Below are 144,179 nucleotides of genomic sequence, written 5' to 3' on the forward strand. Positions count from 1 at the left end.
GGAAGTCAGAAGAAATGGCAGAAAATTGCTTTTTCAATGTAAAAGCATCAGTGGTGGTGGAAGCCAATCTATACAATTATTAGCAAACTCCTGCAACTCTCCAGTCTCAATCATGCTTTTCTGTCAGTGTGTTCTCAGTTTGTTTTTCCCTGAGGTGCCATTAACTCTGAGCTAATGAATCCAGAATTATTCCTGCATTACCAAAATCAAGTGATTGTTTAGCATAACAAAGCTGATAATTAGTAGAACAGCAGAGATAGTGTTGGTAGCAGCAGCAGTGGGATGTGCAGCCAAATTGGGACTACCTGGAGACACCTCCCTCCAATAAAGTTATTTTGGTGGGTTCTCTTACCTTGGAGCTCTTCTGGTGGTGACTTAAAAACCCCAAGTTCTTCAGACTGAAACTTGGCTTGCCCTTGGTTAATTGTTTGCTATCTCCCAAGACACAAAATATAACTTAATAACTAATTTAATAATGAATATTGCCAAGAGGGTCTCATGTAATTAATTATTTACTAGTATAAATATTTTCAGTGCAAATGAGAGATGTAAAAAATTTAGTTCTTCTGACCCACATATCAGGATAGAGTACAGGAGGGATTGAAGTAAGCAAGCTGTGTCTTAGCAGCTTAGGGATGCCATCATCTCCACCTCTTGCTCTGAGATTTCTGGGATCTCACATCCTACAGGGAAATGAAAACACTTTTGTAGTTTCTATGTCACGTCTGAAGAGTGATAGAGATTAGGAAGGTTTTCTATGTGTAAGGCAAGTGAAATTCAGCAATAAATTGCCAAGGGAATTGTGACTTTCTGGTAGCTAAGGTGCACGAAAGAGAAACTTGTGAATTCTCTGTTCAATTCAAGTGATCTGGAATTATACACAATTTCAACATCTGAAATGTTGTGTGGTGACACCATCAGTTGGCATAAATCTGGGGGACTCCATTGTGTCCCCAGAATTTCAGACAGGCCTGTTCTTAGAAGTAATTTAGCTTTCTATTTGCTGCAGTTGTTTTCACCTCCCTCAGTCCATCTACAGCCCTGAAATGTAGCAGTGATAGTTATGGAGAAGGAAAATGGAGTTTTTGTAACTCATGGGTGTGAAGTTCAGCTGGTAAGCCAGCAGAGTGATGTGGTAGAGATTGTGGGCTTGGGAAAAGCAGCATGTGGTTGTCAGAGGACAAAAATGAGAGACAGACAACCTGCATCTTACTCAGGAGAGTTCCTTAACTGCACGATGCTGGATAAATCATTGTAATGCTCTTAAAAGAGTTCCTACTCTTTTAAAAGTATTTTGTCCTGTGCTTTTTACCTGTTGCACAGCACAGCCTTGGCCTGTTGCTGGAACTCCCCAGTTTCCCTGGAAATGATAAATATTTATTGCAATGAAAGAAATTGCTGTGTGAGGGCACAGAGCCAAGAAAAGGCACCCATTAGGTTGAACACTGCTTCAATTTAATGCCAATATTAACCATCCCACCTCAAAAAAAAACCCAAACAAAAACCCAGCCAAACAAACACAAACAAACAAACAAACAAACCCCAAAACAAAACAAAAAACCCTCCCAAAAATCATTTAAATAAAAAAAACAACAACAAAAAAATTCTCCAGGGAATACATCCAATCACAGGAACACTTTGTGACCCTGCCATGGTTTTTCCACATGTGCACATCTCTTGCTACAGCTGAACTTCTCAGCATGTGGTTTGCCCTCTTATATATTCCTGTAAATAAAAGGGCTGCTTTTCTCTTTAACTTGTATTTAGCTAAAGCACATAGAAATCACTTGTTTCTACTTTACAAGTACTGCAAGAATAACGTGCTGATTTTTGCTGCAGCTATTACATTATTGATATTTCTAGGGCAGATTGTGCCACCCAGCAAAATTTACTTACAACACACTCAAACTAACCCAATAACATCAAATAAAAACTAAGAATGAGATGACAACATCAAACAGAAGCTCAGAAATAAGCAAAAAAGAACTGGCTTTAAAGTTTCAGTCAATAGCAGAACTGGGTTGTTATCCAGTTCCTTCTAAATGGAGACTTGTGGACTTTAATGGCTTTAATATCAGCAATTGTGGTAGCTATGGGAAGAAATGTACTTTATAAAAGACAGCATGGGTGCACAGACTTGAAAACAGTTTCAGAATAGGGCACAGTATTTAACATTCTGCCATCCAGTTTGGTTACAGAAATGTTTCATTGTATATATTAGAAATGTCTCTAAGAAATTACAAATCTGGAGGAATTTTTTGCTCTTGAAACTCCAACACTTTAAAAATGAGTTGTTGGTTCATTTTTGCCATCTCTCTTGCCATTAGAACTGAAACAGTGGGCTCAGTTATTCAGGGAATTTATTTAAGTTTTTTAATTATAAAATTCAAGCATAAACTGATAAGCACTGTCAGATTCCAAGATGTTGGGCATTTTGGGTTTATTGGCCAACAAACCAATTGAGAGTATCACAATACAGCCTCTTAAACTGTGCCATGGCTAAAGAGACACCAAATGATGTAAAATAAACTACACAAGCAGATGGGGATATATTACTGTGAAAAAGCCCCATCCTTAGAGGTGCTTAAAAGTTCTTTTTTGTCCTGTAAAAAACTTGCTTGCAATAAGGAAAACATCTGATTTCCCAGGAAAGAGAATTTAAAAAATAACCATTCATGAAATATCTAGTTTTTATTGGTTTTCACACAAAAGAGAAAAATTTAGGGGAAATTTGGAGAGTTCTGAGGCAATTGTGAATGCCCCAGGGAACTGAACCCCCAAGGCAAAGCAGCAATGAACCAAATTCTTGCTGTTGATGTGCTGAGAAATGAGAAGCAGCAGCGAGTGCTGTGCCAGTGCTCAGGACAGGAATGTGGAAGCTCTGACAGGAATTTCAGCAGGCAGACCCTGCAGGGAGCATGGTTTGCCTTCCTCAGGCTGCTTCACAGCTCTCACTGCATTTCTGGAGCCCCCAGCTGTCAGATCCTTCAGGATGTGATCCAGCTTAGTGTCACAAACGGCAGTTAAATTCTATCTCCAGGAAAATGCATTTAAACATTGAGCAGGCTGGCTGTGTGCAGGGGCCAGGTGAAGACAACAGTCACTCCAAGTTAATTAGTGATCAGCAGAGGGGTTTTTCCCTATTAATTCTCTCAGCCTGTGGTGCCAAGGTCAAAGCTTTGACCTTTTGTGGGGTCCCCTCTGACTGCACACCCAGCCTGAGTGACAACCACTGCCAAGGAGCTTCCATGACAGGCAGGATGGGGCAGACCAGGGAATAAAGAAATAATTTTTTTTAACTTTTCCAGCTACACTGTGCTTGTTCTCAGAGCTAATCACCTTCCTGAGAGGCAGCAAATGAGGCAAAAATATTCTGTGGTGGACTCCTACAGCTCCCCATGAATGTAGGCAGCTCCTGTGATTTTAATGGTGTCCCTTAGCATGCATAAAATGGAAAGTTCCATCCTTGAAAAGTAATTTAAACTCAGTACTGGATATTGTAAATAGCATTGCTCAGATGCATGTTTTTCATTCCTCAAATAAATTAAAACAATTAAGGTATTTATTTTGGAGGAAAAACAAAGCAACAACAACAAAACCCACCCCATGATTCTTTCTTGAAGCAGTGACATGATGTTGTGTGAAAGGCACCAGTACATTTCCAGCCCAGTGAAACTCCTCACCCTTGTTAGTGTCAGTGAGATTTTATGGTGATTGCTCTGTGACTTTTTCTGGCTTAGCTGCCATAAAGCCTTTCTGCCAACAGAGCAGATGGAAACAAATACATTTAACCTTGCATTAAATGAGTTTGCTTAAGAATAATGCCTCCTCTGCTTGGTCCCCTTCACAAGCATCCAAAAGAATGTAGTGTATATGAAACATTCCTATATATCAACAAATCCATAGGCAAGTCTGGAGGCTGTGAGAGAAGAATAGAATATTTTTTCAACAAACAGGATGTATTTGGGTATTTTGTGAGATCATTTTCAGTTGGGATTTTTGGTCCGTATACAGACGTGTCAGGGGCCAAACAGCTCAACAAGGCTGGTGAATCTGTGAGGTTTTAATGGCATTGAGCACATGGGCAGAGAGATGATAAGTGATGGGGAGAAGGAAATCACCAGAAAATATCCTGGAAAAAAAAATATGAAGGACTTACTCCAATCAGATTTGAGTACAGTCCCCAGAAATCACTTATATTAAGGAAGATCCCAGCCCATTCTGATTTTTATACATGTATATATAAATATATTGATGTATCACCAGATAAAATAAAATAGAGGAATGAAAAAAATATAAACTATGGATGGATTAATAGGTTTTAGTTCAACATCTCACTGACCTGTCCTCACACAAAATAGGGGGAAACCCCTGCAACTTGCACTCTGGTTTTTCAATATTCATCCTGCTAACAAGGACACATGCTTTCTTTTAATCAGATTTTTTTCTAAATTGTAATAATAATAACACAGTTAACTACACTTGTTATGTGTTGCTTGTAGAGGCAATAAGGCAAAAATAGTTTCTTTTTACTAAAAAGTCATGAAATTCAGTCTGTGATGATTCATCTCATGCTGGCAGTATCAATCACATCTTCATTTGATGCCGTGAAACTATTTACAGTATCCCATCAAAATTAATAAAGTGTTTGATCAAATAGAAGATTCAAAAGAAAGAAGGAATAGATTGTAAGATGTTGATTTAAGGGCAATTGAGACTATATAAACAAAATTGAATCACTTTGGCTACCCTCAGGCTCTAGAAATTTCAGTTTACTTGCAGAGAAGTGGGAGTTCTGGGTATTTTCCATCCTAATATTCTGAAATCAGGAGCCTGGAGCAGGACTTTGCATTAAGAAGAGGAAATATTTTATTACTCTTCTTTATTATGGTTAGGAATGCATTTTGAAACAGGAAGCTTTAAAAACCAAATGCAATCCATACATTATTAAAGACATTGAGGGAGGAGTGATTAGATCCAAACCAGTCATTTGGTTTGGATTAGATGGAAGAAGAATATTTGGAAACAGATCTGTAGAAGAGAAATGGGTCAAGTATAGATGTAAAATGGGAAAGAAAGAAAGTTGTTATATAAGGCTGCAAAAAGTCAGTGGCTAGAATCATCTCATTTTTTATTTGAGATCAATGTTGATAATTAAAAAAATGAAGGAATTGTAGTAAATGGAACTTTATTTCTTTGCTGTAGTAACTGATGAAGTATCATCTGTGAAACTGTGCTGTAACTTGTGTACAATGGGATGTAGCACAAATTTTATAAAGTGCTAAGTGGCTGTGAGGAACCAGGAACAGGCAATTTTGGAAAGAAAAGGACTGAACTAGATCATCAATTTATTTCCTCAATAAATGTTTTTAGGCTCCTGGCAAAAGAGATGGAAATAGGCTAATAAATTCCTTGTTGGCCTGTAACCAAAGATGAAACAGGCAAAGAAATACAAGTCCAGGTTACTTGAAAGGAACATCCCATTTAGAAGGAAGAGCTTTCAAATAATCCAACTAGTCCAGCATTGTGGGAGAAAGATCAAAGGTGTTGGGACTTCACACAGAAATGTCTTCACAAGCCAAAGAATTAATGTCCTTTCCAGCTTTGAGAGTGTGGGTGCCTGGCAGTGATTGCACTCTCACAAAATCTTGGGATGATACTGAAATTCAAGGGTCAAGTTCTGTCAATTATGTAGTCTGCAAAGTTCTTTCTTTTTATTATTTTTCACTCAGTTGCCATAACCATCATTATGGTTTGTGTTGATCTGGCATTTTATAAACAGGAATAACTCCAAAAAATTTTTGTATTTTTCTGATCTTCCCAACATGATCTAGATTTTTAAAAAGGGGAAAGCTGAAAATTTTGACCTTTCTTGAGTGAATGTTAGAGTGGCCAAAACAAGTGATGACCAGTCAAACATCTCCAGCCACATTTGCAGATACATAAAAATTGGTTTATTAGACCTTCAGTGGGTCACAGGATTCCCAACATTTTCTGTGTTGATTAAACATTAAAATGGGGTTTGCTCCACTCCACTTTCTTGCTGTGAAGCTAACTAATAAAACAATACACAATATGAAAAGGCAAGGCAGACTTCTGTGCTAAGACTGCAATCTTTACCCAGCAGCTCTATTAGCAGATCAGGATAACAAGTACATTGTGATTAATAACCTGAACAGAAGCTTCTGGGGATTAGGCACTTCACAAATAATTCTAAACAGCTCCAACAGCTCCATGCAGCAGGTTTCAGGCTAATTCTGTTTTGATCTACAGCTGTAGGAGACATAAACCAGCTTCAGTTCATTGCCTTTTGTGAAATAACCCTGATTTATACTAGCTGAGAATATTCCTCTGCATGGTCGTGACCGTTCCTGCATAGTTTCTGCAGGAATGACCAAAAAAAAAAGACCAAAAAAAAAAGAAACAGGCAGCCAAGGCTTATCTTGAGTAAGAGATGTGTTAGAGATGTAGCAGTGCAGTAATGCAAAATGTTTTGGGATGAACTGAGCTGCTCACACCCAATTTGCAGATGGGGCAGCATTTTGGGCCTGGTCGTGTTTAGCAGAGACCAGCTGCAGGAAATTAGTCCCACAGTTTCTAGAAAGCTTCTGTTTCTCATTCTGGCTGTTCATCAGGGCTTGATTTACCTGAAGGGAAAAGGAAAAGGTATGTAAAATAATAAAGAAATGAGTAACTTTTTACTTCAGAGTTTTGAGGCCTGCTGGAAGGAAGTGGCAACACTTTCTGGCCTTTGTTGGTGTCACTGCTTTTTCCAACATGGATTTCATGCATTAAACTCCTTCAGTCTTAAATGACCCCGTGATTATCCAGAAAAAGGGACATTTATACCCAGAATTCCTGCTGGTTGTCTCCTTGTAAAGCTGGGTCAACCAGTCTGCTGCAAGCACCAAACTCAGCTGTGTTACAAAGGTGTGTAATGTGGGTTTGAGAGGACACAGTTTGCTAAAACTGGCCCAGATTATTGCCCTAAGCTGATGGAGTGACCACACAGATATAACCCTGCTACACCTCTTTTTTATAGAGCTCCCCAAACCCACTAAAATGTTAATAAAATTAGCAAGAGTGACAGAGCACTCAGAATATTTACAGATTTACACCATTCCTTGTTCTTTCCTAAAACAGCATCTGGGTACCCATTAAATTCTCTGGTCTGGAGGACTGTTCCAGTGGTTTGGCTCTCCCATCCTGCTGTTGCTGCTGCTCACACAATCACAGCCTCCAACCATGGCAGAACCTCTGGGTGAACTTCCCTTGGCATTCTCTGGCATGAACAGAAGATCCATATGAGTGATACAGAACTAAAATGCTCTAAAAGTGCTCCCCTCAGTAGCTTTGGCAGTATTTAGGCATTCTTTGGATATTTAGCATCGTTTTCTAAGTCCTGCACTTGCTCCTCCTGCACCGGCCTCTGCTATTCTGTCTCCAGGAGATGTTGAAGGATGGGTTCTACCTTATCTTAATTTTTGTTTCGCTGACACAACACTGCCTTAGTCGTGGAAAAATGGTCTATAAATGCCATATGGATGTGTTCTCAGTATAAAACACAGTAATATTTTAAGGTATTTAATGCATTCCAAGATATAAACTTCAGCAGCCAAACTCAATGAATGTAACTGCAGACAAAGTGAAAGCCCAGTCATCTTAAGGCATTTACCAAGTATTAATGAAATCTTGTAAATGTAGTTAAAACTAATAGGTTTAAGAACTTGTTTAGAGGCCTGATATATGTGAGATGCCACATCTCAGTTTTTATTTTAACTCACAACTCATGTTTGACTCTCTAGGAGAAATTTGAAATTTCTTTTTTGAGATGGATGATCTTTGCCTGCTCCTTGCATATTACATTATGTGGCTCTTTCATAATTATAAAGATTTATCTATTCAGAATCCTTCCAAACCAGCTCTTCTGGCATAGCTCCAGCATAGGTTATACTAATAGGAAAAAGACATTTTAAATCTCAATTAGAGAGCCTAGCCTGGTAATTGTTCCTGACTGGATATTTTGGTAAACTTCCAAATGCAGCCAAATACTAAGAGTTCAGTTAAATACAACCCCTGAATATATTTATTGAAGCAGCTCCATTATAGTAAAGACTGAAGACTTTTTTTTTTTTTAAATGCTCCATTAAAGTAATCATGGTTGTTACTTTTCAGGACAATATCTGTCTTGCTCTATTTCTTATCTGTCAGCCAGACTTCACTCTGAATTACATTGACCCTTCAGTTTGGAAGGCAAAGCTGCTGTAGAGCCATCTGCAGGGGGGATGAGATTTACCTTATTTCAAAATAGCCACAATTGTTGAGACACAACAATTCCTGGCTGTGTGGAGAAATAAATCTGGTTATCTGTGAAATGAGGGGTCTGGCAGCTCCAGTGCCTCAGCTCAGTCACTGCTTTTGTTTTGTTCACCTGGATTTCTCCTCCCTGAGGTTTCTTGTTCATGTCCTCCCAAAGGTTAATTGCCCTGGGATCCTTGTGCAGTGTGTGAGATGGACACAAACGCACAAATCTGTGCAGGATCAGTTAAAGCATTCAGGAAACCTGTTAAAAACAGAGAGAGGTTGTTACAGCCAAGAGAAACAATCTGCCATTACACCATTGAGTTGTCTCAGTCTTTTTCAGACTCACAGAAAGAGGATGGAACAAGACCCAGTGGAGGATGGTTACAAATGACTTTTGTAGTGTCTTAGACATCTTCTAGAATCTTGAATTGTACCCTGCTAGGCTTTCAATTCTGGGTCAGGGCTGCATTTGTACCAGTAGTGGAATCACCAGTTTGGGGATAATAGTTTTCCTTAAAAAGAGAAAGAAATGGATTTAAAACTAAACAGACATATCTACATTTCGACTCTTCGTTCTGTCAGTTTCTAAATTATAACATAGGCTTTAAACTGAAAATTAAACTGATTCACCTAGAAAGCACTAAAACAGATCTTATATTTTTCAAGTTTGTTTACAACTTAAATTAATTACATGATGAAAAGGAAAGAATTACCTGCAAATTTAACTTCACTTTTAATTATGTAGTATCTACCTTTCGTACTAAAAAAAAAAATTGTAACAAAATGTTCTGAAACTGTCACTGAGTGACACTCCCAGGGCTCAGCATTTATTATGCCTACAGGCTGGGTACAGGAGGGAAGCTTGACTCAGCTGTGATCATCCTGGCAGATGTGACTGGGATTCTGACTGCAAAACAATTCCCTCTGTACCTCTGGTGGGGGGAAATGATGTGCAGAGGGCAGACCCAAGAACTGCTCTATGTTTGGGAGTCACAGCCAGAAAAACACAGTGTACACCCAGTAGGTTTTGGATTATTCTAAAGCAGGAGGAATAATTGCAAGTGGCAGGGAGGCAGTTCAGAGGGGTCTTGAGGACTGGGACAACGAGAACCTTGTGGAGATGAATCAAAAATGTTTAGCATGTAGGGTGAAGAAGCCTTTGCATCAATCCAGCCCTGCTGGAAAACAGGGAGTCTAAAGGCTGGTCAGGGACCTAGACCAGGCACTGAACCTGAAAAGGGGATTTTGTGAGCTGAGAACAACCTTCAGCTGTTTGACTGAAGTGCCAAAGGCAATGGAGCCAAACTCTCCTGTGGTGGCTGGACAGAACAGGGGAGCAGCCCTGAACTGCAGTTTGGGAGGTTCAGAATGGACAGGTTGGAAAAACATTTCACTAGTGAGGTGTTGCTGTACCAAAGCAAAATGTTCTAGGAATGCTGTGGGATCTCCCATCCATGGACATTTTAAATATATGGATTGAAAAAGCCACAGTGGACACCACCTGTTCTTTGCAACAGCCCCATTTCTACTGGAAGGCTGGAGCAGATGAACTTCAGAGATCCTTTCTGATCCATATTTTGCTGATCAGTGCATTTCATTTCACTGAAACGTTCCCCAGAAATTTGGTCTCTGCTATTATTTCTCTGCTATTATCTGTTTCCTTATTCTGGCTGATCACTGATCCATTTATTCAGACACTTTTTAGTTTACTAATTTTATTTTAATGTCACTATATTACTTAATTGGTAATGGACTAATTAACATTATTGTGTTAATATATAGCCATCCTTCAGAATTCAAAATCTCAGTGCCAGCTCTATTTCTATCATAGCTGCATTTCAATTACAGCCATCTCTCTTATCACCAATTTAAATTTTCAGATTTTCATGGGTTTATTTAAAGACCCACAGATCTTAAAAGTTTCTAAGGAGATACAGTTTATTACAATAAGAATTTTTCCTGTAAAAAAGGTCCCTTAGAACATGAAAGGATCTGCCTTAGAAAGAAGACCAGGCTCTGCTTTGCAATTACAGTACAAAATTATTTTTGAAATGTGGCTGTAGGAGTAGGAGTGTGCTATCAGTACTGCAGAATGCTGCAAAGCAGTGGGAAACAGCTGGAATATCATGTGATGAATGTTCTGGTTTCTTTCAAACATGAGGGAATCCCTTTGGGAAGGTTTCTTTATGAAACTCCTGATTGAAATAAGAGCTTGTTAAATTTCACCCCTATTTACACTGCAAAGCAACAACAAAAGGTAGAAAGAGCTATGTATTGTTTTACCCTTGTGGGAACTACACTCTTGAAGCAACAGCTTTTTAAAACTTTTTAAGCCAGCTCCAATAAAAGCTTTCCAAAGTGGCCAGAGAATGTGTTCCTTTAACTGGTGGCACAAATGAAACAGAGCAAATGCATCAAAAATTCTTCCACCTAGCCCAGCTGAAGAAATAAACCCCAGCAATCCTGTTTTCCCAGGAAGAAGAGAAGAGAGTCCACTGGCTTTCAAGAGCAGAAAATGCAGCTAAATCAAGTAGTGGAGTTCTGTAAATGTAAAATGCCACAAATGGCAGAACGACTTTTGGTTTGGAAGCTGGCAGAGTAAGTTCCCTGATGTGTACAATAAAACAGAGCAAGGCTTAGGGGTGCTTAATGAAAGCATTGTTATGATGGAATATTAACCTGTGATTTTCAACAGTTTCCCAATGTGACTTCATGTTGTCCCAGTTTAATTGCTTTTGTCAACTTGAGGAGTTTATTTGATGAATAGGAGATAAAAGTCTAGGATTTGCCCTGTGTTAAACCAGCCATGACTCTGATAACTCAGATCATTTTATATGCAAAGGACAGAAATAATGATATTTTAGATGAGTCTAGAAAATCACATTTGCTAACGCCTCTGACCCCGTGATGGAAAACCCATCATTGCCTGTAAGTTTTAAAGGTCTGGAGCTGGTACACTAGGAATCCAGAAGTTATATGACCTCTATTAAATTAAGTTTTAATGTCCTTAAACAATTAAAGCTCAAATATTATACGTCCATTAATGAACTTCATAAATATTTATAAGGTGCCACTAAAGTGTGCAGTCTGAAATGAGCATGGTGAGACTTTTCCTTCATTTGAAAGGGTTGTGTCCTAATTTGGAGGCTTCCTCTGTGTCTGTTCCACACAGTTCTGTGTCCTTTCACCAGAGGAAACTGGGGTAATTCCATGAATGCCAGCAATATTATTCTGATGTGGGAGCAGCAAACCCCAAATATCTCAGTGTTCCACAGTGGTTTTGTTGGCTCCACTAGGGCTGCACTTTGGCTCCAGAAGGGCTGGGCAGGACACAAGGACACAGGAAATACCAGGTTGTACTGTCAAGTTTAAATCACTCCTGCTTCGTGGCCAGGAGGGTTCTAACATTTTCAGGTGTTTATAGATGCAAGTGAAATATTTGAGAGATGGTTCCAGTGTGGTGTGTTTTATATTTAAATGCCAAAAAACCCTTCTTCCACCTAAATCTGTGCCAGTGAAGTTAATGAAATTGTAAATGTCAGTGTAAAACTGATATCCCTGAGGGAACAGATATGTGGCACAGTGATTTTAGCTGTGGGTGCAGTTTTAGACCCCTGTTCAAAAGCCTTATTGTAATAACACCTCTCTGGCTGCAGCTGGGTTCCTGCAAATACTTCCATTGGATAATGTCATTTCTCTCTCCTCTGTCAAACCAATGAACCCAATTGGATTAGGCCACTCATATTATTTGGGAGTATTTATCAGCATTGAGACATCCCTGCTTTTAGGAAGTTGGGGAAATTGTTGATTAAGATGACTTGGAAAAAATATTCTTTTAAACAAGTTAGTTTGGCCACTGGCTCATTGCACAAGAAGAAAAGTTTTTTAAAAGTTGCCCTTGTTCTAATTGTTTCCCAAAATATTTCTATTTTTCTACAAGTTTTCATGGATACTTTCTTTATCAGTTAATTCCAGCTCTTGGATTACACTCATTTATTGCTACCCTGATGGCTCATCTCAGTCCACTGCCTCAAAATACTTGTTCTCCTTTTGATGATTCCTGTCCTGGCAAGTTCTTGGTTGGCACCAGAGAGCTGCATTCCACATTCATTAGGTTCCATTGCTTCTGTAAATACTATTGATATTTGCTGAAAACCTAACTTCTTTTCCTTTAAAATCTCTCGCTAGAAATAAGATATATTATTAAAAATTTATATTGTTTAAAATCTCTCACTAGAAATAAGATGATGATGATGATGATGATGATGATTATTATTATTATTTTAATAATATCTCTTATCTTATACATATTTGCTTTGTCTTGTGTATTTGAGTTTTTCCCTCCGCAGGGGCCAGGTTGCAATGAGTAGTTCATAGATAATTGTCTGATTTTCCCTGCCACAAGCTTGCTGCAGCACTGCTTTTAAAGGGCAGCCCAGAACCCTTCAGTGGTTGCTTCCCAGATGAAAGTGAGTGGCTCTCAGTGAGTGTTTGGAAACATGCAGCAGATGAACATGAGCAGCCCCTTTCAGACAGAACTCTGGTGTTTTTTCATGAGTTACAAGTCCTCTTCTAGACTGATAACAGATGGAGCTTTCCAGGAAATATTTTTCATCTTTGAATCTTTAGGCCCTGTTGGAGTTGCCTGAGTTTAGCCTTTGGGAAGGATGCAATTGTAGAAAGGCAGAAAATATTCCTCACTGGGGAAAGGAGAATAGATTTGCTGGTATGACAGAGGTTCCATTTTATTTTAACTACATAACAGATCAGTAACCAGACAATTTGATTTGTTTAGTTTGTTTCTGGTGTAGTTTCCTGGAGTATTTGCACATGGACAGAAGTTCATTTCATTGGTTTTGACACTTAAGGCCACTGAGCACTGCAGCATTAACTAAAGTTGCATATGAGTTTCACTTACTGTACTCTAATTAAAACTCTACATATGCTGAGGTTTTAATCAGAGCTGACTAATCATATTTAATTTAAATGTCTTAATGGCTGTATTTTTAATAGAACACGGGTACATTAGCTAATCCAGGTTTTCTTCCTACAGAGAGAGGTGTGTCAAAATTTCTAAGGCTTTGATCCAAAAAAAGCACATTAACTCATAGATTAATTCAGTCAGTTAATAACTCCACTGAATTCAGTGATAATATTACTTGCTTGAAATTTTGTTTCCATTGAAAGGGTTTTTGTCTCACCTTAACTGTACATTATAATTATTTTTGCAGCAGAACAACACCATTTTGGTGGAAATTTATTATTTCCTGAGCCTCTGATTCTTAGGGACACAACAACATTTCTGCTTTTTTGCTTTTGCTCTGGGTGTAGCACATTAAGAGAACACAAACCCCTTCCCAGGCTGTGTGGGAATCAATTCCATCCAGAGCAAAGCAGGGCATTACTTGCACCTCTGGAGATAATGAAATGGCTGAGTGTATTTAAACCATAGTAAATGAGGGCAAATTTTGGCATTAATTTTGGATTCCACCCAAGAGAATTGTCTTCTTTTCCTTCTCCCCAGGATGAAAAAGTATCTGAACTTTAACAAGGATTCTTTTAAGGCATACAATGAACACCAAGCAGTTTCAGGGATAATTATAAAGCAGGAATAATTACAAAGTATTTTGAGTTTGGAAATTTTTCATTTCCTCTCTGTTTTGCCAAATCAGCATCTTTGAGGAGTTAAAAAATGTTGAAAAATCACAAAAACTCTGAAGTTTCTTGCCCGAGGCAGTCCTTTTCCTGTAGTGACACAGTGTCTGAGAAACTGGAATAAAGTTTGTGAAAATTATTGTGTGAAAATACATTTAAAGTTTGATATTGCATCTAGTTTTCAAATCATCCTTAGCTTCAACAGTTTCTCTTCCATGCAGTCATTACAGAGCTGCTTTTGAAAGAGGCAGTCATTGGGTAGCTGCATTTACAAGGTACATCCATATTTTTGGCACCTCATTAAGCTGATGTATGATGCATTGCTCCACTACCCTCTGCATTTCATGGCTAACTTTTAAATTCCTTACCAAAAATATTTTTTAAATTGAGCTCTGATATTTTTTTTTCCTTACAACCAGCACGAAACAGCAGCAGGAAAATCTAACTTAGATAATGGTGTTAAACCCTAACTCAGGTCTCCTTTCTGCCTGGACTTTACAGAAAGACCTCAATCATTTGGAATATTAGCACAACTGAAGTTTAGACAGAAAAACAGGTTAAAAGTCACTGTGAAATATATAGGAGAAGGGAAGTATGAAAACCAATTTGCTTGTACAATCTCTGAGCTGTATAATCTTTGGCTGCAGACCTCTCAATAATAAGGCAATAAATCCATATGAAAAGTGAGCTTGTTACAGCTGTGCTGTCCTGCAGCTCTGCTCACTCCTTGTAATTCCAGGCAACTGCTGCCCTTAGTGTCTTCTTCATGAAGACATCTCAGAAATATCCAAACACAGGGAAAAGCTGAAATTTTAAATATCTGTTTCCTGTGACTTCACAGCTGTCCCTAAACACAGAAGGAGACACAACTGCCATTAATTTCTCTTATCTAACATAAAATCTTGGCTATATTAATGAGATTAATGAGTTATTTAGAGGCTAAACGGACTAATTAGATGCTATCTTTTTATTTTCTGCGTGCTAATGAATATTTTATATGATGGTTTTGTTTAAAGTAACATTAACAGCTCTCACTCTTTAGGCATTATTTCATTAATTCAGTTCTCTATCATGTTATGAAAGGCTTTTAATCAACTGATTTCAAAGGGAGCCTTTTCTTCCCTATCTGCTAAATCACATCCAGACAGGCTTTTCTTCCAGACACCAAGGATTATTCAGGGGCTCTATCCATAGTTTTGTTTTGATAAATTCAGTTTTATTTAGAGAGGCATCTACATTCATACAATTCTGAATCCCTGACTGCAAGGGCCACAGACTCCTGCTCTGTTTGCTCAAAGAAGCTTTTTTAGATCCTTGTTTGGAAAATGTCTCTCTTCAAAATGTATGCAGCTCTGAATTAAAGTTGCATTCAAGCATGTCAGATATTCAGGAATGTATCACTGAGAACATAGTCAAAGGTGTTAACTTCCAATAAATCAACAGGAACTGCCTGGAGTTTATGGAATATGAATAACCTCTGAAATATTGAGATTACCTCCTTGGAAACCCAGGAAAAGAGTGGCTGTGAAGGGAGTATAAAGGCTACTGTTGCATTTTCTCATGGGAGGTAATAAATTCCAGAGCTGCCAGTCTTTCTACACTGAGAGAATTCTAGAGACTTAATCCACAAATTACTGTATCTCACCAAGCCAGCCCATTCCCAGCAATGCACAGCACTCATTACCTGAGCCTTCCACTGAGCATTTATTGTGATTGCAGCACATTTACAAAACAGCTTAATCACTTGTTTGACAAATATATAAAACACTAAAGGGAATCCTTGCTGTTCTCCAAATGTCAGCAGGTTTTCCCTCGTGTTCCCAAAGCCAGGAGTGCTGATGGAGGAGCTCCATGACTCAGAGGGGCACCTCCAGCACCTCACCCTGGCTTTGCCCACAAACAGATCTGACACCTCTTTGTTCCATGTGTAAGGAGTAAAATTCCCACTCAAACCTGGGGAGAAACCCTCAATTTTTAGTGGTTAGAATGTGGTTCTTAGCATGGCCAAGTGCCTTCTGATACAGAATGAAAATTATTAAATTGGAAGAATATAATTGCCTGTCAGACTTTCACAGGCAGATGGATGAGTTTTTAATTCTCTTAATTTTAAGATTTATTTCAACTGCAGTTGGTGAAAATCTAGTGAGGGTGGTGAACTGTTTCACCTTGAAGCTGCTCATGCAGACTCTCCATTGTCCTCTCACAACAGTACATGAAAAAATTGCAGCTACTGCTTCTGGTAGATTGATAACTACACCTTTCCAAAAGTACTTGAGTAATGTATCACATTGCAGTGCTCTTGGCATTAAATTCAAATATATTAACATCAGGATAAAATCATGAGTATAGATTTTGCCAAGAACAGGGGAGTAAGGGCAATCCCAGGGAAAAAAATGAGTCCTATCCCCGTGCAAGAAGTTTTGAGAGACTGGGCAAGATATTCACCTCGTTTCTGTTACTTCCATCCTAGGGTTTTACTCAGTGTCCTTTGTCATGCTTTGCTTTTACTGAATTGTTTTCTGTGAAAAACATTAATTTTTTTTCAGCATTCATGATTGTGACTATTTAAGGATATTTTTTCTGTGTAATTTACTCATTAAAGTATATAAAGGGGCCTTTGCTTTATGAGGTGCATTTCTTAAAACACTCCTTTGAGCGATGAGAGAAGGTCTTCCTCCAATTCCTGTGCAAAATGGTCTAAACCACATTCCTTGTGCTCCAGAGAAGTGCCTTCAGAGGGTTATAGGAAATCATTGAGGAGAACTTTGAAATGGCTGCAGGGGTTTGGAAAATTAATTAAGCACTCACTGATTTGGAATGAAATGAAGATGTCCACTATTAAGTTTGCAGCCTACAGGTTGGAGTGCTCTCAGGGCAAGGCTGAGCTTTGTGTCTGAGATGCATCTCAGAAATAAAGGGAATATTGAATCAGGTATGCAGTGGAATAGCTCCAATAGGAAAAAAAAATAGCATCTACCTAATTCACTCTCCTCTTTAACCCACAATTTCTTGGTGCCAGAGAGTTTGGGTCAGATGAGGTAGAGGAGAAAACATGAGTGAAATGATGGCACTTATCTGTTGCTGCAAAGACAGTCTGCAGATCCTGGCAGGGACTCCCTGCACTGTGCATTTATTCTGCACCACAGACACCAAAACTCAGGTTTGCTTGTGGAGCTGCATTTTGTACAAAGCCTGGAGTCAGTAATTTAAGGAGCCACTATTTCTTTTATAGGTGCCATTAATCTGACAAATTTACCTCGAGGCACAATGTAATATTGTTTTCAGTCCAGTTTCTGATGGTTGAAGATTTGCCATTACAGAAAGCAGCACAAGGGGAGACAAATAAATGCCAATTTTGATGACTGCTTCAAGACAAATGTGAGGAGTGACCAACCCCTTCCTCCTTCCTCATTTTTAGCGTTGTACGGATGTAGAGAGCCAAGAAAATTCTTTTGAAAATAGCAAAACTGGAAGTGATCTAATCTGTGTCATGGCCAGGGGAGACTTGAGGGATGCCAGGCTGAAATATTTCTCAGAATCCTCATGGCATTGACTAGGAGGATTCTCCATCAGCCCAGGAAAAAGAGGATCAGGAGGTCAGATTTTCTTTCCCTTGAGAGTTATTTTTTTATCCCTTTTCTGTAGTTTGAAGTCCTCTGGGCAGCAATGAACTCTTTTTTACAGCAAAGGGGTTTTATTTCTCATGCTTGTCATCTCCTTATGCAGCTCTGCAGATTTCAGGAATTTGTGCCCTGGTGCATTCAGTTGGATTTGCTCCTCAGTGGGGAATAGAACCCTTTTCCAAGGGGTTATGTTCAAAGGGAAGACTGGAAATCTGTCCCATTTTAAGAAAAATGTCTCTATCTCCCTGATATACCACAAAATTAGCTAGGCAGTCGTTAACCCTTTCAAATGTTGTTAGAAAATTCATGCATTAGCAATATAATCAAGCATATACTGTCCTTGTGATGGATGCCACGGAGTTAAGCAGTGTTATTAAAAGTGGATGAATCTGTGTGGATTGTTCTGTGCTAGCAATAATATCACAAAGTTCCAAGAAACCAAATCCAGCCTGGAATTCACACATCATTGAATGCATTGCCTCACACCTTTTCCTACTTAAAATTTCTGGACACACAGTGAGCAGTCCCCAAGTTAGGTTTATCTGTTTCAGCAGTTTAAAACATGTCAGGTAATGAGACACTGATCAGATTTAAAACAGTCCCAGAACCAGAGGCACCCAAGAGCTATTTTAGAAAGCAGAGCTAGAAACATGATTACAAGACAGGATAATGAACAGCACCTCTTCAATTTCCCTGTGGCCCTTGCTAAGAAATTAAATCAAGTTTGTACTGTATAAGCATGACTGAACTGTTAGAAATGGGAGGAAGATTAAAGTGTTATCTTGTAAACAATATATACATAATGAACAGAGAATAAAAGAGAAAGCCATTGTAATGAAAAAGAAATGAGAAATGGAATTGATTGTATAAGATTCAACAGTTAGAATTGGTACTAGAAAGATCCAGTCAAGAGTTTATTTGGAATTAATAACCCTGAAATTTTGGAACTTGTGTGGGAATAAGTTTCTCTGATATTTAAAGAGGGGTGATGTTGAAGCTGATTCTTGAGCCAGCATCTGCCAGAAGAGGAAGACAAGATGTCTCTTTGGATACACAGGACATAAAATATAAAACTTGTCAAAATCAAAAAAATCTTTCCATCGGTGTCATCAGGCTCTACATGAGGCTTTAACAAACAGGTCCCCTCTGATTCTGGGATCAGTGCCATGTGGAATTTCACCTTGGTTTTCTGGAAGGAACAGGAGAAGTTAAGCCAAGTGCAGCTGGTGGAACAGCAATAAAATAAAAGGTTTTGCACAGCTGGGAGAGCAGCAGAGATTCCAAATGCTGAGCTCCACCAACCTCCACGTGCCTGGGTTCTGATGGAGAGTTGTCACCTACATTTCATGGTATTCCTTCTGATGCCTAACTGGGAAACTGAGACCTCTTAAGTTGTAAACATGAACATGGAAAAAAAAAATCACAGAATTCTTCTGTCTGCTTTTGAAATTTAGATTCATGGAAAATACTGGTGTTTCTATCAATGTTTATTCCCTGTTTTCTATTAAAAAAAAGGACAAAGCAACATGCAGATGTTTGAGCAAAGAAATGGAATATAAGCCTTGTGGATATTTTTAAAGCATCATTTCAGGTCCCCAAACCTTGTTTTTCTGCAATCTCAGTGTGTCTTTGTTATCTGTTTTGTTGAACTTTATCAGTTTATTTTCTGAATACAGTGATTGTCAGCACTCAGGATCCCTGTTTCTGGAGTCAAAGGAGAAACCAGCAATCAGAATGTGGAATTTTCCCAAACATGCCTAGAGGGACCTCTTTAAAAGAGGATGAATCTTCAGCAAACAACTTGTTGTTGCATTAAGTGATGCTACAGACACCTGCTGCACAAAATGAGGTAAGAAATGTCATGTTTGTGGCAGATATCTCCTTTTAGCAGACTGGGTCCCTATTTATATTATGGGCTGTAGGAAATCCACAGACTTCAATACTAAAGACATTTTCCTCTTACAACCTATGCTTAGTTGAGTGATCTTAAAAGAAAGTACCTTTTTCCTCTAAGGCATTTACAACATTCTTATAATGACATTGCTACAACTAACTCTCTTTTCTTCTGCCTTGTGGGCAATTTTTAATTCTTTTGTTTGTTTGTTTGTTTCTGTGTGTGTGTGTGTAAGCCTGAAGTTTTTCCTCTCTAGCTACTGCTCTAATCCCATTTTGGAATATGTTCTCTATCTTCAGTAACAAGCTTGTAAAAATCAATATTCCAGCATTTATCACTAGTTAGAGAAGAAGAAAAGCCCTTAATCAAAGACATTTAGGCATGCTTGTGAAGGTTACCCAGCACACTCTGATAGACTGCCCTTCACACATTCCACAGCTCACCTATTTTACCCATCCCACATGCTGATAAGCCTGCCCATCTTATAAAGAAATGAATGATTGAGCCTGTTCCATTACAGTTAATATCTCCCTGAGAGATGGGTCTGCTGGGCAAAAATTGTACACTTAGGGACTTTCTGAAACAATAAAATTGATCCATTTTTGAGGCAGCTTTTCCTGCTGAGCTAATTCCTAAGCAGTTCAGTTTTGCTGATGAAATCTGCTGTCTGAAAGGGGGAGCTGGCAGATCTGTGCAGGACAGCACAATCAGCTGCACTTGCAGATGGAGAGCAAGCTCTCTGCAGAACCTGATGGGATTTGCATTGCTGAGCTCATGGTACAGGTGTTTGTGTTCACTTACAGGCTGCAGCCTTTCCTGCACAGCAACCAGGGAAAGAATGATGGTACTGCTGCTGCTGGTTCAGCTGGGCAAGGGGAAAATCACTTTTTCTGGGATGAAAAGAGAAAGTTTCTACTGGGAAAAGCAATTATAAAGGCTCAGAGTCACTCTGAAATTACCACTTGCCCAGTGCTCTGTAGCCAGCTGAGAGTGTGTAAGTCAAGAATAAACTCAAGCTCCCAGAGGAGAAAAGGCAGCTGAAAGAAGGATCTGCAGCAAGGTCCATGTGTGCAAACACTGTGCCTGTAGATGGAACAACACCTCTGGAATGATTGCTCAGTCTGACCACAAAAGGGTGAGCAGATCCTGTTGGACAAAGAGAAAAGGCATAGACATGGAAATGGGAATCACTGAACTGAATAAATATTGGGCACTTGAGAAGGACTGAGGGACAGGGAAGGATTCAGCTGACAGTGCTTGGACCTGCAGTGATTCCCTGTGCTCTGGCCTGTCCCCAGTGCCCTTGGAGGAGTGAATTTTAAGGTGTAATGTGTATTTCAGGAGCTGCTTCACAAGCCACAGTCTCATCCTTGCAGGGTAGGACACACCAAATGTTACAATATTTATATGCTGTTTAAGAAGCCTCATTTGCTTCTAAATCCCCTTTCTCAGGCAAGTGTATTTCTGGAGGGAAGCAAAACCAGTTTTGTCATTAGGGATGGATCCAGGAACCCCAGAAAGGTGCTGGGAGCTGGGAGTTGAGCTGAGATGCTGAGATAGGAGCTGAGGTCCCTCACATCCTGCTGTGACACCTCAGACCCACAGAACAAGGACAATGACACTTCACCAAACTTGCACACAGGTTTTTGCAAAATTAAGGAACTAATGTGAGGCATTTCTGTCCCAGATTTCCTGCCCTCGTTTTGAATTCAAGAAAGGACTCAGGATGACGCCCCCTGAATTTACAAGCTGTTCCTCAGTTTCTTCTTGCTGGGCTAACAAAATGCTATGGAATGAAAACTGAAAGCTAAAATATCCCCCAGCCTGTATGCCTAATTTTTACACCGATGATTTATGTGTGAGCTTAACTTCATAATTATCCTGTTTAAGGGCATTGCTGGGTTTCTAAATTAAGACTGATGGCATAGATGAACAAGTAAAGGTCATTCCTTGATGCATTAGCTCTTTGTTGATGAACAATTTAACACAAAAATACTTTGTGTTTAGCATGAAACCTTTCTCATGAAAATCACATCCCACTGCCTGTCTTTATAAATATTAATTCACCAAATGCACTTGCTTTGTGTGGGTCCTGACAGCCTCTTTAGTGGTACTGACAAGCCAGTTAAAAAGAGAGAAGTACAAAAATAAAAAGGTGGTAAAATTTACCCAAGGTGTCCAAGGGCATTAAGACACATACTTAAATATAGATTCTACTGAATGGCAGAGCATAAGGATCAAGTTAAAGACAATGAGAAAATGGGACAGCCAGCAGTACAATCAGATTTTAAAAATCCCATTGTGGGTGGGAATCCTTCTGAAATGGCCTGGGACAAGACAAAACTGCAGATAAAAAATATTCTGAAAATATTAGAATCATCAAATCAAAACTGCCAAACAAAATCCTCCCAAACCTAAAATCAAATTATGGTTAGACAGTTTGGGAAGAAAAGCAGGGACTACATGGAGAGCCTTTGAAGTGAAAAAGTAGAAGAACAGGCAAGATTAATGAAAATTGAGGCTGGAAGAAGGCACAAATTTTTCAGCAGGAAATCAGGAGAGGTTTTTGAATATCTGTGAGGAGTTAAGACAAAACCTTCCAAGCAAATCAATAAACACTGAACCAGATGGGACCCAAAGGGGCAAAGGTACTTGGAAAGATGAGCTGCAGAGCTGAGGGAATTGCCAGGGAAGTCTGAGGGAATAACTGAGCTGATAAATAGAACCAGCTCAGCCTGCAAGGACAGCACACAAACCCAGCCAAGCTGGGGATCCTGCAGACAGGAAATCACCAGGGGACAGAAATGCTGCTGAAGGATCATCCTAAGGAAATTCTCAACCTTGTCAAAATATTGTCTTGGAGGGAAACTATTCCCCTAATCCCCATGAAATAAACCCCAAGAATTTGCATTTGTCCTGCTGGCACCATGCTGAAAAGCTGATGTGCTTATCAGCATACAGACCCCTTCTTTCCTAACTGCTTTGTTTATTTGTTGCCCTCTTTATATGTATACCCTAAACTGAATATGATGGGACAGGGCAGAGGTTTGTCTTCCTCTTCACAGGAATATAAAATATCACTGTCCCCTGGAGTCCAGCACACCTGATCTTGAATTACAGCCCTCAGTCCAAGCAGCAAATGATTCAAATGAGCCATCTTTATTTACTGAGGCTCTCCTTGTACGGAAAGAGAACTCACTGTACATCCCAGAGACTGTAGCCCCTCTTGATTTTCTGTCTTTCCTTAGGTGCTTTGCTTTTATACTGCAGAACCCAGACATGCAAATCTGATTGCAGAGACTGGAGATTTTCCTGCCCTGCTCAGCTGCTATGAAGTCCCTGACTCTGCCAATTCTCAAAAGAATTTGCAGCTTGGAAATAGATTCCAGAAAACATTTATCTTGATTCAGGGAGATCTGTAGCCACCGTACAAGTTACAGGAAAAATCTTTGTGGAGCTGGATCGTTACTTTGAACCAAAGAAAAATTATACCAGAAATTGCAGAGGGGTTTTTCAAAATAGGAGCTGGCAAATACCAAAAATGAAGAGAGGTCATGTATTTCAAGGATTAACTGGTTAACTCTAAACATAATATTGAAGTTCTTCATCTCTGTTTGAACAGTGCAATGAGCTCCCAACTGAAGAAATCAAAAGGGTTTTATTTTAATGACCTTTAAAAATATATTTTCTGTGGGTGCTACACACATTGTTGTGTGGCAGTACAGAAAAGCTGTAGCCAGACTTGTTGGATTATGCTTTCAATTATATTTCAATAATAAATAATCTTGTCCTTTCTGACTTTGGGTCTCATTTATTGCTTTGTGCACTTTGATTACAACAGACCAAATCTGCATTCCATATTAATTTGTGAATACAATAATAAGGCCTTGAATACATCTTTATTAAACTGCAGTATGTTAATAAAAAAATCCAGTTACTTTATTTATATTAAGTTATATCTGGTTCTACTCTTGGGTGTTGTGAGCTCCACATGCAGAATATAGAATATTCTCCTGGAATTTGGGCAGTGAACTTTGGCTGTGGGATTAACTTTTAGTATTATTCTAAAGCACTATTTGTGCCTCACTGACAAAATGATGGTGTTACTGAGGGCTGAGCTGCCTACATAAATTTATGTATTTTCATTTGAACAGCAGAAGGGTGGAGCAGCCTAGAACTACATGGTGCTGAATTCATTAATTTCTTTTTTGAGGCTCACCATTACACCCCAGAAAGCAATTTAATAATTTTATCAATTTATAATTTAGCTACTGAAAAAAACCCATTGCATAAACCCAAAGCTAGCTTGTAATGACATACAGGGATCAAAGCATCTGGAGTTTACAATAACAAAGAAAGCCTACTTTAAACATTTTATTTGATAGCAGAAAAGTGATATTTCAAAGCTGTTCTCAGACTACAGAAATCTTGAGCATGCTGCAGCAGCTTTTGTATTTTTCTCTGTCCACAGCATAGTTAAGGCTGGGAAGCGTAGATTTTCTTTGAAATTTTATTTGTATTTTTTCACTGCACTTCAGGAAATGGTATTGGTCCTTACATTTATTTATTTTGATTATTCTACAGGGAGTTTACACAGCTGTTGCACAAACAAAATCAGCTCATATTTCCATCAAATATTACCCCTTTTCATAATGTTTTTAACAATAATCAAGCAACATTAAAAATTTAAATACTTCCTGAATTTGAATATGCAGCTGTAAGTTTTATACCTGGCTCTGATGTGAGGTGATCCAGGTCAGAGTATCTTACCACTCCTTTAGTGAAAGATGTCATGATTTACTCTCTGTGTTAAAATCTCTTGTTCTTTAGAAGCTATTTAGTTGACATTTTCTGTGGATATGAGACTGCTATGCACAATATTTCAAAGCTTTACTACAGAATAAATGCATTTTTGAGACTGTCAGGGTGCAGTTTCAGAACTGGCTTCTCTCAAGGGTTTTTTTTTTTTTTTTTTTTTGCTTGACCTCTTCCAGCTGAGAGTTCCCTCCTGCCTCTTTGAGCAAGCATCAGTATTCCTGCAATTCTGCATGATTCACCAAACCTGAAATGGACCCTCCAAAAATGAAATGCTTTGATTCCATTGGAAAAGTGAAATAACTGCAGGTTCCCCATGGGCCAGAAAACACCAGCAATAACTCCAGAGTGATTGTGTGGAGGCAGGACTGAGAGGAAGGATGGGATGGCTCCCTCTGGTAGCAGAGTAGGGTTGGAGAGGCTCCTTGTTGTCTTCTGAGGTGGTTTTTGAGCCTTTGCACATTGGGTTGGCTCCTTGCTGCCTTTTGAGATGGTTTTTCAACATTTGCACGTTGGAATGGCTCCTTGTGGCCTTCTGAGAAGGTTCTTGAGCCTTTGCACGTTGGATTGGCTCCTTGCTGTCTTCTGAGGTGGTTTTTGAGCATTTGCACATTGGATCGGCTCCTTGTTTTCTTCTGAGGTGGTTTTTGAGCATTTGCACATTGGATTGGCTCCTTGTGCCTTCTGAGATGGTTTTTGAGCATTTGCACATTGGATTGGCTCCTTGTTGCCTTCTGAGATGGTTTTTGAGCCTTTGCACATTGGAGAGGCTCCTTGTTGCCTTCTGAGATGGTTTTTGAGCCTTTGCACATTGGAGAGGCTCCTTGTTGTCTTCTGAGATGGTTTTTGAGCCTTTGCACGTTGGCTGCCTTAAAAATGTGGCTCACAGATCTGTGGTGGGCACATGATGGGGCCTTCTTTGGACCTGAGCATGAGAGAACAATTTAGAAGAATTCCTAGGCTGTGCACATTGTTGAAAACAGAGGTTTTGGTGTCATTTGAAGGGAAAAGTCTGATCCAAAGGTATTTTCATATATTGCAACTTCCTCCCTGCTCTGCTGTACCAGCACATACGGTTCTAAATATGTGGGTTTTTTTATCTGCTGCCCCAAACCTGCATCCTTTAGTGCCTTAGCAAAATCCCCCTCCTGGGATCTGTGCCAAATATTTAAACTCATGGACCTAATGTGAAGTATCTGTAAGAAAAAAACAGCTAACATTTGGATTTGTGGAAACAATATTTAGTTGGTAATAATATAGCTTCTATGGGTATAATTTTGCATGCAAAGAGCAATGAGTCAAGTTGTAAAAAAAGAGAGGTTTGAAAAATAATGAGACTCTGCCTCAACATATATTATTAATTCTGTAGATATGAATACTTGTTTTGAATAATTCATGACCTCTGTTCATTTTTGTGGGATCCCTGTGTTTTCTGAGAGAATCTCCCTGGCAAGGGAGGGATGAACAGAACAGAAGTTCACACGTGGAAAATGATCAATTTTTGCAACCTTGCCGATCTGAGCGGCTGCTGGGGAAGCCAATATGTGAGGAACAGGACAAAAACCCATTTGGAACCTTTAGACAGTTCAATATGTAATTCTGGTAAAATTATAGACTTTTTTAGCTCCACTTTCTGCACTGATTTATCAGAGCTAAGAGATTGTAGTTATAGGTGTGCTGCATCTATTTTTCTTCAGAGCTATGTCCTTAATTGCATTTCTGCACAATGTATTTTTGTCTTTTGTGAGAGAAGCTGTTGTTTTCTGCATGAAGGGTTTGTCAGGGTGGGTGAGGGTGGCTGTGGAGTAGCAGGTGCTGGGGACCAAGCCAGGCCTGAGCACCAAGGAGCTCCCAAGGACAGGGACTGGTTGCACCAGGGTCTGGGAGCTCTCCCAGTGGGAAGAGACATCCCTGGAGCTGGCCCTGAGCCTCCCCTCCAGAGGGGATGTCCTTGGGACCCTCTCACATTTCACCAGGAAAGAGGAACATTTCTTCTTTTAGTTAAAATTCCAGTACTGAGAATCGAGCTCCAGGAATTTTTATTCCATGAGCCAAATAAATTTCTTTTCTCTTGCCTCCTCACCCCTCCCTGCACTGTCCTGGACCATTCCACTCCCTGATTGTGAGAAAAGGTGCCTGTGGTGAAAATACAAAAGAATCCAATCCAAGCATCTACGTTGAAAAAATTTCATTATTTTTAAACCAGTGCCATAATTCACAGGTAGCTGTGGGACAGGAGGGTGAATTTTAGCATTACTCTCATGAAAGATGGATTTGCCTCATCCAACCCATTCATCTTTCTGAGCATTGGCCTATTTTACCCTTTCACTTTGAGGCTGTCAGGACTAAGGGGAAAATTCTCTTCTGGAAAAGCAGAATCTAAAGGAATTAGGTAACTCTTGGGCATTGCCAGGTTTGAATGAAGGGCTTTTCAAGGACCATCAACATATGAATAGGATTACCTTGGATGCACTGGTGACCAGACATATTTTTAGCCTTTGGCAGAGGAGAATGGAACCTCTGAAAACAGCAGGGCTGCCACTCAGAACGTGGGAATCACTTCACTGAAAATTACAGAGGGGGAGCTGAAACTTTTGGAGAAGGGGACAAGGAGATGGGAAGTCTTGCATATTTAATTTTTTCCCCTTCTTGTTTAAAGATCATAAAATAACACCTTCCAAATGCGTAACAAACAAAACTCTGCGTGGTGCCACTGCCCATTTTTGATGCATTGGTTTTGAAAGGAAGAGGATTATCCTCATTTGGGTCAAGCTTGAGGTGTCCTGGTGAGAAATCAGGGCTGGGAACAGAGCAACAAGTTATGAGAAGCAGAGATTGCCTAGAATTTAAAGCTGAAATGGTGTCCCTGCCACGGGAGTGATTGGCTGAGGTTAAAAATGGCAACCTTCAAAAGGAATTTTAGCTCTCTTCTGGAATTTTACCTCCTTTTACAGCAACACTGAATCATTCCCACTGATTTGTGAACTAAGCTCTGTATGCTTAAAATAATCTGCTAAAATCTGTGACAAAGCAGAATTCTCTAGGCTATGCATTCTCTATCACCATACTGTAAATCAGTTTAAAGGACCTCTTGTAAATGCAGTGTCACTCTTTATGCCAAGTTCATGAGCCTAGGTGGCATAAAACAGACAGGTGATTGAATAAAGTAGGTGATTGAATAAAATCCATGCATATTTTTAAATGTGTTTCACAAAAGGATTATTTTTAAGCCTGACTAATGAATGTTGTGATATTAGCTTGAAACAAGGCAGAAGTGAAATAATAATAAAAGAAAAAAAGATAAAATTAGAAAGCATTTTAATCCTCATGGGAACTAAAGCCTTAAAATATTTTTAATTAACTTCTGTTCATCTGCCTTTATTTTTATTTTTCTGAATAACATTATACTCAGCCATATCACCACATATGGACACCTCATCAAGAGATTTATCCCTTCATAAAATCTGAATAGACAGGATGGTTCCTCTCTGAAGATGCTGTTCTTCTACACTGACTGCAAAGGGAGTGTAAATGAACATCTTAAATTACACAACTCTGAAATGCAAAATTAAGGTGAAATGAATACCATGTTAAATTCAGATTTTTGGATAAATGTTCAGAGCTAGGGTTTGTTTAAGATTCCAATTTCTAGCAAAGTCAGCTGGGCTTAAATGAAAAATTCTTTTCAGAAAGACTCTTTTTATACCTGACATCATTCATTAATTCTTCCCTGTTTGTACACTGACTTGCCAATATAGACATAAAATTTCTGGACCAGCACTGTTCTTTTTTATATCAACACTATATAAGACAAAACCATTGATTTCATTTTTAATCTCCAAGAGCTGTTTGTAATAGGATTTATGATAGTGATAAATAGAGTGCATGGCAAATTTTCATGTTGTACTTATTACCTTATTAACTGCTGTACAGTCTCTGATCTGCTACAGTGTGGAAATGCAAAAAAAACCCAACAAAAAACTGAGTAAAAGTTTAAGACTGGTTTTACTCTGGACTTCTGTAGCACAGAAATAGAGTAGGTTTGGCCAAATCTAATTTATAAAGTAGCAGAAGTTGCTAGGGGAAGAGACTCCACAGAGTTTCCTGTGAAGTCCAGCTTGTAAAAGAGGATGAAAGGGATATCATTTGCTGTTAAATGTGAGCTTTCTCACAAAGATCCCTAAAATGTGTGTAGGTTAGTGCAGGAGGAGACAAAAAATGTTTCAGCAACTCTTAAAGCACTGTAGGTAGGTTGCTTTGTTTAAGCAACATGTTAAAGGTTGGAAACTCTGAGGAGAAAATATCTACATAACTTTTCTCCTCTCCTTTCCCTGTGTCCCATGAGTGTTAAATGAAAGCAATTCTTCAGTGTATTAAAAAAATTGGTTCCTATTTGAAAAGTCAAATAGGGGCACACTTTTTAAAAATAGTGTCAGCCTCTTAAAAACCCATTCATTGACACAGATCTGAGGGGTCTCAGTAAGGAATTCAGTGATGAACACCTGCAAGAGGCTTTTCTCTGAAAACACCAACAGCCCTGGGCCCAGGGGCACTGAGTAAATATTGAAAATGTGCTCACTGTAACCTGCAGCCTCTAATAGGGCAAGGAAGAGGCATTTCCCACATTCCCTCCTGCAGCCACACAGGAGATAAATCAGCCAAGGAACGTGGCTTGTTTGTGCTGCTTTTTGTTGACTGATGTTTTATAGTGCACTGATCATTAAGCAGAAAGCACCAGAGGTGGATCTCATAAAAAGAAGTAATAGGGATGTATTTTTTTTTCTCTGTGGAAGAAATCCAGATGATTTAAAAAGCCCACGTGTTGCTTGCAGCTGCCACATGCAGTTTCTGCCACAAGCAGAGGATGCCATTTATAATTGGCATTAGAGCTCATTAGAGAAGCATTTGCTCTCATCTTCTTTCTGGGATTTGGACTCCAAATCCCAGGGCTTTAGCTAAACCTCTCTGAAAGATTCCCTCTTGTCTCCTGAGCCACTTCTGACCTGTCACTTTAACCTCTCTCTGCACTTAAGTGTGATTTTCCCTTTTGCAGAAGAGATAGAGATGGTTTTTGTTTATGCCATTCTTAAACAGGTCCCTAGCCCAACACTCCTGTTCTTTGGTTTTTTACTTTTTTTTATTATAACTAGATGATCAACAAGATCTGTATAAATCCTTCAGAACTCCTTCCTGTTTTGTTGTTCAGCTCAGTTTTTGGTGTAGATACAATGCCAGACACTAACCAAGATGTTTGCATAAGGTTAGATGGAAAATAGGTATTGATCTGTATATAACACTGAAATATCTCATTTCCTGGTCTGCTTTTGGCTCTTCTCCACTAGGAAAGGGTTCTCCTTTCAGACTTCAACAAAGCACAGAACAAAGCACATGAAGCCCAAATATAAATGAGGGGAAACATTTGTTTTGCACAGTCTTCAAATCATCACTCCAGCTGTCTCAGACAACTATTTTAGCATTTATATTCTCATATGGTCAATAGATAAATACAGGAAAAGGGATTTTGAGAAGTAGTTTGTGAATGAACAAGCAACAATATCTATCATCTCCCTCTGTAGTACCTTGCCTGTTTTTTGTGGAAGGGTGGATGGAGTCAGCAAAGCACCATGCCACAGCAGAAGGGTGTGAAATGTGCCCAGCCAGAGAATGTCTGCTGGGCACCTCAGGGGAGTGATGAATTGCCCTGGGATTTGGAAAACTGAAACCCTGAGTGGATGCAGAATCTTTTACTGCTCAGTAGTGTGTTAGCACCAGCTTGATGCCTTGTGAAGGCTGACCTGGAACAGAGACCAGATGGAGTTAAAGAATAAAGTAGAGACTTATTAGGACTTAATTGATGCATCTTGGGCAGCACAAGAGCCCAGCCAGGGCTGCACCCAAGATGAACCAAAATGGCCCCAAAATGAACCCAAGATGAACCAAAACGGCCCCAAAATGCACGGCCGGGCACGGGCTCTGTCCCTGGGATCAGTTCTGCTCCATTTGCACCTTGCAGTTCATTGTCCCATTCCAGCTTTAGCCCCTGTAGTCCCACCCTGCTTGTTTTTCTCTCTCCAGCCCACGGGGTTTGTGCTCTGGGGCTGAGATTTGGATCATTTGTCCTTGGTGCCCAGCTGGAGCAGGAATTGTTTTGTCTCCCTGCTCTGTGCACAGAGCTCACCATCCCCTGATGTGAAGCCCAGACCCACACACTAAAGCAGCACAGAATGGGAAACACAGAAAAGCTAAACCTGAGGCATCAAGCTTCATGAGAGAATCTCCAGATCACTCCCCTTTACCACATTTTGATGGTGTCATTGTGCCTCAGCAGAGAAACCCAGTTTCATTTGAATGAAACTAAAAGGAACACCCCTTAATCCATAAACTGGATACTCATCTATTGACCCTTTTTTTTTTTAATTAGAAACTCATCTAATGAGCGCTCTCCCAGACATTCAGTCCAGAGAACCAGCCTAGACACAGTCCAGAACAGCCCCCAAATATATAGACACTGAGTGCTCAGCACAGTTTCACACTCAGACCCCACTCCTGGCAGGCTGTGCTCTCTACAAACACAAATCCAGATGTAACACATGCCAGAAAGGTTTGGAATATTGCTCTGTTTGCAAAACCTTCCCCCACCATTGATCATGAAAAGAACTCCAGGACATCAGAAAGATCAGCCCAGAGGTTACCCAGGTTTTGCTCTGCTGGGATCTCCTATATTTACCACAGAACTTGTTTCTCTCTTTTCCAGGCTCCACTGATATAACCACAGCTGAAAGCACAGCACCTTAGGCCTAAGATTTTCCAATTTTGTCTGATCCTGAAATGAATAATTTGTGAGTTCCTGAGCCATCTCCTTCTTTCCTCCTCAGGAAATGTTTTGAAATACAAAATCATTTAGCATCCCATGGAGTTCCCACTCCACTTTTTTTTTTAGGTGATTCTTACATTTAATTGTCCCGTTTTGCAGGGATAAAATGTGTTTTGTGCAACTCCATCTCTCTGTGGGACATTATTCTCCTCATCCTATGACAGCTTTCAGAGTTTTTATCACTTTGCCATGATCCAAAATTCTGCTTCTTTTGCAGGGGCAGCCTCCCATCTGCTTTTCTATTGGCACTCAAAGGCAAAACACAGAGCAGGGGCTGGGGGATATTGAAAAAGGGAGGAAAAGCTGAATGTTTGACTGTAATCTCCCTTTATTAGATGTGAGGTTGTTGGCTGTGCAAGCGGAGGAGCTGCCCCTATTCCCTGTGTCTATGCCAAGACCTGACAGCTTGGGAAGAGGCTGGGAATTCATAGAGGAATCTCAAATGTTTTGGTAAATTCTATATTTTTGTGGAAAACAATTTATTTTTTTCTTTTTTTTTTCTTTCTTTTTTTTTTCTTTTTCCATTTTTTCTGTTTTATTTCCCTGTGAAAAAAATTGTTTCTACTGTTTGGCCTGGCATGGAAAATAAAAATAGATTTTTCAGAAATCAGATCCTTTCAGTGAAATAATTAATTGAATCTAAACCCTTCATTTTCCACTTTTCATAGAGACACTCCAACTTGTTATTTCAACTATTTTTTGAAAGAGAGAGGAATTTTAAAACAAAGCAATTAAATTTATTGAAATTATACATTGGCCACATATGAAGGACAACTTCTGCTTTACGTTTTTACATATTTAACAGACAGTAAATTTATTAAACATTGCATCCACTTGTGACATAAACACTAAGATTGCTTAGCAGGTGTAAATACTTTCAAAATATGGGGATATTTATGTTCTTTATTTCACAGGTCAGACTTCTGGCTGGGAAAGCTCACCCAGAACTCAAAATCACCTTGGGAGGATCTTGGTTCCCACTAAAGGTACTTGATTTACTTTGAAGACAGATGAGTTACTGGGGAGAGGACCCAGATCTTTTGGAATTGTTACAGAATTTTGATTCTAAAGGATTTTAATTTTGGTTTGAAACAGCACTGAGTGTCATTGCTGCCTTTGTTCTAACAGTGGCAAGATGAAATGCAAGTTTTTGAGAGCACAGATTACAATGTTTGCCCTGGCAGTTATTTTAGTACAGATATGTAGCAGGAGATAACAGTAAATGAAATAATTGGTAGCTTTCCCATATGGCATGACAAGGTCTGATTCATTCAACAATTTGAGCTAATACTTTCATAATAAATACATATTCAAAGGAGTGTTATGATACGTTCTGTAATATTCAGACTCTTTAATATTTATGTAATTCTTTTAATGATTCCTAAGAACTGCTGTTCTTAGGCTGTGGTGCTTTGGTTAGGAACTGTTATCTTCATCTCACTTGAGACTGTGATGGCTTTTTGTGCTTTGAAATCGATATTTTCTTCAAAGGAAAAAGAGCTTTTTTTTTTTTTTGTCCCTTTCATCTTGTAGCTGTTTTGAAAAAATAAACCTATTTTGAGGAAAGAGAGCATTCTAAATTTTAAAGTATTGATGTAAATACTGCAAGGTGTTGGTGTGGCAGAGGTGCCCACTGTGCACAGGGCTGGTTTTGTCTGTGTCTAATCTCTTGAACATCAAAAGTATCAGACTGCTGCAGAAGGGGCTTTATAAAGGAGCTGGAGGACACAATTAAAGTTACAAAGCACAATGGCAACATCCAGTCTCAGCTCTGGAGCTGAACTTAAGCCTTTTTCACTCTCTCACTCTCTCATTTTTATCTGCATGTATCATTATCATCTATACAGAGCTACGACTTTTCAAGAAATACCCGATTTTGATTCCTTTGTATTTTTCTGTTTGCGTTTCTTTATCCAAAGCACTTTACACTTCAGAGAGTGAATCAGACACTTTAAACAACCAGGCTGGCTGCTCATACATTTCCTGAGCCTTATTTGCTGTCTTAGATACAAAATAAGTTGCTGCAAAAGGTTTATTGTCAAGGAAAACTCCTGAAGCTTTAGCCTTACTTTTCCATTCTCTTGACAGAAATGCAATTTAATGTTGCTCTGATTCTCGGGATGGCTTGAGAGGCACAGAAAATTCAAAAGGAGACGCAGCTCTGTGCCAGAGTTAGGAAATATGGATTTCTCCCTTGCAGGAGCTTGTGCTTGGACTCCTTTTCATCCTGAGTCTGAGACAGGAGTCAGTGCTGGGTTGATTTTTGGGCTCAATAATCTTTTCCAGCCTAAAAGATTCTATGATTCCATGGTTTGGATCACCAATACTACAACAGCTAGCACACTCCCAATTTTTTTTAAGATTTAGGTTCTCCAGTACAGAAATGCCCCTTCAAATTATTCCTGGTTAACCAAAGTTACAAATTTCTCTTTCTGCCAGGCCTGTGAAGATTATACAATTGCAGGAAACTGTGGTGTCCTCATTTACTGAAAGGAAAATTCTGAGCAAATATCCAGTGCTCCTGACCTGTAAATACTTGGAGATGAAAAAAAAATTACCTTTTATGCCTATAAAATCACATATTTGTTCTGCCATATTTGCTAAATCTTTCCATCACTATATTTCAAGCTCCATCACTATATTTTCACAGTTTAAAGTCAGATGAGATCATGCTTCTTTTATCACTCCATCTATGTACATTTAAATTTTAACCTCGTAAACTCAGATCTTAGTGCCATTCTCAAAAGCCACTAATTAAAATTTACAATTGTTGTGTCATAAAACTGCACTAATAGGCGGAAACATTCCAGTATTTCAGAGCCCACTGGTGATTCAGTGGTGTACCCATGAGCAGCTTCTCAAACTGCAGTTAAAGACTGCAGATTTCATTAAAAATATATATTTATACCCTCACACCATAACAAATATACCTTGTGATATTTTCTTCCTGCTATATCCAGATGCTTCCTCCAAAATCAAGGAAATAATAAACCCAAGCAAGTTTTCTGGGCCAGGATCTAAAGGACCTGGTCCTGAAAGCATGGATGGGAATTTCCAGCCCAAATCCATGGATTGAAAGCAGCATTAAAACAAATCACAAGATAATTCCCTTATTCAAAAGTGGCCCTCTCCACTGCTAAAATGTTTGTTTGCAACTCTAAATCTCAAGATCTCCTTTTTTCCCTGCCTCTAGCAGGAATTAGAGACAGAGCCTTTCAACTGCTCTTTGCAGTTGCAGAAAATTACAAATGAGAGCAAGTCATAGTCCCTTCAGAAGTAAGGAGAAATTGAGGTTATTTTGGGATTATATTGATGGGAGAATGCTTTGATATTTTTGTACCACTGTAAATCTCAACTTGTCTCAATTCCAGTGCTTGAGCATGGAGAGGATCACTCCTATTAATTATGTTAATGCCAGAATTGAAACATCAGCTGGCAATTGAGCCCCTTTCTCCACCAAGACTTAAAATGCTGTTCAATAAATATGTTTTGATTATCCACACCAAGAAAATGGGGCTGGGGGAAGGTATTAACGCTTTGAAGGAAGAAAAAAAATCAAAGTAGATTAAGGAAGAAGAAAAGGAAGAAGATGAAGACGAAGAAGACGAAGAAGAAGACAAAGAAGAAGACGAAGAAGATGAAGAAGAAGAAGACGAAGAAGGAGAAGACGAAGAAGTAGAACAGTGAAAAAAGAATGACAGAGGATGAAAACTAAGCATAAATGAACTTTTTGTTTGGCTCCAAAGATGCATTAATTCAATTTATTCCACCTAAGTGTAGGAGACTTGGATGGAATGCCAGTTCCCAAAAAAACGTGTCCGCAGCTTATGACTGTTGGGCAAAATGGGGATCTACAGTTTTGGAATCACCTAAAAAATTATAAAGTTATTTTTTTCATTTTTTTCATTATTTTACTAAAGTTAACCTTCCATTTCCATGTATGCAAATAATGGATAGCTCATGTCCACTATTCAGAAAACACTCAGTATTTTTTACTAGCAGAAAAAAAGACATAAGAATAGGAATCCTAAGAGTCAAAAATTACAAGACTAGAAGACAAAATGAAAAAGCTGAGGATCCTAAAAAAGGAGATTATTTAAAAATTTTAATACTTAGAAACTAGTCAGATGTGTTCATGTATAATATTTTTTGCCTTTTTTTGTCATATCCAACACAAATCTAGGAAAACTGATTACTCACCACATTTAGAATTTAATTTATCATTAACTACACTGGGGACCAAAGAAGGATGAATTATTCAAGAAGAAAATGTATAAATAGATGCTTGAAGATATTGGGTTTTCTCATGTCTTTCTCTAAAACTAGTAATTCTCTTTCATTTGTACTATTCTTCTAAATAAAAAATTCAGGAGGAAATGGAAAAAATATACCTCAGAATAATCAGGGTAGACAATCTGACAGGAAAAAAAAGAGCTTTATTCCTTATTTTTCAGTGTGCTTAATTAAATGCCTTCCTGAAGATTTTAAAGCATTTTAACTCATGTATATCTTTGCATTTTCAGTCCCAACCCAGTTAAAGAACCTCTAACTTAACTCTGGTAAGAACCTACTTCTTTCTTGTAGTCCACTGCCACTGAGGTTGAGTTAAATATTCCCTCTAGAACAAATTAGAGCACAGAACATGTCAAGCCTTCCACTAAAAGCCTTGGAAACTTCCACAGAAATTCTGGTTTATTTGAAGGCTGAATTGCCAACAGAGCTGCCCTGTTCTTTTCTGTCTGCAGAAATGAAGCATTCAGGGAAATATTAGGTTCTTCCCTAAACCCCAACAATAATTAGCTAATCATTATTGCCCTTGTGACTCCACATTGATTATGATGAATGCAGAGAACCAATTTTGGTCAGCAAGGAATTCTATAGGAATTGCACAACTTAATTTAGTTTGAGTCAAAATCCTCTTCAAAACCTTGTAATTTGTGGCTGAATCCACAACAGGATCCTTTTGTGGGTACTTGCCCAACAGAAAGGCATCATTTTGCCAAAAGTAGCTCTGCAGTTGAATATTTACACACAGCAGTGTTGGTGTAGCATGATGCTAAACAGCTTCCTTTCTACCCCCAAACAGCATAAAAGCTCATTATTTAAAACCAGTTGATTAAAATCTGTCTGCAGTCTCAAAAAGTAAAATATGCATGAACTGATTTTGCTTGAGTTTGTTCAATTATCTTTATTTATAAATCAATGCATAAAATTGCATAATATGTTTAAAAAGGCAAATAAATATTTAATATTTGCCTTCAGCTTTCTAAGGGGGAGTTGCCCAGTGACAGGAATTCCTCATTTCTACTTCTGAGAGGAGACAAAGTTGCCTCATGAAATGAAACCTAAATATTGGTGACATAACCAGTGACCAGCATCCATGCTGGTGGCACCGAGCTTGGGGGAGATAATTAAATCAGCTGCCTGTGATTGTGTGATTGGATTTCATCATTATCAACAGCTGTTATCATTCCCCACTTAGATATGGTCAGCAATCTCTGGCTCACCTGGAGAAATGCATTTGGATTTGCCAGCTCAGGGAGCTGCTGGTGTCCAAGATTGTAGGATTATTACAGGAATGTTGTACACTGCCCCTGCTAGGGCAACATTAATGACAAAACTGGCTTGGAACACTGACTGCTTGGGACTCTATCACCCTTTAATTAATTAGCAGTCTTTACTCTGAGGAACTGCAGCAAAATGTGCAAAATTAGCAGATACACACAGACTCAAGCAGCTTCTTAGCCTACTCAAGTTGCAGAGCTGCTGATTTTTTAAATATAGATAATATAGAAGGCAAAGAAAATGAGGCTGTCACAGTGCAAAAATAAGCACCAAGCTTATCTTTCAGCAAATAATAAAATTGTGAATGCATTTTCCAGGCATCCAGAAGTTAATACTCCTCAATGTTTTCTCTATCCTTCATCTTCTTGAGCACTGGTAAAGTATTTCCTCTAATATATATTGAAAATTATACAAATTAAACCAAGTATCTTCATTTGACAGTAGCCTACATCATGCTAGATGGGCCAGACAGAAATGACTTTGGTATTTAAATAAGCACATAAATTATGACTTAATAAGTGCTGAAAAGAATAAATTCCAGGGTTCAAGAGGGGAAACAAAGTTTTGCCACCTCAGTTCCAAACAGCACAAAGGGTTCAAGTATAATTTTAATTTGCCTTCAGTGGCATTCATGGAACCAGGATGTTTCAGCTCTCCTCTGACCTGTGCTATGAGTCTGACAAAACATCATCAATGTATCCCAATTAGCCATGGAATTAAGGGTGCTTCCACTTCTGCACTTCCTGACCAGGCACTTCAGCCTGCAGTTGATGTGAGGAAAAAGTAAAATGCTGCTTTTGCCACAATGCACTCAGCAGCATCACAGAATTTAAAGAGGAATTAGGTCCCTGGTGTTGTTTCCTGGCTTAGGAAATCGTTTTTGCAGTTGCTCAGAGCTTTAACTTAGAAATTGGTCTCATTCTCATCGAGCAGAAAATCCTGTTTTTCTGCTCCTACAAATCACTGACATGATCAGTGGCTGAGGAAGCCCCCAGAACAGCAGCAAGACGTGATTCCTGCTGGGAAACCCCTGGCACATTGCTCCTGAAGCCCTCAGGCAGCACTGCAGTGAGCACAGCCCCCAGAATTCAGTGTTTTCCAGGGCAAAACATCATCAATGCAGTCACAGTGTGGGATTCCTGGGGCAGAGCAACAAATGGCAAATTCCTAAAGGGGAGTGCAGCCTGAAAGTGTATTAATACACGGTCTCACCCTACTTTACCCTTCCTGGGGCTATTTCCAGTAAATTTGGGTTAGAACAAATTCCTGCTGTGAGCAGCTTCAAAGTTCTGGCTTCTTTATTACACAGAATCCAGGAGAAATGGATAGAGGCTTCCAAGAATCCAAGTGAAAGATGAACAAACAGCCCTTTATTGTTACCAGTAGCAAACCATGAGGCCATGTTCAAACTCTGGAGTGCTTGTTTTGCAGCTCCCTCCTGTCCAAGACAATTGGACATTTTATTTTGTTTTCCTCTACTCATCTAGAGCTTGTTCTTCCATTTACCTCTTCTATTTAATTATCCTGCATCACTGTGCTCCCTTCCAAGTCAAGGCCAATTTAAAATGACTGCAGCAATGGTTGGCAAGTCTCTACTACATTTAGAAGACCAAAAAAAAAAAAAGAAAAAGAAAAAGAGAAAAAAGTAATTAGACAACAATTTCATTGAAGTCAATAAGGCCGTTCTTGGCATGAAGTGTTACTCAAGATTAAAGATAGCAGATGTCTGCTTTAAGTAACAGCCTCCTGTTAAACACTGCCCAAGAGCCCTAAATATTGTAAAGGTCAAAGACTTGAATATATCACAAGTTTATTATGGGAGCATGAATACTTTTACAACAGTAACCTCATAAGAATGTACACAGTATATTGAGTACTAACAGCACCAGTGTTGTAAATGTCAATTGGCTCATAAATAATTTATCTCAGTTTCATGTATACATGAATTTAATTGTTTAGACTGATCAGATTTCCCCAAGATGCTGATGATAAGGGGCAGTGGTGTGCTGGCTGAAAATACGTCAGCTCTTGGCCTAGAAGAGTTATAAAGGACACAGTTTGAAACAAGTCAGGGTTTAGTAGAGAAATTCCATGGACAGCAGATAGAGGAGGGCCCAGAGGGCTGGCTGTTCTGTAGATGCCCAGGAGGGGCTAGGTGAGTCCATAAAGGAGAACACACGGGGCTGGATGTCCTGGCAGGGTGGGATGTCACAGAATTCACAGAATGACCAGGTTGGAAGAGACCTTCAAGATCATGGAGTCCAACCCAGCCCCAACAGCTCAACTCAACCCTGGCACCCAGTGCCACATCCAGGCTTTGTTAAACACACCCAGGGATGGGGACTCCAGCACCTCCCTGGGCAGCCATTCCAGAACTTTATCACTCTTTCAGTAAAAAGAATTTTCCTAATATCCAACCTGTATTTCCCTCGAGGCTGTGTGCTCTGGTTGTGTCAGTGCTGCTGGAGACAGAGCCCAGCCCCAGCTGAGCACAGGCACCTTTCAGGAGCTGTGAGAGTGATGAGGGCAGCCCTGAGTCTCCTTTTCTCCAGGATAAACACCTCAGCTCCTTCAGTCATTCCTCATGCCCAGGAGTGGCCAGGTGAGTCCATAAAGGAGAGCAGCCAGGGCTGGCTGTCCTGGCAGTGTGGGATGCCCGGGAGTGGCCAGGTGAGTCCATAAAGGAGAGCAGCCAGGGCTGGCTGTCCTGGCAGGGTGGGATGCTCGGGAGTGGCCAGGTGAGTCCATAAAGGAGAGTGCCCAGGGCTGGCTGTCCTGGCAGGGTGGGATGCTCGGGAGTGGCCAGGTGAGTCCATAAAGGAGAGTGCCCAGGGCTGGCTGTCCTGGCAGGGTGGGATGCCCGGGAGTGGCCAGGTGAGTCCGCCCCGGGCTGGGCAGTATCACGCTCCGTGCATTGTAGTTCTGCTCCACCAGATGGCCCCAAGCACATACATTCACCCCCCAAAAAAACTCCCGGGTGAAACATTCGACACAACTCCATTAAACGGCAGCTGCTGAAGCTCGCTGATGCATTAATGTTTAGAACTGTTTAATTAGGCACAATCAGGAGCCAGTTGGAGGCACCTGCACAGTAACTAAACAGAAGCATTAATGATTTGCTTTTATAAATGTTTTAAATATGATATACAGGGCAATTAAGATGTGCATAGCTGCATCAGGCTGATTTGAGGGTTTTAATTCCTTTGGAGTTTCATTGCCTGAAGTTTCTTTTGTCCATCAGAGCACCAGTAACTACTTAAGAAAGAAACCAGCAGCAATCTATGTGGACTAGCAGCCAAATCCAATGATAATGGGAAATTCCCATTGCCATATGCATCTGTGTAGACATGTGCAGAATAAATAAAATTATCTCAGTCTTGACTCTGATTTTTTTAACAAAATCCTCCATGGCTTTGGAGTTGCTCTAGAGCTGAATCTCCAGCCAAAGGCTGTGCACTGCATCTGGGTGTGCAGCACAGATCAGACTGTGCACAGGGAACAGGTATGCAGGAAAGGAAGGGGGAAAAGGGATTTTCCTCATTAAATCTAGGAATTGTCTATTCCTAGATTTAAATACTCAAACAGGCAGGAGAAGAAGTGGTAAAAAGTAAAAAGAAAAAAAATTACTGACAGAAGTAAAGACAATGTAAGAAAGAACTAAAATAACCCTTTATTTATATCAGAATAAGTAGGTTGTTTAGTGGACTATAATTGCTAAAGAATAAAAAGCTGCCCTGGTGTCATGTCAGGCTAGATTTTAGTGTTTCTTTGACCAGCAGTTTTTGCTTAAACATCTGGTTGTCTACAGACTCAGGCAATGAAAAACTGGAAAAGTTATTCATCCAGACATGTCTTAATATTGGATCTCAGTGGATCTGAACCCTCATCAGTTTTATGTCCTGTGACAAATCTGAGTGTAAATCACTCCAAAATGAAAGTTGTCTGCCAAGCGGCTCCTGACTTTGTGCCAGAACTATGAAAGGTATGAAAACTTTATTCAACATCCTTTGAATCCTTCTTAAAACATACAAAATTATTTCACTTTTATGTGTTGTGTTGAGACTCTTGCCTGGTTTCAGAGTGTCAGGTGTTACTACCACCTGTGTTTTTGTCATGTCCCTTCTGCTGCAAGCTTGCTATTTCCCACAGCCTTTTGGCAGGATTAAGTTTTCCTGCTTTGATAGAAAAAAATCAACTTTTTTTTAAGCTCAGCTTACCATGAGCTGTAAGATTTTGCCCCAAGGCAGGTAAGAAGCATGCACACATCCTGGCAAAAGGCTGTAATCTCCAGAAAAGCCAGGTCAGCTGTGCTGCTCTTTCTGGCTATGGACATCTCTTTGAGGACTGAAAGGTGGCTGCAGGTGGCTGAAAGAGCAACTAATCTTTGTGAGAGAAAAGTACAGAGAACCCGAGTTAGCCACCTAAAGGAATCAATAGCTGCCTCCATTGGGGTGGGATCAGTCTGCAGTCACTCCTAAAAACATAAATAGCACAGAGGGCACCTGCTGTGCCTGATGTAGGGATGGATAAAAATCTGGGATGTTGCCAGGGTCGCTGTGGTTTGCTCTAGGAATGAGCTGAAGTGCAGTGGCTGTGCTGTACCTCCTGCTGCCTTGTAGCTTAATTCCACAATCTAGCCTAAAATCTTTTTCTTGCTATTTACCACTATAGCTCATGCTCAGTTTAAAAGTCAAAGCAAGTTTTTGTTCAGCAGCCAGCTGCAAGCTGGGTCTAGTTAAAAAAAAAAAATCAGTCTGAAGTATTTATGTTTCATAAATCACCATCAGCTGATGCATGTTGGAGAGGCAGAACACTGCAAGCAGATCTCTGCAGCAGGACAAATCTTGTTTCATTTGTAAGGAGAACTTGTTTCATGAGTGGCTTTATTCACACAAATTACGAGGCTACTTCTGTGTATTAATAAAAAGAGATTATTCCTGTGCACACCTATCAGGAGTGTGGGTACACATTCAGTACCTGGGGGCACGAACCAGAGGAAGTACAAGTATTTGACAACAGAAGACCAACTAAGTGTCCTCAAAGGAAGGTGGAATGTCCTTTACCACCACCATCACCAGCTGAATACAGAGATTTCACAATTTAGCTTTGCTTCCTGAGAGTGAATCACATTTCTTAAAATCCAGACTATAGGTAGTTAACTGAGCTTTGTCCGAAAATAATGAAGTAAGATGTACAAGGGAGAGAGATCTCTTTTAAGTAACATTTTTAGTGTTCTCTCCAATGCCAGTCACACATCTGGGTTTCAGTCATACTCCTTGCAACAAATCTAGCACTGGTGTACTTCTCTGTAGACAAGTTTAGCACAGAATCTCATGTCTCTGTTCTTCCACAAACATGGTCAATAAAACTTTTACTGCTTAGTAGTTAATTCAGAGTTCAAAGCTTCCCTTTAATGCACAGTGCCTATATTAGGCAGAGAGGTTTAACAAAGCCTCTCTGGCATTAATTCTCCAGCAATAATCATGTAGTAAAGTGGATTGGCTTTCTGCTGCAGTCCTGATGGCTGTTTTGTAGCTATGTGCAGTGTTAATAGCTATGAACGCTTTCCTGAAGGACATCCCCTTCAAATGCCCCAAGAAAGCAGATAATTAAATACATTTAAATGTGAATTAGTTTGCTGCATTTCATGACTTAAGGCTGAAACTCTCTTACACTAAAGATGTTCAGGAATCTCTCCACGCTTAGGAAGTTAAAGGAAGAGGAAGTTAAATGAACTCTGTGCAAAAGCAGACAAGGGCAATAGAAGGATTTGGGCAGCTCAGAGAACTCCATTGAGAGGAATGGTGGATGGATTGGAGGGATCACAGGAGCAAACCAAGTCATTGGGTGTTTTGCTGCCTTTCTCCCATCCCAGCAATTTGGGGTCCCATATAACAACAACCTCTGCATGTTTAGCTAAACTCATCTCTGAAAGAGCAGGCACCGAATTAATGACACCTTTAGGCTATAATACCACATACTATGCAGAATCTGACCAAGGGACACCGGGGTGCCACGCTGGGTTATCTGCACTAACAATGAGGAGTAGGGTTTAAAACGGCACGGATGTGTGAGCAGGTGAAAAGCCTGTTACATAAATACATGCAGGAGAGCGTGTTCAAACGCTGTTAATCCTTTATACAAAGATAAAGCACAGAATGGGCCAAGCTCAGCCCGGGTGGTGTAGTGTGTGATTGTCCTTTGCACAACGGGCCAGCAATTGGGGTTTTTATGAACACCGCTGGATCTGGGCGCGGCGATGCTCCCTCCCGCCGGCCCCAATTATTATTGTTCTTCTCCATCTTTTCGAAGCGCGGGGTTTCATTACGAGCCAGAGATGAGCACCGGAACGCCAGCCCACGGCCGGAGCTGCAATCCAGCCTGTGGCGGCGGTGCCCTGGGATGTCAGCCCCTCGCACCGACGGGTTCATGGCCCTGCAGGGAAGGATGGGGAGCTCTGCGCTAAAAGGGGCAGAAAAATCGCTCTCACCGCGCCTTAGGCGGGGACGGCATCCCGGTGCCGGCGGTGGCGCAGGGGGGCCCCGAGGGGCGGGCGGGACGGACCCGCTCGGCTCCGGCTGCGGCTCCGCTCGGCAGCGCCGCGGGGGCGGGCGGGGAGGCGGGCAGGGGAAATCCCCAGGATCCCCGGGACCCTCCCCCGAGCGGGGACACCGCGTTAGTCACCGGGACCCTCCCCCCGAGCGGGGACACCGCGTTAGTCACCGGCACCGTCACCGGGACCCTCCCCCGGCGCTCGGCTCCGCCGCGCCAGCGCCGCGCCCCTCACAGCGCGGAGGCCGCGGGATGGCGGGGCCGGGGCCGCGCCCGGCCGGGCTCTGCGCGGGGCCCCGGCGCTCCGGGACCGGCGGCCTCGGGCGGCCCCGTTGCCCCCGGGCGTGAGAGGCGGCGGAGGGGGCTGCGGAGTGCCGGCCCCACCATGCGGGAGCTGGCGATCGAGATCGGCATACGGGTGCTGCTCTTCGGGGTCTTCGTGTGAGTAGCGCCGGGCGGCGGCACCGCGGCAACTTTGCTCCGGGGCTGGCTGACAGCCGGGTGCCGCTGGCAGGGCGGGATGGAGGGGCGGGATGGAGGTGCGGGGCGAGCCCGGGGAGCTCCGGCGAGCCCTCGGGATGCCCGAGCTGCCTCCGGTGCTCTCACTGGGATGCTCGGGGGTGGAATATTTCGCCCAGGTGAGTCTTTGAGGGAACTCTCCCAGCCGCGGCGTTTTGCCGAAGAGCCGAGTGGAATTTCTCCTGGAGAAGCTGCTGTTTGTGGGAGAAGTGTGCAAAAAGCGACCGGCCAGAACCATGCAGCCTCAGAGGTGCCGGGGGGTTGGCTGTGGGCTGAAGTCTCACCTGGCGGGGCTGTGGATGCGCTCCCACAGCTGGGGCTGGCAGCAGCGGCGGCGCCGGGGCTGCAGCGCCGGGGCTGGGGCTGAGCAGGGACCGCGGGCTGAGCGGGAACCTGTGAGAAAGGGCTTGGGAAGCTTCTCCGCACGCTGTTGGGCAGGGAGGAAAGTCATGAAAATCTGGCTGTTGAAAGATGTGCAGCTGTCGCTGCAGGACCATTCTTTCCCTTAGCCTTTTTTTTTTTTTAGGAGAAAGCAGTTATGCATCCTTTTGCTTTGTGTATTTCAGCCCTTTCTTTCATGCAGTTTGCGTTCTGCGTGCATTTGAACAATGAAAAGTTCCACTCTATATAAGTTTGCATTTCTATTGCTTAATGTTTAAAGATGAGTGTTCTCAGTCTGTGATCTCTCAGGAGCATCACAGAACCGGGATCAGATTCTGCTGTTTGCTCGTTTGTTTTCCTGAGGATGGATGCTGCTGGTCACAGGTGCAGGCAGTGTAGGACATCTGTTAAGCTGTGATATTGAGTTAGACTCGGTGACACGGAATGCTTTGATGAGTCCTTTCTGAACCTCTCATGGTTAATTAATAACTTGTCCAATTTACTGGTGTTTGATTTTTTCCTCGGTGCTCATTTTTCTCTTGAATATTGATGCAAATCTTTTGATTTCCAACAAAACCCTGTGAGGTGCCTTTGATATCTGTCAGTTCAGTTGCATCTCACTTTGAAAGTAGACCTGTTCCTGTCAACAGAACTCCTTTCTGGAATATGTGGAGTTACAGGGTGAGCAAAGACCTCAGAGGCTGACGCTACATCAGAACCTTTCAATTCTTTATGATCGCGTGTGTAATTCATCACCTGCACCACCCCTGCAGGAGATCTCCTCATGTAGCTCATTACTATGATATGTAAATCATGAGCCATCATAATCAGTCATTTCTTGGTTGTGCTTCTCTTCTGTCTTTATTTCCTCTCTAAAAGATTCCATTATTTTCACCACTCTTTTTGCCTTGGTTCCAAAATCCTCTGAGGAGGGGTGGCTAACAGAAAAGCTCTTGGTAGAGTCACCCTAATGGCAAATGCCCATGGAAGAATTTCTCATATTTTCACACAGCTCAACTCCTGCCTCATTGGGATTCTGGGGAATATTTCTGGTATTTCAATAGGTCATTCAGAGCTTTCATTGACATCTGAAAGTGATGGGCACAGCAGTGTTCCAAATTTAGGTCAGTGTTTAGTTTCCTGAAGAACTGCACTTTATTTGCTGGTAATGGTTGCAAGAATACAATCTCTAGGTAGACCAAAAGAAAAGACCTTTCCTATTCAGATAATATTAGCACAGAAGTGATCTTTTGCTATTGCGATAGTATTCAGTAGCTCTCTCAGTTTTCTAAAGCGGCAATTACATTTTGAAACTTTTCCATTGCAGAGGTTTAAACACTCTGTTTCCTGTGGTTTTACAGACAGCCAGTGCAAAGGTTTTTATGGAACATTGAGTTCAGTGGAATATCTTTTCAGGAGTGAACATTCCCTGGTGAAATTGGAAACCCTGGGACTGGAATCTGGGCAGCAGCAACTTGAGCTCTGCTGCAGAAGAGATTTCTAGGAATGGAAAGGCTGTGCAGGTTCCACCTCCCTGGGAGAGGAGTGCCATTAGCAGAAATGAACTGGGGCTGGGGCTGAGCTCATCTCTGTGCTGAGTGCCAGGAAACGAGGAACTGGACAGAAGAGAAGGAGCTCTTTCTGAAAAGGTCTTGATGGCTTTGTGTCATTACCAACCATTGCAGTGTCAGAAGCCTGACCTTGAAGGGAATGGTTCCGCAGCTATTTGAGAGTTCTGAACCATCTGTGCCTCCCAGATGTCTTTGGGCTTCAACCTAACAGCTCATGTCACTCACAGCAATAGACTGGCATGTTTTGTACCCAGAACGCACAAGAAAAAGGTGCACATTCCACTCTGGAGCTTTGCTTGGTAATAAATGTCATTTCATAAAAATGGAGGTGTGAAAACTTCTGTTGATGATTGCTGAAATTGAATGTATTGCCAATTTGAATGTTATTTTAGATCAAGAACAACCATGTTTTCTATGTTTAAGACTGGCAAATTTTTTTCCCTCCAGTTGCCATAATTATCAATGTCAGTCATTCCATCAAAGGCAGAAACCTGTACTTGTTATATAAGATCTCTTCTACCCTGCAGATGGGCACCCTTAGAAGCAATGCACATTTTTGGTAGTTGAGTATTGATTTGGTTGAATTCAGCAGCCACTTAGGGAGGATAATGATAACAACTGACTCAGTTCTAGGTGTTGTGTTCATGGCAATTGCTGAGAGCTCATTTAGCAATTAAAGACCAGATTAGGTATTGAAATTTAGCAACTCAAGCTTCTCTGCCTTAACAGAGATCTGTGCTAAAGGGCATTTTAGCCCTCAGGATTTAGTGGTATTGAAGGAGGGATTAGTTAGAAGAGATTTATTAGAAGGACTGTGTCTGCCTGAAATTGAGAAGCAGGAATTAAAAAAAAAAAGACAACAAACCCAAACTCCAAACAACAAAGAGTCAAAACCCCAGAACAATGGTTGCAGTAAAAAAATACCTAAATACAAACTTTACTGCAAAGTTAAATAGGTATTCTTTGAGTACCTTCAGCAAAATAGCTCTCAGGCTGCAAGTTACCAACTGCAAGGATAGTGCTGTTTCTGTTCTGCTCCACAGTTGATCCCAGTTTCTTAATTATCAAATTAATTTTTAGCTTTCAAAGTATTTATCCTTGCGCCTTTTGATTGGGCTGACCTGATCTGATGGAACATGGGTGGTTTGTTAATTCCAAGGTGAAGAAAATTCTCATGCATACTTGAAGTTTCAAATATTTTCCAATCAAATCCTGACTTTGATCAATTCCCACTTCATATATTTGTTTAGGTTTTTACTTACTAAGGAATATTTGTGAGTACAGAACTGAGTTTTATTTTTAAAGTGAGGTTTTCATGTAAGCTCTCAGAAGTAGAAGTGGTCTGTTGTTTAATATACCAGCCATGAGGATGTACTGTTTACAGGAAAATTCAAATGCTAATTTGCTAATTTGAAGAATGATTGAATTAGTGTCTTGCAGCTCTGTTTTTCTTCATTTTTGTACTTATTTCTATGACTTGGAGCATCTTAAAATGCCTGATAATGCTAAAACGTGTTAAAAATGACCAAACTTTCATCTCCATGTGTGCATTGGCATTTGTCACTTACAGGTTGCTTGAAGAAAGGCTTGTTTTGCCTGACTTGGTTTTATTCAGACAAGCCAATTATAAAAGGATTTGTGAGCAAGTCTGATAGTTTTACACAGGAGTGTTGCTCTTAAAACAAAGGTTTTCTTCTGTCCTAAAATGAATTCACTGAGTGGTAGCTCAGAGCGAGCCTGAGGGGTGTCTTTATTTCTTAGTGTTCTGTTTTAGGTGTTTTCTAGGAGGAAAACTTTTTGCATCTGTTTCAGAAGTTTTGGAAGACCACACTGTTTCCTCCTGGCAGGGAGAGAGGATTTGTGTGTGTTGTTGTATATTTAACCCAAGGACTTGTCAACAGCACGTCACTGATGTTTAGAGAGCTAATTGATTAAAAAGACAAAGTCTTTCAAGGATTGCTCCATCAAACCTCGAGCTCTTCAGTGCATGTGATGTGATTAAAATATAAATGTCATTTGGAGTAATAGGATATCTTCCCCACAGCAGAGTCTCATTAGCAGCCTCCCTTGGGAATAAATGTTTATCTGCAGGCTAATATACAGATATATATTGCACATGTGTGAGTTTCCAGCACTGAGTAATGCTGACATCCTTTGTGTGTGTGCCATGTTCAGTTTCTGGTGTAAGTAAATAAAAGCTGTTCCTGCTCCTGTTGTGTTTCTTACAAGTTTACAGTATTAATATTTTAATCAAGTTATGAATATGCATGAAATAATTTGGTGTGCAAAGCTCTTTCAAGTAGCTTTCTTTGTCAGGGGATGTTGTCTCCTGGATATCCTGCATATGTTGCCTTTATAAATGATCCTGTGTATTGTCTTGTTAACACAGACAGAAAATCAATTACCCGAGGAGATTCTACAGTGCTGCACTTCTGCATTGCTCTTCTCCCAGACTGGGTTTGCCTTTTATCTCTCCTGTGGACGGGAGTTTTGGAGGATAGACTGAGCTGAAAATTGGGACTGTAGGTGGCAAAAGCAAGATGGTATTGAGAAGAGATCAGCAGAATGAGACATTAAGATTTATTTTCTTATTCTGACTCAAATGCTGCAAATTTACAAAAATCAGTTGGACCAAGAATTCAAAGCACCCCTTAAGCCTTGGCTCTCTAGTGAATGTTTCAAAGTAGGTATTTGGCCACTTCTTACTGGTTTTGTGCCTTCTGTTCTCAATTTGAATATCCCATAAATCTGACTCTGTTTGGAACCTGATCTTTGGCTTCTGATCCTCAGTCTTGGACTTAATTTCTGTGTCTCCTAATTTCTCATCAAGAAAACAAGGGCAATCCTTCTTTTTCTCACCTTAATCCTTCAGTTAATTGATAAATTCTTTGTCATGAGGTAGCCAAACACATTGAACAGTCTTGGAGTTTTTTCAGTGTTAGTTTCACAAGCAGTAATGACAATAGGAAATGAAAACATCAATATGCTTGCTAACCTGCTTTAAAGCAGGTGCATCGTTGTAAACTGTAATTTACATGTGATTAAAGTGATGGAAAGGTTTGTTTTGTGGTGCAGGTTGAAGTCTAATTTGCTGAGTAGGGTTAATGAAGAGGTAAGGGCAAGACCTGCTGTAGAAAAGAGCTTTTCTGGTGCTTGGGACCTGAGAACACCCATCAGAGGTTGCATATTGAGTAGCAGACTTGTTCCAGTGCTCAACAGAGTCAGTCACACCTTTGAAGGGATGGGAGAGCTGGAATGGAGCTCCTGTACCTCCCTGATGTACCACAAAGTAAGCTGAATTTTAACTTTGCTCTGTGTCCTGGGCAGGTTGCTATGAAAACAAAAGGCCCTAAGTACCAGTAATACCTGGTGTCATAGGAGGCACAGAACAAAATGATTGTGTGCCTGCCCTGTGTATGAATTACCAGGGAGCTCACGTGAAACTTGGTGCTGTTTTGGCTTTTATGGCCAGGTTTTGGTGGCAGGGGGGCTGCAGGGGTGGCTGTGATCTGATCTCAGCCTGCATTTCCCCACCCCCTGTACCCACTGCAAGGAGGAGGGAGAAAAAATTCCATGTTAAGCCTGGGGAGAAGGGTGGGAAGCTGTTTTAAGGCTTAGGTTTTATTTTCTCATTTTCCTGCTGTGATTAGACTAGTTTCTTTCAGTCAAGTCTGTTTTTCCCATGACAGTAACTGCTGAGTGATCTCTGCCTGCTCACACTCTGACCCAGGTGCCTTTCAGTGAATTTTGTCTCCCCCATCCAGCTGAGGAGGGGAGTGATGAAGCAGCATCCCCTCAGTGCCATCCTGCTGTTCAGCTGCTTGGTGTTTCAGCCAGCTGGATCTTCTGATTCCATTGTTCTGTGTTTTATTTATTGGAATAGGGTAGGATTTTACTGACTATGAGAACAGTTATTCAGGAGAAATTGTACCTACCTGTCTTTCTGTGCAGGCTCTGGTCTGAGCAAAAGACAGATTATTTTTACAGACTGTTGTACCAATACTTCTAGATTGTGGAGCTGAATTATTTCATTTGTCTTCCCTGAGTCTGAGGGGAAAGAGGGAGTGAAAGGATGGGAAGGGGATTTAATGGCAGGAATTCTAATTGTCCAGCTAACAGGATAGGATTTACAGTTGATCTCCATGGCTAAACTCACAGCTGAATACATGCTAAAAGAGGATTTTATTGTAAATGCCAAAGCATCTGCTCCAGATTTTTTGAGGAGTAAATGGTGACTTTGTGTCTCTTGTTGAATCTTGTTGTTGAATCCCATTTACTCACAGGCTTGGGCACTTTGTGTTTATTTGCTTCTAGCCTGATTGAGGATGTTTTATAGGGAGAATGCTACTGATAGAGTTCCTGGGGGGAAAATTTTCCTTTAATACATTGATTCTTATACTTTGATCTGAGCATAGTCAAGATAGGGCACAACTGTGGTTCTTATGGGAAAGAATTTAATAAAAATTATAGTATTACTGCTGTAAATGTACTCATATCTGGCACAGTAAATCAAGATCTTTATGCTCTCCCAATCTGTCAGTGACTTTGAAAAGCCCATTCTTGGAAATAGCTGGCAGAATTATTGATGCTAAAAATGAATTAAGGATAATATTTAGCGTGTCTTGTAACTTTTTTGTGTAGTGAGGATTGTGCTGGTCCTGAACAGGGGATGCCTGTGCTGCATTATCATTAGGAGGAGGAATGAGGGAGGGACAGAGATGAGATGACTGTGGGGGGAGCTTTTCTCAAAGAGAGAAACTCAGCATGGTTGTGAGTTTTCCCCAACTTTCACTTTGGCTCCAAACATAATCAATAGTGTGTGACATGCTGATATGAAAAAAAGGGAAAAAAAAGAAACTTTACCAAACTCATCTCCATCAATTTGCTGTGAAGCTGTGTAGTTGTGCAGGGAACTGTGGAGAGCTTGACTGAAAACAGTTTGAGAAGTAATCAAAATAAGCATTAAAAACATCAAGAGGAAAATTTTGACTGTCTGCAGTGTGTTTGGGTTCATTATTCAGGCATGCACTTAGTTAATTTAAGCCTGTAATATGAATTCTGTTTTTCACTTTAGGATGAAGTACAGCTGCCAGCTTTGACACTTCTAATGGCTGTAGAACTCATTATTTTGTTTTCCTCTACTTTCTCCTCCCCAAACACACATTAAAATGGCTTTTGTGAAATATCTTGTATCATAGGGTATATTTATAAACATAGGGGATAGAGGCAACAGCTAACACCATAAATAATTTTTTTTAATACATAAAATAAGAGATAATGCAATGAAAGCAGGAGCCAATAGTTTTCACTTGGATGATATTGGTTATTTCTATTTAAATTGGTTATTTCTATTTAAAGCTACCACTGTTGATCATTTCTGGTACAGTACTGGATGGCCTGAAGAGTTGCACCTTGACACAACAATCAGCAGCTCTGACCTCCTTGCCTTGTTTTCCAAGGGCAGCACTGCTCCATGTCAGCAGGGATCACAAGGGCTGAATGGCTCTTTCACCTCAGGAGCAGCTAAATGCCAAAGCAAAGTCAGTTTTGTTTCAGAAGGGTTTATTTTATACTCTGCTGACCAGAAAGCAAAGCTGCAAAGATCACTGTCATATTTTCTGAAAAATCCCCTTGCCCAGGATTTGTCTCCTGGGAAGCTGAGAAGCCTCAGAGGAAAAGGAAAACAATAATTATCTCATTTGCTTCTCCTGTGTTTTGCTGCTTTGGAATGTGGTTTGGAGATTGTTTATCCAACAGGTGGTTGTTTCATTGGTTTCATGTGAATTGTTTTAACTTAATGACCAATCAGTGCCAAGCTGTGTCGAGGCTCTGAAAAGAGTCACGAGTTTTTCTTGATTATCGTTAAGCCTTCTGTAAGTATCCTTTCTCTATTCTTTAGTATAGTTTAGTATGGTATTCTTTAATATAATATAGTATCATAAAATAATAAATTAGCCTTCTGAGAACTTGGAGCCAGATTCATCTTTCCTTCCTGCCATGGGTCGCCCCGCAAATACAAGAGATCACTTTCAATATTAAGTCAAGGAAAGTTGTAAAAATTAAGAACAAGTCAGAATATATAACTTAGAGTCATTTTGCAGTAGTTTTTTTTTCATGGCTCAGTGTAGTCACTCCTGACTCCTGCTCTCCTGATCAAAGCTGCAATGCTGCATGCCCAACTGTTCCCTCTTTGTTCCTTCCACTTCCAAATATCCCACTTCTGTGAGGAAGATACAATGCTGAAAATGCTGCATTGAAGATAATTAAGTACTCTAAGGCCTGCAAACCCATTTTATTCCCACGGAATGGGAATTTTTTAGATTCACAATAATGATGCTTAATGATATTTAGCTCTACTTGCTATCAAAGGCTCAGCCCCTAACAAGGACAATGCATGGACTGGAAGTTTTTGGAATCTTTTAGGTGCACAAGAACAACTTCCTAGCTATGTTAACCTCTTCTTCTTGTGCTGTTCATGCATGCTCAGATAATCCTTTCCCCTTCCTCTCTGTCACAGGGTGGAAAGTTTTTACTTAGAAAGAATTCAAATGCCAGGGGCTGAGAAAACAGGGACAATGTAATTGAAGTGCAAAGAAACCTAACACTGGGTTCTAAAACTCCTCTCCAGGCTGTTCTTTCTTTTTCAGCATTGTGAAAAGATTGTTGGTTTGCTCTTTCATATTATGCATTCTAAGTATATATCTCATTTATATGTGCTTTCATAAGCTCCAGGGCTCCTGTTGTGAGCCTGCATTGTTTTTAGTTTGAGATCTGAGCTTTTAAGTGAGCCCAGGCTCCACAGCTGTTGCCTCCTTGCTGGGTGCAGTGTTGGCTGCAAGGAGGAGAGGCCATTCATCTTTGGAAGAAGTTCTACCCTGATATAAATCTGTAAGATCAGTGGATATGTCAGGCAAAGCTGAAGGAAAATACTGGAAGCTCTCCTTTTTTAGAACTTCAGGGAAATATGACAGCTGTGGTAATATGTGTGTGTGTTTTAAAACCACATCAGAATTTATTTTCCATCTTTTCTTAACCAAAATGATTTCTTGTATATCTGAAGGGCTAATGGAGACATATGTGCTAATTAAATGTCACACTGCAATTGCTAGCTAATTTAAAGTATTCAGAAATATTTTCCATCAAGTCATTCTGATTCATCTGAAGCCAAAGCTACCCTCCAGAACCAGTCCTCTAGTTGCCAGTGACATTAAATAAAAACCCCAAAAATATTGCCCAAGCCCTTTGTGTTTATCAGTCCCAATAAAGCTTTATATGGAGATTTCAAATTGTAAATCAGATGAAACAAATTGTTAATCAGATGTAAACACTGCATGGCATTGTACTGGGAAATAAAAAGTTTTTAGCTGTTAAAAAGGGAAAATTTATTGATGTTTCTGTGTCAGTGTGAGTATACAGTACTTAATTGGTTTTAGTGCAGTTAAAAAATGATATTTACAGTAACGTGTTTCCATAAAAGTCTGTGAGGAACCAATAAAACTTCAGGTCTGTTCTGATGGGAACATCTCTTGCATTCAGTACCTATTGCAATATAAATTAGGATATATAGTTAAAATTAACTCTTTGGTTCCTCTGGAGAAGTCAAAGCTGTTGCTGCGTGTTTGTCAGCAGTGCCTACTGGGCATGTGAAGTTAATAAAGTCCAGTTAATAAACAAACTGCAGAATTCAGAGTTACTGTGCTGCTGACACTGGAATGGTTTGCCCAGCCTAGCTTTGTAAAATCATATCAGGAAACATCAAATCTCCTGACACCCAGTGTTGTGCCTTAAGTACAGAGAATGTTTCTATCAAAGTAGAGTTTATATTATTGAAGTTTTATTTTTAATTCATGCCAGCTTCTCCCTTGCTCATCATTCATAATTGAGTCTTGGCCAGGTATATTGTAACCCTTCTTGATGGCTGAGGAGCTGTGGATTTCCCAAATTACTTTGGATATTAAATGGCTCAGATCCCTTTGCCTGTGCTGACCTCTGAGCTGACACAAAGCTATCTCATCATGCTGATACACACAGCCAGCAGCATTTCAGAGTCTGAATTGCTCCAGCTCCTTGGAGAGCAGAATCATGGTGATAAACCACAGACTTTGCTTCTTATCTCCCCTCATCACTATCCCCTCTCCTTCAGTTTTGTTAATTTTACGTGCCAGCCACAGAACTTTTCAAGCTTTTCATATTTTGTCAGTTTTTGCAGGGATTTGTAAAATAACCTCCAAGAATTTATGGGTTGTTTTTTTTTTTTTTTCATAACATTATTTGTAGGCAGAAAACAAACCTAGGTTTTCTCATGGCTTGAGAATCAGTTATTCTCTCCAGGTACATCAAATAACATGACATGAATGCTTTCCCCACTATTAGGGTGTTTCAGAAAGGGTGAACTGAAGCATTGAATTCAAATGTGAGCCAAGGTGAGTGAACAGTGTTCAATGCTGATGCAAACTCTGGGCTCTCTCTCTCAGCCTGGATCACTGATGGGAAGCCCCTAAAGCAAATCCCGAGTTATGAATTGTGCACATCCTCTGTAATTAGGGCAACTGTTACCAACTTCAGCACCACTGACACCGCTCTCAACTTTGCAGAGCAGCTGATTGCACAATTTAACATGGCAGGCACACCAGACAAGCTTTTACTACTAGCTTTGAGACCCAGCTTGGGGAATACTAGAGGAAATATCCATGTAGAAACATGCAAAATGGAGTTCCAAGAGTTTCAGCTAACCTGTGTTTTTGGGAGAGGCAGCAGTGTTTGCTCACACACATTCTGCAGGCAGGGAATGGTGGTCAGAGCCAAATTTGTTCCCCACAAGCCCCCAGAGGTGATTTATAAGAGAAGTTGATGAACATCTGCTATCTCTTTGTTGGTTGCCCCAGTGGGGACATGCAGACAGAGCCATTTGAGGGTAAAATCTGCTTATCAACAGATGAAGCTTAGAAAAGAGGAGGGGCATTCATGAGGTGTCTGGGATGAAAGTCTGGATGTCCCAGTTTCAAGTTTCTTTCATTCTCTCCTGGTGCTTTGCCATCCCATGTGTACTGCTCTGTCCTCTCAGTTATTGTCACTTGGTGTTTGGGATAAGATTTGTCTGTGAGAGAAAAAGTAAAAGGTAAAAAACCTCAACTTCCCCCTTCTCCTGCCAACCAACCAACCAACCAACCAACAAATCAACCAACCAACCCCTCTTAGCTGATGCTCAGGACCAGGCAGAAATTTAAACTTTGCTGTGATTCATGCAGCTGAGTGGTGGAAACAAGGTGAGGTACCAAACAATATCCTGCTCCTGCTTATGGGGCATGAAAACCACTGTGGAAACTCAGGCCAAAACCTCTGTGAAGATATTTATGTTCTGTTTGATTCCTCCACTATCAGTGAATGGTTCCATAAAAAGATAACCCCAAGTTATTTGTCCATAACATCAAAAAACTGTTTTTAGTGAGCTGTTACCTGGCTCTGGCTATGAGTTGGTGCTGGCACGAAATGATCCTAAAGGGCTGCACGCTGTGAAATGGAAATGAAGTTAATGTACCTCGAAGACCTGGGAAAGAGCAGTGTTTTTACTCAGTGTAAGCAGCAGTGCTGGCATGGCCAAAGCCACCCCAGGGACTGGGGCACCTGTTGCTCATTGATATTTTTAATGGAGTTTGAGCTCCTCTTTCCCTTGGGTCGCTTTGAAAGTCACAGTTAAAGGCTCTCCAAGTTAATGGAAATGCTTTTATCCCTTAAAGACATGTCATCAGGCTGAAGTGTTTGAAATCTTGCTTGCTAAGCTGTTAAAAATGTTGGGTGAATATGTAAAAAGGAAGAAAAAAGGCCAAAAAGCTAAGACTAAATTTTTCTGTACTAAAGCAAAGGAAGTTTTTTTGCCCACCAGGGGACACTTCCATGGCTGAGGTTGTACTTTGGGCCATAACACAAAGGGATCAAAACCATTGGATTGGTCTGTCCAAGGCCTGCACTCATTTCTCATCACATCCAGTCCTTTAAACAAGCTTGAGCTGACTTTTGAACAGTGATAAACTGTACTTCTGATTGGGACAAAGGAACATAAATCCAAGTGTCAGGCAGCTTAGAAGCCAGGATGTCCTCATGATTGCTTAATGGAGTACAAAGGGAATTGCCTTCAAGCTAGTGAAATCTCATATCCACTCACCCATTGGTGATGCTTCAAAAAAGAAGAGAATTGTTCTCTTATGAGTCTTGGCATAAAAATTTAATTAGCAGTTGAGCTCTTTGGGAAGATAAAAAAAAAAAGTTATTTCTTTTTTTACAGTCTCTTTCCTTTAACTGTTTACTTTCTATTTCTGTATTCTTCACAGAGACATCTGCTGCCTTCTGCAGCTATTTTTTTTTTCTCCTTCAGCAGTGATTCTGAAATTATTTTGCCAGTTTCAGAAAACTTTTTTGTTTGTTTGTTTTCTGGGGGGGTTTGTTTTGCATTATGTTGCACTAAATTTGAACACAGTTTTGGGAAGATATTCAGAACACAAGTCAAAGAAATAGATGAAACCTAATCAGACTTAATATATAGTGGATACAAAACTGCTGCTGTTGCATAAAATAATAATAATTGCAGTCATTGATGGATTTGTTGAAATTACTCATTCTTTATATGAGTACAGATGAGTATATATTAATCAAAAAATCAGTCCTCACCTAAAATCCAATCCTATTTATGTTATTTATTACATTTTCCATCTCTTTAGCATGAGTTATTTTGCTCTTAAAGGCATTAATCTTATGGCAGTATGTATCTGCAGTGTCCCAGCATGTTTCCTGTGAGAACTGAATTTGATTTTTTAAAAATTCCTCTGATTGAAACAAAAATAATTTCAGCTTTTTTACATCACAAGGGGCAGGAAACAAAAGATCAAGAAGAGCCCCAAACCTTTAACTCTGTTGGCATTTGTTCATAATGTCAAATGTCTTAACATCAAATTAATTACATTTCTGATCCAATGTGACAAATTTTCCAGAAGTGCACTGGTGCACGGATGTGTCATGATCACCTTGAAGCACAGATGTTTGTGTGTGGTTTGCTCTCTGCAATTACCAGAAATACTTCAAATAATGTACTTTAGGATTCTCTTATTTGAAATTTGGAACCAAACCTGCTTGCATTATCTAGGAGTCGACCTTTATTTTTCTAGTTGAAAACTAGAAAATGAATTTTTCATATGGGTGATATAGAACTATTCTTCTTTAGAAATGTTTCCTATTTCTATGTCTTGCACAATCCATTCTCTTTTAAACTTAAAAAAAGCATTTTTTTTCAGTTTGAAAACACTGAAACAAATTGTTTTGACACTTCTGAAGTTCACCTTCCTTGGGAGAGCAGGCTCACACTCTGGTTTGGAGAAGCTGAGTACAACAGTAAATATTCCCCTTGCAAAACCAGACTCCTTAAGCTCCCAGAACAATCTTGTTGTCCATGTAGGCCAGTATAGAAAACAGAAATATTGTTACAAGTGGCAAGTCTGTGTTTGACCTTCTTTGGTCCTTAAATTTGGTTGTTTTCCTTTAGGAAAGTATCACTGGGACAGCCAAAGGTGATGCAGAGATTCCATCATCAGAAGGCATGAAAAAACACTTGATTATTAGAAATCTACAGTTCTTACAGAAACAATGGTGGATTTAAGACCTGGCTGGCGTTTAGGAATCTTCTCTCACACTATTGCTGAATAGCACACTCTGGAGAACCATGTCTATAAACAGTGGTTACAGAAAGAGAGAGAATCACTGTTTGAGTTCTTTCCTCTGAAGTTTCCCCCAGCTTCCCAGGATTTTCCTGGGAGAACCACGTCTCTCTCTGTTCAGAGGATATGAAATTACTGCAGGAAAGGAGAGGAAGAAGAGGTCAGGGAGTCTGAGTGTGCTCAGGTAATGGGGTCAGAGAAGGGTTTGGGGTGGAAGAGACCTTTAAAGATGCCCTGGTTCCTCTCCCTGCCATGGGCAGTGGCAGTGCCTTGCTCCTCTTGAGGAAATTGCTGACCCAGCCGGGTTTTTTGAGGTTTCTCTTCCCTGGGGAGAGCTGCATGTGTGAGTTTGCATTAATTTCACTCTGCTCTGCAAATTGCTTTGGGCTTTTTCTCTTTACAAAGTCACCTGATGCGGCTGCTACTGATGTAAAACCTGGGTTTGGAGAGGTTTAAAGCCCTTGGCTTTGGAAAACTTCAAGCAAATAAAGCTTTGGGCTGCTACATCTCTGAGTTCTGGCTCTGGTTTCACCAACCAGGTGAGACCAACCTGCAGAAAACTTCCCTGTGTCCTTCTTCAGCACCCATTCCTCAAGTGCTGGTTTGTTACCAGACCTGAAATGAGCACTGGAAAGCAAAAGCCAAACTTCCCAGGCTGTCTGATATTAATTCAAAGCCAAGAAAAGTAAAAGAGCACTGGAGGGCTCTATGGGAAAATGAGTATGGTTTGCATGAAGTGAGATAATTTAGGTAGACATGAGAAGCTTCTGAAACTTCCACCTGCAGCCACAGATCACAATTCTTGCTTTTTCTTTCAGTGCATGACAAAAGATACCCACACAAATTGCTTTCTACAGAACAATGGGACCTCAACATTTTATTTTGATGCTCTTAATTGCAAAATAACATAATTACAGATTGATGAGGTTTTTTAGTATGTTTGTTTGGGTGGATTTTTTTTTTTTGGTTTTCTGTTATTTTGGGTTTTTTGCTTTGTAAGAGGGCTAATAGACACAATAATGAAATGAAAACTGTTTTGATTGAATGAGACATTTCTGATAGACTTAGATTCTTCTTAAGCTTGACAGCCCATCCTGTTTTAGGAGTAAGTCTCTCTTGGAGATATTGTCTGAAGTTATCTCTTTTTTCTGTCAGTAGAAGAAATTTTATAGGCTGCTTTCTTTTGCTTTGTGATCCTGCAAATGCAACTGTCATGCTTCAAAGTCTGAATCTTGACATTTGAAAGGCATTTAATATTTTACATTTGTTATATATTTTTTTCAGGAATTATAAATAATAATTATAAAAGACTGGATTACATGATTGTAAATTGATAACAAATGACTACATTATTTATTTAATCTCACAGTGTTATTTGTACACCTATCCCCTCCCAAAAAGAAATTATTCTCCACAGTAGTGTTTATGGAACTTTTATAAAGTTGTAGAACAACTTCAAAGGTGTAGACTTTTAAAACCCATTTTCTTAAGGGTGTATTTATAAAGTTTCTGACTAAAATGCAGTGAGGTAGGATGGCAGTGTAGCAATTTATTAATAAGGATAATTCATGCATGCTCTGTCATAGTCAAATTTGGGGGGAGTTCTAAACGAGCAGAACTCTTCTGGGGGTTTTTAGTCATCACTTCAAATTGTGAAACATTTGTATCTTTCATTGTTTTTTTCAGTTTTACAGAATTTTTGGATCCATTCCAGCGAGTGATCCAGCCAGAGGAGATCTGGCTGTACAAAAATCCCTTGGTGCAATCGGACAACATCCCCACACGGCTCATGTTTGTAAGTACCAAAGGGCCCTGGGTCATTTGATGGCTGCAAACGGAGTAAATGTTCCTTTGATAAGCAGCAGGAAATATTTCACAAATAGAGGAAGTTCCTTTAAACCTAAAGTCAATTCTTTTCCAAGCCAATGTTGTCCAAAATGTAGCAAATGATGGGAAGTCTTTAAAAAGCAGCATTATCAGATGACTGAATTTATGAATGTTGATTTTTCAGTTTAGGATTGAGAGCAGTGTTGGCTCAGAGGGATGTGAGAGAAATGAGTAGAGGAGTTTTTTCAATTAGCTGGTTGGGTGACCTGACAAAACCTTGCCATGCTCTTAGAAGGTTAAGTGCTTAAATTTTGAGATCCAATTTGTTTTAGTCATGTTAGGCATTGAGATACTGGACTCTGAATAATCTTTTTTTTTTTTTCCCTAGAGGCAAAACCTTTGTTTTAGCTTCTGCCAACAGTAAATATATCACAGAGCTGCCCTGCTGTCACTGCTCTCCTGGCTCTCCCCTGCTCAGCACTTGCAGACTGCATGGCTGAATTTGGTTATCAAACTTCATAATTTTGATAACCTTCACTAGCAATGATTAATAATCATGATAATCTGTATATATGACTGCAGTAAAACAGACCAACTCAGAAATGCCGAAATTATGGCTGTAGTTCAGGCTGTAAAAGTGGTGGTTCAGTCCTTCCAACAGCTGCCTCAAAGTCACCTTTTCCTGAGTCTTCAGTGAACCCAGGGTTTTACTTTTCAAACTTGAATTCAAATTAAATGCAAATCAGCTATATTATTTCTATTCAACTTTTTTATAAATGCTTAATCCTTCATTTATAATAAAATTTTAATTAAGGAACAGTTTAAAGGCACCTCCTGTGTATGAGGCAACCATTTATCTCAGCCTTCTAAGACAGAGGCTGAAGGCCTGATTTTTAAATTTGCCTTTATAAACAAGAAACATTTTGTTTATATTGCATTAAGAAGTAGCTCTATTTTGGACTTTTTAATATTGGATGGAAGAAAATATATGTTTTTCCTGAAATGGAAGACAGCTGTGTAAAAATCGTAAAAACTAAAAATCAAACAACAAACAAAAAAACAACCCCCAAGCCAAACATTAAATTGTTGTGCTGGGAAAGACTGAGTTTTAATTATTTTTTCTCTCCTGCTCAGCATTACTTTGCCACATGGTTTCTCTGCAAGAACCAGGATTGAATCATTGTGTACAGGGTTTTGCTGCAGAGGTGAAATGATTTTTGAAACCAGTTGGGGTAATCATTACTCCATCCTCTTATTCCCCAGGCAATAGGCACTGGGAAGCACTATTCTGGGATAAAATTATAATATATTCCCATAATAATATTCCCATAATAATAATTCCCATCTAATATGTTCCCATAGCCCCAGATTTTGGCAAGGTTTGTGGTGGGTGGAACTTAGAGGCAACTCTGTGTCAGTAGAATTGTATGGCCTGTGTTCTCTTTCTGGCTCAGATTTTAAACAGTCAACAGCTTCTTAAATTAAGAAACATGGGTAATTTCTATATTCTTTTCTTATTTTTTTAACTTTAAAAGAAGAAATATCTGGCTCTAGTATTTCTCACAAGCTTTCATTATGGAAAGAATTTGTTGCCACCACTGTACTCTGATATTGAAATTATGGTTGTGGCTTATCAGAAATCAATCTCTAAGACTTTATGAATTGCTGGATTATTTTATTTGCTATAAGAGACTTGAATTCAAGAGTAATGTTGTGAATGCACATCCAAATTAAACAAAGCTGATTTCTGCATGGGAAGCAAAAACTGGAATGAGCTGAGCCTGGTTCTGTCTCTCTATCAAAGGATATTCCTTGTTTTGGAAAGTGCAGGTAACTGCCAGCTTTCCCTTGGAAAAGTGGAATTGTGTCCCTGTAACTTCAGCATTGCCAGGATGAATAATAAATGACAGAGATTTTGCCCATGTCTCACAAAAGCCTGGCAGTGCTGGAATATTTCACTGCTGGGAAAGGAAACATAGCTGAGATGCATCTGAAGAGAGTATTGCTCATTAGAATGTTGCCAAATCTGTTTTAGATATGAGCCATAGAGAAACTTATTTGCAAAATAAATAAAAAGGAGTCTGTCACAAGCCAAAATTCCTTGGTGTGTGCATTTTGCTGCAGAATAAAAAGCACCTTCCAGCTAATGCTTTTGTGTAAGGAGCAGCAATACACCATGAACATGAATAGTTCATCTCCCTAAAAAATTCACATGCTTGTGAAATATGAGGAAATCTGCAGTTTTACCAGGTTTCTGAAGGTGGATGGGGAAGTGGTTTGGAGCAAGTTGCCACTTGAATGTTATTCTTTGTTGATAATTTCTGATGCTCCTGCTTGTTCAAAAGATTTCTGATTTCATTAAACCACCACTATGAGCCTGTCAGCCTTGCCTATATTTCTACATGTTCTTCAGTCCTGGAACGCAGATATTTTTCATCTTTTTTTTTTTTCCTGGTGGCAATCCTTATTTTTAAGAATGAAACTAGAAATTCTAGGATTTGCTTCAATTTTTTTTTTTTTTTTTAATTTCACACTGTCTCTGAAAGCAGAAATTAAATTGTTGATGAGGAGAGAGAGAAGTGAGTATTTCTGGAGCAGTAATGTGGCATTGGCATCCAAACTTGAATTTCACACATACTTAGACAGGGGGAGATTTTAAGTGGAAGTGACTCCTCTTTTTGCACAAATTCTGGTGCCTGCCTTCCTAAATGTAGAAAAGGGGAACAGACTCCAGCCTGTGTTTTAATCTGCATGGTTCACTGAGTTAGTATTTTGGAGATGCAGGCAAGGACAATCTGGTGCAAGATGCACAGCCAGAATTACAAACACAGCCTACTCTCTGTTGGTTCCTACTCAGATTGTCTAAAATCATAAAGTGAGGACTGGGATTAATCTGTGGTATAAAAAGAAGATTGAGTCATGTGTCTTTTGCTATAATATATCTGTCTGGTCTGGTTTTTCTGTCACTGGGACTATTTAAGAGTAAGGCCCAATTCAGCTTCAGTAAAGAGAAGCTTAAGACCTGGCACCCCTTGTGCCACTTAAAGTTTGATTTTTTTCCTTGTTTGAAAACAAAATCAACAAACTCAAACCTAAACCAGTAATATTCACTTTTTTTAAAAAAAGAATAAAGTGTGTGCACTGATGCACAGATGCCATTACAGGTTCCTTGTAGGAGGATTCCTGTCCTCTAGCACTGAAAATTACAGGATATTCTGTTTAACCAGTGACTAAACCTGTAGATTCTCAGGTGTTGTTTTTCTGAGTTTGAACAAAATAAAGCAGTTTGCTCCACATCTGAACACTTGTAAACAAAGGAATCATAAAGACATAATCTTTCCAATGCATTCAAGCATGACAGTTGAAAAGAAAACAAAAAGAAAGATAAAGAGAATTTTAAAATTCCAGGAGGTTGGTGCTGCTGTCTGTTGTTTTGAGTAGGGGCTTACTGAGCCCAGGTGGGTGGGCTGCCTTCCTCAGCAATGCACCCTGAGGAAAAAATGTCCAAAATCTGTATTTTGGAATTTTGTGGACCTTATGGACTGTTACTTTTTCATTGGAGGAGCTGGCATTTTAAATGCATCTCTAGGCAATTACAAATCAATTATATCTGAGGGCTATATTGGAATATTAATGTGCTCGTCACCCTAGAGTTGCAAAGACAAATCATCCCGCTTTGCTTAAGGTCAGGAGTTTGATAAAGATCATTCAGTTTAAATGGAGCTGGCTGGCTGCAGCTAATTATTAATCAGTGGGGCAGAGAAGGAATTGATGCTCTCACACATGGTGTTTGTTATCTCTCACAGGCAATTTCCTTCCTCACGCCGCTCGCAGTCATTTTTGTGGTGAAAATAATCCGTCGAACAGACAAGACTGAAATTAAAGAGGCTTTCTTAGGTAATGCGTGTCATTCTTCAAGGTGGAAAAGTGTCTGATGGCTCTCAGAGATTGATTCCAAGCATAGCCCAAGCCTTGAAGAAAACCTGTCTCCATTACAGCCCATTATAGTAATTTTCAGTGCAGTTTCAGGGCATCTCACAGAAGCCTTTGGGTTTATGTGAGTTTGTGGATGCACAAATTCTGTGCCTTAATTCCACAATCTAGCCAGCAAGGACTGGAATTTGATCAGCAAAGACAAGTCCATCTGAGAGACTGCTCAGATGTATATTTTTTCTGTCACACCCAATCTATTACTTACCTCTTATTTATACTTGAAGCTGTTCTAAATCGAGGCTTTGACTGGAAAGTCCTGTGCAGCTCAGCTGTTTAGTGTAGGAAATTACCCTTCTCATTGTGTTCTCTGATCTTCTCCTGCAATTTACTGTTACCCATTGCAAGAATCCATGCTCTTGGCTCAGTTTTTCTAATTAGAAGCTGTTGTTTCATCCTTAACTGCCAATGGAATTAGCTGTGCACTTAATCCTGGTCTGTGAGCAGTAGTGGCTGTGCTATGGGTGAAGTCTAATTACAGTTGTAGGCAGGAAATTGGAGCAGAGGACAATGAAAAGGGTAAGTTTTAAGCTGTTCCATCTAATTCTGGCTGTGCCTATCTCTTGAAATCTTACAGTGGTATGTGCTCAGATCCTTTTTATATATATAGATATTGCCAGAGACCAATATTGATTCAAGCACTTGCACTGGCAAGGGATACCTTGAACCACTAAGAACTGCAAATGTTTTTGTTTGCCTTATGTTTGAAATATTCATAATTCTGAAATTCTGTTTTACTGGTTAATTTACACTTTATTTATTGCCCCTTACATGGTAAAATCAAAGCAATACTCAGCCTTGCCTTAGCTAGGTAGGATGTAAATGGCACTGAGTAAGTAACTGGAAAAAAAAAATTAGACAAGGCTTAATTCCCATAGATTATTCTTTCTCTAGTTGCTCTCACACAAGTGTGAAATGATCCTAGGTTTGTTTTGACTGCTGTCAGTCATTTGTTGTAAGTTCTGAAATGTCTTAGAGTGATACTTCACTGACAAATCCGTTCAGTGGAAATAACTCCTTGTTCATGAAACACGCACAGTCAGTTCTGAGCCTTCCCTCCTGTTGTGTAAACTTAGGCTCAGTTTCTCCATCCCTTACTTTCACCTTTTTCTTCTAAAAAGACATTATTTTTTTTTCCTGCTGTCTTGCCTTCTGTTGTTATTCCCTTTATAAGATCTAGGAGAAAAGTTGCTTCCCCAGCATTCCCCTTGCTGCCCAGACTAAGGAAACACCAACCCTGATGTTCTGTTCAGTTTGTGCCATAAGTATGGAACTTCTTGTGGCTTATTTGCCACTTATTTACCAGTTCAGGTGCACTGTACTCTAATAAAGTTCAGTATCTGGTGATGTGAAGGTTCATTAGGGGTGGTGAGCCTCTGATTTGCTGAGATCTGGCACAGATGTCCATAAAGAATGATCAGGGAGTCCCCCAAAAGGTGGATTTCTTTTAGCATGATGCATGGAGGGGAGAAAAGGTGAAAAAGAGATGAAAATTCTTTGCCCCTCATACAGCAATTAATACAGAGAAGGGGATTCAATGCACCTGGAGGAAGGAGGAGTTAATTTAGGTGCCCTCAAGTCTTCCCCTGGGAGTGCCTGAATCTCTCACTGACTGGATTATATGACTTTAGATGGGCAATATGGATCTTTCTTGAAGGAAATAACAGCAGAACAAACAGATTTTTTTTTGCCATCCTACATTCACACTCTCACTTGATGCTTGGCTTGCCAGTGTAAGGAATGTGCAACAGTGAAGGCACAGCTCTGTCAGCTGTACAAGGAATAGTCAAGACCAAACCCAAAAAAAAGACTGAATTTTACTGCCTGTCTTCAAAAGCAGGTATGTTTTTTAAGAAGGGCAGTGTAGTGCTGTGGCATTGCTGGTCATCTGCATTTGACTTTATGGAAAATTTCCCCATGCAATTTCCATAAAAAACTGAGACAAAACAATGGAGGGGGAAAACAGAGCACAGGATTGAGTGGTCACTGCCAACACAGGTGTTGAAAGAGGAAGAGTTTATTTAACAGCATGGGTGTCTCTAGGATTGACTTGTTCTTTCATTTGGCTGGCAGCTACTGTTATATTCTGAGAAAACCCTTATTTTTGCTTTGATGAAGGTCCCACTTTTTTCTTTTCTTTAACTTAAAAAAAATATAACACTATAACACATTTTTATGATCTGTAATATCCTCAGGCAAAGGTTTTATGGAGACAGGATGAGTGCTGCTGAAGTGCAGCATCTGGGGCAGCAGCCCAAGGAGAAAATAGCTCAGTGGCTGTCATAATCAGAGCTATATTACTGTAAATGTTCTGCTGGAAATCAGACATTTGCCTGATAATTTTTTTTTTTCTGATGGGAAATAAAATTCATTGGCTCCTGGTTTGCAACAGGGAGCTACAGTGTGGACTGCAAAATTAAATCATTTTTAATCTAAAATGTGTGTATGTGCAGGATCCGAGTGCCAGTGAAATCAAGGCAAAGATCTCCACAGGCTTGAGATGAGGTTCTTTGGAAAGTCTGGGGACTTGGCATGCAAGCACAAATAGAAGAGATGATCAATTCTCACCTAGTATCATAGTTCCTTCTTGTTTTCCAATTTTATTAGAAAAAATTGGTAATCATGGGGGCAAACGTAAGGGGAAAACACTGAAATATTTAATCAAAACATCCAAATCCTTTTGAAAGAGAAATAAAGTCATCCAATTGTAGTTTTGGCCAAAAGGCAATGCTTTAGCCTGAAAGTGTTTAATTCCATCACAAAATTCTTTATTCTATATAAAATACATATAGACATGTGTGTGTAGATATATTTATGTATCTTGTGTATTGGTCTATACAGGAATTCTGCTTGACATAAAGAGCATGAGAGTTTAATCTGGTAAATTACAAAACTCAAAAATTGCAAACCACAGGACTTAATTCTCTAATTTTTTCCCATTTATTGACTTATGCCTGTTCAAATGGCATGGTAGGAAAACTGGCTTTGTGTAATGAAATAAGAACAAAGTAATGATTATTATAATGCTCTGAGGTCCTTAGTCTGGCTAACAAGAAAAACAAGCAGTAAGCTAAAAAAAAGATCATTCAGTTTTCAGCCCAGTAATGGTTTAAGTCTGTAAATTGAATGCTGTAGTGCTGCAGTTTGTTGCTTGGTACTTAGGTTATTATTGTTCTCTTTGTTCATTGTGTTTTGTAGCTGTTTCCCTGGCTCTAGCCCTGAATGGTGTCTGCACAAATACTATTAAATTAATAGTGGGGAGGTAAGTCCTGTCATGTTCTAAATGATGGGTTTAACTTGAGAGGAATGGAGGCAGACTGAGAGATTTCTACAGCAAATCCCAGTAAACAGAGAGCTGCTGCTCCAGAGCACGTGGAGTCAGAGGGGCCCTGTGGGGCTGTCCTTGGCCTGCTGCAGGTGTTGCACAGCTCCATTAGGTGACACCCGCTGTGGCAGGAATCCACGGCCGTGCTCTGCTGCTTGTTTGAGCTGCTGGCAGACCCGGACCAGAGAGGGCTTTGGGAGGAGTGGTGGGAGTTGAAACCAGCTCATTAAATTGGCAGCATGGGAGGGGAGAGCCACAGCGTGTGGGAGCTCAGATGCCAGTGCCCCTTGTCTGATTAAATAGGAATCAGTTCATTTTGTGAGAAGCATATTCTGTGTCCAGGTGACATCAACATCCACAGCCAAACAAAACCTGGCAGCTGAGCAGTAAATGGATTCCTTGGTAGAACATTTCTTTAGGGAAGCATTATTTTGAATGAAGGACTTAGAAAATATGTTTTAGGTATTTTTTGTCTCCTTATCAAAATTTTAAATAATTTCAGCTGGGAAATGCACATTTCACTTGAGTTCATTCACTGTTGATAGAGTCCAGCGCTGCTTTTGTTGCTGGGATGTTTTGCAGCACTGAGAAAGCAATATTTGTGTTTGATGGACCCTCTCTGCTGCAGAACTGGTGCCCTGACAGTAATGGCACTTGGCACTTTCATTTGATGGGTGCTTTTAAAATAATTAATAATACACCCACTTCTTTAGACAGGAATAAGCTCATTTATCCTGCATTCCAAGCCAAGTATTTTGCTGTCAGCTTGTCTCTGAATCTGTGATCATTCACTTTTCTCCTCTACATGGATTATTGGCTCTGGATCAGTGTGACACCAGTCAAACCTACAGGCCCAGCTCACAGCAGGGTCAGGAGAAGCTCAGAGGTTTGCTCAATGCACTGAGACATTCAGCATCAAGGCTGGTTTAGATTTTGGTGGCTTTTTTTTGGATATTGTGTGCTGCATGTTTCAGCAAGACCTGTGAAAATTTGGGAGTCATTACACTTTGTGCAAAACTGATCACTCTAGGCAAGAGTAGCCTGCATGTGTGTGATAAGCAGTAAATGTAATAATCACTGTGAGATTTATTTGTTACTACAGCTTTTTTTGTGTTTTTAATACCCATGGTGTTTTTTGTAGACCGCGTCCCGATTTCTTTTACCGCTGCTTTCCAGATGGAGTAATGAACTCTGAAATGCACTGCACAGGTGATCCAGACCTGGTCTCTGAAGGCAGAAAAAGCTTTCCAAGCATCCACTCTTCCTGTAAGTTCACTTGACACAGTGCCTCTTTTGTAAAAAGCTGTCCTTTCTGTGGTTTGGGGTTGCTCTTTTTCTTCTGGATCGTGAACCTGATTTTTGCTGGAGGAGTCTGAATTTCTGACTTACAGAAAGTTAGAAATTTCCTTCTGGAAATAAAATTGTGAGCCTGTGACCCTTCCTCATCTTGGGAACCACCTGAGAGCATTCAGAGTCACTGCAGGACTGTCAGCAGAGTGAAGCATATTCAAGGTTCCAGAACACTGTGATTCTGAGGGACATCTGTTCCCCAGTGCAGACCTTTGTCTAATAGGAGAGATTTATTTCCTTCTATTCCAATGAAATAGGACAATACAGTCACTCTTCTTCTGGCTTTGAGGTCTAGGTCTCATGGTTTGGTCAGGTACCCCCAGTTTGTGCTGCATCCTGACAGTGTTTAGGTGGCTTTTTGAGAATTAATCTACCTGATTTAATTCGTTTTACTGACTTAGATGTTTGTAAAGGTTCCTTTCTCTGTCTTGAGAAGATGAGTTCTACTGTGTTTTATCTCATGTCTGATAAAACTTCTTTTCATTTGTAGAATAACTTGATTACTGTAAGCTTCTTTGGGGTTTTTTTTGGCCAGTAGTGTTTGTTGCTTTCAGCAACAGTTCTGTTTCTAAGAGCTGCCAATTGAGAACAACTAAGTTGTATCTATGGATTTTTTTATTGCAATTGTTAACTTCAAATTGCCTAATTGTAGAGAAGTATATATTGCATACAAGTTGGGTGATGAGATGAATGAAATTGTGAGCTGATTTTGCTCCTTCTTTCTTCTGTGAGTCACAGAAATAAATAAGAGAGTATTAGATGATTGTGGCTGTGTTATAAGCTTTAGTTCCAAGCCAGGGGAGCAGCCACAGGAGGAGTCCTGGGGTTTTCCTCTTGCCTGGCTCTGGTTGTATAAGCTCTGAGTTATGGTGCTGCAGCTCACACCTAATTTATTGGAGCAGAATGATGTCCCAGAGTATTTAGATCTAAATTATGAGAGCAGCTTTCTCCATCACTGACATAAGATTAGTGTGGCTGAGTTGACTGTATTTCCCACCACAAAGCCTTTTCTTAAAATGGGATAAGAATGAAGAGATGGTATATATTCAGTAATTTTTATCACTTGGTAAGTGTATGTTAGAGTTTAGAGGCAATTCTGCAGCTGCTTGAACTACTTAGCTGTTTGAAGCCTGATGTTATAATATCTAAGCCTCTGACAAGCTTTAAAAATCCATACATATTTTAGTCTCATAATGGAGAAGGAAAGCATTTAATTTGACAATCATACAATGCTTCTCTGCAGCAAAATTATTTTGATAGCCAAAACTGTCAGTTTTATCAAGAACAGTTTATAGTTGTGATCACAAATTTAGTTTCTTGCTATTACTTCATTCCCCGTGGTATAAAGAGTGGTAACCAAAAAAGCACACCATTATGCTGCTCTCCTACACCTTTGAAGCAATGAGGATGTTTGGGATATAATAATTCATGTTTGCAAATTGTGATGTAGTTTTCCATTTTCTTAGCTCAAAGAAAATTCTTAGCTTTTCCCGTCTTCCTAACGTGTGAATATTTATGAAGTTTCCTTCCATAATCTCAGTCCAAAATTTTTCCTTGGCACCTTTCTCCCTTCCTTCAGCACGAGATTGTTACGAGGTGAAGTGAAGGAGTTCCACTCTTCAGATTTCTGTCATCCTTCACTGTGTGTTGAGAAATTCATGAAACAGCACCAAAAAGGGTTGTTTGTTTGGTTGTTTTTTTTTTGTTTCTGTTAGTGTTTGGGGGATTATTTTTTCTGTTTCATGGCTGCAGAAATGTAAGTGGTGAGGATGAGAGTTGACATAAACCTTAGTACCTCTCTTGGTATGATGGTTTTAAGTAGCCCACTACAGTTTGGTATTTCCTACTTCACTTGAACCCGTGGGGAAAATAAATCACAAGTAAAAGCTGCCAGGCAGCTCATAAAGAGGGGTTAGAAGCTTCAGTCAAGAGCCATTCTCATCTTCAAAACAGTTTTTCTTAAGGCATTTCTAGGCTAGGCTGTCAGTCACAAGCTTTGTTATACCAGAATCTAAAACTTCATCCATGCAAGACGAGGCCTTTAACGAGAAAATCCGTGGTGCTGTAAATGGGGAGCTGTGAGAGGCTAAAATGCAGGGATGTGTGTCAGGAGTGACAGCCCTGGCACTCCCAGATGACCTGGCCTGACCTTGCTTACTCCATAAAATGTTGTGAACAGTCTGTTACCACTCTCAGAGCCAACTTGTGCCCTGAAGGAGAGCTCTCCTTTCTTGGAGCACAGATGATTTCCTTGGCTTCACCTCCCTGGGCCAAGGAGAGCTTGTCATAAAAGAAGAAGAAATGTGTGGAGCACAGGCTGTTTCATAAAGCCAGAAAGAGACTTGCACGTTCCACTGGATCAAAGAAATCTCAATCTTTTGGATTGTTTGGAACCCATTTTGCTTCTTTTCCAGTGTGCTGCCAATCTTGTGAGAGGGGATGGACCTTTGGCTCCATTCCTGCCTGTGTAGCTCAGAGGTGTTCCTGAGAATAGCACAAATGTTGCTATTCTGACACCCAAAATATCTCGGAAATATACATTTTTTTTATTCCATATTTAGCATTTCCACGGTTTTATAATCCATTGGCAATTTTATGCTAATTTAAAGCCAGCACCTGTGATGGAACCATGCAGCCTCTCTGTGCCCATACTTCATCAAAACTGTGATGTTTAAAGATCATAAATGCAGCATTTTTTTCCTGCCTGTGCCCTTCCTGTGTGCCTTCTGAAGATTTTTCTTGCAGAGAACCTTTAGACAGCCTGCCCTGGAGAGCCTTCAAGGCATCCCCACCTCTCCAGATGTTTTTTCCCCTCCTTGCAAAAGATGGAAACAGCAGCAGCAAGCTACAGACCAAAAATGAACAACCAAATGGATGGACATACAGACAGAATGTTTGAGCGTATTCAATGAAACAAACAGAACAAATTGTGTAGAAATCAGCAGAAAACCTTTTATTGGCAATGATTATCCAGCATACCAGCTGATGAAAAATGTGATGTATGGATAAAGAGAATTTAACTGAATGCAACACATGCAAGAGGAAAATTAAGGTGAATGAACACAAAACAATTAATTGGACAAGCCATGTACACAACTGGGAGCTGAAAAGATCACTGAATTTGCAGGCATACATTGTATTAATGGGATGGATAGACAGCTTTTTGTAATTGATTTCTTCCTTTTCATCTAATGCCTGATGTCGTTTTGACATTTGTGTCAGGCTGACAAAATCTCTCCACAAACAAAATAGGAACTTAGGAGTCCTGGAGTGTTATTTATCTAAAAATCAATTTACAATGCTTGTAAATCCAGGTTTGTATCCAGTGAAGAGATGAGAGAAAATGCCTGATTTCTAAAACCTGTGTTAGTCTTAAATTGCAGTTAGCTATAATTGGTTATAATTAGGTAAATCTCTTTGTCTGGAGAATATGTCTTAATTTTTTTCAGAGAACATGTTCAGCCTGGAAGCCACCAGGGTTTTTTCATGCACAAGGAAGGCTGATTCTGCTTGACCACATGTCAAGAACATATTTAATTAAGGTGACAGGAATACTGAGCGTGTTTTCCATTGGAGAGCTCACATTTCTGAAAGCATGTAGGGTTCATGAGCTGCAGCTTAAAAATTGTTGCAATGCCCTGGGACCTCTGAAGAGTTCTCAGAAGAGAGCAGAAGAATATGAGCATTAAATTTCCTGTGATGTTGCCACATCACCAGTTGGATGTTTGGAAGGAGGGAGGAAATAATGGGGCAAATTCTCTTTTCACTTTATATCCTGGTAATGGCACAAATATAAACTGGTTCTCCCAAATTTTATGAGTTGGGTTTTGTCCATGTCTTTTTCCAGTTGCTGTCTGAAGTGAATTTTGGCTTAAAATATGAATCCAGATCATCTTTCCAAGTTTTGGATACAGAGCTCTAAATCAAAGGAATAAGAACTGATCCATTGCATTCTGACTGAATCTTTGACCCAGATTCCACCTGTATAAATGAGGACAGGCCACCAGCAGCAAACAAAAGTGCTGCAAAAGTAGTATGGGTTTATGTTAAAATGGATAATAAATGAGTCTTGATTTATTGCCAAATCCAGGATAACTTCATGGCTACATCTGAAATGTTTATGTTCATATGTTGCCTATCAGAACAGTAAGCAGCAAATCAGCATCACAGGCTTGCTTCAAATATTGTTCAGTAAAATGGGCTGTTTAGCTTAAAAGAAAAAATTAAATCCTAGACAGGGAGATGTCCCATATGCTGCTGTGATTGTAGCAATGGAGTCCTTGTACAAGCAAATATGGGTAAATAATAGTAACACAACACAACTTATTTAGAAACACCAAAAATCCTCTGTGAATTTAATGCCAGATTCTTGACCCTGTTTGCTTTCTTAGAGGAAGTGATTAATTCTTCATGATGCAACTCCCTTTAGGCTCTTATTCTGCTCAAAACATTTGTGAGCAAATTGCAGTTGCCAGTTTTGGCTTCAGCTTTATTTAGTGACTATTTTTAAACGTGTTATTTCTGAATTGGCCAGAACTCTTGAAGCTGTGTTTTTCAGCTAAGGAATTAGATTGGAGGAAGTTGCTTGAAACTGGTTTTGGTACCTTTCTAGTGAAGCAGAAATAGTGGCTTGGTGAGAGGTTAATTCAAGCTCCTTGGGGCTTGTACTGCTGAGTGTTGGTGGTGAGGGGCAGATTGAGCCCATGGTGGCCACAATACCCACAGAGACATCCTGAAACTGATGTGTCTGCTGTGAAAAGAAAATGAACATCACTTGCTAGTCTGGTTCATGTCAATTTATAGTTGGATTCACAGAACTCTGAGGATAAAGGTGCCTCTGGAAATTGTGCAGTTCCAGCCACAACAAAGCAGGGTCAGGGTGAGAAGGTTCCAGAGGACGATTCCCAGTTGAGTTTTGATTTAAGGTGAGGATTCCACAATCTGTCTCACAGGGAAGCTTGTCCAGTACCTGACCACTCCGTGAAAATGTTGTTTATTATATTTAAATGCAATTTCCTGTGCTTCAGTTGGTGCCAGTTCACCTTGATCTGGCTGCCACCCAGCAGAGCTGGGGTGTTCTTCCCCCAGTCCAGGAATCTGCATTTCCCTGTGCTGGACTTCAGGAGATGACTGCTGGCTACTGATCCCTGAGAGAAAGATCCCATCAACTGATTGGAAGCCAAATTTGATAAAAACTAACCATTTTAACATAGTGGCTGCAGAGCTAATTGAACTTTCAATTTCACATTGGATTGGATGGATTAATGGGAATAGAATCAATTAAAAATTAACATATCCTGTATAAAATTGCTATATCAGCAGCACAATAAATAAAACACTCATGATTTTTATTTTTCTATCTGCAATTTAGTTACTTAAATTAGTTTGAAAAGTTGACTTTTGGATAAATTGCGTCCTTTTTTTTCATAAAAACGTTTATTGAGTATAGAGACGCTTTTTGCAAGGAAAAAACAAGAGTTTTGTAGAAATAATTTTGTGGCAGCATCTCAATTTTATGTTTACAGAATGAATGTTAACACAGAGCTGTGCCAGAGCTTTCATTTCTCATGTGGGTGTTTTTGTTTTTCTTCATTTTATTATATTACTGAAAGAGGTTTGTAGATATTACTGTTGAATATTGCTGAAGAAATCAGAGAATTCAATCAGGAATCTGAAATGAAGAATGCAATCAGAGGCTGTGGGGACAATAGCAGTGACTTGTGTTCTCATGTTTTTTAATTACCTCCTTGATGAACAAAGGTGTCTTGATGTGTTTGAGAAAATAATGGCCCTGTAGAAGGAAAGAAGAAAATTATTTCCTTTGCCTTTTGAGCTGTAGTTTACACTTACAGACAAAATGGAAGTATGGAAAAAGCTGAAGTTAAAAAATTGAGCTGCAAGTGTAAGTAAATCTCTGATCTTAGCTCCAATAAACCAGGTTTGCCAGCAGCTGCTGCTGGTTATGGGTTATTAAATTGCTGTTTCTTGGTTATTATATCTGTTCAGTTTGCTTTCATCTGTGCAGGGAAGGAGCTTAATTACCTTTCAGTTTAATTCTTCTTTTCTTTTTGCCAAACTTTGACTTTTTAGGCAAATTTTGTAAGCTAAGATTGGTTTCAGAGGCTGCAGAAGACTTTGTTGTGCTGCAGTAGATTTCAGCTGTATCTAAAGTAAAGAGCACTGTTCTTCTGCCTGACCTTTTCTGTTCAAAGTTCTCTGAGTCACAGCAGAGATCTAAAGATCAATTTCCATCTGTGAACTGTGGTGACAGCTCTTCTCTGGAGTGAAATGGGTCAGAAAGCAGAGGTTTGATTTGAGATTGGAAGGCTGTGAACTCGGGGGGGCTGGCACATCACTTTCTGACCATCTCCGAGGAAGAAATCTCACTACAGGGCTGGCAAATACTGAGGTTCCTTGAAACTGCCATTGCAGCACATACATCAGAATATGCAGGAGAGTGTTCTACCTGTATTAGAGCTGCTTGGAAGGAAACCCAAATATTCTGTGTCCATGAGGACTTTAAAACTCCCTACTGAGCACTCACCTTTGTGAGCTGGGCTGGGTCTTTTCCACCCTGAAAGAATGAGTTGTGATCAGTCTCCAAATCCTCCTTGCACACTCAAATCCCCTTTGAGCAGCCAAAGGGATGGACCTGACTCACACAAGATCATGTTCTTCTAATGCAAGCAACTCTGAATCCCAAATAGTTTCATTAAAATCAGGAGTGCCAGCTACAGTTCTGCTATAAGCAAAAGAAAAATAACTCAATAAAACCCTTGAAATTGAATGATAAAGTTAAAATGCCAGGCAGCTTCCTTTAGAGGTGGCTGACTGATTTATCAAACAGCAGAAATCTCAGTCATAACATTTTCTGAAAATATTAATTTAGGTCTCTTGAAAGCAAGGGGATATTAAAAGGTTCTTGAGATAAAAGCTATGAGACAAATGCAGGAATTCAAGTATACTATTTATGCCAGAAAGAGAAAAAGAGCACCTGCAATAGCCTCATTTGGATTTTGCTAATGCTGTCAGTTCCACATAGAAAACATGAGTTATTAGGTAATTTATTTCCCCTACCTTCTGCAGAAGACTGAGCAAATAATGGCCTCAGTGTTTTCTCAAACAAAGCCTACATGACAATTATTTATGCAAAATAATTTTAAAAGTAATACTGCTTTGTTGAAAACTACTGATTTGTCTGGTGGTTTTTTTTGGTTGAGACTTTAAGTTTTCCTTTGTTTCAACCTGAATTCAGACAATGGGTTTGGAAGTCTCTCAGTCTGGTTCCTACATTTTTTATAAGCAACTGGGAACTTTTGGAGAATGATGATGTTGAGGGTTTCCAGCCATGTTGGAAGGCAATGCAAGTTGGATTTGTGGATAAAATAGCATGGGAAGTATTTAAAAAAATTCACTCACAGGGGAAGTGGGGGGAAGGAAAAAATCTCTGGATGATTTTACAGAGGGAATAAATCAGAAAATGGAAATCAGAATGATTGACCCAATGTTTAGGCTATCAGAGCATTTCCACAGACATTCCACAGACATCTAAATATTTAAAACATCACTTGCTTAGTCATGCAAGAAGTTCTCTACCATATGATGAGCTATTTTATTCTTCATTTTATTATTTCTTCACCCTGGGATCCAGTGACAGGGCACATGGGAATGATCAGAAGCTGTGCCAGGGGTACTGATATTCAGACTCAATATCAGAATAATCTCTTTCCCATGGGGGTGGTCCAACACTGGAAGAGGCTTCCCAGAGAGCTGGGCAGTGTTTGCCAAGCCTGTCACTGTTTAAGAGGTATTTGGACACTTCTCTTAAAAATTTGCTTTAGCTTTTGGTAATTTTTTTTAAAATTAAAAAATAATTTAAAATAATTAGCTAAAATTAATAAATTTTAAAATTAACATTAATTTCAATTGATTTAAGAATTCATTGGAAAATTATTATTTTTTTAGCTTTTTCAGCCCTGCAGTGGTCAGGCAGCAGGAATAGATGATAATTGTTGGTCCCTTCCAACTGAAATATTCTTCTCTTTTCTGTTCAATCTCCACCTTCCCTGCTCTGTCCACCTTCCTTACTTACTTGAAATCAGTAAGTTTGTGTGGATGAGCAGAGGAAGATCCTGTCTGAACAAATTGAATGACTAGTTGATGTAAATATTAAAAAAGTCAATAGGCAATGTTTAAAAGATATTTATGCTGTCAAACAGTAGGATATGATATCAATTTCTGGTATTGTTTATGGCAAGGAGGCTGGAATCTCAAGGACAAATATCACTGTATGCAGAAATGCCTCTTGCAGCAGGACAGGGGATGGGTAGGAATTAAATATGAGGAGCAGGAGAATAATTGGGGTGTGAATACCCATAGATCTGGCCTTGATTCTATGCATTGTTCTATGGTATTTCTGTGAAATGAGATTTTACCTCTATCAGCTGTAGTCCTGATATCTGGTCCACAGACCAGCACTGCATTTATTTGGGTGTGTCCCATTCCCCCCAGCTGCAGTGTGCTGGTTTGGGCTGAAAGCATTCTCAGCATTACTCCTAAATTAGGTTTCCATCTAGTTCCCCTCCTCAGTTTTGGGAGAAAAAGAGAGAAATATTTTGGTTTTTTGCTTCTCTGAATCAGTTATAAATTCTGTGGCAGCAGCCTGGGTGTGGATTCTCCTCTTAGCCAGCCTGGCTGTGGATTCTCCCCCTCCTCAGTTTTGGGAGAAAAAGAGAAAAATCTCTTAATTTTTGGTTCTCTGAGCCATTTATAAGTTCTGTGACAGCAGCCTGGGTGTGGATTCTCCTCTTAGCCAGGGAAAGACTCCACAGCAGCTCTCAGAACATCCCAGCACTTTGCTGGTGACTGGCTGGTTGTGAATATTTTATTCTCTCTGTCTCTTCACAATTGACTGCTCCACTCAGTGTTTGTCACTGTATGTCATCAGAGATATTAAAGCTGATTATATCAGCTATGCTCTAGACTTGCCTGATGAAGCACTAATTAAATTAAGCCAGCATTTGTGGTGTTTCTTGCTGTGCCAGTACCAAGAAAAAAGGTGACTGGAAAATATGATGTTATTAGAATTAAAGGACAGGTGGCTCCTCCCCCCCTTTTCCACTAAATAATTAAAATTAGTCAGTTGTAAGAACGAAAATATTTTTACATGTTAAAAGACATCCATTCCTTTGAAAAATTAAAGTGATTTATGTGCTTCAGAGTGGAGAAATTATTGAATTTCAATAGAAATGTTTGCTATTCTGTGATAATTTTTATAAAATATTACCTCAGTACTTGTAATTATAGTTGGGTATCTAAATTTGAACTGTTAATTATCTTTAGCTAGCAATTTCATGGAGGATAATCATATTTCCTTCAGTTGAAAATGAACATTTTAAGTAACAAATGAGCTACAAGCCAGAGGTTTTTGGCAGTAATTGCTGCTACTCCCCTATTTTCAGGATAAATCTCTTAATTAACAGCTGTATGGCACTGTCTCAGTGAAATATTTCATCCTTTTATAAAAGAATCCAGGGAAATATGAAAAGGATTTCTTAGATAGGCAAGCAAAAAAAAAAAAAAAAAGGTCCTGAGGGGTTTATTGGCTTCTTAATTCAAACTCTGAGTACACTCAGGAATGGTTATGTTTAATGTTTCTGCCTCTTCTCTGACATAATTACCTGCGAATACTCAACAACAAGGGCTCTTGGAATTCATGAGGGGCTTGGGAAATGAACTCCTTAATGTTCAGTTTTCCAGCCTTAATTATAAATCAACTCTTTTGAGCCTGTTTGAGGTTCAGATTTTGTGTATGCCTCGAAAAGATATTCCTTTATTTCTGGATTTAGAAAAAAAAAAAGTGAGATTGTAATGCAGGATTCCTGTAGAACAGTGGTCCTACCTGACCAACATTTTTATGAGTTTGTTTTACACAGAGGATGTAGGACACTGTGGGGTTTGGGTTGGAAGGGACCTTAAAGCTCATCCAGTTCCACCCCCTGCCATGGACAGGGACAGCTCCCACTAGACCAGGTTGCCCTAGAGCCTTCTCTTCTCCATGCTGAACAACTCAGTTATTTGGCACTTTGAAAAATTGTATTTTCTCCCTTTTCTTTGCATGTTTAAAGGTGTTACTCCCAAATCTACTGTGTACTCCAGAACAGAGAGCAACTCTAGTTTTGCTCTCTTCAGCTAGCAAACCTCATTCCAGACTGAATTGGGAATGAAGATGCCCAATTTTCCAGTCCCTGATTTTCCAAAGAGAGTTTAGAAGTCTCTCTCAAGAGAGTTTTTGGCAAGTTTGGAGCCCAGTGGATTCAGTGACAGCACAATCCTGCTGTGCAGCCACTTCCTCCTTGGTGTCCTGGCCCACTTGGAAAGTGGGGGTGAAAAAGGCTCAGAGTCGTTTGCCTTCTCCCTGTCCAATTCTACTTCTCTCCATAAAACCCAAATTAAAAGTTCTTCTTTCAGATGGAGGATAGATCAGGCTGCATTGCTCTGCACTTCACAGTGTTCAGGAATAAATAGGATTTTCCTATTCCTGCTGTGTGTCCCACCATGAAAAGAGAAGCAGTGATTTTCTGTACAACCCTTCCTGCTCAGGCTGGGCACAGTCCTGGGGTTTCCCCAGTTCCTTTTTGAAGTATTAAGGGGGATTATTTGCAGCACTAAAATTGGTATATTCCAGTAAACTCTTGGACACTGCTGACCATGAGTTTGACAGAAGCCTTCTGATCCTCCACTGTCAAAAATTTCTATCCCTGGAGAAACTCTTCAGCCTTTCTTCTAACTGTATTTTACATGCTAGTCTGTATGCTTGGGCCAATATACTAATACTAATACTAATAATAATGTAATATAATATATATAATAATTATTATATATAATATTATTATATACTTATATTATTACTATATATATTATATATTATAATATATAATATATGTAGTAATATATAATGCAATAAAATATATATGATATAATTTATTATTATTATTATTATCCCCGAATGAGTGATGCAAATACTTGGCATGACAAGAGGTCGAGCAGGATGTGATCCTTGTCCAGGATGTTACTGATAATGTAATTACAGAAAAACAGGAAAGCAAGAAGTTACCCTGATCCATTGGTTGGAATTTGATATCTCCCAGTGTTGACCTGAAAAAGAAAAAATTTCTCTTTGTAGGGACTGTTTGTTGTTAAATATCTCATAAATGTCCCCATGGCCATAATTTGTAGTAGAGCTGAAGAGGCAGTGATCTAAGGCTTGTGCCTAGGCTGTGCTTAAAAAGAGAAATTATTAAAAGTAATTCCAGGATCTGAGCTGGTTTAATCTTCTCTTTACTATGTTCTCAGAGAATGAGGATTTTTTCAAGGTTTCTACCCACAGAAATGGGAAAGTAGGCTGTGGAACAGGTTGCTTTTAGGACTTTTGTAAGAGGTGTCATGAACTGAACAAATCAAAATTTAGTTCTCATTTTCTGGTGGCAATGAGATGCATCCTGAGGCCACCTTAGGAATTTCAGGTGAGATGAGGTATCTGGAAAGGTACATAAAAAAAGCCACCAGAAAAAAAATTCATAAGAATTCACTGTGACAGTGGTGCAAAAACAATCATTAGATTGACTAATGCTCTTGCTTTTCAGACAATATAAGTCTATTTTTGTTCTAACATGTCTCTGTCTTCAGCACCTCTTTTTTGTTTCCCAAGTCCCTGCATACATTTGTATTTTGTGATGTGCTTTTCATGTTGCTGCTGCTGAACTGTCTTTCTCTGTGAAAAGAAATTAATAAAGCTAAGCCAAAAGGAAGGTGATTGACTGTCCCAGTTGGAAAAAAAAGAATTTAAAAATACTTTGTGAGAATAAGCTCATAAAATTCTTTGGGAATTGTACTCCTATAAAATGCTCTTTGAATTGAATTTCAGCATTAAAATTTATGCACTCATTTGGTATCATACTTTTTCCTTCAAGAAAGATAAATATTTCAGTCTTTGAACAGTGTGAAACTGAAAACATTCAGCAGTAGCCCTAGCTGCTGGAATTCCTCAGTGGGCTGCTCAGCAATTCCAGTGATGAATAGTCTGTGTTTGCACTTGGGAAATGCACAGTAATCACTGCAAAAATAAAGCCTTGCAGACAAAGGGATGGATCATTTTATCTGATCCTTAAAAAGGCCATTCAGATGGTTGTTTTGTAATTTGATGGCATTTAAGTAAGTTGAGGGGTTTTCTTTAGTTCAAAAACTGCTCAATGTGAAAAAGTCATTTATTGCGTGCTTAGCAAAGCATCCATTAAATCTTGAGAGGCTGAAAATCCTCCTGGCGTAGTTTTAAATTTCAGAAAAACACTCACAAAAGCAATTACCTTTTTAAATGAATAATTTATTTGGGGTGCTTTAGATCAGATTCTTGTTTACAGTTTCTCACCTTATGCATTTCAGCTTGGTAATTGTTTGGTCTGTACAGACAGGTTTTTCAGCTCACCTGAACTCCCTGTCTGGAGGGAATCAGCTTTCAGGATGGGATCTGTGGTGTCTCCAGATGCTGTCGTCCTCCTTATTCCTTCTGAACTCACTTTTTTAAAAAAGAACATCATAGAAACAAACTGAACAATTGAGTCCATGGTACTTTTATTTATTCAAGTAATGACAATGCATTTTAAAGCATTTTAGCAAGCCATGACAGAACCTGTGGCTTGTCTCATGAGAGTTTTTCCTGAGTTCAGCAACTTGTGGCATCAGGACTTTGATTTGAGTTAGCTACACCAATTGGTAGAAATATCTCATTTCCTCATTCCTTTCTCCTCTTACAACATTTAAAATCAATTAAATATTTGTGTCTGGAATTTGTATCAACATGTTTCTTGTCTTAACGTTGTTTTAAACTAAATGAGACTGATTTTCTTCTGTTCATTTACATCAATGTCTCCAAAAAGGGCTGGTTGGTATTTTATTTTGCTTTTCCCTTCTTTGTATAAAAAGATTTTGATGTATTTTCTGGAAGAAGGCAGCTTAGAAGTGATTTTGTATTGCTCTGCTGAATCTTTGGGATCTGTCTTCCTAATAACTTTTACTAGGACAGTAGGCAGGGTGTGACCCTTCAGGGCATGTGTGTATTTGCATTTCCTTCATGCTGCAGTGATGTATGGACTCCAGCTGGTGCAGGAAAAAGTGCTCAAATATATTCTACTGATGGACCAATTCTTCAGTGGAAATATCACCTTTAGGCCCAGGATTCTTGAAGAGTGAATTGTTTTTCTTTATGTTCTTGACTGACATCTTCAGAACAGAGCCATCAGGCAAAGCTGCCCACATGGGGTGCACAGCAATTGAGCTGTCCTAAATTCTGGTTACTTTTATAATGGATATCCCACATCCCAGAACATTTTGCTGTTAATTCCATGCTTTTTGCTGCTGACTCTGCATGCACTGGGCCTCTTGGGTCAAGCAGCTCTTTCTGGATTTGCACACTCCAGGGTAAGGGAAGTCAATATGAAATTCTGCAGTGTAAGGCTTCTCTGCACAATGGTAGTTCTACAGCCACAATATCAGTTTTATATATTAATGTATTATTAGAGTATATTAGATATAGTACATTAGATATAGGTATAGTATATTAGATATATCTATATAGATATATAGCTATATATATAGATATATATATAGATATAGATATATATAGAGAGAGTATATTAGATATATTTATTTTCCCTCTTATACTAGGCATGGGTTCCCCTAAAGGACTATTTGTGTCTCTCTTCTTTCTGCCTTTTAATTTAGAGAAATACATCCACCACCTAAGGCAAGATCAGCCTTTGTGTTTATTACAAATATAAATCCTGCTGCACTTCCATGTTCTTCCGTGAACAACTCCTTCTGAAAAGGTGGAAGACCCTGAAAAGAACCCCACAAATTTGGGGGAAATAGTCTTTTTAAAATATTAGCAGATTCTCTCTGAAGTCCTTTTAGCTACATCTGCTGCTGCTGTGCACCATGCTGACAATTGCTGGTAAAATTGCCTGGTAAATGGTATTAATCCTAAATATGAGTCTGTGTGAACTGAACACCTACTTTATAGTTTGGGCAATATTCCTTTAAACCTCTAAATTGCTGGGCATTGCAGATTGCCTGAAAATGAAACCACAAACCAATTGATTCTTCTGCCTGGGAACGCTGCCTTCAGATTTCAGTTCACCTAAAAAATAATAACCTGAGGTGAAAAATAGAAATATGAAGACAAAAATATTTTTGGAGTGGGAAAGATTTTGCTTCAGGATTGCATTTGATGTTGCATATCCAAGACAGATTTCATTTTGATCGCTCCATTTACTCATCTAGAAGATGAAATGATGCAAACAAGTCCTTTCCTTGTCCAGTGTCTCTCTGAAAGGTGTAAAAGCTGCAACAGGAAAGCTCAGGGCAGAAACTTGGTGCCTGAGTTCTCTTGTGTATGTTCTATAGAAACTGGGTAATGGAACCTAAAAATCTCATTTAAATGTAATTCAATTACAGTGCAAACTGTCTGAATCCTTTTCTGCTTTGAACCTCAACGTTTTAGAAAAGGTCTAAAATCAGGAAAGATGTGCTGAAGGTTGAAGCATGAAAAAGCTTTTGTGACTCAAGTTAAAAATTTGCTTAAATGTTTAATTTAGTGTCTGATGTCTCCCCCAGAGGAAAAAGGTAAATTGCTGAAGGAAGAAAAAATTTAAATTTCTATGGAATAGGTGACTGTCTAGAGGCAACACAGTGTTTGCAGACATGTCAGATTATGTGAAAGCTGAGTGTATGTATTAGAAAAAAATCAAATTGCTTCTGAGTGTTCCCTTTCCTGGTTGCTTGCATTGCTCTATAAGTAACACCACTGCTGTGGAGAATGTATGTATGACATGGATCTTGTTGGGGAATGTCTTTCCTCATTCACTTCCCCAAAAATGTGATTTTTTTAAAGTTTGCAAGATCGTGACTGCTTTAATAAAATTAAAAAAAAAAAAAGCCCAAACAAAAAAACAACCAATCAACCAAACCAGCACTAATTAGAGTTCACTGCAGTGATGTGCTTTGCTGTATCAGTTGCATTTTCAGGCCTGGGCTTCACCACCTTCTACCTGGCTGGAAAGCTGCACTGCTTCACGGAGAGCGGCCGGGGGAAGAGCTGGAGGCTCTGTGCAGCCATCCTGCCCCTCTACTGTGCCATGATGATCGCCCTGTCACGGATGTGTGACTACAAGCACCACTGGCAAGGTCAGACATGGACATGCCCCATTTTCCTACTCTTTTTTTTCTCTGATTTATCCATGGATTTCTGTTGTAACGCGACACGAAATGAGCGACACTTGCGCCTTGAGATGTTTAAGGTAAAAAGGGGGTAGTTTATTTCTGAACTCTGGTATTTATAAGTGATTATGGATTGGAGGATGAAATTGCTACTTTTTTAACTCCACTGGTCAAACAACAGTTTATCAATTCTCTTTTCTTCTAGAAAGGAATGTAAAACAATTATTTATATGAAAAGTGCATGAGAAACTCTATTACAAAAATGTAAACATCAGAAGGTTTAGAAGAACTTTAGAAGAACAGGGTGACATACTTTGATTTTTTTCTGTTTCAGTACATAGTGTGAGTTAAAACACCATGCTGTGCTATAGATTTTCCTTGCTGGGGTTTCCTAGCAAGGCTGGATTAGCCAGCACTGACCTTCAGAGCTTCAGGCCTCTGCCACAGCATCCTCTCCTCCCTCACAGCAGGCACTTCTGGAGTGCAACACCCATCAGGTCACTGCATCTGTCACTGCTGTCTCAGAGTCCTTCAAAGTTCTGTAACTGATGGAGGAGGTTGTGCTATTTATCAACTACACACTCATGTGACAATTCAGAAAACCCTGCCATCAATTATTTCTTTACCCATTTCTTGACTTTCTTTATGGCCACCTTTGTAGCTTCCTTGCTTTTACTTATGTCCTCTGCTAAGTAACCAGCCTGTAATTACTTTTCCCCTGAATTGTCCCTGAATTTGCCCCTGAATTCCTGTAAGAAATACCGTGCATGGTATTTCTGATGCTGTTATGTGGATCACCTTGGCTTTCTGTGGTATTGCTAGGACTGTGCTGCTGGCCTTGCAAATTGAGCTCTCCTCAAGGTCCTGAGTGCTCCTTTCAATTACCTGAAATTTCAGTTCCATACTGGTTCCATGCTGTTTCCTGTTTTCCAGCACTGTGGTGGGTTGACCCTGGCTGGACACCAGGTCTGTCACTCCCCTCCTCAGCTGGAAGGGTGAGAGAAAATGCAGTGAAAAGTTCATGAATCAAGTTGAGTTGAGGGAGAGATCACTCAGCAGTTGCTGTTAGGGTGCCTGGAGCAGCTCCTGCCCCTCCTTCCTCACTGACCTGGGTGTCAGCAGGGCTGTTTCTCTCACATGTTCTCACTCCTCTCTCCAGCTGCTATTTCAGTTGTCCAGATTTTTTTTCCAGTTTTTTACATCTCTTATCCCAGAGGTGCTCCCACATGCCTGCTGTGCCCAGTCTTGGCCAGTGACAGACCCATCCTGGAGCTGCCTGGTGCTGGCTCTGTTGCTCATGGAGAAGATTCTCATGGAAGCCACCCCTGCAGCTCCCTCTGCTACCAAAGCCTGGCCCCAAATCCCAGCACAAACACACAGCATTCTGTTGGTTCCTCATATAATTTCAATTGATTTCTGCATTGCTCTGTCCCCCTGAGCACCTTCTCATCTCACCCAGCAGCAGAACCAATCTCAGCCATGCTTTCCCTCACCCTGCTGCGCTCCTGCAGCTGCTTCATCACCAGCCATTACCCTTGACACGCTCTCTGAGGAGCCTCCTGCTTTCCAGCAGAGCCTTGTCTTGTTTCAGGACCCATTTCTCCTTTTCTCAGTGACACTGGGGCTGGGGAGAGCCTCCAGCACAAACCTGCTGAGCGTGAGGCGCTGCCTTGCCAGGCTGGCAGGAGGCACACAAAACACTTGGCCTGAGCTCCCTGTTAAAGAGAAAAGGAGGAGTGGGAAGAAATGTGGAGAGTACAGGTTTGGAGCAGGTGTTTGCAGTGTGAACTGTCCCTTGCCAGAATTATTGATGGGCTGAAAGGTGAGCAGGTGATGGTGATGTGCTTTGTACAAGGTGGAGGAAAACTGCACCCAGGGCTTGGGACTCAGCTCATCACAGCTGCTCCTGTTCTGCCTTTGAATTTTAAGGAGATGGAGCTGCAAACTTATGGGAATAAATTACATGGGAATCCATTTCCTTCATGGTGGAAAAAGGCCCATTCTTTATTCACATAATTAATTTTTATACAGATTAACAGACTTTGTGTGGGACTCTTAATTGGATTGGAGTTTTCTTGCCAGTTACCTTTACTGGTTAGTAACAAGTTGTTATTCTGTATTGATTGGTCACTCAAACTCTCAGTGTCTACATGCAGCGACAGTTGTTTGTGAAAGATAGTTTTCATTTTTCTGTCTAACTGTGTAAAAACAGTTTATGCAGGTGCAAGTTATCTGAGAATTGCACCTAACACAGGCTTATAGAAAATTAATCTTGTCACAATAACTAAGCTTTTTACGAGTTGATTGATGCTGTACAGTGAAAATCCTTGCCCTCAGTACCTTTAATATCATTATAGCTTGGTAGAGCCAGGCTGATGAAATCAGTCAGCTTCCAGTGTGGGTAGGATAAGTTACTGTCTGCACACAATCACCTTTTAAATTCCTGTTTGAGCCTGTTTTATATTAAAAATTCCTGTTTTATATTAATTTGTGATGGATTAATTTTGTCCTTTTGTGTGAAGGAAGAGAACATAGGATTAGAAGGCATCTCCTGGGTCATTCCATGTAGTCCTGTTCCTCAAATGTGACTTACAGTCACATTTCTTAAATTTATCCACCTCACTATTAAATTTTTCAGGTTTTCTTGCTCCAGCCATTCCTGATAAAAGGCGTCTCACGTCTCTAATGATTACAAACCATCTATTATGCATTGAAAATTGAACTACATGGCCTTTATTGTAATGAAAATAACAATGGCAAACCAGGGTATTTAATCTGTATTTAAGGACTTTAGACAAAAATAATTTGTATTGATTTACCCTTCTTTGCCAGTAAACTAAATGATTCACCACTTTTATTACACTTTGGGTTTTTAGAAATTAAAAGAATGGAATCACAGTTACACACAGATGATGTGGTGCTGAATCAGTCTTGTGAAAATAAAATGTGTTGTCAGGTCATTTTAACCAGTTCCTTTTGCCTCACTTCATTATTCTTCATGTTAAATCTGAGGCTTTCACAGAGTGTGTATGTCCAGAGGAATTTTTCTCTTGTTGATTGTAAATGAAACACAAGACGAGGTGAGTATTTTCTGGTTCTTTTAATAACCAGAACCAGAAGGAATCCTCTATAGAAAATTTTAAATTGCCTAAGTGTGAGAGCTGCAAATATCTCATCCAATAGCCTTACTTATCTTGCTTTATTTTCTGATAGGAGAATGGGATATTAAAAAAACATCAAAGAAAGATATTCAAGAGGTGTTAAATCAGTTAACAGGCATACTTAGTCTTTGACCTTTCAGATGCTTTTGGTAAGAATTCATCCAGCTTGAGATTGTTCTTGGCAGTCTGCTTTTTTAAATGGAAGATCCATGGGTTGCCCACCCACAAGTGGTCAGCTGTGATCTGGAACATCAGGAGTGTTTGATACCTCATGGAGTCCATTCTATTCCCAGTGTTCATCTCCCAAAACTGAGCCAACCATCTACAGTTTGGGTGTTCAAAATATTGCACAAGTCCCCAAGGATGGATTTTATTTGTCCAGTGTGGTATTTGGTTCCAAATTCTTTAGGAAAATTCAGAATCCAAATTTTCTGTGTTAAACACTTTCACATCAACCAAATGTCTTTTATTTGCAGTTTTCACTCCTGGCTGCCCTTCCCCTTGTAATGTGCTCCTGGTTTTGTTGCTTTTTCCCTGCAGATGCTTTCGTTGGAGGGGTGATTGGCCTCATTTTTGCTTATATTTGCTACAGACAGCACTACCCTCCTTTGGGCAACACAGCCTGTCACAAATCTTATGTCAGCCTGCTGGATCAGACCTCAGTGAAGAAAGAAGAGAGACCCACAGCAGACAATGCTACTGGGCTGCCTCTGGAGGGAATTACTGAAGGTCCCGTATGACTTTGAGAAATGTGCAGAATGAACTTTTAGCCTTCTCACATTTCCTCCAAACTGGTCTCTTAACAGTGGTTCTTAATGTACATCTTTTTTCTTTTGTTTCTTTCCTTTTTATAAAGGGAATTTAAATATTTTATTTTTAATGCCATGGCACCATCATAGTTTTAAAGCTAAATTCTAAGTTCATACTGACTTGCTGAATTATCTGTTTTCAGTCTACTGCAAGCAGGTAGAACTACTCGAGGGAAGGGGAAAGAACGTTATTAAAAAAATCTCGTGTGGGGAATGGTCAAGAGAGTAACTTTGAGGTGTGGTTGAGCATATACTAGATCTGGAAACAGATTTTCTGAAGTACTGAGTATCTTCTACAAAGTTCTGGTCATCTTCAGCACTCATTGATTTCGATGGGTGGCGAGTACACAGAGCACTTTTCATCAGGTGTTCAACATCTGTAATTTGATAATTTAGGGCATCATCCTTATGTTTATCTTGCTGCCTTCTGACATTAACAGAAATCTCCACATGCTGGTGGAACTTTGTATTAATTATCAAATTTTGCCAAGACCGTTCTGAGCTACTAATGACTAAGAGGGCAAAAGGTGTGGCTGGTGAAGTGCTTGTGAGAGCCAAGCCTTGTGCATTAGTAGTTCCACAGGATGATTCTCACCTTCAAGAAACTCCATGCTGTTAAAATTACCAACTAAGAACAACATACAGGATGGATTAGAAACTTGGCATTGACCATCAGCACTTTTTGAGAACTCTTGCAGTATTTACCATCAAAACAAATTTGAAAGAAAACACCCATTGCATTTAACGGGCTGAAGTCTTTCAAACAGATGTTTAAAACCCCCTAAAACTGGGAGGATACAGAAACACAAAGTTTCCTGTGGATCTCGTTGTGCCATGTTCATTCTTGTGTAGTGACTCACTGCAGCATTGGTGACCTGAGGAAATGCAAAGATTCTCATTCGTGACTTTGGGCACACAACCACAAATGCCTGTGGTGGTTTCCAGCACTGTAACATACCCAGAGGAAGGCTGGAGACAGTTTTCCACCAATCCCATCCCACATTTTCAGCTCACCATGCTCTTGGGCATGGTGCTTGCCAAGGTTGGTACCTGAATTGGAGCTCACCTGAATCAAACCACTGCTGGTATGGAGAAGGTTGACAAGAGTGTGACTGAAGGTAATTTATTATCAGTAGGATTCTGTTTGTTAGGTATGCACTATGCAGTATACATCACATTCCTGTGAGATGAGGTACCTTTGGATGGCAGAATGTCAGATTCCAGGTTTTTTCTCCTTAGGTATCCTGTGAAAAATGAAGGCAAAATATTCCAGACCACACCCTGGCATTTGAACATTTCTTGGAGCAATCAAGATAATGTTGATCAACGACCACAATTACGGTGCTTCAGACTGGAGGAGACTGCTGCCATGATTATAATTTCTGTGTTCCTGTTGGAATATGCATCAGCCTCGTAGACATTTTGTGATTCAAACAGCTCAATGTTTCTATGTAAGGCTTGTCATTTACTTTACTCAAAGCTAAGCTTTGTAGATTTTTTTTTTTTTTGAGAAGAGCTGCTTCCTGATTGGCAACACTTGAATTTTTATAAAAAGCAAGTAAATGAGGGTCCCCTTAAAAATAAACCTAATAACTGTGTACAAGAGGATGCAACCTTGCTGTGTATAAATTTATATGATATTTGGAAATGGCTATAAATAGGAAGTGACATTAAGGAACAGAAGGTAACAGGAGTGAACCCGGGAGGTTCTGTAGAAACCAGAAAAAAGCAAAGCTGGTACAGTTTAACTGAGCCAGAGGGAGGATGTTTCACTTACAGAATTCTGAGGTCTACAGCAGAGACAGTTGAACTTAGCTCTGGTTTTCCTGGTGAATATACAGTAATTCACAATACCAGCATCAGCAAAGCAAAATTACTTGGCATTTGCACTGGATTTGACAGAACACTCCTCTGGTGTGGTTGAGATCTTGATTCTAGAAATCCACAGAGTGCAATGGAGGTTTAATCTTCCTAGGAAGTTTTTAAACCACCCTACAGAATTCTGTAACAAATATAGTTTTCTATTACTTCATGTGGGAGGATTACTGAGAGCCCCAGAGCCAGGGTGAGGTTTAGCCATCAGCTCTTTCTTTCAGCAGGAACCCTAGTCTTCCAGGTTATATGCAAATGTTAAAAAAAGAATAAATCTTCAATCAAAATTAGAAGTTTAATACTGATGCATAGAGCATTTTGCATGTTTTTATATAGATCTGGCTTATTCTCAAAATGGAGTGGAGCCTTCTAACTGATGTACACATTCTGGATATTTTAATGGCTTTTGGTACAGACAGGCTGTCTTTGGGATGAGGAAAATCTCTTCCAGCCCTCAAGTGAGTAGTGGCTGCTAAAAGATTGGAACATGAAGTGTAATACAGCATAAAACCTGAAATTGCAGGAGTAATTGGTGATCTCAGAAAAGCAGTAAAGAATAACACATTTTAATGGGAATAATTCAATCGAGAGTCATAAAGGAGACAATGTAAAAGGTTTGATTAAAATGTAATTAAAATTATGAAAGACTTAATGGAATGAAACTTGTGGAGGGATCTGTAGGTGCCACAATCACCAGTGCAAAGTCAGCGTAGGGAAGGCATTTTTGTGGATCAATGTATTTTACTCTCATGCTTTCTCAGTGTGAAGGAAATGTAATGTTGTAATGCACCAATAAAACAACACATGAATGTGGGTTTGTACATCTGTGTGTTATCATTTTTTTGAGAAGAATATAATTTAGCAAGTTATTCTCATTAATTAAACATGTAGAGCATCACACAAAAAAAATGCCCTAAAGAAACAGTGTTACTGATAAAGAGTCATTACTGCTGCTGTTAAAATGGAACAGCCTCCCTCCTTTAACCAAAATAATGCTCTTCAGCTTTTCTCCAGGCAAAGGTAGAGTGTAAGACTGCAAGGCTGAAATTCTGCAATTGTTACCCAGCTAAACCCAACAGGTTCCTTCCCCTGCTCCCATTCCATATCCCAAATAACCCTGCAAGTGCCATATTTAATAACAAACGTGGCTGGGCTAGAACAGGAGGACAACATCAAATCAAACACAGCAGGGATATCCTGAGAGACTGGCAACCAGCAAAATGCCCCCACAGTGACTGAAATCTCAGGTTAGGAATAGAGCATTTGTGCTGATTCATTCCGATTTTGTTGCTTTTTCTAATTTGGCCCTCTAATTTTTTTTCCCACATAGAACAAATTATTTTTATTTAATGTGAAAACAGAACCTCATTTTCCTTCCTTCTATCCATGGCAAAAAATACTTGGCTGTGGACTGTGGGGGGAAAAAACCCCAAACCTATGAAAAAGCCATATTTTTGTTTTGTGGTACTAAAATTCTAATGATTTTGGGAGAATTGCTCTGGATCACTGAGCACATCACATTCTGTAGGTGGAATAAAGCCTTTACATGGGTTTTTTGTCTTAAGATTGCTTAGCAGGACCATGTTGTTGGACAGTTAGGAGTAGCATCCACAGGCATTATCTGAAATCAAATTTCTTATTACTCATCTTTACAAGATAAATAGTCTCACCTGCTATCCCAGAGTACACTCCACACTCATCTGATAAGCAGAATGCCTACATTGCTGTCCTAAGGGGCTAAAATTAAATTAGAAGTTTCCACTGGGATGCACCCAGTTTAATTCAGTTTATTATACAGAGAACTCCTGTTCTACAGGTGTGCAAATTACTCCCTGCTCAGGAACATGGTCTGAACAGAGAAAAAACATTATCATTTTGCCATTAAATTAAAATTTGCTCAACATATATAAAATCAAAATGACAGGACCAGATAGGTAACTCCAAATGCACTGAATTAACTGAGTTTCTTTTTGCAGATGCTACAGGATTTTTGCTGAAACTTGCAGAAATAACAAAAAGAAAAAGCATTCAAACTGGTCCAAACCTTGAACCCAGATAACTGTAATAAAAACATCTGAGCTGCAACTGATGTATGCTGAAGTTACAGAAGTGAAGATCTTCCTTGTATTATTTTCTGTAAAAAAACTTTCCAAAGGGAAAAGCAAGAGGCATTTGGGATAACTCACATTGCATAATCTGAGTAGCAAGGTATGAATGGGGCGTGAAATAGAAAATCCTCTCAGTGCTTTGGCTGGGTGCAAACAGCAGAGTGATGTATTCAGCCAGTTCAGGAGGACTGCAGAAAGTCAAGCATGAAACACAATTGAAGCAGCTCCAGAAACCTTAAACCTTTGGGCTGAGTCTCTCTGTTAGTTTGCCAAAAAAGCTCTGAATTTGACTGGCAGGTTTGCAGCAGCCATGCATCATTGTACTAGATTTTAACGTGGTCTAAACCAAGTTTATTTCTAGGAGTAGATGGGGCACAAGGACACTCTGGTTTTTATAACAGTGATTATCTATGGCTTGCTTTTATTTGGCCTCTTGTTCACAGATGTAATTGTGCTTAATTACATCCTACAGCACTGTGCTCTCTGAGCTCCTTTGGGTGCCTGGCTCTTTCCATCTGCAGAGCAGCTTCTCTCCTGGTGATGAGAAGGGGAAGAGAATTGATGGTGACATGTACACACCTTCTTCTGGATGATGTTTGTCTTCCTTCTTTTTCATCTTAATTAGATTTCCAAGTCTAATAAATGCACTAATATATAAGCAACATTCACCCACAAGACAGAGTGCAGCTCCAGTAAGGACAAGATGAAATTGCAGAATTGCCAAATGAATCCAGACAAGCTCCAGCCAGAGAGCTCAGTTTGCCATTGTCCAATACACAGAATTTCTCACTTGTTAAGCCAAAGGGCATTTAAAGAATTTTAAGGCTTTTACAGCTCTTAGTTGGGGTATTTTTGGGGTCCCCCATCATGGGGAGGAAATGATGAATTTGACTCCAATTAGCCTTAGAAGGCTAATTTATTATTTTATGATATTATATTAAAGAATACTATACTGAAACAATACTAAAGAATAGAGAAAGGATACTTACAGAAGGCCTAACAAGGTAATAATTAAAAACTGGTGACCCTCTCCAGAGTCCTGACACTGCTGCACCATGATTGGTCATTAAGTTAAAACAATTCACATGAAACCAATGAAACAATCACCTGTTGGATAAACAATCTCCAAACCACATTCCAAAGCAGCAAAACACAGGAGAAGCAAATGAGATAATTATTGTTTTCCTTTTTCTCTGAGCCTTCCCAGCTTCCCAGGAGAAGAATCCTGGGTGAGGGGATTTTTCCAGAAAATGTGGCAGTGATGCTTAGTGTTGCAGTGAGAAAGGGCAGTCAGTAAAGGGAAGTTTCCCAATGCACTTTCACTCCTGAATTCAAGTGAATTCCCCCCCTGGTTCACAGCTGGAGCAGAAGCAGATTTCTGTTTTTCCCATTTCTCAGGTTATAGGCTGAGCACACTCACACCTGATTTGGGAGGGACTGGCGAGTCTCCTGTCACACTTCTGGTTTGGAGAGAACAGCTCAAAACATTCGAGCTAGCATCACTCTCAGTGGCCTTCTGACACCATTCAGACTAAGAGAGAAGAGCTGCTAATTAAGATCCAAGCCCATCACATAATTGCTGGAAGAGATCTCAGCCAGGGAAAATTTGATTTGTTAGTTCCAACAGGCTTGCCCAGTGCCCCTTGCTGGACACACAAAGGAGGGGGCTCTGAAGGCTCCCAAGAGGCAGATTATTGTCAAAAATCCCCTTGAGAATTTTATTAAGTGTTTTTGTCTCTGTCAGTGTTATTAGGAGAAAGGACTCCCCATTCTATTGAGGGTGATTTTTACAAATAATTTATTGCTACTCAACAGACTGTTGAAAAATATCCCCTTTACCAGGCAGGCTGAATACACAATTCTGTTCTGTTAGTCTGTATTCTGTTCACAGCCCTTATCAGCATTACAGAGCATTTGTGTATAGAAAAACCCATTTCATCTTCATTCCCAGCCCTACAGGTTGAAGCCACAATGAAAGTTTCAGATGTGGGCTCCTGCTGAAACCAATATAACACAGTAAAAAAGGAAAGGGGAAAAGAACATTACAGCAATGTCACAGTGTCACTGTAATCTAAGGGGTGTAAACTTGTCCATGGAGTGAATGTGATGGGATTCATATCTGCAGCATTGTTCAACAAAGATAAAGCAGCTTAAACATCCTCTATCACTGAGTGTGGAAAAGAATGGAGCTGGCTTCCTCAAACACATCATTGCACAGGGTAAGGGGAGAGAGATCCTCTTCCTGAGGCTTGTTTGGGAAACAGGAACTCCATTTCATAAAGGGTGGGAAATATTTTTAATTTCTTGTGTTAATAAAACTCATAATTTTAAGAATATGCTAATGGAAAAACCATAATCTCTTGTTACATCTCAGTGGATAAAGACTTTGCCAGCCTGTGGGAGAATGATTGCCAGGTACAATTTTGCATCCACCCTTGTTCTTTTGAAGCTCCCAACCTTCTGATGTCAAGAAAAGCCCAGAGTAACAGAGTTATTCTTGAGTGGGTGAATTGCTCCTTCCTAATTTGCTCCTTTCCTAATTCCATTCTGGTCTGAATAACCTCCCTTGGGACTTCAGTGCAACACCTCTGCTTCTATGAATTGCCCTGATGGGAAATAGTTTCATTTTGATTTTTGATCAGTTTATTTTCAGCACCAGCTGGCGTCTCCTCGTTTTAAACACTGAAAGGGAACTCCTGTGCTACTGCCCCCCCAAAAGGGGTGAGCACAGCTGATTTAATTTCAGGCTGATGGAGAACAAGGATTTTCACTCAAAAACCCAGCTCCTGCAGCAACATTTTGGGTGAGAGCTGGCAGGGGAGGCACAGAGAGCTCGTGGATGGTGCAGGAAGAGATGCCACAGGAACTTGTTATCAGTAAGTGGATTTACATTTTCCATGAAGTGATGAAAGCAGCCTCTGCTGTATTTGGGATTTCCCACAGTAAATGGCAATAAATCAGTTGTGAGTGTGTTCCAGCTGGAATTTGTGAAGTTTAAGGACTGCAGGATTTAATGTGGAGAAACTGTGGAGCAGCTTCTGTGCTATGGCTAAAGGAGGGAGCAGAAATATTGACCTTGTTTCTGCAGAGCTCTTACTTTGACAGAGGTTTCTGCGCCAGGTGGTAATGCAGAATTATCACCTAAGAATCTTTTTCAGCTTTTTCCTTTCCTTCAAATCATTTTTTGTGTTCTCTTATCTGCCATTAAAAAGGGCTAGCTTTTAACACAAGGTGCACTGGCTTATTACCAATCCATATTATTAATCTCTTCCATTCTTACTTTTATCAAGTGATTATACTGAAGAGGCCAACTGGGTTTTTGAACACCTATTTATTTAGTACTTACAGTATTTAATACTGACATTTCTCAGGCGTTATAAAGAACTGTTATGCAAATAAATACATGTTTAGCCATAATGCTGTCCTTGCAGAAATAAAGAGGAAAAGTTACACTACCTCTGCTGCCACATTTCTGTAACACTCCAGTGGGGAGAGCATGGTTAAATGAGTTTAATGGCACTGGTAATGGCTGTGCAATAAGAAGCATTTACAAAGCAGTAAATGCAGCTCTGAAGAGATGTGCTTACATCTTACAAGGTAAATCATAGCAGGAGTGCCTCATTGGGCTGTGATAATGCACTAAATAGCCAGAGTTAGTGCAATAATTAATATTACTGTGCAGAATTTTGCATGATCTGCAGCCCCCTCCAAACCTAGGGAGGTAAATCCTACAGGAGGGGCTGGGTTTGCTTTCCTCTGCTCTGTCTTTGCTGATATTCGCCCAGGTACATCAGCATCATGAGGAATTTGTTTAAACACCAGAACTAACAGGTGCAGTAGGATCTAAAACCATCCCCTGACGTGAATTTCAATGGCTTTGCTGGGAGAGTGGGACAAAAATACATTTTGTTGTCAGCTGAAGTAGACTAAAAGCTTTTCTGTCACTTCCCTGTCCTGATGTATTTTCACTTAGTCTCAAAGTGAGACAAGAGGTGTAATTGAGTCTCTGGGTTTGTTAAAGGAATAAAGGTGATGTCCAAAGGGGGCAGCTAATCACACAATGCTCAGGGAAGTAGGAGAAATTCAGAGGCTCTTCTCTCTTCTGTCCCTGCCCCCCGTGCAGCATCACAGCTCTCATTCTATGGTCCCAGTGATGTGCTTTCAGAAACACCCCGTGCTTTTCTTCAGGATAAATTGTGTGTTTGTGTTTTGGGTCATTTCTAAACCCTTGCATTAGTGCCCCCAGCAGTTTCTGTGAGTTAGGGCTATGACACAGGAAAAGAGTCATAAAGCTGAGCTTTCAGGTGTGAGGTTTGAAAACGTTCTCTCAGTATCTGTAGTGTGCAGTGATTGCTCTCTGTTATTAAACAGTGATCCCCCAAGGGGATTATTTGAGAGGGTGAGATTCTCCTGCAAGCTCTCACTCTTTCAGTTAAATGATGGTTTCCTTTTTTGCTTTCAGCAGTGCAGGGCACACAGCTGAGCAGCTCAGGGTCTACCCAGAGGAGCTGGAACTGGCTCATGTGAGTGGGGTCTGAGCCAGGTTTCTGTCAGCATCAGCCCTTAAATGAGGTTTGGGGACTTTGGGCTTTTTTCATAACCAGCACACAGCTCTGTACTTGCATTGCTCTAGAGGGAGTTTTAAACCTACAGCTGCAAGTGAATCCCTGATTAGGGCAAATGCAGATAGCTGCCTACAAACCTGACAATGAAAGGTTTATAGTAAAATTAATGTGGTGATTGGGAAAAAGAGTTTCCTTTGATCAATGCTGAAATCAGTGGGGACCAAATCAAGCTGGGGGATCCTGGCATTAATACTGTGCATTATTTTCTGTGAATTTGTAGGAAAGTGAGCTGGCAGGCATGACAGAGCTCCTAAAAACATCAGCATAAACTCAAAATAGTTCTTTATGTGACATAAACTCACCTGAAGTCCAAAAGTGGGTCAGTCAAATTGTTCAATTTCAACAAATCTCAATGTCAATTATTCAAGCTGGTACTCAAGGTCTGATACAGGCTTTCACTCTTTGCTGCTACCCAGTAAATGCAGGTGAGGGATGGATGTTCATCTGGGCTGGACATGCCTTGAATCACATTTATTATCTCTGAGGGTTATTTTTTCTGATTTTTATTGATTCCTGGTGCCATCCAAAGGACATGAAAAGGCCTTGAGGGATGAAAGTAGCTCTCATCTTTCCCTTCACTGTTCTGGCATTAAGCCCCAACAGGCAGATGCTGGTTTTTGGTTCATTCTTTGTTTAAGTATTTGTTTAAATGAGTCCAGTGAAAACGCCTTCCTCTTTCCAATGGTGTGTTTAAAGGAATATATTTTTTTCATGCTGGATGAGTGGCAGCATTTAACAAAATATTTGCATGAATATCATCAGCTTGGAGAGCATTTGTTTGCACTGAGTATTACAGAACTATCCCTGGGATACTCTCTGGGCATTCAGGGAAGTGTCTCCCATCCCATGGGACAGATTAATTTTTATCTATTATTAGTATTTTTTATCCATTAGTATTTTATCTATTTTTATCTATATTTTTATCATTATATTTATTATTTTATATTTATTTATTATTTTATCTATTACCTCATTATTTTTATCTCTCATTTCCCTACATGCAGCAGTGCTTAGAGACCTGCTCTACCTTGATACAAGCAGGAAGGGCTGTGCTGACATTTTTTCCTCCCTCTGGCCTTGATCTGAAGTCATTCATTAATTTAAATCACTTCTGGAATAACACCTTTAATTTTTCCAGCTTCATGCCTCCTAGCAGAAAAACATCTCTAAACTATTTTATTGATGTATTTGGGAGCTTCTCCTCTGTGTATGCTCCAGGACAAGAACATCTGGAAAGCTGCAGACAATGGCACTAATAAATTATCCTGCAAACTTTTTCCATCCCTCAAACCATGCAGACTGAGTTTGGGCTGCTCATTTGCAAATGATTCTGTCTCTGCCTGGCTGGATGGATGTCCTGTAGTGACTGCCTGGCTCCCAGCTCCAGGCCATTTGGGATATGGTGAAGCTTCTTTTTGTCTCTCTAGCTGCTGGCCAAAATTAAAATCAGAGCAATGTGTAAAGCACAATGTGACTGCAGCAGGAAATCTGACCCTGGACTTGTAAAATACCTGGCAAAGCCTAAAATCAAGAGAAAATAAAATACCAGGAACCAAGGCAGTGCAGAATGGAACTACCTGTCTGAGTACCTCTGCACTAGAAATGAGGCATCTCTAATTTATTTTTTTTCTTGTATATTAAATTTCATAGAACCAAGCCAATGGAACCAAATGTTCCACTTCTCCAGTCAACCCTTGCAGGTGACACCAGTATTTCTCCAAGAAATACTGACCCCCAGAACAGGATGTTTTAAAGAGAATACTACTTCATAAACCCAAAATTAATTGCTCAAAGAGTGACATTTTCATGGCAGCACATTTTGTAGCCTGCTTATGTGAGCTCTACTCAGAGAAAGCCTGAATGGTGCTATGAAAACAGATCATTGCTGTGCCTCTGGAGAGGGAAGGGCTGGCAAAAACAAAGATCCTGAGGAGCCTGGGCCCCCCTGGGCAGGCTGGGCACAGACATCCTGTGCTCGAGGGGGTTCTGCCTCCTGGGCAGCAAAGGCACCAGATGGGTTTTGGCAGGAGCTGTAAATTTTGGCTTCCTAAGTGGTGCTTCTGTACCTCTGGAGATTTTACCAACAGTTAATGTACAAACAGCTTTCATTTCCCCTACATTAATTTGGCCTGAATTATCCAGCACAGATCATATACTGAAAATTAAGTCCCCAGAGTGATAAGTCTGGAAACACCCAAGAAAGAAAATCCATCAATTACTTGGGAAAGTTGGCTAAGTAGCCAACATGAATATTTACTGGTGAATTTTAATGACCAATGGCAGAGCAATCACTGTAATAGGGCAGCTCTTGCATTCCAGAGCAGCTTAAGCAGCATCTCCACTCACTTCTTGCTATCAGACCTGTGTTGAGTAGGTTTGGACTGGATTTATGGGAGAAATCCCTCCCTCTGAGGGTGCTGAGCCCTGGCACAGGGTGCCCAGAGCAGCTGAGGCTGCCCCTGGATCCCTGCAGTGCCCAAGGCCAGGCTGGACAGGGCTGGGAGCACCTGGGACAGTGGGAGGTGTCCCTGCCATGGCAGGGGTGGCACTGGGTGGGATTTAAGGTCCCTTGCCACAGACATCTTTTATGAAAAATCCCTTTGCCAGGATTTTTCCTCCTGAGAAGCTGAGAGGCCTCAGGAACAAAATGTAACCAATGGTTATCTGCTGCTGTGGAATGCAACAGGTGCATCTGGGATTGGTCTCATGTGGTTGTTTCTGATTAATGGCCAATCACAGTCAGCTTGCTTGGACTCTCTGGTCAGTCACAAGATTTTATTATCATTCCATTCTATTCCTATCAAGCCTTCTGATGAAATCCTTTCTTCTGTTCTTTTAGTATAGTTTTAATATATCATTTTCTTTCAATATAATATATATCATAATAAATCAGCCTTCTGAAACATGGAGTCAGATCCTCATCTCTTCCCTTGTCCTGTGACCCTGGTGACCACCACCACAGTCCCTCCCAACCCCGACCATCCAGGGGCTCTGTCAGCCCCCAGAGCTGTTCCCTGGAGCTCCTGCAGGTGCCACCTGCACCTGCTGCTGCTGTGTGTGCCTGGGGCAGGAGAGCAAAGCCCAGCTCAGCTCTGGGCACTGAGGCTGCCCCCAGCTCTGGAAGGGGCTGCAGTGCTTCCTCAAGAGCGTTTTGACATCTGTCAAGAGATTTTCCATCGCTGCTGAAGCCTAACAGCTCAGGCATTCCCCAAAGCTGCTCTTCCCAGCTTTTTACATTATTGGAGTACTTGGCTCCTGCCTGTTCTTATACCACTTGCCACACTCCTTTCTGGGGCACCAAGCACAGCTCAAAATAGATACTATTAATTTGATAAATTTTTTAAATTGTTTTTTAGGGATGCCATCCATAACCCCAGTACAGCAGATGCAGGTGATCCCCCAGCCAGGGGATAATGCGCTCTGACTCCATGATTCAGGAATGCTGAATAAATTGCTTTATTAAGCTATATTATATTACACGAATACTATACTAAATTACATACTAAACAAATACTATATTAAAGAATACTACACTGAAAGAGATACTAAAGAAAAACCTGTGACTGAGACAGCCAGGACACAGCTTTGATCCAGTTGGCCAAGGAATCAAAACAGCCTTCACCAGTGTCCAATTAACAAATCACTTTGGTAAACAATCTCCATAAGACACTCCACACGTGTAGGGGGATAGAATATAAGAAAATAAAAATAGTGTAGAAAGTAATCTTACCCCTCAGGAGTTGCAGCTGAGCCAGTTATCAAAGATCAGGAGCAAGCCTGATTTTAACAGGCCACAGCTGTAAGCAATGAGAAGAAGATGCTATAAAAGAGTGGGGTGGCTGGTTGAGAGGGGAACTGGAGTCAGTTGGTTGCTTTGTGAAGAAGAAAGAGTCAGTGCTCTGAGGAGATGCCCATGAGAAACACCAAGCAGGTGTGGAACTTTTGTGGTAGGAGACAACAGTATGGAACCCCTGCAATAAGATGACAACACACATGTGCAAAACAACAGGAACAGTGATAGAGAGAAGAATTGCTTTCTCTTCTTCTCTGAGCTTCCCACTGCCTTTCCTTAGGAGAAATCCTTGGGAGCTTGTGCCTGCTGCTCTCTGTGAAGAGAGCTGTGCCCACACCCCAGTAGTGTGCAGCTTTTAGGTAATTTTATTCCCTCTTGGAATTTTTGCCTTTGGAGGCAGCAGAACGTGTTCCTCTGTGCTGGGGATCCAGTTGGGGGTGTAAGTAAAAAATCAGGCTCTTTTTCTTTAGGGGCAGGGGAGTCAGGGGCTTCAGGAAGCACAGAGATCGCTTCAGCTCTGCTCTCTGCCTGCTCCCAGAACCCCTCCTTGCCCTCTGCATGGGAAGCTTTATTTCCCTGCTTTTCTAACGACCTCTAAGGGTTCTAATGAACCCTTTTCCTCCCCATGGCAGCCACCATATTTTACAAAACCTCAATAAGCATTTATTTCCCAAGTTTCAGCGAGAGCTGGCTGTTTGCTCTCTATTGCCTGAGGCATCTCTCCTCCCCCTGGTACATTCCCCAGCATCCAGCCCATCACACAGGCCACTGCTCTTGCACTCATCATCACTTGCAGCAGTGTTTGCTGCTTTTCATCAAGAATGTCACATTGGGTGCAGAGCAGTCTCTCTGTTTTATTGGTTCCCTCAGAAACAAGTGCTCCCAGCCCCAGTGTTGCTCTCTCTGCTGCTTTCCAGCACACTAAAGCAGATGCTTTTTGCCTTGCAGCTTTGCAGAAGCTGGTGGAAGAAGGCAGTGCTGTCACTAACCCCTTTGGCAGCCAACTGTGCTGCAGTTTTTCTCTTTGGGGGTTTGTGCTTTGCTTTTCTTGTCAATCTCTTGGATTTCTACACTTAGGGCACTGCCAGGTGTAGCCTGTGTTTGTTTGTTCACTTTCCCTTCTGTTGTATTAATGAGGTTTCCATTATGTGCTCAGCTTAGACCTCCCCACTGAGTCATTTTTATTGTCCCATTGCATTCATAGCTGCTGGTCTGTGAGGGCTGTGTCCCCTTGGCCTTGCAGGTGCTGATTGCCTTCCTAGGGGCTCATTCTGGACCAGCTGCATTCCTGTGGGGCTTTTTTCCTTTCTCACCACAGTAAGGTCCCAGAAAGGGCTTGCTTAGCCAATGTTGTAAGACTTTTTCCATTCACTTTGCTTGGTGAAATGGAAGAAAACATCAGTGCTTCTTTGGCTCAATTTACATGGAGCTGTTTGCATCCCCTTTTCTTCCATTTTTCCAAGGCCTTAACTGCCATCCTGCTATTTCTACAGTTTTCCACTCTCAGTGTTCTTGTCAATGAGATTTGCTCCTCCTGGTTGTTCACTGGGAACCACCAAAGGACACTGGCAGAGGTTTCCATGCTAAAATCCTGAATTCCAGCTGAGGGGTTGGGATGAGGTGAATGAGATGCTTTGAAAAGGCACCTGCCATTTCCATCTCTGTTGCTTGGCTGCTTCTTCAGAGGGAGCAGGATTTTGACCCTGAGGATTGTCTGACATCCCATTACAATAGAAAGACAAAGAGTGAGATGGATCCCTACAAAACAATCCTAACATGGTCATCTTACCTCTGGGAAATCTAGTGTAGGAAGAGATAATTTAATACTTAGTTGGCCCCTATTTCCTCCTGATTAACACTACCTTGAGGGTGCTAATTGTCTCAGAAAATATATGTACTGCAGTGATAGTGTGCCTGTGCTTTCTGACTGCCTCCAAGGGCAAAAATATGTTTGCATTACCTGATGGTTGAGTGGAGCTCAATAGATATTATTACTGTGCCAGTCAATAAAGAGATGAGCAGAAAGGCTTACTGCAAATTCTGTTTGAGGAGAGTCAACTCATTATCTAATTATCTACAAGCCCTCTGAAAATGTGTTATTGACTGTGCTTGCTGAAGCACCAACTCAAACAGAAGAACTGCACACACTGAGCTGAAAATTCCTCTCTGTTCTGGCAGAGCAAATTCCAAATTCTGTATCAAATTCCCATTCCCATTGCAAAGCAAAGGGTGTGTGCTCCCTGTGTGAAGGAGCCAAGTGCTTCTGAGGGGGAATAAATGGGGAAAGATGGCATCTACCCCCAGAAAAGGGATCTTGGGTTATCTTGGTCTGAATGCAAATCTTTTGCTGATTATTGCCCACCTAACACAGCCAGTTGTGCCATTTTAGCTCAGTAAAATATGAAATGCTGAGAAAGCAAACATGTGGGGTTTATTGTGCTTTGTAATTATGAAATTTGGAGGGGCAGCCTTAAGGCCCACGAGCACTGGGAAGTTGTCCTTTTACCAGGCTCCCTCTGCAGTTTGTGTTGACTTTTTTAGAGGAGAAGCAGCATCTGTCAGGGCAGAGGTGTGACCTTGACTCTAAGTGAAGCCTGGAGATGCTCCTTGGGACAAACAGACACCAGGCAACGTTTGATTTCAATCAGCTTAAGCCCTGAGGCAGTTTTGAGCTTGAATAAAATGCACAATTGAGCATAAAATGCAGAATTTGGCTGTAGGTGCTGGCACAGCCAAGGAAGCTGTGAGAGAGCACAAACCTCACTGGGGAGTGTGCTGGGTTCAGGGGCAGAAAGTCTGATCCTTCAGCACTTGGCAGGTTCCTGTAAAGCGAATTTTGCTGAGTTTTTCCAGAGCCAGGAGGGCTCAATAAAGAGTTGCCACTGAACAGCCCAATAAAGCAATGGCCCAGGTGAAAATCTGGGCTTTCAGTGTGAGGATTTCCAAGTAACCCCAAGAAGGATGGATGTTTCTTTCCAGAGCACACAAAAGGTTATTAGCTCACTGGGGACTTTATAAGGGAGCTAAAAACTGATGAACATGAAATTAAAGTTTTACATAAGTGCACAGGATGATTGGTTTTATTAGCTTAGCTTTATAGCTTAATTAGAAGAAATCCTTTCCCCTTGCCAATAATGCTAATTATAAAGATCTTGATACTTTAATAAATACACTGGCTAAGGAGATGTTATTCTTAAGGAATATTATCATAAAATCAGGGAAGGGTTGAATGGAGAAAATGGTTTTAGGGACAGCTCTAAACCATCCCACCATGGGCCATAGAAGTGGTGTCAAATGAGCTGTGGTGATTTTCCCAGCAAGTCAAAGAATATCTCAAAGCTTGGCCCAAAATAAACACAGACATCTTTCATAATCTACAGGAACATATTTAAAATCAGAAAAGGGAACTGACAAAGTGCTGAAAGCCAGTTTCACAAGGGAGCTTTAAAAATGCACCTGGAGCTCTGGTGAGTGCATGATTTAGGCCCCTGGAACCCTCTGCCTACATGTTCCAAATGGATAATTTCCCTTCTAATGACACATTTGTATTCAAACAGGGACTTAAATCCCCCTCAGCTCTTTTGGGCTTGCACGTAGGGGCTCCAGTACAAAACAAACAGATGAACGTTCAATTTTCAGGCTATTGCAAATTTGCACTTAATTAATAGTCTCTTATCTCTAATTTCTTACAGTCTGTAAAAGGTCTGCATTAAATATTTAACTTTGTCCATCATGCTAACAGAACAAAATCTGTATTTTTTCCTCCTGTAAAGTTTTCCAATCTGAGAGATATTTGAATTAGGAATTATTTCTAATACATTATTTGAAATTTGCTATTAATAACTTGTTTATTTCAGATCTTGATTTTCATTCTTTTGCTGTCTTGTTTATACAGAAATTTGAAACTCTTCTGTTCTCTCATCATCATCTAGGAGAGGTGTAGTTCTTGTACAGTTAAAAGTAGCAATATTTTTTTTAGAATCTATTACCATTTACGTCATTCATGTCATCAGTTGTGTGATGTGAATTGCTGTTACTGGGTGTAAATTGTTTTAAACAGCTTCCAGAGTTTGAATCCTATGGTTTTATCCTGCAAACCTGTATCACACAGAGCTTCCAAACCTTTAACCTCTTTGTAAATATAAATCTCACTAAGGTAGCTCAAAGCCTTGCACCCGCATATTTTATTTTGAAGGAAGTGATGTGGAACAGCCAAATCCTGGAACTCCTGAAACTGATAGGAAATTGGGTGAAATTTCAGAATATCTGGGTGGATTTGGGATTTGTGTTGCAAATACAGATTTGTTCTTCATTTGTGTAGAGAGACTGAATGAACTTATCCCTCTGTAAAAATAAGCCATAGCTTTGTATCAGGTAATTTGATTTAAAAACTTAAAACCCGTGAGAGGGACAAAAGATAACTTACAGTGTTAAGGCTGGTGACATAAATGGGATATTCACCATAAATGGTATATTCACCATAAATTGTATAAATGGTACATTCACCATGAATGGTATATTCACCATAAATGGTATAAATGAGATATTCACCATTTATGGTATAAATGGTATATTCACCGTGAATGGTATATTCACCGTGAATGGTATATTCATCATAAATGGTATAAATGAGATATTCACCATAAATGGTATAAATGGTACATTCACCGTGAATGGTATATTCACCATAAATGGTATATTCACCGTGAATGGTATATTCATCATAAATGGTATATTCACCATAAATTGTATAAATGGTACATTCACCATGAATGGTATACTCACCATAAATGGTATAAATGAGATATTCACCAGAATATCTGAGATGGAGCAAGATCTTGAGAGTTCAAACACTTCAGTAAGTGTTTCACACCGAGTGGCTTAGCAGCAGTTTTGTGTCATAGGAGGTTAATGAAAGGGAAAATGGAAAGTATTCAGATTTTGATTTTCCTCTGAAAGTGCTTCTGATTATACTGCCATTATCTTGGTCTTTAAGCAGATTAAGAATGAAGCTCCAAATATTAAACAAGCTTAATAAATTAATTTAGAAACAAATATTAAATAAGGTGATGTTAGAACAAGTGTATGCAGTATAAAGCTAAACAGGGAATGGGAAATAATTCTTCAAAATGTTTATGGAAATGAAGACCAAATACAAGGAAGCCTTTCATAGATTTAGATTGGGAAGGTGATTTTTGTTAATAATTGATTAATTTGACCAGGTGAAGACTGGAATTTATGTAGAGAAGAGTGAGTGGAGTCAGCTGAGGCCATGGCAGGAGTCTGAGGCTGCAGCCCAGCCTGCAGCTGCCCTGTGCTCTGCAGGAGCCTCCCAGGCAGGAACACTCAGCAGATTTACAGGCAATTACTCCAGGCTGGGATTCCTTGGATCATTTACATCCATCACTTGCAATTTGTTGTATTAATTCCACCAGCTCAGCACAAAACCTGGGGATTTATCACAGGGCTAACAGCATTGCTCATCTCGTGATCTCTCCAGTCAGAGCTGCCACCAACTTAATGGCACTGTGAGGAGCTGAGGGTGAAAAATTGCCATCTGCAGAGGGGGGACAAGTTAATACTGACACTTTGAATCATTTCTTTGTGCACAAATATCATAATGGTTTACAGGGAGCCTTTTAAAACTGAATAATTTCTTTGTGCACAAATATCATAATGGTTTACAGGGAGCCTTTTAAAACTGAATAATTTCTTTGTGCACAAATATCATAATGGTTTACAGGGAGCCTTTTAAGACTGAACAGCTACACACAGGAACAGATACACTTCAATTTTTGTGGGTGTTTTGGCACAAACCTTCAGATGTCCAAGTGTGGAGAGAAGGAACCAAGAGATGCAGATCTGTAATTCACCATGTCACACAGCTCTGTTGGATTCCTCAGTTAGCTGGGGTCAACAGCCCAGTTCTCTGACACTTTCCATCATTTCTGGAATGTAACTGTGCCCAAAGCCCTCACAAATCAGATCCAAACAATGATATTTATTTTTTTTTCAGTTTTTCATAGTTGTAGGGCTGCATCTTCTCTTGTGTATATGAAAAATTTATCACTCTATCCATAAAATCTCTGTATCTCTGAATTGCAGGCATTATTTAAACACACTGGAGCAGCAGCTTCTTTAATTGCAAAGGTTTATAGATGAAAAACCATAAAGGAAAAGAAATGAATGTATTTTGATTTGAGGTTGTTCTGCTCTCTTGTTGCAAAATGCTGCATGTATTAAGAAAAAGTTTCTTGGCATATTCTGTCCTCAAATGGCAAACATTCCTGAACTTACATTAAATACAGGTAGTGCTGATAAGCAAGAGAACTGCTGCAAGGGAAGGCTTGCATGAGCTCATGAGAGAGGGAATGGCTCCTTGGATTTAACAGATACTGATTAGCCTAAAAATATTCACTTAGGATGAAACTAAAAGTTAATGGGGGAAAAGATGGGGAATCATGACCTTGTGATACTTCAGGATGTGCATGGACTCAATAACAAGTTTGGTAATTTCTGCAAGTGTACAGAAAAAAATGGCACTGATGTTAATCAGTGAACAGTTATTAGTTAATAATTAGATGTGTTTAGGCTGCACAATACCAAAAATAGAGATACAATCGGTTTCCAGAGGTTACTGCCAAAATACACATTTTTTTATAAAGACATTATTGGGAAAGGTCTGATTTCCCTTCTGTGTTTCTGTGCTTTTCAAAGAGATATTTTCTTTATCTTCTTCATGGTAATTGGTAACTCCCAGAACAGCTGGACACAAACACCTCAAATATGCTACTTGAAAAGGCAAAAATCATTTTACAAGAGAAAGGAGGGATGTAAATTCATGTGAGGGTAAAACTGTTTTATAGTCTAATCATTTACCCATGCCAAATATAAGAGAGAAGCTTCAAAAGGAAAATTTTGGTACAATGAGGCAAAGAGCCCAGGAAAACACATCTGACCCTAACTTCAGTTTTGAAAAGAAGATTTGCAGAACTCCACTTGGATGTCTCTGCACCTTGGATATGAGTCCATTGATTTATGCATGACAATTGCTCCTTCAAGGAAGGCCTTGTGCCACTGCATGAAAATTTCCTTTATACTGAGCCTTTCCTGCAGACTTCAGCTCAGAACACTCAATAGGAATGAAAAATATAGCTCAACAGCAAGAATAATTGAATTGTTCTTTCTGTTACTTTGCACAAGAAAGAGATGGCAATTTTCATCTGTGTGTTAAAAGAAAAAAAAAATTAGGGGAAAATAAGTAGGGAAAAGGAGTTGAAGACATTCCAGTGGGATGGATTCTCAGGACTCTGAGCTCACTGGTGTAGGAGAATTCCCCCTCCAGTGGCAGAGGAGCAGGCTGGTGCTGCCCCTGGGATGGAGGGAGAATAAATTTCAGGGCTGGAAAGGCAAATTCACAGAACTGTTTCTAAGAAGTGCACTTGTAAATGGTTTCCTCTGCTAGTAACTCCCTTTCTAGCCACAGAAAGCTGGATTCTGGAGCTTGCCTCAAATGCTGGTCACACTGATAAAACTCCTAGCAGCCTGGAAATTGTGGAAATTCAGTGGCAAAGTTCCAATTTATCTCATACTATTGCATTTTAATGTCAACTTCTTCCCTTTAAGCAAACTAACCAAATTAGCCTCAGATATTATTTGCTTTTCGATAAACCACTTTGAACTCTGCTGGTGGAAAACACTGCACAAGAGCTGGGTATTATCTTTATATGTGAAAGGAATATTCTGTATTTAAGACCTGGGCACAATATTTCACACAGTGGTGGTATGGGTTAACATTAACCATAATTTATTTCTGAACCACAAGTTCTTGCCCTTTCTGCATCCTGCTTTGAGATGGAGAAAAGGAGGCACTGAAAGATTAAAGCCAAATGAGCTTTTACTTACACTTATGGTAGGAATTCTAGAACATTCACTTCCTCACCAGCTATTCTTTGCATTTTCTGAAAGATGGGGTTGAAATTTCAGGATGTGGGTGCAGAGTTGGAGGCAGCCCTCTGTGTAACACTCCAGAGAAAAAGAAACTCAGAGGATGGGGAGGATGCAAAGGAACCTCAGAAATCAGGCAGTTCTTCACTCTGAGACAGGCAAAGAGAAAACCCATTCTGTGGCAGCAGCTGCAGAATATTACACTTGGAGAGCAGGGAAAGCCATGGGAAACACAGCTGAAATGATCTGTAATGCCAAAGATCTCGATGGATTCTGGAGGGACCTGGGACACCAAGGGAAAAGAATCTGCAAAGTTTTGAGCTGCTGATCAGAGGTCTTGAGGAGGACAAGTACAGGCAGGCTGGGGAAGGATTTGCTCCATGCAAATGTTTATTTATGTAGCTGATGAGCTGCTCAGAGAACTTTTAGAAGCTTTTGTTCTTTCTTTTCTATTTTCCCCCTTTTTTGTTTTTTGTTTTTTATATTCTTTTTTTTCTGTGATTTTTTTTCTGTTAGTACAGTAGTGTTTGGTTAATGATTCCCGTGGAGCACAAAATGTTGCTCTTCATGGAAATCTGGGCTTTTCTTTCCATAAATAGTAAGATCTTGTCCAAAATTGCAGGAACTGGTGCTCTTAGTGGTTTCCCAGTGTCTGTGGGAAGGGTTTGGTTGATTTATGACTCCCTTTTTTAGCTCTGTGCTATACAATGGATATATTCCCCTTCTCTGCCTGTGAATGTGTTCACCCATTTCTCTCTGGACTTCAGGAGCTTCAAAGTGTTTCTTGTTTTTACATAAGGCAACACAGATGAACTTTTGTGTGATTTAATTCAATAATAAATAATCCTTCACTGGCTGCCCTTCAGTGACACAATTTTCTGTCTTATCTTAACTGATTTGGAGGAAAAAAGAGTCCATGGAACCTTGCTGGGCTTAGAGAGGACATTATTATTTTCATTCATTATCTGAACATCTGAGGAATAGAAGAGGTAAAAACACAAAGTTATGCAAAATAAGTGGTAAAATGCCTGAAAATAATCTCAACAAATTTGATTTGTTTTTCCATGGCATTCTCTCTAGGTAACAATATGATATTTCTTACAGTTCTTCTTCCCACTGACTAATACAGTAGCTAATGATCTGCTATGTCTAATCAAAGTACAGATATTTCCAAAGGTACAAATATTTCTTGGTAAACATTGCATGAAAAGGGATTAATCTGAGCAGAAGCATTTTCTGACACAGAATTAATTTGCTGTCTCATACTATGATCCAATATATCAATGAATGGATGTATTAATTAATGTATTACCTCCTTTAAACACCTTCAAAAATGGGACATAGAGATTTTTTTTCCCCTATACCTCTGGAGGCATCTGCAAGCTTCTTTTTTATGAAACCATAACATGGTTGCAATGTCTGGATGCTTTAACTCCTTGAGGAAAAGGATGGAGTTGGAACAAGCCATGGAAGAGAGGAGATTGTTAGGGCTAAACTCGTTGCTAGTGCTCCTCTGGGACACAGGATCTGACATTCCTGGGCTGTAACAAGTCAAGGGAATCCATGGAACAGTTTTCCTCCTGCTTTCCCTGTCACCTGAGGAGAGATGCAATTTGCTTCTCCTTTATCCCATCTGTTTGGCAGAGCATCCACAAGCACCTGAGGGAGGTTGCAGCCAGGTGGGGGAAATGAAACACTTCTCTCCTCTGCAGCAGCTCAGAACGGCTGATAATTGATCAGAGAGGCACCATTTGTCTGGCTGGGAAATAAACAGCACAAAAGAGCTTTCAACAGCCCTGACAGATCCTCAGTGGGCTCAGGGAGGAGTGCCAGGAGCCTGGAGATGTCCATCTGTCCATCTGTGCCTGGGAATGCTGCTCTCACCATCCTGCTCCTGGCAGGGCGCTTTGGAACAAGATGATTTTTCAAGTCCCTTCTAACCCCAGGCATTCCAGGATTCTGTGATACTGAGACTGACTGCTCTGCTTAATGCAAGATACCTGAGAGCTACTAAACCATCTTAATTTAGAAGTGTGTCCAAATAGGGGCAGAAAAGCTGGTGAAGCTGTTCTGGAGCACAGGTCCTGTGAGGAGCAGCTGAGGGTGCTGGGGATGTTCAGCCTGGAGAAAAGGAGGCTCAGGGGACACCTTCCCCTATGGAATATGAATCCCAGTATTTCCAGGTGGGATGTGCCTGGCCATGTCTGACCCTTGCTGCTGGACTAAAGGCTGCAGCTGTGGTGTTTCACCCCAGGGACACCTTTGGCAGGCTGGATGCTGCAGCTGGGCACTCAGAGCACATCCACGCAAAAAAGGAACTCAGTTTACCTCTAGTGGAAAAGGTTCAAGCGGCAGTGAAGAGAAAGGAGAGGATTCTATCATAGAGTCTTAATCCAGAGATTTATTTTAGGATGGTGGACCTCTGAAACAGCTCCCAATAGAACCCGGCTGCATCGTCCTGTCTCCTTTTAAGCCCTGGGGACAGGGGGAGGGAAGGGACGGGGGAGGGAAGGGACAGTTGAGGGCCAACCAGGTGTGAGCAGGGGAAGGCTCAAGGGATACAGACACTTGGACAGGCCAATGAGCCTGGACCTGAGGGGGATCTTTTGAACTTCTGCCAACCACACGATGCCCTTGGTGGAATGTTAAGATTGATGGACAGCTCTTAGCAGGAGGGCAAAGGGGAGAGGAGAGGTTGGCACAGCTGAGGGGTCGGGATAGGTGAGACAGGAAATGGCCTCACACTGCAACATTCTCCCTCTCTACAAGCCCCTGAAAGGAGCTTGTAGCCAGGTGAGGGTCAGTCTCTTTTCCCAACAAGACAAGAGGAAACAGCCTTGAGCTGTGCCAGGGAAGGTTTAGATTGGATTGTAGGAAAAATTTCTTCATTGGAAGGGTCATCAAGCCCTGGAGCAGGCTGGCCCAGAAGCATCAGCTCTGGAGGAATTTAAAAGGGTGGGATGTGGAGAGTGGCACTTGGGGAGTGTTTGAGTGGTGGGCTTGGCATTGCTGGGTTAATGATCTTAGAGGTCTTTTCCAAGCTGAATATTGTACAATTCTGTGATCCCTGTCACTGCTGGCTCTGGGGTGGCTCTCCTGGGGAGGAGCTGCAGGGCAGCCCACACTCAGATAAAGAACCAGGTGCTGGAGTTTCAAAGCTCTCCTCGTTTGGGACTCATGGCTGAGTGGGGGAGCTCTGCAGCCTGTGGAGGGTGACTCAGCTCTCATCTGCTCCAGGACAGCTGTCACAGCCCATCTGATTTATGAACTCATTAAACTGCTGCTGCTTACTTGTGACCAAGACCTCCACACAAATCTGGTGCTAGGTGAATTAAATGCTCTTGTGGGTGTCTGTGTGGCAGGAACATTAAAAACCCCAGCATATCTCACACAATAACACTCCCGGCTTGGAACCATAATAAAAAGTTTCTGACTTCACTAATAACAATACAGATACTTGCAAGGCAGTTTCTTTTTACAGCCCCTTGGAAATAATGGATTCTGCTTCCTTTTACATGCAGTCATGAACGATTACAAGATGGGGACACTACTTTATGAGCCCTTTCCAAATCATTAAAAATACATATATTGAGCTACCCAGTGCTGTAAAACATGAATCACTGTGCAGCTCAAGAAAATACTTCTGAAGGGTATAAAAAGTGCCACTCTTTCCATTTTTAATTAGTTTCTTTTGTGCTTAAGTGCCTTTAACAATGAGAAGGTGGCAAGTTCTTTTGTTGGTTTTTTTTTTTGCATACAGGCAGAATGCACCAATAGAGCATTAATAAGACAGAGCCCTTTCCCTAATCCAGGAGTTTTTTACTCTGCCTTACAGAAGTCTCTCTAATATAGCTGCATGCTTATGTGAAACCAACTCCCTTCTAAGCCTCCATCATTAAAAGTGAAAGGTAAATTGGAATGTAAAAGAAAATATGAACTGATTTTTGGATGTCCAATTTCTGATTATAACTTGTAGGACTCCTTTGTTTTCCTCATTGTGCCACAGAAGGAAAGAGAAATCCCTGCAATATCTCAGTTGCAGATGCACAAATGCAGATAAAAACACGAGAAGAATGCAGAATTAGCATCCAAGATACCAGAAACTAATACAAATAGTGATGACAAAAAAGCTGTAGTGCATCACCCTCTTTTGATATATTTGAGCACAAGTTCAGATGGATGTCACTCCTGCACTCAAGTATTTTATTGAAATTGCATTTTCAAGACAAATTAAGTGAGGAGCTGCTTCAAAGTTTGATGGCTCTTTAGTTACAGATGGACTGGCTGTATCTGGCCAACCAAATTATCTGGTGTGCAACTGAGAAACATTCTTTCTGAAGAAAAGCAATAGAAATAAAAATCAGTCCATTTCACTATTTCCTGAATGACAGTGTTCCTCTGGGCTGTCCGAGGACTTTGGGGCCAGGTGCATCAGTTCTGGTTGCAGCATTGTAGGGGAATAAAAACTTGTGCCAGAGTACTTGGGCCAAGCCTGACCACAAGCAGTGAGGGTGTGATGCTACAGGGCACTGAAAATCCCTGTGCCTGCTGCCTCTGCCTCAGCACTGGATTCTGGGAGCAGAGAAAGGAACTGGGGCAGCTGGCAGAGCCTTGGGCTCCTGGGATTTAGAGGTGTCCTAAAGGTCAGGCACATTTTCATTTCTCTGTGTGGTTACCCCAGCTGAGGTGTGGGTAAGAGAATGGTGAGGAGAATTCAGAAGGTGAAGAGAATTGTCAGATTTGTGTCAGTAACTCGGCTCCTCTCTGAGCTGGGCTTTGGGCTCCAGGAGAAGATGCAGTCGAGCTCACACTTGGCACTGGGCATCCCTTGCAGTTCCTGAGCAGCAGATGCAGGGTGTTAATGCCTGTGCTGAGCAGCTCATTAAAAGCTGCTCATTTCACAGAGTAGCTGGCAGGGGAACCTGGCCAAAGAGTGGCTGAACAGGCTGCAGTTTCTCCTGCATGGCACCAGGACATGGCGAGGCAAAGGTGCAGCTGGGAGCTTTGTTCACAGGGGGGTAGCACGTGTGATCATTCCTAAATTATTCTTCTCATACTGCCCTTGAGAGGAAAAGAGCTACAACTGAGGATGCTTGACCCTCAGTTTTAGTATATTTATTGAAATTTTCTCATTTAATTGCTTTTGCAATTTTTCCTTTCTGCCACTTGGGGAGAGGCAAGAGGTTATGCCAGTGAGAGGAGTGAAATCCAGGCTCCCTGTGTGCACAGAGCCAGGCAGGTCTGGGTGCCTCTGGCTCGAGCTCTGCTCACTGTGTGTGGGCTCCTGTGCCAATTTGCACACTAAAATGCTGTAGTCACTGGTGTGCTGCAGGAACCATGCAGAACACTCACAAAACCCCCATTCATTTTAAGATAAATCAGTTTATCTGACCTGGGAGCCCTGTGTGAGCAGCTGTGGCACTGTGCCATCTTTCAGGTGCCACGCTCCTTAAACAACCATGTCTTTGGGCTGTGGCTGTGTTCCTTGTTCACTTGCAGAACATTAACACCAAAATCAGGTGACACACTCACTCCATCTGTTAGCTGCTCATTATATTCACTGATAGCTGGAAAAAGCTGCAGGAGCCAATATTTTCCTTTGAGAAGAGGGCACTGGCAGGTGACAGCTTCCTTCCAGATTGTGGGGAAAAAGCCAGAAGAGCAGCTGGCCCCAGCTCCAGCCCCAGCTGGAACATCAGCAGAGGCAAATCTGAAGAGCAAGCACACAATGAGACCCTGGGAGACAGAAAAGGTTCATCCCAGTTGAGGATGTTAGAGTGGAAACTCCACAGGGTTGGTTTCCTTTCCTAAGTGCTTGTTATAGAAATATGGCTCAGGTGGATTTCTTTAAGAAGGGAAAATATTTGCACAAAAGTATCTGGGAAAAAAATTAAAATTGTAGGATTGGTTTCCTGAAAACTGAAAAAAAAAATGCAGACTGGAATCCTTACTCATCCCCCTGCAAACTTCATTTAACTGAATACTGACAGAGGCAAATGGCTGAAGTGTTAAAGGGCAGGAAAATAAATTCATTGGGATATAAATTTCTTCCATTTTCCTATTTTACTCCTGATGATGGTAGTGAGAAGATCTGGCCAAGATATTGGCATTGGGAAGATGTTCTTTGTTATGCTTTTTACAGAGTGACACTTTTACACAATGATGAGGGAGAATAAATCAGTAAATAAAACCTGGTCAGGAAATCAGTGCCTAAGACAGGGGCACACACCTTCCTAACTTTGGTTTTTGTAAGCTCTTCCTGGTCATTTAGTTTCACTATGAGCATTTTATTCCACTTTAATTTTAACTTTACTTTTAAACATTTCTGAGAGAAACTCTTTAAAATACATCTCTGGAGGTTCTTTCTCTTGTGGCATTATTCTATTTTGGCTTTCATGGATATCAGGTTATAACCCTTCCTAATTAGATTTTGGTAACATTTTCTTTTCTTTTTTTTTTTTTTCTTTTGATGAATATAAATTTTCGAAAGGTTAGACTTTTACTAAAAACTATTTATAGAAATAGTCCCTCTGAAGACACATACAACTTAATCACTCAGCTCATTATCTTTCTGGCTTTGCTCTCCTCCTCTTCTCCTCCTCCCCATGGTTGTCAATCCACCTGGGTACCATAAGAAAATGTAAAAATTTTCTGCACACTCCACTGCTTAAAAAAATCAACTAAAAACCCTCAGAATTCAATGAATGTTTTACTGAATTTTTTGTGGTTTGTGGTTTGTTTTTTTTTTTTTTTTTTGGTTTGGTTTTGTTTTGTTGGGGTTTGTTGTTGTTGTGGGTTTTGGTTGGGGTCTTTTTTTTTGTTTTGTTTTGTTTTAATTCTTGAGCACTTCAGAAAGCTATGCATGGAAAATGTAGGTCCAATTTACAAGTGTCTCATCTGGTGGGCATGAGCTTCAACTAAGGATTTCAGACCAAGACTTGGGTCCAAATTATGGATACACTGCCTGCCCCTCTCCTCAGGGAGAGCTCTCCTTTCTTCTCAGCTGCTTCTGATAATTATTGAAGAGAACAGGTATTTCTGTCATAGAAATTATTTTGATAAAGGTTTTTTCTTCAAATACCTTGTGACCTTAAAGTAAATAACAGGCAAATTTGGACATGTACAGCATGATTCATTTTAACATATATGGTGTTACTATAGGACATGAAACAACTTGAGTGCACACACTGCTGCTCTCTAGGTGAAAAAAGGGAAGTTTATTTTCTGGCTCCAACATTTATAGATTTCCAAAAGTGACAGTGGATTGGAGGGTGACAGTGCCACCTCTCCAATGACACTGGACAAACCAACAGTCCAGCAAATTTCTCCTCCCCCATAAAAGAATGCAAAACAAGAAGTTATTTACAGAAAGTGTGTGAGAAAGTTTGCTACAAGAATGTCAACATCAGAAGGCTTAGAGAATCTTAAAAAATCAGGGTGACAATATGACACTTCATTTTTTTTGTAAGGAGTGCTGGTGTGGATGTTAACAAGGAGTTTACTGCACTTTTCTGATTATCTTCACTATCCCATTATTGTGATATTTCTCATCAGTCAAAGCAGTTGGGTTTTGGGGCTCTGAATGCAGCACATCTGGTGTTTGGTGGAGCTCAGCACTGAAAAGTTGGCATGTTATGGGCAGAACTTTGTCTCAGCCTGGCCTTGAGCTGCTGCCCCCCTCTCCAGCCTTATCTCTGTGTGGCTCAGGCAGGACTGGCTCTGTCCTTGGGCAGTTCTTGTTCTCAGCCAAAGCTTGGAGACAAACCCAGCCCCAGAGCAGCAGGTTCAGATCTGAATCACAGAACCACAGGGAAATTCAGGTTGGAATGGACACCACGGGGACATCTGCTCCAGTGCCCCCAGCCCAGGACAGAGCCAGCTTTGAAGTCAGGCCCATTTTGAAGCTCAGTCCATTTTTGTAGCTCAGTTGCTCCTCCAGCCAAACTTTCAGCATTTCAAAGGCTGGAGGTTCCACAGGCTCTCTGGGCTTTGGTCTGTGTTAAACCACTTGCACTGGGAATTCTCACTTCCACCAGTTTTCACCCCAGTCTCTGAGCAGTTTTCCTTGCTTTAAGAGGTGTCCCTTGCCTCCAGCCATGGCACTGCCTCCTCTGGGAACTGTCCTGTTCTCTGTCCCCCTGCACAAATTTCCTCCTGACCCTCCCTGCTCCATTTCTCCCCAGGCTTTCGTCTCCATCCCCACTGGGGCACTCCCTGCTGGCTCAGCAGCTGGCAAGGGTGGCCTGGCCCTGCTTTGTCAGAGCTCCTCAGTGCCTGGCCCTTCACTATCAAATACACCATCACCATTCCCTCCCCTTCCCACGAAGTACCTGGACATTTCTAATTGTGCTTCCATTAGGGAGGAGAAGACCAGCTCAGTTATTCTATTTGATATTGCAGTAGGGTCTGGGTGAAGATAAAATACTTTCTCCATTGTGCTGGTGAACGCTGGGACAAGCCTTGGACCTAATTTCTCAGTCCATGAGGATCACTCCTCCTTCCCCATCCTGCCCCTGGAGCCTAAAATCACCTGCACAGGCCCAGGTTAATCCAGGGCTCTCATTGTGCAGGGTTTGCACAGGCAGAACTCAGCTTTCAGAAGCAGCAGAATGTTTTTCTAGATCACCTTTATTCCTCCTGGATTAGTACAGCATCCTTATCAACAAAATATTTCTTATTAAAGTTCAGAGACACTGCACGTCCCTCTTTGTTGGTTGTTTTCCCTCCTGTCTCCTCCTGTGTTTTAATAATCTGTGCTATTTTTATTTAGCATGAGCAAATAGTCTCAGACTAAATTAAACAAACCACTAGGACCTTAATTTGCCAAGCATTACCAAGGGTTTTTTTGTTTAATTAAAAATACTTGAAAGATTCTGACTAAAAAGGCCAGGGAATAGTAGTCAAAGGAAATGCTATCTAAAAAAAGTAATTGCTCATTTCATGTGGGCAGCTCAGGTTAAATATCTCAAAGGAACAGCCACATTTTGAAATGTTGAAATAGCTAAATTACTATTTCTGAAAGGAAGAAGGATTTTTCTGTAATTTGATTCATTAGATCTAAATATAGAATTCTCATTGCTTTACCTGAGGTGCAATTACCACACCACCTTTTTTATTTGTACAACCTGTTATCTAAGGATGCTTTAAGCCAAAGGTATTTCCTTTTTTTTTTTTTCCCCTTCAGTTATGATGTTATGGTAATTAAAAATCATATTTAGGGGAGAGTCTGAACAATCTGAAGCTGTAGCTTATAAAGTAGCAAGTAAAATGGTTCATATCTAGACCTAGATATTTATTTCTAGACATATCTAGAAATAAATATTTTACAAAATATTTGTTAAATATTTTTACAGAATATTTAAGAATATTTATTAAACATTTTTACAAAATGTTTAAGAATATATTTCAGTGTGTTTATAAAGATTTGGTGTCTGTGGAGCAGGAGTTCAGCTTTGCCCTCTGTATCTCCTCCATTCCTTTTCTGCCACAGGCCACCCTGGCAACCCCAGGTTTTTTCAGCAAACATTTCAGGATTGCTTTTCTCAGCATTAGTGGACTGGCCTGGGGACCTTTTTGCTTCTGGTTGTGCATTTTCAATCAGATTTATAATACCATATCTGTTTAATGCAAAAGGATAATGGCAGAGAAAGAAAACTCCACAACTCAGGTGGGTCAGGGTGAATTTGAGCACTAAATTCATTCTTTCAAAGGCCTTTTCCAACCTAAACAATTCTGTGATTTATCAGCATGGCCTGTTAGCCTGAAATAAAAGGGTAACACTGCCACTGGTGGTGATGAAAATGGGGAGGCAGTTTTTAGTGGAGCCAGAGAGCAATGATTCATTTTACCTGTTCTTTCCACAGATGTTGAGAGTTTGGGTCACTGAAGGTGTATCCAGCACTGAGCTTTGATGCTGTGGATTCCTTGAGCTCTCAGGTCCACAGAGAGACAGAAGGAGCAGCAAAAGGACCTGCAGGGGAAGCTGGGGAGCAGGGGAAAAAAAAAAAGGAAATTTTGCTAAAATATAAAATACAACCAGCCCTGATGGCAGCCCAGTAGAGCAGGTCAGCACCTTGGATAGAGATCAAGATTCTCATGGACTCCCCTTCCCCATCAGCACTTTTGAACTGCTTCCTCCTATTCCTCCTCTTCCTCCTGCTTCTTTCTGCCTCCTCCTGCTTCCTCCTCTTCCTCCTGCATCCTCCTGCTTTCTCCCACTTCCCCATTCTTCTTTCTGCATCCTCCTGCATCCTCCAGTTTCCTCCTTTTCCTCCTGCTTCCCCATTCTTCTTTCTGTTTCCTCTTCTCCCTCCTTCCTCCCTCCTGCTTCCTCCTGCTCCTTCCTCTTCCTCCTCTTCCTCCCTGCCTCCTCCAGCTCCACCTGCTCCAGGCAGCTCCCCACATCTACTGACCTAGAAAAGAACCAGACAGTGGCTCAGTGTGTATTAAAAAATAGACTCTGTGATTAATGCTTCTTGATTTTTCTTCTTCCTTGTCAGTGCCTTTTGAACAATTATCATTTTAATAAATGATCAACGTGTCAGTGACTAAAATAGTGTTTGGAGAAATCAGGGCAATGTGCTAATCAGAAATCCACTGCACTGCTGCTGGAAAATGATGACCAATACAGGACTTGAGCACTTTTTTTCCTCCTCCTGGCTTGCTTTAATTGGAAATTTAAGAAAATGCTTTGACCTTTAGATTGCATTGCTCAGGTTATTTACAGCTCTGCTTGGAGTACCAGATTTCTTGTAATTTATGAGAGTCCAAAGGTAATCTAAGATTACAGGAAATTAAGGTCTAGCCAGCCCTCTTCATCAGACTAATGATGCTGTATGGGGAACACTTGCATGAAAAACAGTATAAAAACTTGTGACAGCTTATAGAATGTATATAAATTAGGAAAAAAACCCTTAGACCTGGTATCAGGAGGAGCCTGACTTTCAGTTATTTTGGTAGGTCCTTTCCTCAATTCTTCTTTTTTTTCTGTTGTGAAGTGAATCAGCAGGCAAACTTCTTACCTCTGTTAACTGTTTGTCAGAAATATTGTTAAGGAAAGTTGATTTTTTGACATGTCATTTTTTGACATCACGAAAGTTGATTTTTTTTCTCTTCATATCCTGGAGAGAAAAGGCCACCAGCATCTTCAAGTCCTCCTCTGACCAAGAATGCCCAGTTTGGAGCCTGTGAGTGGGACACACACGGGGAACCGGGGACTCCTCCTGTGGTCTTGGGGAGTGTGGGGTGTGCTGACACATCACTTCAAATCTGATGGAAGGGATCCTAAGGTGTCACTGTCACATTTTCTGAAAAATCCCTTCACCAGGATTTCTTCTCCTGGGAAGCTGAGAAGCCTCAGAGAAAAAATGAAACCAATAATTCTCTGATTTGCTTCTCCTGTGTTTGCTGCTTTGGAATGTGGTCTGGAGCTTGTTTACCAACTGGTCATGGTTTGATTGGTTCCGTGTGAATTGTTTTTACTTAATGACCAATCACCATCAGCTGTGTTGAGGCTCTGGCATGTCACGAGTTTTTATTATTCATTCTTGCTAAGACTTCTGTCTAGATCCTTTCTTTAGTATATTTTAGTATAGCATAATATAATAATTAATATAATATAATATAATATAATATAATATAATATAATATAATATAATATAATATAATATAATATAATATAATATAATATAATATAATATAATAATATATCAGCCTTCTAAGAACATGGAGTCAGATTTATCTCTTCACCTCATCCTGGGGACCTCACAAATGCCACACTAAGGAATCTTCTAACTTATCTTTTTGTCTTCTTCCCTCTGAACTACCTGGATTTTTTTCTTTTTTTTGATTCATCTTCTCTGAGTGAATTTCAACAACACAGATCCTTCCCTCATTTGATTTTTCTGTTTTCATTTTTGCCCCTTGCCATCCCAGGTGCTGGGTTTTACCCCTCATTTTTGGCATACCATGGAACTGAAGGCTGGAGGAGGTCCTTGGTGTCCCCTCAGCTGAGCTCCTTGCACATCACACGCCCCAGATGAAAGCACCAGTTCATTCTGCAGCTGCCAAACACATCTGGGCCAGGCAAGAACAAACCATCCCTGAAAGCTCTGCAAACCTGAGGGGAAAGATAAAATTCTTTTAGGCAGCTGGACACTGACTTTTAGAAAACTCTTTAAAATGTAGCCCAGCCATTGGTTTTATTTCTTTTAATGCTTTTTAAGATGCTCTTTAGGGCATTTAACCTATTCAATGCACTGAAGCACTCTTATACTATATACTATAATATATATAGTATATATATATATATATAATATATATAATATATATATAATATATATAGTATATACTATAATATACTATAATATACTATAATATAATAATTATATATTATATATTATATATAATAATTATATATTATATATTATAAATTACAACTATATATTTTATATTATATATTATATTATATATATATAGGAATATAAATATATGTATATATTGCTATATTCCTTCAGCACAGCAACACAGCCCCAGGCATGGTCTGTGAGCTGACAGGAGAGCAGCTCAGAACTGCTCTGCTCCCAGAGTGAGCCAGTCCATGTCAGTGTTCCCAGGAAATACCCAGGCTGGGTGGGTGCAGGCAGCCCAGGTAAATCATTTCTGATTAATCAGTGTCCTCACCCCATTCCCCCCTCGCTCCCTGAACGCTGCCCCTGGCACCTCAGTGTTTATCAGTGGGTTTGGTGGGGTGCAGTCTGTATTTCTGACCTGATTTCATTAAGCAGAAGGGTTTAACATCAGCAAGAATTTACCAGATGGATAGGAAGGCAGGCAGTGGTGACAAGGCTTTCTGAGCAAGTGCAATATTAAACCCAGCAAAGGTTTCACCTGGAGAAAAATGTACCACAGCTCCAAGCTAAGGCAGGCTTGGGTGTCATTTCAGGTCAATATCACATTTTTTTCAGCAGTCAGATGCAGTATTTAATTTGTCTTGGGGAACTTGGGCTTGTTCTAGGTGAAGATTTTTTTTTTTAGACAATACAGCATTATTCCCATTGTAAACATAAGGTTGGGTTTTGCACATAGAGAAAATACCACACACCTCATATACATCCAGTGAGTACAAATAAATCTTATTTGAGCTCTGAATTAATACTATGCAAAAGTGAAACTTTTTTGTTTAAATTAATTGTCTTAAATCCAAAAATACAACTCAGACTGTTATCAAATAGTTGTTAAAGTCTCAACATTCAGCTTGATATTTTATACAACATGATAAAAATTCTTGCTGCACTTTATCCTTGAAAACCCCAACATTTTTATGCAAAGATTTTATGCAGAGATTTGCTTTTCTTCCTGACCTGTTCAATAAGAGTGTGAGCTACGATCTTGTTATAGAATAAATATAATAGGCTGATAAATAATAGGTTAAAAAATGTTAGCACCCCCTTTAGTCTCCATCCTCCCTGGTGGCTGCCTCATTTCTGGAGAGCCCTGAGCATATTCAGTGGGGCTGCCACTGCTGAGACTGATGAGCTTCCATTGCATGTGCAATCTCTGTTTTCATTACCAAACTCTGGCCTTTCTCAGGAGTTATTTTATGTCTTCACTGTGTGCTTCTCGTGATTGAACCTTTGCCTTGTGAAAAGTTCAATCAGAACCTTGATTTTCTTTCTGATAGTTTTTTTTTCCAAACCAGCTCAAAATCTTAGTGCTTCACTGGGTTTTTGTTAGTCATGAGCTCAATCTTGAGATGGTGCTCAGATAGAAACTTGGAGTTTCTTTTACACTCAGGAGACCATGTTTTTAATGAGTAGAATATAAAATACCTCAATTGAAGCTGAAGGACTAAACCACAATGCAGACTTTTTAAAAACTGGATTCAAAAGCAGCCTTTTACAGTTAATTCAGTACTCCCTGTCCTCCCTGATTTCAGCTGCTGGAGGAAGATTGTTTCTAATTAGAAGCTGAATCCAGACCTGCACTCCTGATTTTTAACCTGTTGCCAGCCTGGAACAGCCTGCACTCAGCTGGCCAGGAGGGTGGTGAATCCAAACACTGACACCAGGAGGGTGATAAATCCATTGGTGGTACAGGAGAAAATCCAGACTGGGGAGAGGAGATGCTGCATTTCAAGAAAACCCTGAGATCTCTGGGATTGTGGTGTATTTCTCATTGGGCTGTGAGATCCTGTTCACATCTTGGTGTCCTCATGGAGTCCTTTCCCAGCACTCCTGAGGCAGTGAATAAAACACACAGCAAAGTCATTTCAATGAGCAGATTGTTATTGGGAAATGTGATTTCAGAGGGACGGGCATTTGTTGGGAATTCAGGTCTGGTGTAGAAAACACCTTCTGCAAAGGTGTGGAAATGCAGAAAAATGCAGAAAAATGTGAAAATGGAAATACCCTTTTCGGGTTAAAATAATTCCAGTTCCAATCTTAAAGGAAGAAATTTAACAGGAAAAAAAATCCACCAAAAAAAAAAACCAAACCAAAAACAAAACAAACAAAAAACCCAAACAAAACAAACAAACAACAACAACAACAAAAAACCAAAAAACCAAACCAAAACAAAAAAAAAACCAAAACCAAAACAAAAACAAACAAAACCCCAAAACAAAACAAAACAAAAATAACAAAAAAACCCCCAAAAAACCAAAAAAACCCAACCAAAAAACAAAACCAAACAAACAAAAAAAAAACAAAAAAACCCCAACAAAACCCAGGGTTAAAACAAAGCAAAGCAATACGTTTTTGCTCTGATTTTTGCCATGTAACCGTCCCCATCTTGCAGAGCAGGGCAAGGAACAGTTGACATTTCTCATTTATGAGGCGACTGAAGTAGGTGTGCCTACAGATTTTTTGCATTTACCACTGGCAGTCTCACAGCAGAAATTCTCTAATCCTCTAATCCAAGCACACAATTGCTCTGGGGAGCAGCTGAGCTGGAAATGGAGAAGGCCATGGGATGGAGGGGCTGCTGTGCTGCCATTACACGCCCAGCATGGTGGGACACGGCCCTTGGGCAGCACAGAGAGCTGGGGCCACGTCCCCATCAGCCAAGGAGCAGCAAAAGGATTTCAGGGCTGCCCTAGGCAGTGTCAGCTTGTAAATCCTGGGTTTATTCACCCCTGCTTGGAAAGTCTGTGCTGGGAATGAGGGAGCCCTGGCAAGGAAAGGTTGGGCAGTGGGATGTGACAGTGTTAAATTAAATTATCTTGGTTAACTTCCTGCTCTTCTCTGATCACTGGGAATGACTTTGGGAGATGGGTTTTTAAAAACTTTTTCTCTCAGGACTTTTAATACAATAAAAATAAAAATTCACCAAACCACTGGTGAAAATAAAAATTTTAAATAATTTTTTTTTTGTTTTCCTAAGCATTTCCTTGTATTGCTGCTCCTGAGCAGCTCCTTTTCTTTCTTCTTTCTTCTCTTGTTTCTTACCTTTATAAATGCATGTGTTATCTGTAGGCAAAGATCCAATGTTAACTTATGGCAGAAACTGACCATAAATTTTGGCCACTGTAAATCCTCCCAGTCCCTCCTGGCACGCCAGGGACTCCCTTGGAGGTCAGATGAGGTTTCCCTGTCCATAATTCCCTGTCCTGACAGATTTTCTCCATCACCCAGAGCCTCTTTCTACTCCCAGCTCAGCTGAGTCCCTTCCCACAGTCCCTGTGTGAAAATGGGCACACAGCTGGCAAAGGAAGATGCCCATGAGCTGGGGCAGAGCAGGAATAGGGAGCTTGAGGAGCAATAGAGGAATACAGCTGTGGGATGCTTGACTTATGGGAGAAGTGTAAAAAAGCTTCCCTTTAAGCCAAACAAAGTTATTTTTGCCAGGGAAGGCAGCTCCTCGCTCTGAGCAGGATTAAAGCAGGACAGAAACAAGGGAGCAGCCCTGAGCAGCAGGACAGGCAGGAAATTCCACGCCTGGAGCTGAAGGGCTGCAAAGCTTCTGATGTTCTACTCCAGGCCAGGAGGGAGCAGGAGCTGGGCAGGAAGGGGGAGCCTGGCTCCAGACAGGTGGTGCTGGCTCCTGTTCTCCTGCCCTGGCTGCCCTGACAGAGCCTACCCTGGCCTGGAGACAGATTTGGAGGCTTGGCCAGGATTTTTTCATTTATAGGCCTGAAGTTGGGGAGTGCTGGTGATAAACACGCTGAACCTTCCAGCTGCAGATTTTTGTTAGACAAGAGGGAAGAGAAAGGGATCAGAGGGATCATAATCCAGGGAACTCTGCAGTGGGAGGAGAGATGCTGTCACATCCCATTTACTGTTACATGCCTGCTCCTGTTAATGGGCTTTATTGCCTCCACAGATCAAAGTCACCCTGACTTTGCCAGGGGCTGGAGCACACAAACCCTCAGCCAGGGTTTGTCACCTGTAAGGTGCTGTCACAGCCATGCTTATGGGCAGAGTGGTGAGTGCACAGAAGAGCCTTTTATCAGAGAATTTTGGGCAATTCTGGTTAGCTTGCCCATGTTGCTTCAGGGAGGAAGAAAAGTGAGTGTATCCAGAGAAATGGAGCAGCAATATCCAGGGGGTCCCTGCCACAGGCTCCCAGCCAGTTGTGTGGAAGTGCTGGGGGCTATTCCAGAATCCTGGAAGTGAAAAGTCTCAGCCAACCATATCATGTTCCAGTGACCCCTGCTGGGCTACAGAGCCTGTCCCAGCCTAGTGGAGTCATGTTTTTCACCCAGATCCTCTGCTCCACGCTGTACATGAGTTTAAACTCCAGGTCCTGGCAAATAAAGTGCCTTCCTATTGTCTGTGGATATGAACATCTGCCACTATCAGCTTTCCTGATTCACAGGCCTGTGCTGTGAATAAAATTTGAGTCTTCTTTGGTGAATAAAAGCTCTTCTTCTGGAGGGAAAGGGCTCTTTTGTCAGGTTAATTAAATCCAGCAGTGCTGCTGAGGTTGCAGCTGTTAGAAATTACAAAAAGAAGCAGGCTTGTGTAAGCCTAGGGATCATTGGAGTGTTTTATGGCTTATACAAAGATTTGTAAGCAAAGAAAGAAAGAAAAAAAAAATTCAAAGCAGGGGGCCAAAATGTCTAAATCAAAGAACTTTTTCTGTCTGAATCTTTCTGGCATCTCAGATGTCAACCTGATGGATGCTCCTCTCCCCAGCAAAGTTGTACTGAATATAATGGAATAACTTGCACTACTGAAGAGGAAACTGAGAAAACTTAACAGAAAACCACTTGAAAACTCACAGTCTCTTTGCTGAGATGATGCTTCATATTCTTAATAATGCTAATGTTAAGTAGCAAAATCCTTTGCTGTCCTGAGGCCAAAGTTGCTTTAATAAAGGAGAGAGAAGAGGCACAAGATGCTGAACCATGTCTCTCCTGCCAGTCTATCTAATTAACATTGAATATTCACTAAAATGTTATCATCTCCAGTAAGGGATATGGAAATGAGAATGCTTCAGCTAGAGAAAATTCATTGGCATTCTTTAATAAGTTCATACCAATGCTCAAGTGGCTCCATGTTTTCAAGCTTCTTTCTTTCCTTCTTTTTCTATTCATATTGACAAAACCCTATTCCTGAACATCAGGCCTGGGTTCACCATTAAAATAGCTCTAAATAGTAATAAATGTCACCCTATGTTAGCATTCAGTATTTTTTTAACAAATTCTCTTACTTTTATTGAGCTTATTCCTTTGGCAAATATATTAGTTATTTGGTATTTAAAAGGTCATCTTGAATATTCTGAAAATCTATCTTCATTGGTTTCAACCCAAAATTTCAGATTACAGGCATTCTAAATTTTGAGTTCCATCTAAACATTCCTGTCATAAATAATATTTGTGTAGTTGTGTGAGGCATGGAGACCAACTCCTTCAAAATGCCTCTTAGATTTTGAGCATGTGTGAAAAAGTGTCAATATTTTATTTGCAGTTAGTTGGATTCGTACTTAATTTTCCTGCTCTCTGAGAAACAATTGAATTTAGTTCACAAAGATTCATTGATTGCACAAACACTCAGAATTAACCTACAATGAGTCCTTGTTTAGGGCTGTGGAGGTGAAGCTGGACCTCCCTCGGAATATCCAGAATGCCCATTTCTACATCTTAACTGCCAAATCCCATTAAATGTTGTCACTTCAACATCATTGGGCCATTTTGGGGGTGGTGTGGTGTGACTGCCTTTTAGCTTTCTTTGGAGACTGTGGGTTTATCAAGCAGAGCTGAATTCCTGATGTCCATATTCACACATACTTTAATGCCCATAGACAAGGAATTTGCAAGTCTGCTCAGTTTTGATGTGAATTGCAAATTCTCAGAAGTGCTTGGAGGAAGAAAACTCTTCCAGAGAATATTTGTGTTATCTCTTTTCTCCAGGTGTCTGCTTTTTAATGTTTGCACAAGAAACATGAATACCATTTTGTAGGAAAAGTCTTAATGTCTATATTTGTTATCAATGGCTTTTATGTCCCCTTATTCCTGGAGCCTTTAGGGAGGATGTTGCAAGGGGAAAGCATTGGAAATCCCACAGAATGACAAAATGATGAAAGTGAGATGAGTGTGGGGCTGCCTTCATGGTTTTTATCTTGGAATTTCACAGCAAAAAAGCAAAGGGGGAGGCGACTGCACTTACAACAGGGCAGAGAGAGAGATGTCAAGCATGAAAAATCCAAGCTCCCTTTGAGCTGAATGTAGGAAAATAATAGAAAAGATAAGTGAAACCTTTAAAAATCATAGGCATAGCAACATATTCTTCAAATAGGGATGATTTAATCAAGGTCCTGCAGAAATTCCTACAAGACTCCCAGGCAGAAACTTTTCACAGCTATTTCCTACAGGGTGCAGGTGTGGAAATGTTTTATTGTCCTGCCTTGCCAGCCCTTTATGCCTTCAGAACCACGGGGTAATGGACTGTTAAGTCTCAGCTCCATATAGGGCAGAAAGAGATATGTAAATTCAATTCAAACAAATTAAAATTCAGATTGCTGGAAGTCACTTCCATCCTCGGCTATAGCATCTACAGCCCTGTACTGCATTTTCAGCATAAACAGAGCAGTAGAATTTAACCCGGGGTAGGTCTTTCAGAAAGATCAACAATAAATGCCCAGCTAATAGATAAAAATAAGCTCTTGGCACTGCAGAGTTTCAGCAGTGCCTTTGGCCAGACCAAGCCCCTTCACTTGGGTGTGTGCCTTGCCAGCAGACTCCTGAAAAAGTTTTGAGTGACTTCAGTTTCTTCATCAAGAGCTCAGTTCTGAGACCTTTTACAAGATCAGCCCTTGAAGGACCATTACATTGACTTTCTGCCTGGATGCAAGGATTACACACTGCGGGAAATGTTTGCTGCAATTTCTTTTTGTGGCATAAAAATGGATGAATTTTCAACAGTCATTATCTTCATCAAACCCAACCTGTTCTCATTAGATGTACTCCAAGAGGAGTTGATGTTCATTTGTTGCTGGTGCCATCTGCTTTTGCTGCTACGACAGACATTTGTGGGAAATTGAATATGGTAATGCTCTTTTTTCACCCCTTGTGTAACAAAAACTTACTTTGAAATGCCTCTGTCTGAAAAGCAGACCAAAATAAAGGAGAAAACAAACATCCAAGGTGAAGTTATTTAGCTTTCACTGCTAGCCAGCTACTCTAAGCAGTTTGAATTAGCTTTGCATAATATTTCCCAAATATCTTGTAGCAGTCAAAAGTCTATGAAAAAATGTGAAATTAACCTTTTTATTACTGATAGAGTTTCTACTGTCAGTGTCCACTATCACCTCACTTCTTTCAACAGATCAGGATGAAATAGGCTTTATGAGAATGCAGTTTCAGGGTGAAACTCTTCTTGACTGCTTCCACCTGAATACATATTCAACCTGTTGGAGGTGAACATCCAAGATTTTACTGTATCTTTTCTTTTGGGTTATTAAATGGGGATTTTTTTTAAAAAAATCCGTATTCTCCTCTTGTGTAAAGGTTTCATAATGGAGTGGCAGAGTGCATTCAGTATGGCTGAACTGTGTCAACTTCCTGCAGTCCAGGTAATCAGAAGAATCATTTAACTCTTAAATATTATCATTTTCCTCTTCTGAGTAGGTTTTGTGCTGTTTACTCAAATGAGAGTGAGCTCTTTTGAATTCTCATGGCTGGGCTCTTTTCCATGGTTTTTATAATAATTTTCATTCTTGTGCCAACAAGAAAACTGAACAAGGGCAAAATGTCATTGCCTTAATATACTGTGGTGTCAAAAGTTATGGTCAATAATAAAAGGGAAGGAAGGCAGACTGTTTATTCTGGACACAGGATCTATATTTTAATGGGAAAGGTGAATAATGCAAACTAAATTCTACCTATGAAAGCCTAAAAGGACTGTCTTGCTTTCTGTGACATGACAAAATGATTATATCTGAAAAATTTTATTAAAAATTTTTATATCTGAAAATTTACCTTTTTTTAAGATAGGACTCAGCTGGGAGATACCATTTTGAGCTCAAACACAATTTAGTTGAGCAATTCCACAACTTCCCAAAATATTATCCTTCTATGAACTTTATCTGATAGCAAACATTTAAATGTACATAGCTCAAAACCTGATGACTACAGAATGAAATTAAAATTAAACATAAAATATTTTTAAATTAACATATTTTCCCTCCTTATAGCAGGATCATTATTTGAAAAGATGAAATTATATAAAATTGTGCCAAACATGAGTGTCTTTCATTGCTCAAAGAGCCATAGTAGCTTTCCCACATTAACGAATTCCTTTGAGAAATTTACTTTAATCTCTCATAATAAAAGCAGTCATCTAAATCTTTGGCTTTGAGGTTTTTTTTTAATCATCACAGCAATATCAAATCATTGCTTTGTCTATTCCACTGACGTCCATTGTTATGTATTTGTTTAACAAGAATCTCTCCTCTTGCCAATTCTTTACTGAGCCTACAATAATATATCTGGGTGCCCATGTTCTCTTGGTGTTGGGGCTTTATAAACATAAAACCCAATGACTGAATATTCTGGAGTCATTCAAAGTTGAATATCTGCCAGTGAGAGAAGAAATGTAAAGCCATAAAGCCGGAGTCTTTCAGCTGAATTACAGTCCTTAATAAAATGCCAAAATGCATCCTTCTGGCTCAGGATATGGAGATCCCCAATGGCCCTCCTCTCAGCCACTGCCTTTTTCATGAAATTCAGAGCTAATTATTACCAATCATAAGGTTGTGTCCAGGTTCTAGGCTGCCTCACAGAGAGGAGAAGCTGAATGGGCAGCTAAAGAAGATCTTATATTAGTGTGAATAATGATTCTGTTCTGAGCTAAACCTGAGGGATCCCAGTCATGGATCAGGGTATATTTGCCTGATCTCAAAAGCCAGCAAGCTACATGAGCTCCACAGCTGCAAAACACATATGGAACATTCATTGCCTGCTTTTTCACAACTGCTGTCACTCTGTTGCATATTTGGATAAATAGAGGGTACTTTCATGCAGCAAGAAAAAAAACCAACTTGCAAGGCAACAAGGTAGATCCTCTGAAAGGCAGAGCCTGTTTCCCTCAAGCAGCTCCTGAACTCAGTGCACAAACTGGTCTGTGACACTGTATGAGGGAAGTAGAATAGATGAAGTATGTTAAATATGGAACTAAAATCCCTGCATCAAACCACCTCCCCCAGGAAATGCCCCTTTTTGCTTTATTCTCTGCACTGAAATATTTTCTACCCCCTTTTTTGTCTATTTGAGAAAACCAGCTCAGTCTGGGCAGTTCTGCAGCACATGATCATGTCACAGCTTTATAATGAATGAAATGTTCTGGACTCTGCTTCAGCATCACCACCAGGGAGGAGGAAAGACAATGGCAACACCCCAAAGGAAAACAGCCCAACAACAACAACAACAACAACAACAACAACAACAACAACAACAACAACCACCTCAACAACAACCATCTGCTGCTTGCACCTGCTCCAGGGACGTGTTTGTACCCTGAGTGGTGAGCAGCCACCCTGAAGAGGATGGCTGGAGGGATCCATCCATCAGGGATGCTGGAGCTGGCTGAGGAGAGCCCAGCAGGAGCTGCTGGAGCTGTGCTGGAGGCACTGGGCAGCACTGGGAGGTTCTGGGCAGCGGGGCTGGAGCTGATGTGGTTTGAGCAGAGCTGGGAACCCTGGCTGGGCAAGGCTCTGGGCTGCAATGAGCCAAGGGAGGAGTGTGGCTCACACTGCTGGTGTGAATGGGGCATTGAAGGATGTGACAATTCACTTGTGGGGAGTTTTGTGTCATTTAGAGACTGAGCTCTGAGTTGTTTTTGATGATGATGTTTGTTTTCTTATTTTCTACATAGGCAGGAAGGTTGAGCTTGGCTCACATCTTCACTGCATGGTTTAGAATGTCACAAGAGCCTTAGTTACAAGACCTTTTAAGGAGTTATTGACCAATAAAACACTGATAACAAGGATATTTATGTTTTTGACCCATTCCTTCAATATTCCATCCTACAGTGTGAGCTTTCTTAGCCAATCATGTTATGACACACAAACCCACAGTACTGCATTCTAATCTCCTTGTTTACCTTTGTAACTTTTATTTTTCTATATCTTAAACTCAAAACTCTAAACTTTACTTAGCTTAACATGTCTCAGCTTTAAACTGCAAATCCACATTCTCACTTCTAGCACCTCAGTTTGGAAGCCTTTTCCAAGGTCTCAGATCAAATCCTGTGTTTAATTCTAAGCTTTGGCTCACAGGCCCAAAGTTCTGAGAGTTCCCTGAATTTTGGATTCCAGCAAAAGGTATTAACCAGCTCTCTCTGCTGAAGTTTGCAGGGAGGGTCTGGTGATATTTTTTTTCTTTTTGTTTTCTCTGCTCTCTTTCATGCCTCACATTTTCCTTTTGTCCCCATGTTAATTTAACAGCTGCCAGCTTCCTGCATCAGGAGCGTTTTTAATCTTTTCAAAAGTGATGCATAATTTGTGAGACTTTGCAAAAAACCACAATATTTTTAATAAATTCTGTTGAATGCAGAGGGCAATGCTTCTATAATTTAGCTTACTGTAAAATAAAACATTACAATGAAAATTCCTTGGCATAAATATGTAAGAACCTAGTGAGGAATCCACCAGTCAGACTGAATGCCTGTAACAAGTGTTGGTAGTTTGGCTTTCAGGCAAGATTTTTTTATTTAGCAGTGAGTGGCACCTGAGGAAATCAGGATTCAAATTAAAAGTAAATGCAGTCTGATTTCCTAGGAAAAAAAGAAAAAAATACCAAGGAGGTTTTGGCCTCACACCATACAGGCATTCATTTACCAACTGTTTACTGTTCAGCTCCACTGCCATCTCTCTGCATTGATTTTCTTTCAAAATTACATCCCCCTCACCATTGACAAGTCAATTCCAAACAGCAAATTCTCCTTTCCAAGTGTTCAGTCTATGCTGCTCTTGGGCTTCAGGAATGCCTGGTGTGGTTTAATTTGAGGAGCTCAGGGTTTCTCCTGACAGAGCTCTCAGATTTGCTGATTACCTGGGATGTTTTCTCAACCACTGAGAGAAAAAATTAACTCCCCATTCTGACAAACGTGATGAAATAAATGTGGGCTGGAATTAAATGAGTTAGCTCTCAGCTTTCCCATTTCAAGGTCAATTATGAAAATACTGATTTTCCTGTGCTGCCAATGGCAGTGTAAATCCCTCCTGTAAATTTTTTCCGGTAGTTTTTCTTCCCTTTCATGCCCAAACAAAATGTTTTAAAAAAAGGAAGAAAATTCTTTATGCCAGATGGGAATTTTTTAAATACTTGTTCTTTTTAAGCCTCGACTATTGAAATAATTACATCAAAATTTAATATGTGGACCACGCTTTGTCTTTGAACATATTTCTATTTAAATAAGATTGTTGTCACACAAGTGATGTATTTCTGGAGATCATTTATTATTCCTGAGTTTTTCAAATAGATGTGGCTTCAGTTCATGGCTCTGTTGGATCACAGAGCAATGCAATGTCTGCACTGGATTTTGAGGCAAACATTTAACTGCAGCATGTGCTTAGATGTGGAATTGTTCCATTTTCCTGACCTATATTTCCTGCTTGAAATCTCCAGGCTCAGCTCAAGGTGGAGCCACGCCTGAGCCCCCAGGACTGAAACACCTTTGGGTTCCTGGAAAATTCCCTCCCACCCCAGCACACCTGGTCTGGGGACAGAGATATCCCAAACCCAACTCCTTTTCCAAATGGAAATCATTCATTATCTCTGCCAGTGAGAGAGGTTTCTGCTGGCAATCCGGGGCTGTGGGAAGCAGCAAACCTGCAGACAAAAAGCCAAATTTCACCTTGGGGATGCTGGAGCAATGTGGATTCCACAGGAGAAGCTGCCAAGGGTTTATCACTGCAGGAGCCAGGCAGGACAGCCCTGGCTGCCTTCCCCTGGCATCTGCATTATTTCATTTCAGAGGGAGTGGAGATTCAAACTCCAAAAGATCAGAAAGGCTTGCACTGGTGCAATCAATCTTGTCACTGATCTAAGAATAAATGAGTGATGATGAGAAGAATAAATGAGAATAAGTTGTTTAATTCCTTGCCTCCTGCAAGCCAGAGGAAAATGCAGTTTTCTTGAATATGCTGTATGAAAATGCTTTCTTGAAAAATGCTGTTTTCTTGAATTTGACACAAGAACTTAGGCTAGTCATTTAACCCAAAAGAAACACAATGGTACAAGTCTGGAGGTACCTGCTGAGGGGAAAACCAGGAACAAACAGGTATTAAAGAATTACTGGCATGGTTTAAGGTGTGGCAGTGAGGTGGCTGATGGAGCCCAGACTGAACCAGAGAACTTCACCAGGAGGAAAACCTGAATATTCTGAAAGTGTTGTGAGAAGCAGGAACAAAAGAAGCATTAACAACAGAAGTGTACTGCCAGCAGGGGACCTTCATCTCAGACAGGCTGCAAAAGAGATGGGAAACAAATAAATATGATGGCAAAACAATCCCCTCAGAAGACAGTTTTCCCCCCAGTTATTCTTTTATGAATAACCACTGATATAAAAATACCTGTCTGTGGTGGAAGGGAGAGGAGGCTCCTTTAGCCTGGAACCACAGCTTGCAGCAATATTTGACTCTGATAGAGCAGGGGAATTGCATGGGAAGCTGAGAGAGCTGCAGAGAAGGGGGAAAGTGGATATTTCCAAACAAAAATTCCTTCCCTGGGTTGTGAGGGGATCACAGACCCTTAATGAGCTGCAAGGATTTGATGAATTTGTGCTGAGTGCTCCGGGTGTTTAAAGATGTGGCAGAGCTGGTGAGAGGAGATGAGATGTCCCAGAGAGCTGAGTGCCCTTGCCCTGCAGGGTGATTGCACACAGGGCTGGCATTGCAGAGACAAAACCACATCCTGGGAACCTCAGCATTCACTGGGGAAAGCTGGATCAGAGAGCAGGGGCTGAGGGGAGATGTTTGCTGAGCACAAAAGAGCCTTCTGGAGATGCTGCCTGTGCCCTGGAGGAGCTGCCAGCCATGGGCTGAGCACATGACATGTATGCATGACAGCATTTTTTTATTTAATATGCATGACAGCATCTTTTTATTTCATTTTTTAAAATTTTTTTTTAATTTAATTTTTTTATTTAGTTTTTTTTAAATTCACATGAAAATTTTACTGTGTTTAGCAGAAGCCTTCTGGAAAATCCACCTCAAGCTGAAGTCCAGCTGATCCCAGAGCTGGTTCTTTCTAGAGAGGTGCCCTGACCAACACATTTCCATCATCTGCCAATCACAGTGTGCCATTAAAGGCTGTTGTAAGACTACTACACATTTACACTACCTGGGACTCCAAATATTTACTAAATTAAACCTAAAATTAAACCTAATCTCAGCCCCAAGAGAACTCCTCATGGTGCCCCAGACATGTCTAAAGCTCTGTGGCTTTGCCAGAATTTCTCAAACTCTTCCCTTGACCCATCCCCAGGGAGTATGAGCGTTCCCTGCTGCAGCCAGGGCAGGATTCCAGCCACAAACCCAGCACAGGTGGGGCCCAAAGCCCAGAGCAGAGGCACAGTTCTGATGTGGAGTGCAGGGAACAGCTGCTCCAAAAATTGGGCAGCTGAACCCAATGGGAACCCACCTGTGCCAAAGGGCAGGGTTAGAACAGCTCTTCAGGGACGTGGCTCACACAGGAAAAGTTCTTAGCTGTATTTATTTTATTTATTTTTCTCTTTTCTTTTTTTTTAATTTAATTTTTTTTAATAGACATGAAAATTTTATTATGTTTAGCAGAAGGCCTTCTGGAAAATCTACCTCTAGCTTATTTAATTTTTTTTGTTTGGGAGGTTCTTGTGTGTGTTGGGTTGGTTTTTTGGGTTTTTTGGGTTTTTTTTGGTTTTTTTTTGTATATATGTTTTATTTCCTTTAATTAGAACATTGCAGATTTGGGTGACTTTAATTTTATTTTTTAATTCTGCTCTTTTGAATGGGCTTAGTGGTGTTGCTTATTTTGAAACCAGCACAATAGTTCACTCTTCTGCTTCCTTGGAGGCTGTGTCTGACAATACAACTTTGAAGCAGCAGTAGAAAAGGAGTAAGTTCATTTTAATTCCATATATTCATGATCTGAAAGCAGCAGGGATGGGATTTGTCTTTCTACTGAGCTCTGCATGTATTAAAAAAATAACTTTTCTTTCCTATGTTAAGAAAGAAAAATAAATCTCAGTAGTATTAACACTGTGTATGTTGATGCCAGCTCAAGAACACTGCCCGTCTGAAACTCCTTTTACAGAATCTTGGGAATTTTCTGGGAGCATGGAAAGTTCTTTTGGGGCAAGGGGAATTAAATTTTATTAGCTGGTTATTAATTTTTAAATGTTATACTTGTGAGTTGCATAAGAGCCAAACAGAAGAAAAGAAATATTTTCTTTCTGTCTTTCATTATGTAAATTCTATGGACATGTGAAGAAATAAACTCACTCTACTTTTCCCACCAGTCCTATCCCTCATGCCCCCTTTCTCTATTTTCTTCAAATCAAGAAATTCTTCTTTATCCTTGAAGTTTTGGGCTGCTTGTTAGAGCATATTGAGCAACCACTTCAGCAGATGCTGAACATGGTGGGGTTTGACAAGATCAGAAGCTGTGGGGCAAACCAGGGCAAAACTAAAACAGAAACATGGGATTCCTCGATGGGGAATGAAGCTCTTCTAAGAAACCTGAGGAATGGAAAGAAATGGCAGATTTAATTTTCTGCTTGGAAAACTAGCCCTAGTTAAGCATATTTTAAAATTATTTTTGTTTTTCTGCATATTTTTTTCCTTGGAGCAAATTTCATATGTGACTGCAGATGCTTCACACCTCCAGGGTTTCAAAGGTTTGGGTAAATGGAACCTTTGGGTAAATTGAACCTTCACTTTTTTGCTTGTGTGTGGATGTTTCAAGTTCTGGAGATGCAGCATCTGTGTAACTGTGATTATTTAATGTGTGCTTTAAATCTTATTTTTCACTGAGTATGGTGAGGATGTTGGTCACTTGTGAGCTCAGGTGGGTGACAGATTTGTCTGAGATTAAATAAAACCAGGAAATACTCTGCTTGGTTTGGGGGTGGGGTTTTGTGGGTTTATTTCTATGGGTTTTTAGTCCTGAACCTGTTTTCTGCAGCTCCTTTGCCATTGCACTCAGTGCTATGTGCCCAAGAATGTGTCAGTTTCTTTTGGATAGATCAGTTTATTTTTGGATTACAGCAGTTATTGCATTTTTATTATTTTCTTGGTCAAAATTGCATAAAATATTGCATTTCCCTACAACCTGCTTGTTTTAGTATTTAAAGGACATCTTTAAAAGAGGGAAATAACAATAAAAAAAGTTGTCTCCTCCTGTCTTTAACACTCACCTTCAGGAGCTACACCAGGAAATCCAGCCCCCTCTTGCATTGCTCTTGATAAGGCTCTTTGGAAAGAAATTAATGCAATTAGCTCCAGATTTCAAAATATCAGCATGTGGAAGTGTTTGTGTACCCTCTAAATGAATGTTGCTGGAAGAACATTCCAGGCTTTAGAGGATGCTGAGGTAATTCCCACTCACAAGGCAAAGGAAAATGTTTAGGGACTGAAAAGAAATGAAAGCTAGACCTGTAAAATTGTCCTAAATGGGGGAAATGTTAAAGTAAGATAAAACAATTATACTGGAATAGAAACAATCCAGCTTGATGGGGGCAGCGTGGTTTGGTTAGAAACAAGGCAAGCTCTGAGGGTCCTTCCCTGGAGTGCAGCTGAAGCTGTGGGGCTGGGCAGGTTCAGAGGCTGCTCTGCTCACTCTGCTGCAAATGTGGGGGTTATGGCTGCTGTTGGATTGGATCTGAAGAACAATTCTGTGGCTGAGTGTGGATTCCTCACCTCTTTTCTGCCAGGCTTGGGATTAAATGCGTGAGATGGTATTTCTTGTTGGGACTCAGATGTTTGTTAGTTCTAATCTCTGTCTCACAAACCCTGAGTTCTACAGCACTTCCCTCCAACAAACTAAAAATGGAGCCCATCTCTCTCTCTACAAGGCCTTTTAAGAATAAACTTAAGGAATGTCATTCCAATTAAGGAATGACAACTAAATTATTTTTACTTTTAACCCAATAACCAACCACCCATGGCCTGCTATGTGGACTTTTTTATCCAATTACACAAAACCACCCAAACCCATGGAGAAGAAGGTGAAGAAGAAGGTCCAGCCACCACCCTAAAACCTCCATCTTGCTTTATAATTATTACTATATTCTAAAACCTTAAACTCCATGTTTTTCACAAAGTGCTATTACACGCTTTTATTCAAACTCCACAATCCCAGCTCCATCATTCCATTTCCATCCTTCTCCACAGCCTCAGGGCAAGTGCAGGGTTCTCTTGGGGGTCAGCACAGAAAGTCTGAAATTCCCAGCATCCAGGAGGGCTCCAGCAGCTGAGCAGAGCCCTGGCAGAGACCCCAACCTCCTGCACAGCCCCTGAGCCATCAGCCAGCTCTGCCTGCTCGGAGAGCAGCACATTCATGGTTTCAATTTGCTTTGCACGCTCTTCCTTTTGTTTCCCCACCCTTGCTGGACCTTTTTCCCCCAGGATTTTCAAAACTGACCCCCTGATTTCACACCCTATTGGATGATCCAAGCTCCTGTATGTGTCTTTTGCTTCGCATGAAGTTGTAGTTTCAGGGGGTTACACAGAAATTATCCTATCTGTGTAGGGCACACGGCATCTTGGGCACCAAAATCCTCAATCCTGGCTGTGGCAGCCAGGAATAATTAGAGTAGAATGTGTAATAACAGCTATTACATAATTGTTTTGGTTCTAATCAAAATATTAGCACAGATAACAGATTAAATGAAAAAAATGGAGAAAGAATGGGCTGGGAGAAGTGTTGGCTTCCATCATTGGACTTAATGGTTAACACAATTTATTAGAAGCAAAATAAAGTTAAATCTGTCTAATAGATGAGTGTTACACATGATTGGGCATAAGAATTCCTCTGGTGTGAGGCCAAGTATCAGTTAGAGGAGCATTTGGTAATTTCTGCTGTTCATGGTCTGGCCAGAGGCACTGGCAGGGGAAAACTGAGCAGCTCCATACCTGGAAGGCAGCAGATGATGGCTGGACAGACCATTGCTAGGAAGTTAAAAAATAAACCCACAATGGAGGTAAAAAAGAGATTTCCATTCTGTTTTCATTTTGCATGCCCTTTTGGAAGGGTGAAACTTGCCAAACTGAGTCTTATAAAGTAATTTTTTAGAAGGTGGTTTACAAATGTAAGGCTAACACTGACTGTTGCCCCACGCTCTTTATTGTGAGTTACAGAAGTATTTTAGCAACAGAAGCATCTGAAATCTTTGTGATGCCAACTAGGTCAGTTCAAATAAAACACTGGCATAAATGATGGAAAATGGTGCTCTGTGCCCTCATGTACCTGCTTCCCTCTGGCTATTTTTGAGCCTGCCTGCTTATTCAGCAGCCATTCTCAGCAGTTTCCTTCTGCTGCTGTTTTCCTGTATTGTCCTACCAGACATTTCCATTTCCTTTCTCATTGGGAGGTCTCTGCATTTCTGACTGTTGTCTAATAACCCTACTGGAATGGCTGGAAGTGCAGGTAATGTGACCACTTTGTTATGTTATTTCTAAGCATAATAAACTGAAAGCCTGTCAAAACCTAGAGTTGCACTCTGACATCTTCATAAATACTGAGCTCTGTTGCTCCTTAATAAAATTCAAAAAATAAGGGCTAACCAAAGTGGTTTATGTTTTGTGTTAAGGGCAAAGATCTGACCTGGGGCAGAGTGTTTCTGTTGTCCTATGGGAAGGTTAAGAGATTTTGCTGGAAAAAATCCTCAGCCAAACTGAAGAGTCACAGAAAAGGGATGTTACAGCTCAGTGTTTGTCTGAAATATGTGTGAGAAAGAAAGAATGATCAAGATGTTTATTTAATTGACAGATCTATGCAGAGAAGTACATTCACTGCATGATAATTTGATACTTTTAGAAGAAATAAACAGCAAAGCTTTACTGTTACATATTGCTTCTGCTGCACTTGTCAATAGATCAGGTTTAAGAGCTGGTTGTGGCTCAGATTCCCACAAATCCTCCAGGAATGCCTTGCACAGAGAAAGTGATGCCAATCTTGTTCCCAAGCTGAGAACCAACAAAATAAGCAGTGGATGGTGAAAAGTGTGTGTTATTTGCCTGGTGGAACCTGGGAATGCTGTAGCAGAGGGTCCTGGTGGAATAAGAAAATACAAGAAATTAGAGAGGGATAAAAGAAGACCAATTCTTCATGACTTATTTAAACCTTTTCCCCAGTGTTTGTCATGGAAAGTTACTCTGAATGCAGAGTGGAAAATATTGTTCTCCTGGCCATGTTAAACAGATTAAGTCTTATGGTATTAAAATGCAGACCAAACACTTCCAGCCTCTTAAATGAAGCTGTGCTAACATGATTTTTTGGAGGCTGGGGGTTTAAGCACCATCTGCCCTGCATTATCAACAGGCAGTGTTCTACGTGGATCAAGAAAGAGCTGAGTATTGAAGCCTCAGATTTAGCCTGGGTAATCCTATTTAAACTCCTTTTGAAGTTTCATTGTTCAGTTCATAAGCGTAAGTTCAGGAAAACTTTTAACAACTACACAAAGTAAAGAATCCTAATAAAGGAAAGATTCAGGTTTGTTCATTTGTGCTCTACATCCAATCTTCTTTATTAACAGATAGCTCAGAAAAGTAGATTTCTTCAGTGGTTTTCCAGGTTTAATGAGTTTTATTTTTCTTGCTACAAGTGTCTCTGTTGTTGTAGATGTTGGGTGCTCAACAGAGCATCTAAGTCATGGTCTAGGGGGGACAACTGCGTTTGAAAATGCACAGGAAAACCTCACAGCAGAGCAGGGAAATGAGCACAGGTTTCCAAGCACTTTTCCTCCTGCTTTCAGGATAGAGGAATTTTTAATTTGTGAAATAAAAAACTAGCCAGTGAAAAAGATTGACCAACATTGTAAATTGTAATGTTGACCAAAACATGAATAGTTTGGATAAAAAAACATTTATTTTTTATTGAAACCATCTTTCCCTTCCTTGTACTTCTCCATTCGAATGTCAAATTTTCTTTTTTTTTTTTCCTCATGCCACAATTTCTTCACCTTCCAGTCTGCTGTCTGTTAACCTCTTCAGTTAACACACTGGACTTTGCATTACCCAAGTTCCCCAATTCCTGCTCTGAGCTGTTCTTTCACACCAGCTACTCTCTAAACTCAGAATTAATTCTCTAAATCTCTGCTATCTATCACTAGAGTGTTAAACAGACAAGCTTTAATTCCACCTGCTGCTGCTTTCATCAATTAATTTTCATTTCCAGTGACAAAGAGGAAAGATGCCAAGTTTTATGGTAATTCCCATCAACCACTAATTTGAACCTGTCAGCATAGCAGCACATTTTGACAAAGATTTACCCCTGGGAAAATCTTTGTCTGCTTTTGTGCCGAGGACAAGAGATGACAAACAATAATGAAGTGTACAATGTTGTCAAGAGCAGTCACGGAAGATCATCTGTTAATTGTTTCCTTCTAGTACCTTCTGGAAAGCTCCTTATTTTATTTTTTTTTTTTGCCAGACAACAACTAGTTTGAATTGGCTGCTGGGTGGAAACAACCTCCTGATATCTGTGCAGAAAGATTAGTTTAGAAAATTTCATATGCACGTATTAAATGCACATATTTTAGGACAGCCAGGTGAATGGAAAGTGCAATGAAGTATTAAAAACAAGTATTAAAAACAATTAAAGAAAGATTTCTTTATTCTGGTTTTTGACCTCTTCAACTGGCCAAGAGGTTCCTTGTATTAATGTTTCTAATAATATTGCCTAAGATAGCTGTGGTATTCTCAGGGTTCCCTGTCATGGGGAGGAAAGATAAATCTCACTCCATGTTCTCAGAAGGTTAATTTATTATTTTATGATATTATATTATAGAATGCCATACTGAACTATACTAAAGAATAGAGAAAGGATACTTACAGAAGGCTAAAAAGGTAATGAAAACTGGTGACTCTTGCCAGAGTCCCGACACAGCTGGCTGTGATTGTTCATTAAGTTAAAACAATTCACATGGAACCAATCAAACCACGACCAGTTGGTAACAATCTCCAAACCACATTCCAAAGCAGCAAAACACAGGAGAAGCAAGTGAGATAATTATTGTTTTCATTTTTCTCTGAGGCTTTTCAGCTTCCCCAGGAGAAGAAATCCTGGCGAAGGGATTTTTCAGAAAATGTGATTTTTCAGAAAATGTGATGGTGACAGATAGCCAAGAGTGTGGTGGGAGATTGATGGGCAGGACAGGAGGAGGGAATGCCAGGGCAGTTTTCCTTCCCTGCTGCAGTGCTGCTGCCCAGTGCAATGGAAATCCTCCCAATCCTCAGCTGTGGGAGTTTCTCCAGCAGCCAGGAGAGCTCCCACAGTCTGGAAAAAGGACTATAAAACACCTGACTGTCCTTAGAGCTGCAGCAAAGGTTCCCTTTTCAATCAAAACAATTAGCAGGAAGAGAAAAGCCATAAATCACTGCAGCACAAAAGTTTTTCATCCACCCTAATTACTTTTCATAGGGAAGGCACTAAAAGTCCAAACTGTCCTTGTCAGAGGGTTCCAAAATGATGGTGCAACAGCCCCAGGCAGCGATTTGAGGCTGGCTATTCACACACAGACTGATATAATGAGATGGGGCTTTGTCTCCAGCTTTTTTCTTTTGCTGTAGGGAGTTGTGTGCTCTTGGATTCCATCCATGCACAGCCCAGCTCTTGCTTTCTGTGCTTATAATGAATCACGTTTGTACCTGAAAACTCGCTTTGTTTAAAGTGAAAGCTCATTGTCATTAACAAAAGCTGCATCTGGAAGAAAATGAGCACAGAAATGCAGTGACAAATAGAATTCTGAAGATGTCCAAGGGTGGTTATGAGCACTGTGTAGGAAACACTGAATTTGGCTTGTTCAGTGCTGCTCAGAAAGGGAAAAGCTCTTTGTCAGTGAATATCTCACACATCCAGACAAATGTGGCTTCTTCTGAAAAGCATATTTTACTTCATAATGACAAGGGGCAAGCAAATACCTTAATTGGCCATTGGAATGGCTTTGCTGCCACAGTCAGCTCACTGGAAGGGAAATCTTCCAAATGCAATTAAAATTTCAAAGTTAACTCAGAATGAGTTGACAGCTTTCCAGTGCCAGGGAACTGAGGGACAGCAGTGATGGGAAATGATGGAATTTTCCTGTGCTGTGTGTGAACTGGAGATCTGGAGCAGAGCAGGGCAAGGGAGAATGTTAGAATCCAAAATGCAAGGAACTCCCAGAACTTTGGGCCTGTGAGCCAAAGCTTAGAATTAAACACAGGATTTGGTCTGAGACCTTGGAAAGGGCTTCCAAACTGAGGTGCTAGAAGTGAGAATGTGGATTTGTAGTTTAATGCAGAGACATGTTAAGCTAAGTAAAGGACAGTTTAGAGTTTTAGAATTTAAGATACAGAAAAAACAAAGTAGTTACAAAGGTAAACAAGAAATTTAGAAAGCAGCACTGTAGGTTTGTGTGTCATAACATGATTGGTTAAAAAAGCTCACATTTTTAAGAATTTTTTCAATTTTTAAGAATTTTGTCAAAAATATAAATGTCCTTGTTGGCAGTGTTAAATTGGCTGATAAATCTTCAAAAGGTCTTGTAACTAAGGGTCTCATGACCTTCTACATCATGCAGTAAAGATGTGAGGCAAACTCACCCTCCCTGTCTCTGCAGAAAATAAAAATAAACCTCATCATCTAAAAACTCAGAGGTCCCTTCTGATATTTCCTTCCAAAATTCCCCACAAGTGAATTATCACAGGAGAGCACAGGCTGGGGAGACCCAGGAGCTGAATCAGAGACAGGAGTTTTATGGCAGCTCTGGAAGATTTCCATCAGGGCAGAGGCAGCCCCTGTGCCCACACCTCCCAAAATCTCCATGCGGTGCTGCTGCCCAAAATTCAGGGTAGGGGAGATTTATTAATGCACTCTGCCACCCTGGAAGAGTGGGATTACAGTACAGAGGAAACACTGCTTCTTATCCAATTTAAATTGTGGGAATAGTTGGGGTTGCAGAACCATGCACTGCCAAAAGCTCTTCACAGCTGAGCTCCTGTTCCACCCCACGTGAACACTGGGCTGGAGATGAGCTGGAATCTCTGAAGTGCAGAAAATTCTCCTGGAGGAAATGAGCCATTCCAGGAAAATCTGTGATACCTGGAGAATAAATAAACCCAAACACTAATCATGCATCTTAATGGTTGTCTTCTTTATTTTTTTAAACAGATGCCTGCAGTAGATTCAGGGATTCAGGAGGGACTGGGAGCTTTAAACATTAAATTCTAACGTTAAGTTCTCCCATGATTGCCCCTCTCTTTTTTAGATTTTCCTGATAAACAGTCAATTAACTTACATTGCCTTTGAAGAATACTTCAGACGAATCCATCAGTTCAGTTGCTTTGAAGGATTTAAACTAAGTAAAAAATTTAAAATAAAATAAACCTAAGCCCAGCAACCTTACTCACAATGAGTCTACAACCATCTGTGGGTTATTTTGGGGTGTGTTGCTAATCACTCCCATTATTTAGTTGTGGAAAAGCTCCCCTTGCAGAGGGGGGTGTGTGTCTGAGGGCTGAAGGTGCCAAACACCTCCCAACAGGCTGCCATGAACACGAAATATGGCTCTGCTTGATGTCTCTTTTTTAGATGCTTTGGATGTTGCAGCCATAGAGCAACTCGTGCATTCTTTTGCTGTCAATTTTAACAAGCAAATGAGTCATCAAATAATTATATTTACAGTTCTGAATCTGTGTGCACCTGATTATAAAAACCCTCGGCAGAGCATGTCTGTACCTGATCGTGTCAGTTTTGGCTTCCAGCAGACAGCAGCATGTTTAAATTCAAGGTGTCCTGAAAATCTCCAGGAATCAGCTGTTAATGATCAATGATTGTTAATTAAAGCACAGCTTCCTCCTTGTCTTGGTACTTCTTTATCTCTTTACTTCAGGTTTAACACCCCTGTGTTTCACATTAGTCTATGAAAAAAACTGAAAAAGACTGTTTGCATTTTTTAATTTATTTTCTTGAAGAATAGAAGTGACTAGCAAAAGTATATTTTAAATAAGTGAAAATAGTAGTTAAATATAATAAAATTAATTATTAATTAATATTAGGTAAAATTAATTAATAAAGGTAAAACAAGTTAGTTAAATATTCTAAAATTAATTATTAATTAATAATTAATAAATATATTACAATTAATACTACGAAAACCTTTTGAAACCTGAAGGCCTATTATTTTCTTTTGTCCTTGGCAGTGTGTGGTAGTCACAACCAATTTGCATGGGACTTTTGCTCTCAACACTATCTAATTTTGGAATAACACCACTGTAGTACCTTGTTTCTTATTAGCACCAGTGAAAGCTGAGATTTGTTTTGCTTTTTATTTATTCTTTCATTTATTGCTTAATTACAGTGACTCCACACATTAATTTGAAAATAACACCATGCACACACTTTATTGCAGGTAGTAAAGTGACAGCCAGAGCAAGGGGTGCTGGGAGGCAGCCAAGAAATACAAATTTTGCTAACTGGGATTATCAGAGAGTTGATTTTAAGGTAATGGAAAGGGACAATGTGTGAAAACAGAAATAAAACAGGAAAAATGGTGTCTTTGTAAAACCAGAGTCCATCATCAGGTTTCAGGGAAATTCTCCTGTTGAGTTTAATTTCAAGCTTTCTCACTTTCTTAATCTGAAGAGAATAAAAGTGGAAAAGAAGCTCCATCCTTCTATAAAATATAATGCAACACACTCTGTCCTCCCAGTCCAAGTTTTTGGTATTCTTTCCTCTGCTTGAGCACTTCTTGTTGGTTTATTTTCCAATTCTATTTCTTGGTCTCATTTCCCCTCAGGGCATTTTTGGTCTTGTTCACATTTACTCATTTCATCATTTCTTCACAATCTTTCAAGTACATGGATTTCTCTTGTATTTTTGATTTTCTTTGCACAGTTTTTTTTCTTTCCAGGTATTTCCTTTTCATTCTTTAATGAGAATTTTTGTTTTCAGGCTTTCAGTCTAGATTCCTTCCCTTTTTCTCTCTGCACTCTAGTAAGGACGTTTTTGTCCATGTAGATTT

General features: G+C 40.3%; 1 protein-coding gene across 2 annotated transcripts; it reads left to right on the plus strand.

Moving 5' to 3' along the window:
* Positions 1–43,378: 43,378 nt before the first annotated feature.
* PLPP4 (phospholipid phosphatase 4) lies at positions 43,379–89,886 on the plus strand. Of its 2 annotated transcripts, XM_071445989.1 has the most exons (8): positions 43,379–43,723; positions 59,145–59,253; positions 63,092–63,182; positions 66,474–66,537; positions 67,742–67,866; positions 83,020–83,190; positions 86,925–87,113; positions 88,433–89,886. In XM_071445989.1, exons 1-8 carry the CDS (start codon positions 43,668–43,670, stop codon positions 88,441–88,443), a joined length of 816 nt encoding a protein of 271 aa, XP_071302090.1. In that variant the 5' UTR covers positions 43,379–43,667; the 3' UTR covers positions 88,444–89,886. The 2 variants fall into 2 exon arrangements, with proteins under 2 accessions (XP_071302090.1, XP_071302091.1); XM_071445990.1 differs by lacking the exon at positions 43,379–43,723 and adding an exon at positions 43,898–43,920 and having other exon boundaries at positions 86,925–89,886.
* Positions 89,887–144,179: the final 54,293 nt, after the last annotated feature.

The sequence above is a fragment of the Agelaius tricolor genome, unplaced genomic scaffold (assembly GCF_023055355.1).
Source record: "Agelaius tricolor isolate 1412-34295 unplaced genomic scaffold, bAgeTri1.0.p SCAF_22, whole genome shotgun sequence".
Classification (NCBI taxonomy): domain Eukaryota; kingdom Metazoa; phylum Chordata; class Aves; order Passeriformes; family Icteridae; genus Agelaius; species Agelaius tricolor.

Bases quoted from the DNA above. Each gene is read 5' to 3' on its own strand.
- PLPP4 (XM_071445989.1), top strand. From the start codon at position 43,668: ATGCGGGAGCTGGCGATCGAGATCGGCATACGGGTGCTGCTCTTCGGG. The intron at 67,867-83,019 runs GTAAGTTCACTT...TTGCTGTATCAG, and splicing joins TCCAAGCATCCACTCTTCCT to TTGCATTTTCAGGCCTGGGC. The intron at 83,191-86,924 runs GTCAGACATGGA...TTTTCCCTGCAG, and splicing joins CTACAAGCACCACTGGCAAG to ATGCTTTCGTTGGAGGGGTG.